Here is a 144179-nt window from a genome sequence, read left to right on the forward strand (position 1 = left end):
AAACATATATTAAATTATGGACTCACCTCACTACAGGACTGAGAATAAACACTTCCTTTAGTTACTAGTTAGAAGACAGGTCAGTCCTCACCAACAGATATAATCCAAAGGTTGGTACTGAAGCATTTGACTCAGACAGGACGGGGAATTCCAAGGGATTTTGTCAGTTATAGGGTTGAGCCCCTGCATTTGATTCAGCTGTGAATGAGATCAGACCCTGTAGGTCCACAGAAAGCCCAGGGTACAGAACATTCCACTCTACCAAGCCCCCTAAGAACCCTTCTGAAAAACTGAAACATGATTGATCTGTGGAGCAGACGGGAAAGATCAGTTTCCCACTTAAAATAAAAAGCACCTGTACTCTTGAGGTTGAATTCATCAGCACTTGTAATGAATTTTATGCTTCATTTTCCCCTAAGTAAGTAGGAGACAAACTTTCTGAAAAAACCTGCCATCTATAATAGAAGCTGCTCTGCCCATAAAAAAAAAAATTACTATGAGAAACAAAACTAGAAAAGTTCTATCACTGTATTCTTGACTTCACACAGCATTACCAAAAATTGATCTGTGCATAATTAAGTGCTTCCTTTAGCTAATTTGCTTCATCTTGACCTTTGAAAGTATTTATTATACAGGGAATACTCTTGCATTTCAGATAATTCACTACAAGCTCTCTGATAACATAATGCAGCTGATAACACAATGAAAGCTTTAAGAAATCTGCTTAATACCAAAAAGAAGAAGCACAATATTTTAATATTAGAAAGTTCTATGAGAGCCAGCAAAGAAAATAGGTTATCTGTTGGATAGGAAGACTTCAGAACTTAAAAATATTAAACATCAACTCCAGATACATCACTCAGTTCCTTTGGCAGCAAAGCAGGGACCTCTCATCCATAAAAGCAAACGAATTATGGAAGTGATCAAGGCAATGCAGTCCTGATGTGGCATGTGTCCAGATCAAGCTCTGTGTACAAAGATCCATGAGGTCACCAATGCTCAACAGTGGGCCATGGGGGAAATTTTCAGTAATTTCACTCAGAAAGCACACTGGTAATAAACTTACTGCATATCAGGAATGTTATATATCTTTCATGCTACTTTGAAAATACTGTTTTGTTATGAAATTTTTGTTTACTATTCAACAAACAAATAGCATCTGACTACATCAGAACCAAGAGCAATAAGCAATAAATCACAGCAGCAGACAGGATAGCAGAATTGTTGAAGAGAGATGGCATCTGTGCTGCAAAGGGACATATTGCCAGATGCCATCTCCTCAGGAGATGTTCTGGAACAGCATGAAGTGAATGATGAAACGCTTCAATGCTTATCAACTTGGGTTGACCATGGACAGAACAAGTATTTCAGAAAGGGCTGTAAGGTTTGGAGAAGAGGTTGTGGAAATGACATCATGCTCTGAGGTTTCCTAGAAGCCAAATCACAGGGAACACGGTTGCCAAAGCAATGCACTGAGCCTCACTACAGGTTCTGCACATCCTGGACCACAATCCACAACTCCTTCAACAGGTTGATTCTGAGATGCAACAACACTTACAGCCAGAGACTTCAGTGATTCTAACCCAAAAACACCAGTGATTCTAACCCAAAAATACAGAAACACACATAGAGGTATCCAAACATGTGAAGACACATCAACATCTGCCATAAAAATATGGTGGAAGCATCCCATTGCTGGCTTAAACACTGGGACTGGGCACAGGCTGGAAGATCTGCACAGACATAGCAATTACAGGTCTCCAACACAGGGAGGATACCCTGTTCCACCCTAAGCATAAAAGGCTAACTGAGAGGCAGGTTAATGTCTTTTGGGACATAACAGACAGGTGTATTCTATGTTGACCACATGGTGTTGCTAGTGGAGAAGTGTATTTTGTGACCTGGGCTTAATGAAAAATTGCAAAAGGAACAGCTACTTCTGATGTGATTAGAATAAAAATTACTGTGCAGGACTGTTGAGTCTGAATCTGGTCTAGCTGGGGAAATCACAAAAGATTCTTAAAATCAGAGAATTTCCTAATTTGGAAGGGGCCCACAAGGGTCACAGAGCTCAACTGCCAGCCCTGCACAGGATCATCCCCCAGAGTCACACCATGTGCCTGAGAGCAGTGTCCAAACACTTGTGGAGCTCTGTGCTGATCACAGCACTTCTGTGATCACTGCCCTGGGGAGCTGCTCCAGTACCCAAACACCCTCTGGGGGAAAAACCTTTCCCTGCTATCCAACCTAAACCCCCCCGACACAGCTTCACACCCAGACACCAGAGCAATCAGTATCTGACTCTCCCCATCATGAAGAAGCTGCAGGGTGCTACAAGGTCTCACCCCAGTCTCTAGTTTAGGCTGAACAAGCCAAGTGACCTCAGCTGTTCCTTGTATGGTTTCTTCTCTAGACCCTTCATCACCTTCTTAACTCTCCCTTTGGATGCCTTCTAATAGCTTTATATCTTTCATATATTGTGGTGCCCAAAACTTAGCAGAGCCCAGCACTCAATTATATTCTAAAGAAACCTGTTATCTATGTCTTTTGTCCTAGAAATAAAATCTAAGCCCAAACCAACAAAATATTAGATGTCTGTATACCATCATGGAGATCTGAACAACAGAAAACAATCTGTGCTTAGGATGCAAATGAGGTATTAGATGATAGTAGGAGGGAAAACAGTAGGGGTATTGCATAGCTTGGAAATAAAAACACATCAAAAGATTATTCCTAGTTCTTCCCATTTTGGAGGGAAATAAATGTTTTCTTAATCACATGCATTGTGGTGGAGCAGAAGTTGCCTTACAGTGCAGGAAACATTCTTCAAGGAAAAAACGGATTAAAAACACCAAGGAACAAAGAAGAAAAAGCTAACAACAAAAACCAAAGCAAACCCTGAATAGGGCCTTAATTATACATGTTGAATAAGATGCTCACTGGCTGCTTTTGTTTAACATAATTTTAAGGCAAAGTCCTTTAAGCACTGTGGAGAGAACGTAGATGGTAAATCAGGCTGCTCATTAACTGCTGTGATTCTGAAATATTTTGCATTTCCTGTTCAGATCCTGGTTTAGGCCTTTTTTGTGTGTGTGTGTTAGTGATTAACCTCTGCAGGGAAAATGGAGGGGGCTAAATGGATAATCCCAATTAAATATGACAAAAGCATTTGTCAGCCTAACAGTACATCTTTTCTCTCCCTTGCCTTGGGCAGTACAGCTGATCTCTGCAGGAGGGAACCCTCCAGAAAATCACCCAGGCATCAGCAGTTTTGATTGTGAGTAACATGAGTACAGCTGTACAGAGGGCTTGCCTGCTCTCTTTACAGACAGACTGCAAGGAGCTTGACAGTGTTCTGAAGGCAGTATTAAAAGCACCATGATGGCCACATCCCTGTGAAACATCCCATTACCTGGGACAAAGTGCATAATATTTTGAGGGAAAATGTTTTTGACACTGTATGTGAACACAGCTTCTGACAATGGAAATATGACATTCCTTTCCTCTCAAAAACCCCACTCCCTCAAGCCCAATGCTATTTCCTGCACAGACACATCTGATCCTGTTTGATGGCAAGGTGGCTTGCAATAGCTGAGCTTTTGAGATCTATTCTAGTTCAACTTTTCCAGTTTTTGTCTAGTAAAGAAAATCAGGATGTAAGTTATCTCATCAGTATGAAATTCAAATAATTCTCTGGTGTTCATCACAAACCCCTGGAAATGAAAAGCCAAACAGACTCTTGACATTTATGTAGGTCTCTCCCTGCCTAATTGCAATGAAAAGATATTTGTATGAATTTAATTTCTTTCTGGTTTAAACCTCTCTTGGATTCATATTCAGGGGATTTTGTGTTAGATCTTAATATCTAAAAAAAAAACTTGTGATGGCGTTTGATTTTTATAATCTGTTCTTATGACATGGTTGCCATGTTCTTCTGATATTCTTCACCTCTGTAAGCTCATTCAAGGGCACTGGGGCAGACCCCAATCTAAGCATAGAAGTGGTGTTTATGGCTACACAAAGATTAAAGTTAAATGTCAAAGTACAGAAGGAGCATTGTAAAGGATAAGTATTAAAAACTAATAACCCAGCAAAAAAAGTGCTTGGAGCAGGTGAAGAGTTTCACTGAAATTCCCTTTGTATCAAATTGTAGACTTTTGCCCTTTGCTCTGTGTGGGAAGAAATAAATCAGAAAGTGCTTGAGAGAAAAAAAAATGCAGAGACTCCTCCATTTTATTGTAACCAATATATTCTCAGATCTTAAATCTAGCTCAATGTTCTTTCCACTCAGTTACCACTGAATACAGCAAGCAAGAAACTATTCCTACGTGTATTGCAGAAAATATCAATAAGAAAATAGTTGCTTTTCCTAGACAACAACACTTTAGGTGATATTTTGTGGGACATTCTGAATCTGGGTACAAAAAACCCAGAAGACAGGGTTCTAATGAGGATTAATTTACTTTGTGGTAAAGAGAAGCAGAGAAAAATCAAGGGCAATAAGACAATGGCGAAGGGCTCAAAAGGGAAATGGGCAGGAGGTAGAGCAAGAAAGGGATGCAGACAAAGCAGCAGAGAATTTCTGCTCTACTAATCAAACCAAAACCAGAAGGTGAAACCTATATCCAGTGAAACCAAAATTTTCAATTACTTCTTAGACTTATTGATTGAAGAATGTTTGGACAGTCCATTATTTCTCAAACGTTCCCAAATATCTCCTGTTATAATTCTGTTGAAGATAAACTTTTCAGGAGTTAAGTCCTGGTCACATCTTCCCTCCAGCATGAACCATACAGCTCCCCACAGGAGCTACAAAAGCAGGTGAAGAGTCTCCAGCCAGCACCTAAAGAGCCAAGGAAAGGAGCTGAGAGCCCCAACACGACACTGCTCCCTGTCTCTGCTGAGCACCTGCTCTCAGCATGCCAGACAAGGAAACTCTGCTGTCAAGAAACGTGCCTGGCTTCAAGGAAAGAATCTATTCACTGCACTGGCACAGGATTTCCTTGATATTTCCAGCAACTAACTTAGTCTCCTTATCTTATTTCACCTCATCTGGAAGAGTGGGTCAGTAATTTCAGTTTTATTTGTTTTGCCTATTCTGATTAAAAGTCCAAGCCAAGCATTCTTTCCTTCACTGCATTTAACTCAAACCATGTAAAATTCAGAACATGATTTTTCTGCACTTTGAGGCATCTTTCAGCTTTTCACTGCAGACATAAGGGCTTAGAGCTTGATGGGGTTTTTTATGAAAGATGGGTCATATAGGGCTTTTAGGGTCACTTCTATAAAGAGGCAGCCAGTATTACATTGTCAATAATAAACCCACAACAATTTTGCTGTGTTTACAAACATGTGAATTTTATCCACTTTGAAGCTTGTAGATGCTATTTTAAAGTTACTAGAAAACCCTAAACTTCAGATTTTCAAAGGGTAGCTCCCAAACCTCTGCTTCTCCCTCTTCTCATCTCACCATCAATCTACTACAAAAACAACCTGCACAGAACTAAGTTTCAAGCACAAAACAGTGCTTTGAACCAAGAGATTCTGAAGTAGAAACAGTCTTGTTATTTTATCTACAGACCTCTACCAAAGAGCAATGTTTTCTGGTGTTAAATGGAAATCATCCAAAAAGAATGAAGTCCCACGAGATCTTGAACACATGATAGGATGGACTTACTGTGACTGCTGTGAAAAATACAAACAGTGGGATTATATTCATTTTCCCCAAGGCAAAGGAGAGGTCATTCCAAATTTACTAGGATGCAAGAACACAGATAAACAGGTTCTGTAAAAGTTACTGAAATGTTCTGAAAAGGATTTGTTGGCATCAAGAAACCCCACCTAGATTTACTGGAGGGTTTTATCACGTCCTTAGATCTATTCTATGCTACAAATCTTCCAGATGAGCTGGTCAAGATGAAAGTTAAGATGAAGGCTGAGGGGTAAAGGGTAAATATTCTGATTAATTGTGTCCAGAATTAACCTAACTGGATCCTTTAATTTTTCTTACCATAAATTCTAGTATAGGTCACAGCTATTTCCAGGCAAACAGACTTTGTTTCAACCTGGTGCACCTCTGAATTCTGAGAGTTGTAAAGACACACTGTTAAACACCACAGCCAGATTTAATGACAATAGAAGACACTTTGTGAAAATGGAGAGAAATTGAGATTTCTAGATAGCATTGCTTTTTACGTCAAGCTAGTAGAAATTTAAATGATCATGTGGAAGTGCCTACCTAGTTCCATCTTCAGACAGAGGCAAGAACAACAGTTACAACCTGATTTCTAAGTGCAACATTTAAACTGAACTGGATCCTACGTTTTGTACTCTCCCTGACTCATCTTACAGGTAACGTCTCCTCACTGAATTCTGCCACTGAGGCGCCTGGAACCATAATAATTTTTTCTATAATAAATGAAAAATTATGAAGCAATATATTGTCTGACTCCAGCTGTGTTTCCTCTCAGCACTTGATATATGTTTTTTTAACTGTTATGTAGTACCAGAGATTATGACACAGGAATCCTTCCAGGTAATAAATTGCAAATGTTTATTTGCTATGCATGAATGTAGAAAACACAGCTTCATATTATTGGTTTGAACCATAGAGTTAGAATTCCTTTTCTTAAGCAAATACTCTAATTCTGAAGTTTCTTTCTTTCCAAGTGAATTGAGGATGTTCTGCCTGAAGAGACAGTTTGAGGAGAAACTAAAATCTTTCAGTACATAAAGGGGCTATGTGAAATGGAGAAGGGCTTTTTAAAATCACATGGGTGGATAGGAAAAGGGGAAATGTCTTTAACATTGAAAAAGGGTAGGTTTAGATCAGCTATTAGGAATAAATTCTTTGCTATCATTGTCGTGAGGCCCTGGCACAGGTTGCCCAGAGAAGCTGTGGATGCCCCATTCCTGCAAGTGTTCAAGGACAGGCCGGATGAGCCTCTGAGCAGCCTGGTGGAGTGGGACGTGTCCTGGTCCATGGCAGGGGAGTTGGAACAAGATGATCTTTAAGGTCCCTTCTAATCCAAACCATTCTGTGATCTCTTGTGTTTGAGTGAGAAACTCCATCCAAGGTCAAGTTGGGAAAAAACCCAAAACCAACACAAAACATTTTCTTTCAAAACCCCCAGAACACTAAGACATTCCTAACCAATTCCAGCTTTAACGGCATCTCTTGACCTTCTGTGTCAACTGACTGGCTCCACTGTGACTTCAGCTGTGTGAAAGGTCTTTAGGATCCAGTTAGGTCAACCAGCTCAGAACGCCCCATGTGGAGAGGAAACTTAGAATAGCACAAAGGCATTCCTGCAAAATTAATCACTGATCCTTTTGCACATATTCCCCACCAAAACCACTAGTTTTAATAGTGACTTTTGGTGGGAAAGATGTTTGTCCTTTTATCTCCAGAGTTAACTCATTTCACAAATAGTAACAAATAGCACTTGATGCTCAACTCAGCACTAGAGCAAGGAACTTGCCCTTTTTATCCACAAAATAGACAGAAATTCACAGTCAATGTTAAAACTTTTCATATATTACAAGTTGTAGATTTATGAATGAAGACAGTTTGGATAAGCTGAATAATAACCTTTGCAGGATACAGCAGAATAAATTTACAACACAACTGCCACTTTTACAGGTGAGCTGTCTCTTTTTATGATGGAAGATAGGATGCACTCAGACAGAGTTCTGTAAATTCCCATGTTAATGTACCTTTTTCAATGGAGTTTCCTAATAATAAAAAAAGGTAAACCTGCCTCTAAAGTTGTCATTTGGAATGCTATTACTTTAGAGGGTGCAGTGGGAAGAAATCCTTCCACTATAGAGCTGTTTCAAAATTTCTGTGAAAACAATTATTGGGGTTCTTTTTGTTTGTTACTGATCTGTCACTGTTGCTGACCCTTTCCCCCCTCCCAGCCTGTGCTGCTCAACACTAAATCTTTCCCCAAAGGGATATGCAGATCCAAACTTGCTCTCTGCTGCTCTTATTTTAAGAAATAAAAACATCTCACCCATCTCCAGTGCCCAAAATGCTTAATTCCAGCCAGATGTATCTACCAAAAGAACCTTTCAAACCACATGCCTCTGAGTCTACAGGTGACTATTAAAAAGTAATAAAGAGCACAGTTTTATTCTCTAATTGATCTTGTCTAGAAAAATACATTTTAGCTCATACACTTCCTGCTTTGACTTTTTTTTCTGTAGAAGTATCACACATGGGTGTAAGGAAGGAAGGGTTTTGGCCTCTATTTCAACTGAAGTTTCATTCCAAAGAGTGGTGTCAGAAGCTGAGGTTGAAGTCCAGAACTACTCTTATTCCTAAGCTTACCCATACTTCATAAACAGTTTGAAATAAAATTAAGTGTTTTTATTCCTGTATTAATTTAAAGTTGATGTATCAAAATATTTGCATTACTTTTTTATAGATATAGTAATAAAAACTGGTCTAAAAATAACAGGTCCTATGACATTTTTGTACTAGGTCATTTTGATCATTAAGATGTTCTACTTCTTGCATTGCTAAAATGATACAAAAATAATAATAAAACCCCACAAGAGTTTGCCAAGTTTTAATTACAAGATTATAGGGGTGGAATTCTAAATTTTATTTGCTGCTAGATTTAGCAAGTAAGTGTCTATCTAAGCTTCCTTTCCCAAGCTCTGTTCTGCTATGTAACACACTGTTCCATGATTCCTTCTTCTGACTTTATGCCCACACTCAGGAATGTATGAAAACCAAGAGCTACGGAAGGTTTTGTGCTGACTTCAGAAAGAAAGCATATAAATGGGTAACTGGACACCAATCCCAAAATTAAAGAATAGCAAGACCTCTAAATCTAGGGTTTCTTTTTTATACATAAAATGCTGAAAGGAAGATTGATTCAAAGACACTGATTGAGTCTCTTGTTTGCATGAAGCAGGATTCATTAACTAGCACAGCCTTTGAACACAGAGCTTTAACTTCAAGCAGCTATCCACAAGCCAGCTTAAAACCAGCAGTATTCTGCCTACAAAGTACTCATAGGCTTCTTTAAGTTGTAGGTAGGTATCATTGTCATTCAAAAATGCAGGATTAAACCTTTTCCTGAACAGCCAGTAAACCACTAAAAGTCTTGAGAAAAAAATTTCCACTAAACAACTGATTTCATAGTGCATTATAGAACCTCTTCATAGCACTCACCTCAGCTTGCTGAACCAGAGATGATTGTTGCTCAGACTGTTCCATCACAAGAAATAAATCCCCAAATATTCGCCACTAATCACAGCACCTAAATAAAATAACTCACCCCACCAAAAAATTACAGCTACTACAAGACTTCTATACTGGCTCAATTCTGTGCAGGTGGTTGCATAGAGCAGGGATTTGATTTGGGATTAAATTCACCTGAAGGACTGGAGATGAAATTCACCTGTAGCAGAAAAACATTTTTTATAAGATTTAACAATTCCTAAGCAGCATTTTGAGTGGGTCACAATTTTTTTTGAATCAAAAGAAAGATAAAATTGAAAGAAGACAAATAGTTGATGCCGTAATGAGCAGTTTAAAAGTGAAAAAAAATGGTTAATACAGTCTGCTCATCTTGGTTGTATAGTGATAGAAAAAGTCTGAAGGAGGAGATAGAGATCTTACAGTGAAACATTTGGGACAAGCCTTTGTATTCATCTGTATAAAAGACATAGTATTCTGTAATGATAAAAATGTAGAACAGGACCTTGTCTTTCTCATTTAATCCCATATGGACTCAGATAACAAAAAAAGATCAAACAGGCTCAGCAGAGTGTTCCCTCCAACCATCAAAAGAAAATGCTGGCTTGGCTTAATTTTCCAAGCAGCTTGGCAATATCTATTCATATTTCAAAACTGTTGGTGATCTCTTTTCTTGTAAGTCCAAGGTATCTGACTTGTCACAGTTGTATGCATTTTCCTGGAAATCATGGGAGACCACCATCAGGTCAGGAATGTCATGGGAATTCCACAAATGTTCTGCAAACATTTAGTGGGTGACTGGCAATATTGAAGGAAGCTATACTTGGTTACCCAAACATTTTAACAGAAAACAGATTCTCCAAACATAAATAAAGGCTGTTGAACAAGAAGGAAGATTGCAAAAGTTTACCAGGCTGACCCCTCCACTGGACAGCAGGTCAGTGCTCACAACTGCCTGTAAAGAGAAACTGCTTCATCACAAAGTGATATTGGTACCATGACCTGAGATCATTCTCTTTAATAGATTTAGTCATGTTTGCTGAAGCTTTCATAAAATTTTAGTCACATGTCAGGAGAAAAATCTGATGCAGAAAGGGATGTGGGAAATATCTCTGTTGCTACATTCTGTTGGCTCTGAAGCTGTGGAAAGTTTAACAACCGTATCACAAGTCTTTATCCATCCTTAGGTTAGGTTGAGTCAAATTTATCTCCTTATTACTGAAATTCAAGAAGTTAAAGAAAATATTGAATAAGTAAGCAGATGTTTTCAGTTATCCTCCTTCCTGAAAAGGAAGTTGTTCAGACGACCAAATGAGGTGAAATAAATAGAAAGTACATTTTGAACATACAGCTCTTCCTGTGAATCCTTTATGGGAAATGGATTTTTTTCCATACAGAAGTTGCTCACAAAGTAAAGGTCTTGTTTATACATTTTAAAATATCCATGCAAACATAATAACTTCAGTTACATTTTCAAACTTTTGATCCATTTACAACATGGGAAAAAAGAGTGTGTGAAAGATTTTGATTAGTCTTAGAAACATCTTAATTCTTGGAGCACAGGAAAACATTAGCCCTGGGTTTTCTTTTTTTTAATATTAACTCTGCATTAAATCCCAGGAGTAGCATATTTCCATGACTTTTGCATAAGACAAATGTCAAATGTTGATTTCTAATCACCGTTCTATTATTATGCATTTATTACACATTAACACTTCCATTATTCTAATTCAGTACTCTGCAACCTGTAAATGTTCTCTGATACTGCACAAATCCCACTGAAGACAGTGAAAAAAAAAAAAGTCTACTCATTTCTACTCATTTCACCGGGCTTTGGAACAGCATTCCCTAAAGACATTCAGGCTTACACACCACCCTGTGTTAGACCTGCTCTTTTCCTGCATCTTCTCAAATGTAGCAATTGAGCCTGAAAGTTCCTATAAATCACATAATTGAGAAACCAATGCACATAAAAGGAATTATAGCAAAGTCGTTTTTATTTTGTAATATCCTGGACCAATGCCCAGGATGGACTGCACTCAGAGCTCCCTAGGTGATCATTATGGTTCAAGAAAGGTTTGGGAAAAAGCATACTACAGACAGTAAGCAAGTATTGAGTAGAGCCATTGAAACTGTTTATGTTTCAACCACAATAGAATGTCACTAAGGAGACAGAAATTGCTACCTAAACTCATGACCAGAATTCAGAACTACCAATGGTTTCTCCTCAGTACAACCAGTATATTCCTGAAGACAATCCACTGACTTCCAGAGTCACCCAAAATGACAGTGGCTTTCTGAAGGACTATTGTTACATGCTATTTAACTATTCACCTTTTGAACCAGCTTTTTATTGCAGTGGAATTGCTATGCATTGATCCTGGTATGTCTAACATTTCAGTTGAAGCTACACACTTTTGATAGTGGCTTTTCACATTATTGCTATAAGCCAAGACTTACCTCAGCCCATACTCCAAAATTTTTCTTTTGACATGAACCCTTGTGTTTGATTTCAATACTTATTGACAAATTTAAGATAAAGAATATAGGTTTCTGTATGTCTGTTTTCTTAGGGATATGTATCTCCCAGGGAATGGATTACAATGAGAAAAAACCAGATTTACTACATTCTCCTTATGTAATCATAAAGTTCTCCACTGCTGTTTTTCTGAGTTTTTTCCTTAAAGCAGAAAAAATGGTGCTGATGAAATTTGGGTTGCTGTTTTTGACTGAACTTGCAAATTGTATGAGAACTAAGTTATTTTGGCAACTCATCTCCCCTGCTACCCTGGAAACACGTAGGCTAAAAGGGCTCAAAAGTAATTCAGTGACACAGAGAGTAATGTGTGAGCCCAGCTTTCATAAGGAGCCAGGCTAAAACCAAACTTGAACTGGAACCTTTCTGCACAATCGCCAAAATGGGAACTGGCTGTATCCATCATTTGGTGAAGTGATATGAAGAGGACTGCAGAATTCACAGTTCCTGTACCCCAGTGGTCTCCCAGTGCCCACTTGTTCTACCCACTGGAACCACTCCATCCAACTCAATGTTCCAGAAGGAGGAAGGGGTGGATAAACTGTGTGAGTGTTGTTCTGGGTAATACTGATGCACTTTACTACTAATTGCTACGTTATGAAGCCTAACACAGCAGTGGCACTGTTCCCTGCACTGGCAGTGAAATCCTGGGAGATTTCTCAAAGCCTGATGAAAGAAATGGAGTTCCCTGTCTCCTGGGGAACCAGCAGTGCTGGGACACACCTGTCTGAAAGAGTGCTGAGTTGAGCCAGGGCACTGTGCAAATTCTGTTTGCAGATTCTGTTGGCCGTGAGTGAAATTTTTCCTGCTGGTAACAGGCTGGTAGGAATTCATAAATCCAGTGTTTTCTATAGAGAAGGAAAGAGGAAAGAAACCCCCCAAAAACCCTCTTTAAACTGCCTCCATGGTGCAGGTATGTACTGACTTTACACTTCATTGGGGATGCTGATAGTCCATTAATGAGAAAGCAGATGCAACAGGAGAGCCCACTATACAAACACAACATGTTTAAATAAATGCTGCTGCTCTGTTTCCCTCATGCTTTCTTATTTTTTATGGTGCTTATGAAGTGATTCCTGGTCATAGGAAAAGTGTGAGTGGTTTTGTTTATCCTACTTGTAATATGAGAACAATTTGTAGGCTGTCATTTCATTATTAAATTTGAAAACAAAGCAAACACCAGATCACTACAAGACTGAACTACATGAAAACAGGCCCATTTCTGCCTTCCCTGTTTTACCAAGATTTAGTATGAGTGATGGTAGGTAAAGCTTCTACCATCAAGTACCAAAATCATTAAATGACTAATCCTTGTTGAAAACAAGATCTGCTTTCAAAGTTAAGTCTACCTTGTCTACCTTCCAAAAATTACTAGGAAATTTATGATTCAACAATGAACTCTTAATTGCTTCCTCTTTATGTTGATCTGTTTTCCTGGAAATACAATTAATTCTCTATGCTGAGCCTTTAAGAATGAAACAAATTGTAGCCCTTGCTTCTTTGGCAATGCAATCACTTTTAATCAGTGCATAATTAGAATTTAAACAGTATCAACCTGTCCCTGTTGCAAGAAGGTAGCTGCACTTAAACTTCAATTACTCCTAAATTTAAAAATCAATTGCAAATAAAATGTCCTGCTGCTGATGCTAAAGAGATTAGAAAGAGCAGAATACATTCACAGGAGAAGCCAGTCATGTCAACACAATTGCAACAAGCAGCTGCCATAATGTAGGTAATTCTGCTGTAATGCAATATTAAGGCCTTTATCTAATCAAAGGCTGTGGGCTAAGGCTGTCAAAAAATACAAGATGCCTCAAAAGGCAGAATACTATTGTTTTATATATGCCTTTATCTTGTGCAGAATAAACGAGCCATTTTGCTGAAAAATGGGAATTTAAAGGCCTTTTTAAACTGTTGTTTCCTTTTCTCTTTTTTTTTCCTCTCTAGAAAAAAAGTTTTTTCCTTACAATCTATCTACAGCAAGATGATGGAAAAGTTGAAAACCAGACATCCTTAGTGATGACCCTAAATGTGTGAAATAACAAGTCCTTTTTGTATATTTTTTATCACAATGTTTTCTGGAGACATCAAAACTGCAGTGAGACACTGGTCTTGCAAAGAGGCAGCTGGGATGGCCTTTGCAATCAAATTTATGGACTCAAATTTCTGCACCTCAGTTTTCTATGCTCACCCCTGCTGAGTGTGGAGGGAAAGGGCTCCCTGTGTGTGGCTGAAGAAGCAAAGCTCTCAGCAGGCAGTGGGGAGAAGTTTTCTCCTCCTGGGACCTTCTCCAAGTGGGATTCCAGGTTCACAGAACACTCAGCAGGTCTGGGCTGGAAGCCAGTTACTGCCATGCCCAAGGAGGGAAGGACCATGAGTTCTTCCTGCCTTAGGCACTGTAATACCTGAGGAAAAACGTAACAAATTTATTAATATTCTTGGGTGGAGACTGCCAGAAAAAAAAAAAATTAAAATTTCATCACATCTGCTTGGAGACTGTCTCTTTTTAAGGAATTATTCCAAACCATCTCTCTAGGGATGTGACTCTTATGTCACCATGGTAGGAAGCAGTGAAGAATTATTGGCTGCAAAACAAAGCTAAACTGAAATGTGCTGAAAGGAGTATTCCAGAGGCCCTACACTCTGTGGGCAGATACTGTTCTGCAAGCCTGGCTGTCATACTCCTGCCTGCTAAACTGCACTAATGCCTTGCAATGTACAATCTGCTACACTGATGCCTAATGTACAATCTCTTTTCTATCAAAATGACTGTGGAGAAAATCCCAAAAGCACTGAGATACCCAGCAAGAAAGTAGCCAGGTCTGTTGTTCTGAGGATTCTTTCGTCTTTAGTATTCTGGAAATTGGGCAAAGTATACACCAATGACAGCAGCTATTTAATAAAAAGCATGGCAAACACAAAGAAATTTTCTGCCTTCTTCCCTTTTCAGGGTAGAGAAGAAAACTTATTTTCCATCCAAGGCATACCTTTGGCCTGACTTCTTATAAATCTCTATTTTTTTCAGAGGCAAAGGGACAAGCACATGGCAGCTGCATCAACACCAAGCACTGCTAGTGGGGACCTCTGGTGACACAAGAAGAAACCTTTTTATTTACATGTATTTTTTTCTTAAACTTCTCCCTTTTCTTCTGAAACAAATCACCATGGTACTGTTCAGAGCTGCTAAAAGTTGTGGTGGAAGGGAGCAAGCTGGGAAAAGTACTCAGAATACCTCTAATGGTCTCAGGTACAGGGGGAAGTAAACTCATTTTTAGAAAAGATTTTAAGGCTTTGACACATATGCAAGTGGAGGCACTGCTTTGTGTCCCTTCTGGGTATTCCAACCTTTCTTGTTTCTCCTGCAAGTGGGATTTTGCTGACAACAGCTGGGCCTGAATCCTTGGACAATTTGCACAAAATGGATCTGGGAAGAGAGAAAACTTCTCTCCTCCTCCTCATTTTTGCACATCCACACATACAATTTGGGCTTTCTCTCACATACACCTTGGTGTCTGCAGTCAGTTTTTATTTCTCTTTCACTGAGGCACATCTCCCACTGAGGTATCATTACCTCTACACTCAATTCTCTCACTGAATATCCTGAAAAGAAGCAGAGTCTGACCTCCTACAGTGTGTGAAAGTGAAATAAAAATGTTGTTTCTTTTTCCTGTGTGATACAAAGTTAGAAATCCTTATCCATCCCTGTGATTTGGTTATTCTAACCTGATCAAGTGCCACTCAGTACTTCTTCATCTTTGACTGTGTTAGAAGCTGCAGCTCATGTGGGAAAAAATATATAGGGAGCAGAAATGATAAATGGCATCAAAATAATTAAGGCCAGGTTTTCCATTTTTCCTTCCCCAGCCTTTGTGTGATTTCCTACCTCTTAAACCTGCCAAGGACAAAGGATATAAATTTTCCTTTGGACATAGGTGGCTAAGTGCACACCTGTACAACACAGCCTCTGGTGTCTGTAAAAAATGCATTAATTCCATCCTGGTTCTGTAGAGAAGAGAAATGTTTGTTGTGTGTTGGGGTCCTGGTGTTAAACCTAAGGGTTTGCAGTATGTGATCACTGACACAGCAGGAACAGAATGACCTGACATCTTTATCTGCCATAAAGTGAGTGGAATTGAGCATGAAAACAGCCAGGCAAACAATATCTGAGAGCTGGGGCTTCTAGAAGCCAGCCTGGCTCAGTGCCTGTTGTTACAGAGTCATAAGATTAGGGGACAACAGGAAAAGGCAATATTTTAAATTAGCTGAGATGAAGCTGCAGGTAGGGAAGGAGCAATACAGGAATTTGGACACCCATCAAGCTTGTAACAGCAAAGAATAATACTTTTTTATATTAGACACCTGATCAGTTCCCACTTAGCTTGTTTTTCCTGGGAGCAATGCCAGGATGACTGTTGTTTCCATGAGGATTCCCATGCTCAAACTTCTGTCTCTCTTCAGCTGAACAACCATCCTTAGTCTTTTCATTGTAAGACACTTTTCTGGCAAATACAGTGAAAATACTTTTCGTATTTGCTATGCTATTTGCTCATTAAAAGAAATAATGTCATCCCTGAACATCAACATGCTGCCTAGTCAGAGAGTTTTTACAGCTAATGTTCCTCTGAAGAACTGAAAGTCCTGATTTGAGTTGTCACATTATTCAACAAGACTCCAGAAAGGTGATATGGTCAATCCAAAATGAAACTGAAAAATCCAGGAAATTTGAACTGGAGTGGCTATAACCTCTTGTACTGAGATGAAATGTTGTGCAGATAAAAGAACCAAAACTTTCCCAAATTATTCCCTTTGAAATCCCTAAAATTGGGAAAGAAAGGGAAACAAAGATACAGAAGAGAAACAGAACTAAAACTTCAAAGAAAAAAAACAATCAAATACCTGGTTTTGGTTGGACACCAGAAAAGCCAATGGGATGACTTGAAGTGCAGAAATATGGCCTGAAGCTTGCCCAAATTGATCATCATTGAAACAGAAGGATTTCACCCCCTTTTCTGAAAGGAAATTCTTCCTTTCAAGGAAACCACAATGGTTTCTTCTGACTTGGCAGACCAAATAAATAATCAGAAAAGGGAATAGGCATCCACTTTTCTATGAGAAGTGCTGCCTCACTCTCTTGCCTGACTGAAAACTTGCCATTATCTTGATGTCCATCTTCCTACATAACCATTATATTCTGTACCACATATTCCTCCCAAAACGATCATCTATAGCACTGTTATTCTCTGAAATACCAATTCTGCTGCACATGTAGGAGTTAGTAAAATAACCTTGGGGATGTGCTTTGCTTGGGCATTCTGAGAGATCTTTGCTCACAAGGGAAAGTGTAAATAACACTGGTGCAGTGGAATTTCTTGAATTGAAGCCATTAGATAAACTTTAATTCCTCAGGCTTTGGGTAAGTTTTTGCCCAATTCCCATTTTTCCCTTCCTCTGACTCTGACAAGTACAATCTGAATCCATCACACTAAGAATGAGATAGTTATTCCTTTCACAATGATATTTCTTGATATTTCAGCTGCTCTTTCTGTCTCCCATATTCAGAAAAGCTGGAATTTTTTGGTACCTCTGGAAATGTGATATTTCTCCTCTCAGCTTCTCAGGATATCTCTGACTGTTTTCTCATTAGGCTCACAGCAAGAAATAAAGGAAGCAGGTGACTGCCACTGAGATTTTGATTCTGATGGGATCCCTGCCACATGGTATAGCATGCTGTAGCATGCTGTAGCATTAAGTATGTGCTTTTAGGTGAGAAATAAAGATATAAAATAAGCTGATTATCAGAACACCAGTAATACAGTTATGGCTCCATCTAAGACAAGACTGTACACGTTTTAGTGGATTCCTCTTTTGTTCATAACATCCTTTAACAGGTTTGACTCATGCAGTGGAATGATGCCCTATCCACAGTCCTTTCCCCAGCATGCCAGCATAATTTGTAATAGCAAGAGTCTGCACACCCAAAAGGACAAACCCGATTCTGCTGTAGTCTGTACACATTCTGCTGTTATCTCCAGGGGAAAGTAGATTGATAAGTCAATTTAATGGATGTCATGCTCATGCAGAGATAAGAAGCTTCCCTACCACCAAATTTGATTTTGCACTGCCTACTTTGCTAGTGTTGCCAACTAAGTGTAAATAGATTATTTAATAAATATTATGCTTATGATTGAATTGCAGTTGTTGGCAGTGTTTTTTGGAGGCTGTTCTGGTTCTGATTCTACTTTGACAAAATTATAAGGACCAAAATGCCTCAAACAATTGTGAGAACAAGAATACTGAAAACCCTGATAAAGCTCTCAAGATCTGAGGGTTTTGTTTTGGTCTACAGGGAGAACTATGATATTGGAGATTATTATTATGTGCCATAAAAAATGAAAAGTTCATTTTATGCATATTAAGGATAAATTCTTTGTAATATATCCAGAGAGACTAAATTGAGCCTATCTAATATGAGCATTAAAGAGATGGAGGTATGTACAAGAACACTACTAAAGTTCAGTAAGGCAGCTGTCCTTAAATGCTGGGGGACATCTTTATACTGTTGAAAATTAATACAATTAAAGTGTCACTTGAGCTATCTGAATCTGAGCTGTCATAGCATATACAGCTTGAGGTACCTTATTTTCCACATTATTTATATTTGTATGCATGTTTAAGTATTTTCTTTTTCATCTTAGTTCAAAAGATAAAACTTGTGTTGACTTTATTATTTATTATTTATAACCTTGATACATATTCATTTTATACTCTGTTCTGATCAGGCACATTATTCATTAATATAGTCAATTACTTCATTGTGTGATCTTCTGAACTTTGGAGGTGGTTTATGATTTTCATTTTGCCCAGATTTATTTGTCTTTGCATCTGAAAATAAGGAGTTCCACATCTTATTGTAATTTAATTTTTTCTGTCCTGACAGAAGTGCTTCTGAATCCATTGAATGGAGGTAAGATGCTGGGAGACAACAAGATCTGATTCTTTCTGGTTTTACTATTTTTATGTCAATGAAATTTCTTTGTCTTGAAAAGAGCTGATTCTTCTTTACTCTAGTTTCAACTGTAATAGAATCAAACCCAGTTTAGGATTCAGAATGTCCATGCCTGATGCACTGAGTGCTTGTAAATAGGCAATTCATGTTCCCAGTGAAGGCCTGCAAGTTATATACCTTTAGTATATAGTCTTACCCTATAGTCTGCAGCTGTACTTTTTATGATGTTGATCAAATGCAACCACACTGCTACAGTTACAAGAGAAAGAAAAATCTATCTGGCTTGTTGAAATGAGATCTTTGCATGGCGTAATGAACATTAATTACATTTCATTCAGGAAATTAGTCACTTCTAATTAAGCTGACATACAAGAGTGATTTTAATGCTCAGCTATTGCCTAAGATAGGAAGTATAATAAGTCAACTGAAGCAATCAGATCCTTAACCAGCACAAACTGATGCAGCCTTACTGAAATTCAGCGTGACTTTGCTAATTTACCACAGGGGAGACACTTGCCATTCAAAGTCAGATTTCCTGACGTGCAATCTCCTGCACAGTGACTCTTTCTCAAAGATGCCTACTAGAGTGGAATTTGCACAGGGTCTCCTTGCTGCCAGCACAGGAACCCGGGGTGCTGGAGCGCTGTCAGTAGGGAAGCGCTGGCTGCGCTGCGCGGAACAGGCACGGCTTGGAAATGTGATGGCTTCTTCCCAAGGGGGCTGCCTGTCAGCTGCTTTTCCCTGGATTTCTGTCAGAGCAAGTCAACTTTTAGCACCTGTTCTTCAGAATTAAAGGATAAGAAGGAGGCTCCATAAATCTGTTTTTGGCTCAGAGAAGTGTCTCAGGAGCTGTGTACTTTCAGTCCCTCCATGGGTTGTATCACAGCACTGTGAAAAGCCACCAGGACACACTATCAACAGCCTCCTGAGCATCTGCTAGCACTACATTAACTGGGTAGGTGGATGAAAGACCCACAGCACATGTCCAGACCAGGAACTGAGTTTCCTGAGTAGGCAGGGAGGCAATGAGGTCTGTATGGGGTCCTTGCAAAGAGTACCCTGCACAGAAACAAACAGTCCCCCCAGGTTGCTGTGAAACCCCTTTTCTTGGTTCAGGAAATTCTGACTTCCTCTGTTGTTATAAATAATCTCCTTCAGTGGACACCTTTCTGTCAGCAGCATGCCCATATTTAGACCTGACAACACTTAGGATAAATAAAAACCAGGAAATCAACACTTTGTCCTCATGCTTGCTATGACTTCGCTGAACAAAACATATTTTCTGTATATTTCCAGTTGTCTTTGTCCTTTTCCCCGTTCATGTCTGTAGACTGGAAGGTTTTCTGTGTTTTCTACACTATTATCATCTCTCTCTGTCCTGACAGTGCTTGGGGTGTAAACATTGGTGTCAGACTCTATATACTTCTGGGATGAATTGTAGGCTCCTGAACACAGTCCTGCACAGTGTGAAGTGGTATAAAAAGAGATGCTGTAATAAAAAAAAAAAATTCTAACAGACATTTTACTTGACTGAAAAAGTCAGTGGTTTATAGTGCCTCTATTTCCAATGAATCAGCTGATCCATACTGGTTAAAAAATCATCAGGCAGTAGCTGGTCTAATGTAATTTAGGCATCTTCAGAGAGATGAGCAATGCATATTACTGGAAAGAACCTAAAAAGTTAAAACCCCACCTATTATGTGATAGGATGGCTGCTGAAATAGTGAGTGTTACCCTGGGTGAAGGAACATTTGCCTGCACAGGCATCATTATGAAGAGCCCAGCATATGCCCTTCCTAAACTTATGGATCCTTCAAGCAGCTTACAGTCTCTGTGCCTTGCTTCATGTTTTAAGACAGTGCTTGTCAAGCACATAAGCAAAGCTTTCTGATTTATACTACATATGAAGGCAATCAATTTTTGTATTAGCACATTTTTGTCCTATTTTTCTTTTACTGATGAACCTGACAAATAGCTTTTTTTTTTTTTTTCAGAAATCATATACAAAAATCTTATTTTCGTAGCTGTTCATCTGTCTATGCATCCTGCTAGTGATAAAAGGTTCAGCTGCTAGGGTGAGACAATCCAAGTCTCTGGTATTAATGCATTAAATCTTACATTTTAAATAACGGTTTTTCACCTTGGAAAACTTCAAGAAAGAAACTGCTGCAGTTTTCAATTTCACTCAGCTGGGTATGATAAGAGGCAGTGTCTATTTCCACATAAACTGAGAAAAATGAATCTCATTCTTTTTGATGATGTAGCAGAGAAGTAATGACCCTGTGGGATCTTATTACATGGCTGAAAAGTGAATTAACTTTGGCGTAACCGTATTGAGTGAATGACTCTAATGATCTGTTTCCTAACTCTTATGGGTGAGCTCATAACAACGCTCTCATAATCTGGGAGTGCGCATGAGAGCGTAAATGGATTTTGCTTTCCAAAATTCAAAGTTCATTCTCAAAGGAAATCACTGAGACACTTTGTCATCACATTGCTGAGGGAAGCAGTCACTCCTGTAGGTGATGATGACACCTTCTGTGACAGTGATAAAGCTGGTCCACAGTACAGGCATTCATATATCTCCATGTAGATGTAAAATTGAAGGTGGCCCTTGTGTGACAGAGAAGGAGGAGTTACTGTCTTCCTCTGACTGGTCACCTTATCCACAGGATAGTCTTTTCCAGGCAAAGCCACTCTGCCTGGAAACTTCTCATGAACATGAAAAGAAAATAAGTTGGAAGTTAAAAGGCAGAAACTTTTCACTTTCACAGGAAAGGCTGGGTTTTTCAGCAGAGAGATCCTAGGACTTTGTGTTAACCACGTCTTCTGAGAGACTTGAAATTGTGGACATTAAAATTCATTAGTCATTTACGAGTTAGAAGATGAAGGTCTAAGTCTCTCATTTTTATTTTCTGACAGATAAATATTTATCAGAGTTTGAAATAACTCTGTCTAGGATTTCTCATTCATCAAGGTTCAGAGCAGGGCATAACAAGGAATTATCTTCTTGTGGCTCAGTAAATAAGTACCCACAGTGTATTTAAACACACCTGCAAGTGTGGCTGACTTGCCCTGGGTCAGTGAGCTTCTGCACAGAGCTAAAGCTCCTTGGGGACTGGCCCAGTGCTTCATTCTGTTTGCTGCTTCCTTGTCCTGGAGTCTCAACATTACTCACTAAATTTGCGTAACACTAATTAAGAATGTGATCAGACAAAGTAATGAACAGTAGTTCTGTCATGCCCTGTGATTATTTCAAGTTGAGATGTGAGTAAATATGCAATTTCAACACAGGGATTTTAATTTTCTAGCAGCGGGATTAATGAGTTTGCTTTGCATTGGTCACCACTGACGTGTGAAGTGATGGAAAGCAGAGGCAGCACAGAACACTTGTCCATGGCCATGCTCACCCTGCTGCTGTAGCCTCTCCCCTTCCAGATCTAGTTGCTTTAAACAGTTGTTTATCACAAAATCCTTGATGGAAGAAAGTATTATTTTGGAGATTAATTTTCTGGCAGCTGTGAAAAGACCAGCTGTTGGGTGACAGCCTGTCAGATTTTTTGAAACAATCCAGCTTTAAAGGGCAAAAATACTATGTCTGACAGGAGTAGCAGCAGTGGTTGTGCCAAGCAGCTAGTACAGCAGGTGGGTTCTGAGATACTACAGCACCATATGCTGTCTGCCACCAAAGCTCTTCAGCAGGAGATGAAACCTAAAACTGAACAAATGGAAATGTAGGTAAAGTGGTGTCACTGCATGTCCTTAGCTGCCCATCCTGCACAGGGGCCTGGAAAGGGCAAGAGAGGTGTCATTCAGCTGTAGTCAGCACACATTTCGCTTGTTAAGGAATGAATTTTTATCCTATGTTCACCAAGAAAGAACTGGAGCAGAGAGCAAGAAAATAGCAAAGCCAGAGGTGCTGGTGTGGAGCTGGCTACCAAATCTTCCTCTGCACCCTGGGGGTCCCTCAGCTCTCACACTCACCAAGATGATATTATTTACCAAGAGCTGTTGCCAGCTGTTTGGAAAGATAGACAATAAGAGGACTCTGAGGCGGTAATATGCATTATCTGAGCAGTCCATGTTTGAAATGTTGGTATTTTTCACAGCATTTTCCTTACCTGCCTGGGAATAGTAAAACTGGTAGCAGTCATTTGAAATAGCAAGGAGCAGCTGTTTGCACTCTTGCCCAGCATAAATCTCAAACCACTTACAATAGCAGCACACTCAACCTGAGCTACAGCTGATCTCTAGTGATAAAATCTGATTTCCTTTCTGATCAGTTTCCCTGTGCCTGGAGTATTTCCAACACAGTGTCTTTCTTGAGGAAAGGAGTGAGACACACTGAAGCAAATCTGCTGAAACATCATTTGGCACTTCAAGCACCACCAAGGATGGAAAAACACTTGGCAGAGACTTTTGCCTATATAAATTTGTTGGTCTTCCCTAATAAGCGTCACCTTTGCAAGTGTCATAAACTGTGATAGCATGTTCATGGCTGTCAGACTGCCCCACCAAAGAGGGCATCTGAATTTACTTCAGAGAAATCAGTCAAGACTGATGTTTCAAAAGTCATCCACTTCAGTCTCATTAAGTTGACTCAGACTATGAATGGATGATTAATCTTACTATTTTCTTGCCATTTACCACCAAATCTTTATCACTTTAACCCCTTCCTGAAGGCTCCTTTGACTGATCTGATTATTTTCCCGGCTCCTGAAGTATTTTTGACTCAATCTGATTGTTTTCCTCCCACTTTTCTCCCTTTGCCTGTTCCTCTCTGTCATACAGATAATGCTTTCTCTTTTCCCTCCAAGTGGTGCTGTAGAATAGAAGAGCACTGGAGTAGAGACCTTGCTGTCTACTTTCCTGGAGGTTAAAACTGAGAAAGTCCACCACAAACTTAGTGTTCTACCACATTATAAATTATAAAAATGAAAACACTACTTGACATCCAATAGGACATATTAAACTGCTGAGAGAAAGGCATATTTTTTAAGAACAGAGGGACACTTCTGATTTTGTTTGACCTCCTCTCAATACAGGCTGTAGAATATCATGCAATCATCTCCACATTCAATCCAATATTGTACTGGAGAACCAGAACATTTCCTTTAGAAATTTAACCAGGTATCAAGATTACCTCTGGGGAAGCAACTACCCCAAAGCTATGTGAGGCTGCAATTTTCAGCAGTCAGGGATATATGGCTACATCTGCAGATGCTAATGATTAAACTCATTTCCCTCTGTGGACCCTTCCTATTTTCTCCTTAAAGCCTCTGCCATACCAGCATTTGAATGGGGAAGAGAGATATGAATTAACATATGTCCATGTCTAATTCCTCAAGTGAGAAATGAGCAGGAGCTAAAGGCTTGGGGACAGACTATTACTGTGTTGGCCTAGAATTTGGAAATTTCCCATTTTGTTATAGCCTCAATTTCAAACTACATCTGTGCACTACATACAAATGGGTTAGATGACTGCAAAAAGAATCACTAATTTAAGACAGCAATGAAAACATTTTTGACATTTAAACATTATCCAATAAAGGTGCATAACCCTTCTATTTGACAAAAATGAATACTAATGAGAACTCATACATTAGAACCCTTCTGGGGTAAAGAGACGAGGAAACATATTTCTATTATTTCATATTTTTGTAGCAAATTAATTCATTACTATGCTTCAAAGATGGATTGATTCCTCACAGTGGTGGTCTAGACATTTTTTTAAATCCTATTTTTTTTCTGCTGCTACTGCTGCTCAAGTAGCCACTGATTAATGCAACAGAATATTCAGCATTGCAAATGAAGAAAATACCAGAGATTATGTACTTTCTACCTTCTCAAAGGCCAGCTGCTGTCCAGCTCAATTTATCACCTTCCTCTCCTCACTCCCTCTTCACCCACAGGCTTCTTTGACATGTTTTCACTTCAGTTTATGTTTTTCTCTTGCTCCAAGGGTAATGTGTCCTCCTCCTAAGGAAGCCTGGTGAAATAGAAAAATGGGTGGAAAGCTTGACTCACACATAAAGTGAAGATCTACATTACCAGTGTGCAATAAAAATGACAGAAAGTGACACTGACACTGGGGAACCTAAAATACTCCCCATTCCAACCTTGTGCATGTGGCTTGGGCAGACTCAGGAGTGAGATTTCTGGGATCTCAGAGGCTGACCTTTGATTGTGTCAAGTTTCTTTGTAAAAGTGAGTTTAGTTGAACTTGATTTTGGTGGTGACCTTGCCAGACTATGAGCAGGGCCAAGCTTTTTGTCTTTTATTCACCTTTGTGTAGCTAGGAGATGACTTCTAGCAATGTTCCTCTCCTGTGCAGCACGTTGTATATTAGGGTAGTGACCTCAGCTGGTAACCTTGCTGTCCCTGCAATTCAGAAAAAAAAAAGTTATGTGAACAGAGAGAATATTAAAGAAGGAAGCAGAAAGGTTAAAAAATATAAATGTTCACTTGACAGATCCAGCTCATGTAGCACTGTGAGGTAGAACATGTATTTCTACTCCTTTTAACAGCTCAGGTATGGCTGTAGAAATGTCATGTAAATGGTCTCAAAAACTGAATACTCTGAATAAGCTTGTTCCATGACATATATCAGGTTCTTGTTAAGCACTGATAATACAGTCCCTTCCCTCATTTACTCCTGCTGAGGATCTCTGGCAAATAGTGCTTCTTTTGCAGTTTTCTTCCTTGGCATCCTGGCCCAATTCTGCACTCAGGTTTTTTCCATGCTTCCAATTTATCTGTTGGCTGTCATCTCCCCATCAGAGGGGTATTGGGCCTGACTGAGATGAGCTGATCTTCCCAGGGCAGCCTTGGAGCTGTGCTTTTGCATCAGAAGATGGAAAGGTGTTGATAACACAGCAGTGTTTTAGCTACTGCTGAGCAGTGCTGGCACAGTATCAGCATCAACACTGTCCCTCCAGCATTGCTCCCATCATGGGAGGGGGACAGAGCCAGGACAGCTGATCCAAAATGACCAAAGGGATATTCCATATAATATGATGTCTGCTCAGCAGCACAAAGTTCCTCAGGCAAGTTTAGGCAGCCTGAGTGCCCTTCAGCCACTGCCTGACAGGACCTGTGCACAAAAGCCACATATTCTGTCAAAGAAGAAATCAGGCCTTGCAAGCTTTGCTAGCAATCAAATCTTCTAGGCAGGAACTGAACACAGAGAAAACAGGATATTGCAAAGGTGTCAGAGGACTTCAGGGGTCTGGGAGACTCAGCTTCCTGAATCATTTATACCTTCTCCATAAGTACAGAGAGGAATTGGCCAAGGATCTCCCGGTGCTTTGCACAGAGAAAAACCCAATTTGTGTGCTTTGGCAGAGCTCCACAGAAACAAAAGCACAGGGGGAGATGGATGAGGGACACCACAAAGGAGATCACATGGCTTTCTCCACCAGATATTCCACTGCCTTGACTGGGCTTTTAAAGAATTTACAACACGGTGTTCAAAACTTTTCCGCAAACCAGGAGAAATAATGTCTTTTTTCCCAAACAGGAGCAATGTTTTTCCCTCAAAAAAGTAGTCAATTCAGATAAGAAAAAAGAAAATAAAAATGTTACTTTGCTTGTAATTATGCAGGTCATTTAGCCTTTTAGTATCTATTAATTATTCTTCTTTGTCTAGGCTCATTATAAAATATCCAGCTGATACTGCTATTCTCAGTAGCCTGAGGAAGACACTTTGATGTTAAATGCTGTGGGATCAGGAACATTTACAGAGTTGGCCTGGGTTTTTTGGCTTGTGTTTTGTATTTGGGTTTTTGTTTGTTTGCTTATTTGGTTTTGTTTTAACTCCCTCCAATTTAACTCCCTCTCATGTAGTCTGTTGCTCATTTAAGCTCAATTGAATTTGCTAAAACTTTGTACTAAAGCAAGTGATACTATTTTTCTGTTCTGTAACAGGGGTTTTTTTCAGCTATTTTTTTGGTCTTTTCAGACTGACCTATGAAACAACAATTCTCTGATCCACTTCTTCAACAGTAATTGTTCCTGCCCATCTTAATCACCCAGCGCACAGTGTATGCCTGAGGATTTATTCCAAGTGATTAAGATGATTTCCCAAGGATGTTCCATATGATACTTATTTGATTTACATCTCTCTTCATTTTCACTATTGTCTTCAAAATTACAAAGGTTCAATACAGGTTTTGTTTTTAAAGGAAATTATGCTGAGAACTTCTCACTGCATTAATGCTTCTGATGCTCAAGGATGTTGGAAATTTGTGTGTATGTAATTACAAAATTCTGGTTTGCTTGGAGCTTTGTCCTTTTATTCACCCTACATAAAATGTTAAGAATAGCCAGGCCACAAATGCACATCATGGTATTTCTGGTACTTTACTGAACTGAAGATAAAATCTAATAATTACCTTTGTCATAAAGCAAATTTCTTCCTCTAGAGAGATGATGAAAGAGCTTTTTGTGGTGTGCTGTCTAATAATTCAGCTGGTCACAAGGCTTCTGTATGGCCACACACCTGGAACATGAAAATCATCTCTGTTATTCTGAGGTTACTGGTAGAAAAATGAGATATGAAAATGTCACAGCAGAGATAAAAGAATTGGATAGGGGCAGTTATAATACCTGGGATAAAATTAAAAGTTTCATTTAATTTTGTGCTTTAGGGTATGAAGTGAACACCAGTTTAGTTCAGGAATAAGTCCTTCCTCTGAATGTCTACCCTAGAGCACAAATGGTGACTGATTGGAATAGTCAGTGACATGGCTGCAATTTTTCATCTTCCTTTGCTGAAAATACCCTCATCATTCTCAGACATGAAATGAACCAGTGCTATCTTGTGGCGTACAAATTCCCTTGTTTTGACAGACTTGACATTCCTATGTCACAACAGAGCTGATTTGGTCCTGTATGGAGAAAAGCATGGTGACAATTCTCAACTGCAAGGACACATCTGTATCAGTTTGCTAAACAGAATGGGACCCAAATTTCATAATTCATCAGTACTTGGCCAAATAAGCCATCAGCTTGTGTGGGATTTAGATATGTGGGCATTTTAGAAATACCTTGATCTCTTTTGTGACCTCCTTTCAGGTGTGCTCTTGGAAACGCAAAAAACTGGGGAATCTTTGAGATTCTCCGGAGCTGGCAGTTCTACAAAAGTAGGGCCAAATATTCACCAAATGCAAACCAAAAGACATTCACAAATGTGAAAAAGGCAGGTGACATTGTCAGAGCCACTCCAGTTTATGACACCTGAAGTTTTGACCCTGAACCAATGGATGGATGAAGCAGGTCCTTTCCTTGCTTGTCTGTCGAGTCCCATTTGTTTGCTGACTAATGCAGAATGCAGCAAGAGGCACAGAAGGCATCCACAGTATCTGGAACAGCATCAAAGGTCCAGTACTCTTTGTCCATTTTTCTGAAAGACTGGTGCTATTTGAGTGCCTGGGTTTAGAGATGTTCTCCAAAAGTCCTTGGAGCGTGGTATCAAAAATCTGAGAACAAGAATCAGCTCTAAAACATGGAGCTGTGAGAATGCCTAGAGAGACCCACAAAAGGTTAAGCAAGAAATACACCCACATTAACTTCAGTGTGTCCTAAACAATCAAAGTAATGCAAGACTGAAGGTTCAGACTGTGTTACTGGGTTGGCACTTGCTGTCCCCACACCACTGTGACAGCACTGCATAGCTGAGGGAAATCTCTTACAGCCTTTTGGGTGCTATAATCCTAAAACAGAGCCACAGCTGACCTGGGGGATCCAAGCCCACAAACCATTGTTTGGCCATCTGGGGTTTAAATAGAAAATATGGACAAAGAGTTATGTAGAAAAATTATTATTCTCTTGCTATCCAACTAGTAAACTGGTTATAGAAAAAGTTCTAGTTCTTGGGAATGCCAAGATTGTATCCTCAGGTACCTATTTGAAGCTCCTCACTCTAGGCAGAGTCTGGGCTGAGCTGACACAGCTCAGGAGCTCTCTGGGTCTGTAGTAGCATTTCAGCACTGCACTTTGTAGGGTAGATGAAGCCCCTATCACAAATGGGAAGACAAACTCCTCTAAGAGTAATTTGAGGTTTCACAACCAAAATGGTAGGTTATTATTCTTCTCAATTACTGTTTTTAGGTGACATTTGCTCTGCAAACAGCACTGAAGTGTTCAAGGCAAAAGTTTAAAAAAAGTACCTTGCTACACACATGAACTTCCATGTTCCTATTGTCTACATGTGGGGCCCGTTCAGTCTCTTTCCTGTTGCCTTTTTGTGACTAGTGAAGTAAACTAAGCCTGAAGGAGACAAAAAAAAAAAAAAAGATTATAAACCCAATTTATTTCAGAGCAAAGCAAATAAAAAGGAGCACAGTCCCTAACTAAAATCTTTTCAACTCCCTCTATTTATTTCATATCTACCTTCAGTAGTAATGAATAAATAAAAATTTGGCAGGAACCATACCCTTTCTCAAGGAACAGAATCAGTCATCCTCCGTGCTGACGCAACTAAGAAACATAAAATTGATGTAAAGGAACAACAGACACTGTTTTTTCTTCTAGAGAGTTATTTTCTTGCGATGGAAGCCAATTAGTGTTGTTCTCTGAAGAAACAAGAAAACATCAGAAAGAACATTTTTTGTCTGAAAAGAAACAAAAAGAGTGAAGATAATCTGATCTAGAAAGACATTTTCATGTGCCTTCAAAAAATGGATAGAGACAGAAAAAGAGACTACTGTAGTTTTCCTGACAAACATAATACGAATTTACTCTTGAAAATGCTGGAGTTGTGATTTTTTCCATTAATATTATCTACTGAAAATGTTCTGTTTCAGACAGTGTCTCACTTTGCCAAAATTTTCCTGCTGAATTATTTCCTTTAAACAGCGTAGCAAAGATGCTTCTAAAGCATTGCTGCCTGTTGAGATCAGGAGTTCAGGTAGGAAGAAGTGTTTATTTTTTTTTCAAAAGTTCTTGCAGGAAGATTGTTGCTTGTCTTCATTTTGAAGTGGATTTTCTTGCTCTTCTGGAATGCACCTTCCTGTCTCCTCAAAAGACTCCTGTTTGCAATAGAGTAGCCTGAAGACAAATGTGACCCTGCTCTGGGAGAAGCCTTGGATCTTGCCTTGGGAAAGGGAAAAACACCAAAACCCCATGGAGCTGTGAGCCTGTCCCTGCGCAAACATCACTCGTGGCCTGACACAGCCAGGCACTGCTGCTTCACCATCAGCCCTGAAGGGACTGAGTGAGCCTTAGAAGGATGAGGTAAATAGCCCATCTGTGCCAACAAGCATTTGGATTGATATTTGAACATGCAAAAACTGGACAATTTTGCAAACAAAGACAGAGAGAACATTGGAGATGCACAGCACCAGGGGAATGGCTCCTCTGAGGGGCTCCGGAGGCACCAGCTGGCAGGGCAGAGGGATCATGGTGATGGAGATGTGCAAGGAGCCACAACCCTTTCGACATTTCCACAAACCTCCAGGGGGCATTTGTAGGGCCCAGGGACAAATTCCAATTTGGACAACTTGCAAAATTCTATCATAAAGAAGAAATACCAAACTAAACAAGTAAGCAAGTTCTTTCTGCAGCTCAATGGGCAGTTTTGTGGGAGACAGCCCTAGCTGCCATGACATTTCACAATTTATTTGGTACAGCAGGTGACAATCAGAAAAGCAAGAAGGGACTAAATCTTCCAGGTCCTCAGCTGCACAGGAAGATGGTCAGCAAATTCCAGACAGCTTCAAGTGATGAAGCTGACACATTTTGGGGAATTAGCATCTGACATCTGACAATTATAAACACACTACTGAAAGGCAAGAGCTGGCTGTATTCCTTCCACTATCCTGCTAATACACAATAAAAAGGTGAATTAATCTTGTTGATCTTGTTGTTCCTAGTTGACCATGATTTTTTTTTTTTAAGTGATAATTTTATTTGCTTATCTAGATTGTGGAACCATATTAACCACCTTCATTTTTTGGCAACAGTGAGGTTCTCCCGATTTGTTTGCACAGATGGCTAGCCCATTGCTGAAGTCCTTTACTTGGAAAGACTCAGCCTTAAAAAGCTGACTGTGTCAGTAAGAGAAATCTTGTATTTCTGGTTTTTTTCTTCAACAACATGAGAGCATCAATTTTATCACTATGGAATTGGTGTGATTTTCTTGATCTTCCCTGTCTTAAAAGATTCTGGCTTTTAAAATATAATGTAAATATTTGCTAGGGTATTTGCAGCATGAAAGAAGTCAGACCTACAGCAGCACTAAAAGATCAATGGACTTGAATAAAATCAGCATAAAAGTAGCATAAATACCTTTAGCATAAAAATAGCTAAGGCAGAGCAAGACCAGTGGTTTCCTTGCTGATTCAAGTCATGACAAGTCATGACACCCATAATTTCATTTTAGAGATCATTTGTTCTCACAGCTGTAGCTGTAACAAAACATCTTCCATGCATCTCTCTACATCAGAGATCTAAAGTCCTTTGCAGGCCTTAACAAGGAATTTCTTGGCTTTTGAGAAATTAAATAAACTTGTCAGCACAAGTTTATTTAACAACAAAATCTCCAAAACAACAAATTTTTTATTTAACAACAAAATCTCCGAAGTTCAAAATATTAGTTCAAATTTTTTATGACACCTACGCAAATCTACTTAATCTAGAGAGAAAGTGAGTCCTCTACATGAAAGTCCTCACATCTAATCTGATTTTGATAATACTGTGTGTGTATTTCAGGGTTTCCTGTTTGATTGGCAAACATAGACTAGTATTCTGCAACCTCCCATCTGTAGTTCTGGTTGCTTTTCTGACTTGATTTGGTAACAACATTTTAGAAATGCTGAGGTCTTTCCAATGCCTTAAATCCAAAACAAGGGTCATGGGAAAAACTCTTATGCTTGAGTGTAACCACAGCAAAGTGAAGCCTGGGCCAGAGATAATATCTTTGAATGATAAAGGGAGCAGATTAAACACATGGGACTGTCCAGAGACATTTACACATAAGGCAGGCCATTAATGGGCAATGAACTAATGATACATCTTCAGAAAATGCTTCCTCTGTGCCCAGAACCACTAACAAGATACATAAGAGGCAGACACTCAACCACATATTAGGCGCTGGGCTTGGGTGACTTGTGTCCCAGGATGCCCAATTTAGTTGATATAGCAGGAGGAGCTGCTCCAGACAGCAGGTCAGAGCAGCTGCTGCAGAGGTGGCAGTGAGTGTTTCTCATCAAGTCATGGAGGAATTGCACCATAGCAGTTTAATATGTCAGACCTGAGCGTAAAATTTTGTGATCTGCTTGGTGCAGTCAGGGATTGAAAGCATCTGTTGTGCTGTGAGAGGCTGATGGCACACAAGCACTCTCCTATGGGACTGAACTAAATGAGAACATAAGCAAATGAAAGGAGAAACAGAAACAGTAACGCAAGAGAAAACAAGCCAAGATGCTACAAATGTAAACACTTCTCAGTCCTTTTGTGATATTCTTCATGTGTGTACCCTGCACTGGTTCTGCTGCATTGTTCTGTTCTTTAAACCACAAAGTGTTTATACAGAGCTTCAAAAAATCCAGCAAAAAAATTATTTGCTTATTCTAAGCTGTGGGATAGAGCACACTGCAGGCATGCAGAGTCAAAGATGAGATGGGCAGTGCCTGTTAATAGCAAGAAAAGCCTGTACAACTTACAGCTCTAATTAACAAAGAATGGAGCAAAGATAGACATTCCAGATCTATGCTTAATTCTCCTTCAAGTAATTGTACTTCTGTAAAGGAATCTGCAAGGACCCAGTCTTAATCTGTGTGCGAATGGCTGTAACCTCCATCCATGGTTTTATCCTGATGGAGCTTTCCTCCTCATTTCATATTCCTTACGAATTTCAGGGCTCCAGCCAGAACGAGAACCAAAGATGAGGCACTGCAACTCTGAAGGAATTCCTGTCTGAGACGCCAGGCATGGGAAATCTCATGAGAAAGCATGCTGTGAAACTGCTGGACAGGTTTGGTGAACTTGAAAGATCAGGGTAGCCTGGACAAAACTTTGGTGATTGTTTTGTCCAGGCTACCCTGAATGTAATTTGGATGTAAACTACTAAATCTAATTGGTCTGAATAGTGTCTGTGCTTATATTCATGCCACTGGCAATGAATCTGTAAAGAAAAATGGCTGGTGCTGAGGACCAAATATCACTGGGCTTATTTTGGTTTTTATGTCATTTTTTGATTGTCAGATTTACATCAGACAGGGTCCCAGACCATTTACATCTCCTAAAATTCCCCTGCTGTAGGAACCAAAGTGTGATAAATGGAATTTGCTTCAAAAGCACACTTCTGCCCCAAGAAGACATGGTAACATACATGGGTCTGAAGGTACTTGGCAACGACATATCATACCTGAATAATTAAAATATGAAAGTGCTTTATAGACATTCACTATAGACAATTAGAAAATGGTACATTACCAGAAAAAAACCCCAACAAAACAACAAAATCTCCTAAATTCCAAAATATTCTTCTGAGCTTTCAATGAAAAAATATTGGTGAAAATTTAAACACTTCTTTTTTCAAGCAAAACATACCAAGGTATTTTGATTCTACATTTCTTGGCTCTTTGCATCAAGCTTGTCTGATTCACTCAATCAGATTCCCAAATTTTAGCTCTGTGCTTTGGAAAAACAAGATCCATCTGGTAGATGCAGATCAAACCACCATAAAAAGGATTAACTCATATGATATTTTTCTCGTTTTCATTCCAAATCTTGAGAAGGACCCAGAACAAAATTCACAATGAGAAAAAAGGGCTCTGTTTTTATGGAAGAAGTAATCACTTGTCAGGAAGCACCAGGCTGAGCTTAGTGGATGAAAAAAATACAGTCAGACATGAGAATTTGGTAGCCATGAAACCTCTGACTCTCTGTGTGCTGGGTGGCCTTTCCAGATACAACATCCTGACTGAAAAGCAGTTTTTGCCTGCTGACATGAAGGAGTGACACCATTGCCATGAGAACTACTGTGAAGCTGAGACGTGCATAAAACCTGTGCATTTTATACAGTAGGAATAGGGGGACACATGCAGCCAGAATAGAGTTTTACCAAACTGTCTTCAGAAGAAAGCTACCTCTGAATGCAGTGGTCATTTAGTGTCTACAGCACTGCTGGGTACAGATAAAAGGTTTGATTTCTCCCAGTCTGAATGCCTCTGTGGCAAAAATGGGCTGGGAGAACATTGCTTTGCCCAGGAGTTTGCTATTCAAATGTGCTGCATGTAATTAAGGGCATTTGCATGAAATTTCCACATCCTGAAGGCTCAGGTTAGAAACACACACATCTGTCACAACCTGACATGTTCAATGAAAGAAGAAATAGAGTTGAAATCATTACAGGGTGGTTATTTTTGATGAGAGAACAAGTCAAAATACAAAGGAAGGAGACAGGAAAGGAAAGCATTCAGGGACTATCAAGAGCATGTCAAAGCTGCAGTGTTAATGTGTTAATGGTAAAAAATCAGCTAAAAGCTTTTTCATTTCATGTCTTTCATCTTCAACTCTCAGAAGTTACAATAATTCTTAAACCTGTGATTTTTATATTAGCTAAAGGTTAATGATTTTTATTTATAGCACCTCATGGCAAACCTCATTGACAATTTCCCATGGATGGTGACAATGTCTGGAATAGATTTTTAATCGTGGGATTTATTGGGAAGATTTAAAAAATCTAGGCCTGTTAATGTTTTATTCAAATTTCAGGGACTGGATGATGTCCTTTTGCAAAACATCTTTTAGACTCTGCTGGTATTTTATCAGACTGGTGGTAAAGAGGGTTTTTGGCTAATAGCACCATATAGCTCAGCAGTATGACTGCTTTGCTCTTTAAATTTTCTTGACTTGAGGATAATTTTAGGCAAAAAGCAATTATCCAGTGTCCTGGATTCAGCTGGGATAGAGTTAATTTTCTTCCTGGTAGCTGGTCTAGTGCTGTGTTTTGGATTGGCTTTGAGAAGGATGTTGATAAGCCAGGGATGTTTTGGTTGTTGCTGAGCAGAATTCACAGGACTTGCCAGCTTCTCTGCCCTGCCAGTGAGGAGGCTTGGGGGGCACCAGGAGCTGGGAGGGGACACTCAGGACAGCTGAGGGATTTTCCAGACCACTGTGCTCAGCTTGGGGAAAAGAAGGCTGCGGGTGGATGCTCAAGAACTGACTGGGTATCAGCTGGTTGGTAATGAGCAATTGTTTTGCATGTTTACATCACTTGTTTTTCTTGAATTTCATTTCACCCTCTTGCTGCTATTTTCTTCTTAATTAAAATTATCAGTTTGTTATTATTATTATTCAATTATTAAACTGTTCTTATCTCAACCCTGGAGCTTTCTTACTCTCACTTTTCTGGTTCCCTCCCTGTCCCAGGGAGGCTGGAGGAGGTGGAGTGAGCAGTTGTGTGGTGTTCAGTTATCAACCAGCTTAAACCACAACCTTCAAATGCTGAGGACATCTGGATTCCTTCTTTAGATCTCTTAACTACTTTAACATAGTGCCAGTAGTTACAAGAGCAAATTTACTCTTTTGAAGGTAACATTCTGCTTTACATTTAGGGAATGTTCCAAACCACAGGCATCTTGCTGAAAGTACAAAACCACCTTAATCAAGGTTAAACCCCTAAACTCCCACTGTGATCCAGCAGAGTCAATTAATGCACTACTTTTAGTAGAACAAAAAAAAAAATAAAAATTGAGAGAATCCAGAGTGAATAAAATATTTCTTCCTTTAAGAAAGGCTGAACACTGAGTTGAAACCTTGGTCAGCTTAGGTCTTTGGCAAATGCTTTTTTTACTAACAAGAGAATTTAAGCAACAGTAAAAAGCATCCCTGGCAAACTAACAAAACCCCAGACAGTTAAAACAGTTAAAACTTAAACAAATAAGGAAAGATTTAACTTTAACATCAGCTCTTTTTTCTATTTAGGTACAGAGAAATTTTTTGTGATGCTGCCTCCTGGAGTGTCTCTCTGTGGGTAGTGGAGGTGGCCTTAATTGACCTCTTGCAAGTCATTGTTACTCAAAATGAGCTAACAGAAGCTTCTTCTGTTGATTTCTCCTATGAGTGTGAATATTTTTTCTTGGAGACAAAATAAGACCAGAGAGTGAGGAAGAAAGAAAAACAAAGAAAAATGTGCTGCTTCTGATTCTGCAGACCATGGCATGAAGTGTTTCTGTAAGAGAAACAAGGGTTGGTAAACATCCCTAGAGCTGCCTGGACAAACACCCATCTACAGGTTGTTTCCGACAGAGCTGCCCTCCTGGTCACAGGCTCAGAGCAGCACAGCCAGATGCTCTTCCTCACAGTAGATTCTTTTCTTTAGTAAAATGCAAAGAGGGAAGAAAGGAAACGGAGTCAAGAACAGAAAGAGCACATATTCAGATATGGCAGCAGTGGGAAAATAAATGATGCTCCAGGTGGAAGATTAATTTTTTTTATGGCACACTTTATTCCTCCAACCTTCAGTAAAACCTTGACCAAAGGCTGACTGATAACTTTGGTGGAGGCTGTGGTCTCAAAGGCTTGCAAGAAAGGCAGAAAGGGTGGAGAAGGTTGTTATTTCCTCCCTTTAACAATGCTGGTTTCAGCACTAACTTTAAAAAATCTCAGGTGTTTTTTCCATCCTCTACTCTTCTTACTGTTTCTGATGTTTCTGTTTAGTTCAGGGGGTGACATTGGTTTAATAGCAGAACCTATGCCAGGTGATAAAATGGAATAAACAGATTTAAAACGTCATTATATCCATCTTTCCATCTTTAAATTGAAGTTAAATTTGTAAGTTGCCTGTACTTCACATCCAACTTTGAAAACACACACATTTCCTTTTGAAACTTTTGCAAGAAGCCTAATTTTTAAATTTTCATTTCTTTACTTATGTTCTTTTTGTGCTATAAAATAAAGCCTTAAGTGATGCAAAGAATTTAATCTGCACAACCAGAGTTATTGATTTAGCATCTAAAAAGAATTAATCACTGGATTTATATCCTGTCCTCCATTAATTTAACTAGTCTTCCCCAACCATAGTCTCCAGAGAGAAGGCCTACAAGAAGAAATATATTCCCTGTTAATTCCATGTTGAAAGATCAATGATGTGTCCCAGTACTTGGTGTTAAAGTTCATCTTACCCAATTTTACAAAAGGGTTCATTCCTTTACATGCCACAATAGTATTGTATGCTGCAGTCTCCAGCGGTATGAGGAGAACAGATGCTGAGTGGTACCTGAATCAGGCAGAGATCAAACTCAGTCTCAGCATCCACAGCAGTTCTGCTCTCAGGACCCTCTGCCACCCTTTCTGCCTTATTTGAGGGTGTCTGTGGGCTCCTGGTCTATGGCTGCAGCATCTCACCCAAGGTCCTGGGAGCACTACAGCACAAAGGTTTGAAGTGCTCATTTCACCCATCATAACAACAACTTTTTGTTTATGTCAGTGGGGACACAAACACAAATGACATTTGTTAATGTTGGAATTGTCTTCAGGACTCATGAGCATCATGAGCTCTAATGGCATTTATGGCTGCCTTGCTGTTCCAAAAAGCACAATAGTCTCTTGATTACATTTCCATTTATGAGTTTAGAGGGCTAATTTATGAAAACCATGTTTGGAAATAATGCAACTGAAGATTTTTTACTAGTGTTGATGTTACATTAGATATAAAGAACATGGCACAGACTTATTCCTCATACTAACAAAGAAAAAAAAAATTAAATTAAGCAGCCAGTTCTCTGCAGTTATAGTTCAGATCTCTGAACTGACCAGAGATTTTCTGTTTCTCATGGCAGCTTTATGAAGTAGTATGGAAAGCTTCCCTGTAGTCCAAACCCAAATTTTGTTGCCACGACTTCCAGGAGGTTTAAAACTGAGAACAGGGTGGGACTACAGCTGTCCACTTAGATTATCTTAAATCTATCACAAACATGCAGCCTGAGGAACCTAGTGAAGGCTCAAGTACTTTACTATTCAGTCTCATTAGATTTGTTTCCTTTAGTCTTTTCTCTCTTCTTGCCCAGAAGTCCCTAAGTAGGATGTCAAAACAAACAGTACCCAAGTGGGAGATAAACATTTGGTTTTGTGATGGTAAAGTTAGTTTCAGATGGCTAAACTACCCCACAATGCCCCAGAATGCATCTCAATTCACACAGGGAAAAAAACTTACAGAAAAATGAAAGAGCAACATAAATCTACAGAGAACTGCTAAATACTTCCATATTGCAGCTAATGTTATGGTCTTCAGGAAAGCTCCACAAAGGCCTCCAGACAAGTATAAAACAAGATAAGAACATTAGGCTATTCTTGCAGTAGGCCAAGGTCATGTGAAAATGTTTTCATATTTTCCTGTTTTTTGTGTTCTGTGAAAAATCTGTATTTCTCTCATTGTGCACAGAGTTATATGGCAGCAGCTTTGCACTGCATGCCTGTAACACTTTTTGAAACTGCTGGGAGATTGGATATAATTCAAAATAATGACAGATTCTGCTAAAAAGACTGAATCAGAAACTTCAAACCAGATTTCCTTTGTTCAGTTGGGAAGTTGGGACTTTGCCCCTTCTTTATTATTTTTTGCAGGGTCAGGGTCAGCCCTTGAGGGGGGCAAGAAATTGGACTGATGGAGGCATCATGTTCTGACCAGGCATGAGAGCTGATTGCTGCAGTGGAACTGGAGAACTTTTGGGAGATCACACTGACCTTGTTAAGTCCAAGTGACTCACACCACAGGAAAAGAGAGGGGTTCTTATCAAGACCAAGAATAGTCTTGCCATGTACATGAAAGTGAAGCAAGACAGAAAATGAAACAATTGTTTCCACCAGCAAATTGCCAGCAGTCTGTAGTGCCCCTGAACATTTAGAATCCATGGCAAATCTTATATTTCTATTGTGCAATTAAAAATTGCAATGCAGTCACCAAGTCCCTCTGAAACCAAAAGAGAAGGGATTTTGTTTTCACATTATATGTCAAAGCAGTCTGGAAACTGCATTCTTTCTTTCCTTATTATTTATTCTGTTTGCTTTGGTTACCTCACAATACACGACCAGAACAAAACCTTAGAGAGAAAGCATCTCCTTACCCAGAGAAAATTTACCAGATTTTGACCTTCCATAAAAGGACACAAAAGACACAAAAATTTTCATAAAATGAAAATCTCCCAAAAACCAGATCAAATTTTGCCTAGTTTTATACTCTGTTTTCCCATTCACCAGAGGTGGAGCTACTTCTGCAAGTGAAATTTTAAAACAAAAAAAGCAAAGCAAAAAAAAAGGCACTTCAGATTATAAGAAAATCTCTGGTTGTTTAGTGTGTCAAAATCAAGCCCTGGATTACTTCCAAATCAGCTTATTGAAAGTACTGGTAAGTGAAATTGAAGGCCAGGTGCCTCAAAACCAGCTGCAATTCTGTCACAAAATGGGGCTTTTCACCTGAAAACTGCAGTGAAGAGGATGCATCTTGACAGGTCAGTCAGAGAATGACTTTGAGTGTTGATGGGATCCCATTTCTAGCAAAGCTGATGCAGACCCACCAGACTGTCCTGCAGAACCACCAGTATCTGATGTGCAGAGATGCTCTCTAATTTCCTGTACTCTGGGCTTCTACCAACTGGTTGCCTGTGCTGAAAAAGAACCCAGTGACATAAGTAGACCCAATTCCAGAGTTACACAGCAACATTTATCAAATTAATTTTCAAATGGAACATGTGTTGACCTCGGCTCTTTACTGGTGCAGGTTAAATTTCAATAAAATCAGTGTTTTTCAGTAGATAAATATCCTCAAATCCCTGCTCAACTCATTTGAACCTTTCAGGACTGCTGTCCTTTGAATCTATATTCATTTGCTCCAGCTAGGCATTGTTCCACATCTTGATCAACTCAGTCTCAGTTGATTCATCTTTCTTATTACACGAGAATGTGAGCCTGAGAACAGGATCTAAATGAGGACAGTACTATATTAATTCAAACATCAGCTGATGGGAAGGCAAAATAATTTTATTGCAGTCCCTTCAGCAGTGAAATACAAATGACTACAGCAGATGTTACCATGAAAATTTACCTCTGATTTTCTGTTCCAGCAACCAGCCTATAATTTAACTCTTTAGCCAGGTTGGCACTCTTAGCAGTGGTGCACTGACTTCTTTAATATCCTGGCTGAGGACATGGGAGTTGTGCTCTAATGGCTTGTATGCAGTGACACCTACTACAAGCACAGCTGACAGCACGGAGAGTGAATTTGCTGTGTTACCCACTCTCCATGATCAATTAATCAGAATTTTGGCTACCATTTGGACACAAAGTTTGAACATTACATCTTTTTGTCTGCCCACCCACAACTGACAGACTGGGTAATCTCAACCAAAATGATTCTTTTGAAATCATGGTGAAGGGAAATTACATTAAACTGGTTTGATTGCAAAGAGTCCTGCTCTTCATTTTTTTAAATTATTTTTCCCCCAGCCTCTGTAGAGGTCATTTACATTTGGGAACAGAATAAAATCTTGTCACTGTGTTTTGCCATCTGAAAAAACTGTCCAAATTTGATCAAGCAATGAGAAAAATGCAATTTACACATCATGTATTCTCTAGGAACTTCATAATCTGTTATTTTAACCTTCAAAGATTTCTTCTAGAGAATCATGCTCTGGTCCAGTCTCAGAGCTCTGCTTCCCACATATGGGCATGCTGAAATCTAATGTACTGACAATTCTGTGGAGTTTGCTTTAAAAAACAAGTTATGAAAGACAGTGCATATTTATTTTAATACCATAGGTTTTGTAAGAACTAAAAATTGTCAGGAATTAATATACTAAGGGAAGTTGGTTATGAAATGTAGATATTCCTGATGATTCTGTGTATTTTGCAGTTTCAGAAGTTAGAAAAAAATGTGCAGAAAAGTAATGGATAAGAGTAGTATGAAGCAATCCATTGCAATAGCAAATGAAACAACAGGCACTGCAGGAAGAGCTCATGAGGAAGGATTAAAGGTTCTGTGACCCACAGTCATGGGACTGGTACTTCTGTGAAGCAAAATTAGGGTCCTTTATCGGGAAATGTCAAAAAAATAAGGGAACCAGCAGCATTAATAGACCTGTTTTAACACATTAAAGATTCCAACTTCACTTGTCTTCTCCTTTGAGACTGGCAAAATTCCATAGTTGCAGTTTCTGCATACATCTGTTCACTTGGCTGATCTGAGAAGCGTGCTCAGGCCAGGCTATGAGACTTGCAGACATAAAAGCTGTGTGATAACTTTTGCTTTGGAAACAAATCATGAGCAAATCACCCTGATCAAATTGATTTGAATTGAATTTCTTCAGCAGCTATGCTTGCTCACCAGATGTGTTAATGCATTATTTTAGGAAAACAGCAAAGGCATGGGGAGAAGAAAAAAGATCAGGGACTAATTTGAAGGGAACAAAATGAAGTGTATGCATATAATGGAGAAGATATCTCCCCAAGCCCCTAAAAAGTGTTCAAGATTTCTACATCTGTGCTCATTTCTGAAAGAAATCAGCTGTGAAACAGCCACGGGAGTGAAAGGTTTGCCAGGAGACATCTACAGAAAACTTACTAAGAGCTTACAAAGAAACCATTTAATTCCAGGGAAAGACTGGGAATTCCTTCAGAAGGCCAGTAGCCCAAAAAAGGGGCTTCTTAGTAACTGAAATGAAATGCAAAGAGAAAATAAATGGGGGGGGGAAAGAGATAAGCAGCATGAATATGAAGGCACTGCTTTGGCAGGAGTAAATCCCAGGTGGAGGAAAAACTAGCAAAGGATGTCCAGAGCTTTAAGAAGGGATTCAACAGATATTTCAAGAGAATTTCTGGGAAAAGCTGGGTCTGCTGCTGAATGGGGAGACAGCATGGGTGACACAAGGAAGGCTAAAATGTTCCCTGTCCTTGCCTTGGCAAAGACTGCTCCTGTACTTAATTGTGTACCAGCACAGCCTAAGAAGAGGGAGACAGACACCACTGTGTGAAGAACAGGTCCTGTAATGCTGAGCTGCTCTGGCTAATCACAGTGTAAATTGCTCAGCCTGGTTATCCCAAATTAGTGGCAGGGTTTGGTGTCTGTAGTCATTATTTCTCTAGACAATTTTAGCTATGAGAACAGGGAAAGTGGAAGGAGAGAAGGATGAAGCGAGTCACGAGCATTGGGTGTTCAAGTGTTATTCCTGAATGTGGCAGAGTCAGTGTGGGGCAGGTGCATTTCTGTGCCAGCCTGAGGGGCTGGGAGAGCCCTTCTGCAATGCTGTGTGCTTGCAGAAATCCTGGTCTCTTCCTTTTTCCCTGTCCCTCTTGCTCACAACTCCCTCCTTCCCAAAATTTACATTTGAATTGAAAGTTCAAAAGGTGTCAGGGCTAACAGAGGTTACTCTTGCAAACCAAAGGCCCACCTTCCAATCTGCTCAGAGTCATAATGTCTGCATTAAGGAAAAAGCTAGTCAAAACCCTGTGATTAAGTCATTAGTTATGAAAGCTCTTCATGTCCTGTCGACTTTTGTGTGCTTGGAGAGCAATGTGCTAATCTGAATCACGATGATGTGAAGAAATCTCTTCTGAAATCCAACTTCATTTTAATGTGGCAACGGCACTGACTGAGCTAGCAGTATTCCCTAAAGATAAAACGCAGCACCTCTACTCTTCCACCTTAAAAAACTCATTGCTGAAACATCCTGTGTGTAGCCATTCAAACTCCAGATGTTAATGGACCCCAGAGTTATTTTGGTAGGAACCTGGTAGGAAAACTGTATCAGATGTTTTCTCTAGAGGAGAGAAGGAGGGAAGATTATTTCCTGTGAAGTCTCTGAGCAAGAAGATGGGAATGATGATTTTGCTGCTTGGCAGCTGATCATATGAAAAGTTTTAGAGAGAAGCAACACTTTCTGTCCTACAAATTGCTTCATTTCTCCTTTTGCAGGAGCACTTTCACTACAAGAGAGGAAAATAAAAGACAATGTTTAAGTGCCAGCCTACCTTATTTTAAGTTTAAACATAAAGACAACATTTTTTTCAGTGGACTTACCTGAGCCACAAATGTGCCCAGTTTTCCACTTTAGCTGTGCCCTTCCTGCTGTTTGGGTTGACAACTGTCACCCCTGCAGAGCCAGTTTTACCCCAGCCATCACTGTGGTCTGCAGGCTCAGCTGATGCAAAGAGATGAGTAAAAAAAATATTCTGAAAGAGACCTGTTTTAAGGAAAAACATTTCACAATCTGCCATGAGGACTTCAGATGATCCTTAAAAACAAGCCAAGAAAAATATAAATTGATATTCATGTGATCCCCAGGAGTACAAAAGTTACATTAGTCAGAAAAATTATCTATTGTTGTATTTTTTTTATAAACTGGAAAGTGTCAGCATATCTATATTTTAAGCAAAGACAAATATATAAACAGCCAGCAGAGCCTCAGGAACACTTCTTGCTAACAAGTTGCACCTGCAATAATAGAAACTATGCACAATGAATCCTTTTCCCTGGCATCCAACTATTCACTTTCTAACACACAAACAGAGCTAAGGCAAAAGAATTATATTCTAATTACCTTGGCGAGGTGTATTCACATACTCAAGTGTAATTCTTGTGCAAATTTATTCTTTATGGCAAAGGAAGACTTGTTGAAATGGATTTTGGACAGCACCAGAGCAAGGCTCATTATTTCCTCTCCTCAGCAGCATCCTCATCTTCCTGGGGAGCAGCAAAAGTAACAGACTTTAAAATGATGGGGAGAGGGTGTGACTGGGCCTGGGGTGGAAAATGGATGCCCCTGACCTTAATGCCCACACAATAAAAACCCCATCAGGACTGCACTCAAACCGAGCATGCAGGCAGCCTGAATGTGGCAAATGTCTCACTCCAAGGGGAAAGATGACTCCAAATTCCAGTGAAAAGGGGCACCAGAAGTGGAGCCTGAGCATCATTTGCAGGGGACAGGCAGCAAAGCCACAGACTGAGCATCTGAGGGAGTTTAGAAACATTTCAGTCAGAGAGACATCCAAGATTGCTGGTGAACTGTTCCATAGCAAATACCTCTCCCAAACCTGAGCCTGTGCCAAGGAAGGTGAAGAACAATCAAAATTCATTGCAAGAATTCAAAAGAGTGAAAATACCAAGTTTAGAAGCAGTTTACAAAGGGTCCAGGTTAAGTTATATTTTTTCCTTAGACCTGAGTTACCCTAAAGAGAGACTAACTCAGTTTTTAGAGTTGTTCATTATGCAGTAATGCAGGCTATGAGCCAAGTTAAAAAATATAAAAAGAAATATGTTGTTCTTATACAAAATTGGACAAACTAGTTGTAAATATCTCTAAAATGAGATCTTGAACATACAGATTCTGAGACTGTCTGAAAAACCCAGTGAAAATAGCTTTATGGAATTTTTATTTTAAATCAATCAGAACATTTAATTTTTTTTACTTCTTTTTCCCCCTTAAAGCTGCAGTGCTTACAACCAGCTGACCATGAAGTTTTTTCACCTCCAGGTGAAAAATATGTTCCACTCTCTAGGATTGTGAAAAATAAATATATTTTTAAAATTAAATATATGCAGAATATAGCCCAAAAGATAAATTAAACCAAATATCTATATATTTTATAAAACAATAATAACAAACCAAATAACCTTGCAATTTTCATGTTCAACTCATGATGATTAAGAATTTATTACACTACTTAAAAAAAGTCACTAATCAATTAAATGACCCAATCAGCCCTGTTCTGAGATTTTTGAAAGCAAAATAAAATTGGGGGTTTCAAACAGAGAAGATTCTTGCATGGACCTGAGTATTGTGCTGTAGTTTAATAAGAAATGGTCCTTTTTCTGTTTGCAGCAGCTGAAATTTATTGAATTTAACTTTGAAATAATTTGCTCACAGAAGAATATGCACATATTTTAAAACTACTGTTGTTGAGAGTTTGATCTATGACTTTAATATTGACTATATTTCAACATTTGCATCCCAGGTCAAATAGCCAGGTATTTGCATTTAAATGGATTATCAGCCTGTATTTCTTGTTCTTGTTACTCTCTGTGCTTTCCATGCAGTTGTTTGATATGAAGACTTCCACTGATGCAGACAGGATTTTAGTAATCAGGGCAGGAGACAGGTTAATATACTTTAAATTAGATATAATGCTATTCCAATATATGCTATCACACTGATATCAAATCCTTGTATGGAGCATCATTTCTCAGCACACTGAACTCCATTCACACAGAAAGGAGGCTTGGGGGGACAGGCTGAAGTAGCAGCTTGGTGTAACAGGCACCAGACAGCAGCAGAGGCTGGGACACTGGGAGATTGGGAGATTGGGAGATTGGGATATTGGGATATTGGGATGTTGTGTTCCCCTGCAGTTCACTCCACTCCAGCAGTGCTCCTGCCTTTGAACCTGGGCAAATCCCTGCCTGGTGCCTCTGTGCTGACAGAACACACAGCTGATTTGCAGGGATGCAGTGGATTCCCTGGCCAGCATCATGTGGTTTAACTGGGTTTTACAGGAGCTCAGCAGCAAAGGTTGAGATTGGCCTCGTGGAAGCCAATGCAGAACTGCTCCATTTTTATCCATCCTGCTGGAAGCATCACACACTGTCCTTGGCACAAATCCACAAAATGTCCTGTCAATCTAAAGCTTTTCATTCAGTTGCAGAGAGATTTGTGTTAGATGTTGGCAGGGAAATAAAAAAACAACCCTAACTTGGGTAAAGTCTGTAGGGAATCACCTGGAGAGGCTGAGGACTGCCCACAGTTAGAGCTCAGTTAGAGATGGGCAGAGAAGAGCTGTCTGAAACAGGAGTGATAGCAAGGGGAGTTCACAAGGAAGCTTTGCTGACCAGCATGGCCTCGAGCCTAGAGGAGTTCTCGGGGTTCTGTCCAGCCTTCTTTTCTAATATTTAATGAAATCTAGTTGAAAATTCATAAACATTTTGCTGGCTGCTTGCTGCAAATGAACGTGGCTCCAATCACAGAGCTCTTTGATGGGAACATGCAGCACTGGAGGAGATTACACCTGGAGGTGCTCAGGGAGGTTACAGCAGCTCCCCTCCCCGAGCTATAATTACCACCCTGGACTCCCAGCTGGCAAAGAGCTCCTCCTCTCCTGCCCTGTGCTCCTGCTGAGGGTCATGGCAGCAAACAGCCAGAATACTGGCAAGTCCTGCCCTGTGTCTGATTGTACTTGTCCCACTGGTAGGGAAGAGGAATGACAGACACATAAACAAAACAGCACCAAAAAAAATTGGCATGTGAGTTATCTCAGAGACCTCCACATCTCCAGCTGAGTGAAACTCTGTGGGAAATCTTTTGGCTGATATTCTGAAATCTGCAAGTTTACTGCGAAACAGCAAAGTTGTTCAAGTCCTTATACTTTCCACATTTTAAAAATCACCACCTGAAGGATTTATGGCAGGGTTCAGAGACAATTACATTGCTCTATTTGTTACTGTGGAAACGTGCTTTGTGACTGCTGAAACCTATGAGAAACATATTGAATGAAGTTCTGAAAAACAATATTTCAAAATTAAAACTGAGCACTGGATTTAGCAGCACTAGGAAGCCTTAGCCTCAAGGAAGTCATGAAACACCAGGGAGTCAGCAGGAAAGTGCCACTAAGTCCTGATGGGATTGATTTGTTGGACTAGCTCTGTGTCATAGAATGGAAATATAAAGGTAGAGTCAACTCATCAAGCTGGTGCTCTCACAGCTGGAGAGCTGTGCCCAGAAATGGGTGCAACAATGAGCCAGAACACAATGGTGATTACTCCTGCTCTCTTGGACTGTGAATATTTTCCAAGCAGTCCAACCCTATGGCATGAAACTGTCAAGACTTCAATCCTTTAAGTACCTTTTTTCCACTTTTAAGCTTTCCATTAGCCCTTAGTAATGAAAAACTATTGAACTTCTCAAATGTTTGTTAGAAACAAACAGATCTACAGATGCAGGATGGAGTGCCCTCACATACCTAAATCAAGGAAAAAAAAACCATTCACTTTGCCATGAGACAGCTTCCAACCTTCCTGACTGAACTGGAAGAAAGGAAGAAATCTGGTTATTACCTCTCATTAATGATGTTTTTTTCATTTTTATATTGAAGGTGGTTTGGAAATGGATATCTCAGTACTTAGTTAAGAAATCCAAATGCACTGAAATTATTTGAGGAGGCAAGACAAACAGGAAATTCAAATACCCTCTGTTACTCAGGAAGATTCAGCCTTCATTTCTAGAGAGATTTCACAGCAAATAAAAAAATAAAAGGAAAAAGGGAATTAAAAAGACATTTTTTGTTAAATAAGGGAATTATGCCTGTGAGGGATTCTTCTGGACTCTGGGAGGAATAATAATTTCTTTCCTACTGACCAGGCACAAGTCTTTATTGACTAATATTATGTAAACAAAAATACATATTTTTGAATTTTTCCAGTCCTTTCAAGCAGTTTACAGCAGTGCATTGTAACCCTCTGTAAAGTTATTCTTAATTTGCCCTGGTATCTGTGGGAGGAGGATTGAGGCTTGCATAGATATGATCTATGCAAAAGCAACAGTGACAAAAACTGAGATGTGTGCATAAAAGTGCCAGGTACTGTGAGTTTATTGCTTGCCAAATCAGATATTCACTGTCAAAAGTTCAAAAACTGACAATAAACTTAACTGTTGCATCTTTAAACTTATTTATATCTTACAGAGGGAGTATAATGTCTTGGGTTTGTCTCTTGTATAAAGTTTACAGCCAGCAGGAGATAATAAAATCTAGGCTGAGCTCGTATTGCTGAGAGAAAAAAATAACAAGGCCTGTATGTGTTGGTGACTGCCAGTTGAGATATTTTATACCTCATTAGTGTCTCAGCACTTATTGCTTTTGCTTCCTTTATGAATAGATCATGTGATGCCATGCCTCTCATACTCCTCACCAATTTGTCACAGCAAGCAGTAATAAGGGAGCTCTTGTCAGAGTCCTTTTCACTTCAGTGCTTGCTTCTGATGAGCCATGCTACCCAAACAAGTCTGGATGTGCTTGACAGCCCTTGAAGCTCCCCAGTGATGCAGAGATGTTTCTTTAGGAGATGTTCATGCAGCACTGGTGCATGTGGAGGGCTCTAGCTGACCTCCCTGGAAGGCTCCCTAAGTTCCAAAGCACTGCAGCTCACCCCTGGGAAAGCCATGGTTTTCAGAGCCCACGGAGCACTGCTGAGCAGCATCTTCACTTAATGACTTAATCCTGAAGATGATTTAGGATAATGGGGTCAGGGTTTCTCCAGCAGAAAATGCCCTCCTGGTGGAAGTTGGCCACATGTGTTCTTCCCTCAGATCTGAGCTGGAATAGCCTTAGGTTTTGGCCAGACAAAAGTTATGTTCATGGGGTTTTTTTGTGTTGAGATTATTCAAACCATGTCCAATCTGTAGAGAAGATGTATCAGGATTCTTGTCAGGACCCAGGACATCCCTCTGGTTCTCCTGGGCAGCCAAGACCCCTACCAGGGGTCTCAGAGACCCTGGCACAGAGCCCAAAATGCCTGTGGTTTTGATTATAACCCATGGAGCAAGTTACCAACCTTAGATGAAGATCTGCAAGCCATGACAAATTACGTAGAATGATAGTGAAGTTATCTCAAGGTGAAAAAGTAGATTTTGGGGTTTTTAAAATGGGGATTCAGGAGGCAAGATGGAGAGATCTGGGCATGTCCTGCCTTTCTCCTTCTTCTTCTTGGCCTCCATCTTCTGCTGTGATGTTGGCACTTTTAGATTGGTTTAGAGTAGAAGCTCACTGTCTAACATAGGTGATAGGTATTGGAAAGTAATTGTAAACACTGTATACGTAGTTTTTAGTATAAAGACATAACACCACCCCAGGGGCAGGCAGAGTGCCTGGAACTGTCCTGCTGGACAGACCTCAGCAGGGCAGTAGAAAGAATTTTATAGATAAGATACAAGAAACAACCTTGAGACCGAGAAATGAAGAGCTCTGACTCCTTCTTCAAGCACTGGGCCGGGAAAAGAGACTTTCCAACTTTTCTTGGGGTCACTCTGAGCAGCTAGAGACCCTGACAGGTTCTCATAAAGTTCAGGGTGAAGACAAAAAGGAGAAGTGTTGTAGATTAATTTGACCAGCAGACAATGCAAAATGGAATAGAATTCTACAGACAAACAGATGTGAAGAAAAGCACATGACTATACCTATCCCCTGTTCCCACAATTGTTAATGTATTGTTAATGTACAATAATTACCCATTATTTGCCATGCCCATTCTGAGCACTCCTAAGGCAAATAGAAGCAACAAAGGTAATTTTTGGGAAATCGACTATTCCTTTGACTCTCTGCTTGCAGGAAAATCTATTCAGTTAAAGAACCACAGCTAAATATTGTTTTCTTTCTTTAAAAAGCACACAGTTGTTATTATACCATGTTTTGAGAGGAGGCCATGAAATTGTATGGGCTTTAATTAATCCACTGAACCATCAACTTATATTCCACTGCAAATACTGCCAGTCCATGCATCAATAATTAATGTCTGCTACAAGTTTGCTTCCCCAACATTATCTGATTGGGTAATTAGCCTATGGAACAATACCCAACATAATGCATTATTGTTCTATTAAGTGTGATCTGTTTGAAAGCACTAAATACCTTAATACTGCTCCATTTCCGTGACTCATACCTCAACAAACCCATCCAGAATATGACAGAGCAATTCAGAAAGGAAGGGGGGTGACAACAACAAGCCCAAAACCACATCAAAAGCATGTCAATAAAATTAAGCATGAAAACTGTTTATTTCAGAATAGCCTGAGAGGAAATGTGAGCATAAGACAATCCAAAATCGCTGCTCTCCAGAGAAGGTATGAATCAACATCAACAATGATCTACTTATGATAAAGGCCCCTTCAGAGAAGAATGATGAAACACACTTTGTCATCACAACTCAGGGGTTTAATAAATCAATGGAAGGTGGAATCAGGAAGAGGAAAAACAAGGCAGCGTGTCATCTTTATTCACAAGTGTAAAATGTGACTGTTTCCAAGATTACATCTGAATTAAGCTTGTGAGGAAAGCAAGTGATGAAGATGCAGCAGAGGAGAACTGAAATGAAGTCAACAAATCAGAACTGTCAGATCTTGTGGCTGTAGTGCAAAACCTATCAATATTTGGCTGAGTGAAGTGTTTTTACTTTATCCAGCTCTTGGCCTCAGGTGATTACAAAAAGAACTCTGATTTTATTTTGCATAAGATCACTAGCTTAGCCTGGGGCAGAGAAAAAGTTAGCCAAGTCAGCCTCTAAGTGCATGAAAAACACAACAAGCATATAAAAAGTCCAAGTTTAGGAACCTGGAGACCTCACCCATCATCTCTGCTATTTCAAAAATCGAGGTCAGGATTTGTTTGACCAATTTACATACCAACATAGTAAGCAACTACATTTCAGCCTATTCTCTCTACTCCTTTATAGCCAAGAGAATCCTGCCTCTCGTGTTGGCAACACAAATGTTTTCCACCACATTTATCTGGAATAATTTTCAAAATCATTGGAAATTTACTGGCATAGACTGAAGACTATATATCTGCAAGTTTTAATTCTGGACCAGGCTTTCTCAGTTTCAGGTGTCCTTCTTTTCCAACAGGCTGTCTCACAGTTAGATATTTTCAGTGGTTGTGACCTGATAATGGAATAAAATCTATAAACAAATTCATTAAGCCAATCCCAGCAGGAGCACACTGTCCCATTCCCTCACTTTGCCTTCACTACTTGTGTTCTCATTGACCTCTCCTCCTATACCTTTTCTTACTCTGATAGCAAACCTAGAGCAAATCTACAACCAAGCTCTGACCTCTCCAGACACTGCAGTGTCTTTGTCCAGATGCAACCCTTTAAGACCTTCTCTACTGTCTAAATCTCTTTAAAATAAGTCATGATGTGCAAACAGTAGAACACTAAATTAATGGGATTGAATAACAACCCTTGAGATTTTTGGCTGACTTCCCCTCTCATTAAGAGAGGAGGAAGAACCCTACAGAACCAGGCCAACACTCTGGCCTCAGCTGCAAAAGTGAAGGGATCCTTTGCTGATTCCTTCTAGAATTTGTGGTTACTCACAATTTTCTACATTTCTACAAGTATCAACATTTCTCTAGAGGTAGGGAGTACCTGACACATGAAAATCTACTTTTTGCTCCATGATCATGATTTGTTAAATTTTACTTAAACTTTGAATATTGTTTTGTCTTGCAATAGGAATGACAAATCTGAAATTGCAATTCCATGCCTACTCTTATGCCTAGCATTTCCCTGTTATCAATGTCACTTGGATCCCTGAAAGCACTTTCTGGGCTGTCTCCTAGGTGTAGGAGGTGGTTTCTACACCTAGGATAGGTGTAGAAACACATCCAGCGTTTAGGATGTCAGAATAGAGATCATATGGAGATAGTAGATTTATTTTTATTTTTACCATTATTGTCTTTCTTACCATAATGCCTAACGCTCCACCTGGGACCAGGATCCTTGGCATTGGATAAAGAACTAGAAATAATCCATCCAAAGCTTGCAATTTAAAGAAGAAAAGCATTCCTACATATATAAGGTCTGAGATTACTTTGGTGATATCACTAAAGGTATTTTTGTCTGAGACTATGAACATTTTTTGGTAAGAAGGGTTGCAAAGAAGGGCAGGACAACTATGAACAGAGCAGTTTCTCTGTACCTATTCCCTTGTAATTAAGATGTTGAGTTGGTGGGAGGGAAAAACATAACACTTGAGAGTATTTATTAATTACTTTTCAGCTTCAGTGCACAAGGTTAAATGCAGCCTCAGGCAGCTTTCACTGATGTGACTCACATCCCCACAATGTCAGAGCTTTCAGTGGCACTGATGGGCTCATATTTTGCAAAGAATAAATGACCCTCTGGTGTATTAATTAAGCATGTCCTGCTGTGAAGCAGTGCAAAACTATAAGAAGTTTTACACAGTGACTTTCATACCTATAAAATGTGCCTTGACAACTGCTGTGCATGAAATCTCTCATTTATCCACAGAACATAGGCAGCATGGATAAGAAATGTGTTTCCCCATGGCAACTGCGTCCTCAGTGGGCTCAGTCCTGATGGTAAATCAGCACAGGCCTCTTCCCCAGGAGGATGACCAGGAGGTGACCTAATTATGTCCAATCACAGCATTATTTTCTATTAATTTTCATATGAATTCAAATGTGAGTTGAGGACCTTGGTAAATATTCCAATGGAAATGTTTACAGAAAGAAAGAATCACTGGTATGCTTTTTTCTGAATTGTGGATATCATTTTACCATATTTTCTAACCACATGAAATACTTATATTTATTTTTTTGCACAGCTGCCCCCAGAAAAATCAAACCCAACCCCCCCCAAATCTTAACCCAATCCAGGGCAGAATTTAGAGTATCCCATAAGAATCAATCCATCCAGGTGAACTGTATAAAGACAAATAAACCCTCTCCAATCACAAAAAAACAGCAATCATGAATAAAACCCCACCTCCTACCATGTTTCCCAATGACTGTCTCCCTTGGGTGATCATTCTGAAATCAGAGTAAATAGACAGGTCTAGAAAGCATGTGTTAAAAAAATATTCAATTTTTCTACATTTTATTTGCTATATAAATAGAATTCCTTTCAAAAGTAATATAACTTTTGAAATTTTAAAAGACAATCCCAGAAAAAACATATAAGAGAATTTATGCTCCCTCTGTAATCTTCCTTTCTTTTAGAGTTCTAAAAATGACCATTTCTGATACTTTACAAAAATTTCAATTTAGATTTTTTCTATTTTCCATAATTTTTGGCATTAAATTGCAAAATTCTCTTACTTTTCCCCACAGTGTAAAATTTCAATTTCACCAGGCAAAACCAAGGATCCTCTGTGAGAATGCTGCTGGCATGGACAGCTAAATTCAGTTTCACCACACTTCTGCAAGCAGTTCAGTGTTCATTTAAGTGCTCCAAGCTCATGTACCTTAAATCACCTGTTATTGAAACTGAACAAAATGAAAGCAGCATTTTTCCATTTAATTCCCAAACACAGGTTGTCTAAAATATTGAGATCTTCTTTCTATCGCACTTGTTTTACACCTAACTCCCTGATCACCTGAGTGCTTGGAATGAATTCTAGTGAGAGTGTGTAACGTGGCCTCAGCCCAGCACTTTGCTCAGACTTCAGGTTTGGCTGCAGGTTTGCTCTTTCACATTCTTCATAGCAGCTCCATCAAGTGGCCAGAGATCTGAATGTGTCACTGCAATCCATGACAAAGCCACCCACAGGTACCATGCAGCTTGGCTGGGGCCACTGCAAACACATTCTGAGATGTTTCTGGGGCAAAGTCCTGGTGGGGTAGCACATGCAGAAGGGAAGCACAGAAAAAAAACCAACATATGGGATGTCCAGACAAAAGATTAGATAACAGAAAAAAGATCAGTGAGTTGCTTTTAAGCAGTTAAGAGATTTGCTTAAGTCTATAGACCAAAGATTTGTTTGGTTTTTTTTTTTTCACTGAGGTGCAAGCTTTTTGGAGGGAATTAGTTTGGGATGTTTGCTAGCCTTGACAATAAAGCTTGTTTTCCATAAACACCAGGATAGAGGCAGGCAAGGTTCCAAATAAAGAAGGTAAGTGCCATATCTCCAAGATATGCATGGAGCCACAGCTCAGGGGGGGTTCATCTTAGGGTGAAATTTCCATTTCACAGTCCCCCTGTGAAGTACAGCAGGTATGTGGTAGTGCATAACTCTTGTGGTCTGAGGAAAGCTGGGCTCTCCTGTTTCCTTGCACTGTCTCCCTGGGTTCTGACTCACCTGGAGTACAAGGATTTGCTGCTAACCCCACCTCTAACAGAAACCTTTTTTGAGATGTTGGGGAAAGTTACTGCATTCCTCCATAATCTCCTTTTTCTGCCTTGTTTTCAAATGTACTGTGCACTTGCTCTGCCAGCCTTGGCTGCTGAAAGGATTCAATAAATAATAACTAACCTGCTGTTCAAACATAAGAATTTTACAGATTTATCTGGGGAGGGAAAAGATTGAAACTTCAGAGCCCTGGGAAATTTGAGCAACGTTCTGAAAAATAAAAGTAGGAAAATTCTCCACACATGGTAATTTTCATTGCTTCATTACAAACTAAAAGAAACCGTGACAATTTTTACACACTGGAGTCGTGATTTCTCTAACACTAAGAAGCACAAATTCCCCGTTAGTTCTGCATTAGCTTTTTTAAAATATCTTAAGTGTAATTGTCTCTCTTTATAGGCTATTTTCAAATAATCAAGTTCCTGCCAATATTCTTTATTTTCCTGAAAGACACGGGACAAAACAAAGCTCTGCGTAGTGACGCAGAGGCAGATTGCCTCTGGTTTTTAAGCTAACTGATTGACTCTGAACAAGTAGTTTTCAGTCTTTCCTGACTTGTAAAGTTCTAAAATTTTCCAACAGAGATGCACTCCTAGCCCCCTGAGAGCAAATTTACTCTACTAACAGGAGGCTTTCCTCAGCTGTGCTATGTGGATTCCTTTGCCCACAGGTTCAAAACCACTGCTGTGTGCGTGCTGTCTGGCATTCTGCAGCATAAACACATCTCTGTTCTGAGGAAAATAGCTCCCAGTTTTGGGTGTTTGAAAAATACATCTGGATCTACCTACTGAAATATGAATTCATTGTATTTTCAAGCCTTGGAGCCTGATTATGGCAGCACGAGCAAGTTACATCAACAGAGCCTGCTGATCTGCATGGGTGTGAAACCAGATATAAATTAATCCCTTTGTTTCCACAGCCCTCACTGTCAAATCTTTTTCCAGTGCAATCAGAAGTTAGGCTGCATTAGTAACTTCAGACCATGACATTTTTCCACACCCACTAATCAAATACTGAATCCAATTAGCAAATTTTTTGAGTAATGTGGAACACAAGCACAATGCTGGATTTCCTCACCAATTACACCTTCAGACCTCATTGACTTGTTAGCTTTCTCTTTTTAACATTGTGTATTACTTCCCCCATTTCTGTCCTTGAAAATGTATAAACATCTATATATTTTTTTTTGTAAATACAAATGGATAACATCTTTTCATCCACAATGGCACAAAGATTCATTTTTGAAAAGCATTGCTTCTGCTATGTAGGATTCTCACCAAAGGGAGAAACAGAACACCATTTTTTAATTCTCTCACTTATGGCCCCCATCCAACAAAACACTTAGCCATATGTCTGCTTTTCCCCCTAGACTGGGGGTTGGCTACTGGATAGCACAAATCCATGCACCAGGAAAGGTATATTATCCACTGCTGCTTACAGTCAATCAAAAATGCTTAAATAGCTGATTTAGATAACTGGAATGTGACAATTATCCCATGGAAATCCAGAGACTAATGGGCTCAGGGACCCTGTTCATAATGGAGGTGCAACAGAATAGTCTCAAAGCACAGGACATCACAGAAAATTGCCTCATATATGGCTGTCCTTATGTTCTCTGGTTATCACATTTTAGAAATTGAAGCATTCGATGAAAACCACTGGACTATAAATTGGTGCCTTCAACATGTAGTTTCTTAATTCACAGTGTGACCTGCTCAGTGTACCCTATTAAAAGGGTAAACATGACAAGATAATGGATTCATTTTGGCAGCAGCAATACACTTTGATTTTTTATTATTTCTACTTTGCTAGCTCACATTGACCAGTCCAAGATCTCTCTTCAGTTGCTAATCTATGAATGGCTAATAGATAGACCCTCATGTTCTGGGATTAATGCTGCAAAATGACAGAGAAATTGCTCACAAGACAAGCAAGCATTGGTCATAAATTTTCAGGGAAGTTTTTCCTTGCAAAGTTTAGCTTTACTCTCTAAATATGTTTACAAATGCTAAATATGCTTTTAAATATGCTCTCTAAAATGCTTTCCTGTTTTGCTTTTCAGATTATCTCAACGTTAATCTGAAATTAGCTAATTTTGAACACCCTGGGAGCTGGAAGGCTGAATTTATATTGAAGTCCAGCCTTGAAGGAGCCTTGTCAGTAGCTCCAATCCATTCTCTAGGTGACCTAAAAGCACTTCTATCTTGACAATTCAAATGCATCACCAAGCAATCATCCTTCTAATCCACTTGCACAGATTTGTGTTTACTGCTTCTGTTCATGTGTCCAAAGAATGAAATATGGAACCAACAAAATGCTGAGGATCTACCTGGAAGTTTCCTGGCCCCTGAAATTGAAGGCAATTTTTTCTTGTTGAGGCATAAACTCTCTTCTGCACTCTGTCAGAGGAAATAAAAGATAGAACCAGGGAAGGAAGAAAGCACCTTTAAGGCTCCTGAAGCTTTTAATTGGATCAGTGATTCAGGAAATCTCATTCTCCCCTCTGCTTGTTCTGAAATGGAGAGACAATGAGCAGATTTCTGTCAGTTGAGCAGATGCTCTGTGCATGCAGACATTTCTGTGTCTAATCATAGCTTTGACGTTCTGATGAGTTTGTGGGATCTGCTGCCTGGGGTATCAGTAAAGGATTCATTACATGCCTTTCCTGTGAAAATTATAAGACATTCTCTTAAATGTGAAAAAAATTGCATAAAATTAGGCTTGTAATGATATTTTACTTTACTTATCACAGGATTGCACAGGCAGTAAGGTTTTAATTGCTCAAATTACAGTATCTTTCAGGTGTCAAAATTACTTGCATTAATTGCCAGTGGAGACAATAATGCTCCTGTACTAACATTGCACACCCAATTAGCACTAATGGTATGGCTAAACTTCATCTGTCTTTCTGTAACATGATCAAAAGGAATTGGCTCCTAGTTAAAGTTCAGAACTAAGATGAATGTACCTTTTCAGTCTTCAAGTCTTAGCCTAAGTATTTATTTACAGGAAAAGATCCCATCTTCAGATCTGTTTTTCACATGGTGCTTATTTCCCCAACTTCATATTCACGCTGATTTACATCAGAATAAGGCTTTATTTTTTCTTACAGTAGAAGCCAGCACTACCCCTACCTAAGTGGTTCTGTGAGTGGAAATGTCTGGTTCCCCTCTCAAAAATCCCTCAGGTCCTCTTCATATATTCCTGGTTCTCCTTTATCTTATCTTAAGGAAACAGACTCTGTACCAGTAGGTACTTTCTCTTTCTCAGCTGGAAACCACACAAACAACTATGACCAAAATAAAAAAAACACCCTTATATAATGCTACTTGTTATTGTTAGAGGGGCACCACATGTTTTGTCCTCTGCATTTAACATGTTGTGTGGTAATGAAATTAGTAAATCTGAGATCCAGTGTTTAAGAGGATTTTCCTCTGCTGTTGTTTGGAAAATATTTTTGGTAATAGAGCCACAAATTAAATTTTGAAAACTGCAGGAAGGTACTAATAGGAATAGTAAGCCCATATTCTTTAAATAGGTTTTTCAAATTGTTGCATAGCAATACAGATTATGAAAAAAATGGATTCTTTACACTGGATTTTCATAGCCAGCAAACCTGTTTCTCATTGTAGAGTTAATGGAAAAGTGTCTTCTGCTCAACTACTAAAGACATGCAAAGTGGCAGGGAAAGTTTTGGCATTTTAAGATCACCTGCTTACTTAAAAATTGCCAAATTTTTAAAAGCACATATCTGAAAACTCCTTTGATGTTATCTTTAAAAATTTGTATTATTGAAAAAATCTACGATTAAGGGAAAAAAAAATTTGAGCTCAAATGAAGAGTAAGAGAATGAGCAGAGAATTTCTCATTGGCTCATAATGGTCACCAGGGCAGCTGGTGCTTCTGAAGGAGCTGTGAGAGGCTGCCTGGGTGTCACACACCTCCACCACACCAGAGGAAGGAGCGGGTCAGGGTGGGCAAGAGACTAGTTTGGGTCCTGAAATCAAAAGGTTTAATACCTTCTGCCAAAGTTGTTATCACTTAGTAACTCCAGACATATTTGTAATCCTCACTGCAAATTCCATCAAATTCCACTGTCTAGCAGCACAGTAATTTTATTAAGTGTTTCATTTGGGAGTTATAAGAAAAAATAGAAAAATGCATCATTTGTAACCTTGTTGCACATTCTCTTTATGCACATATTTATGAATTAAAGACTTTCTTTGTGATCTGCATCCTTTTTACTCCTCTAATCTCCTTTTAGTGTTTTGTGGATGGGATGTTTACACTATATAGCACCACAAAATCCACACCATAATTTAGGAAAGCCACCATGATATTCTCTACACTTTCTCCAGCCCTGCACCTACTTTGGGGTAGCAGATGTGGGGCCATCCCTACCAAAGTATTCTGTAGGTATTCAAATATCAGCTGAGCTAATGAAGATATTTTACTAACTAATGCAAGAGCAATGCATTGAGGATTATTACATTCCCAGAAATCATCCCCAAGTCCCTGATGTGAAAATAAGTGAGGAGATTTTTAAGGGGAAGAATTTTATGTGCTTGTCTTCTACTTCCCCCAGCCTTTTACTCCCCTACATCCCCTCTCAGAGCCTGCATGTGACACAGACCATTGGTGCTGCTCAGCACAGCCCTTCTCATGCCCAAAACCAGCTTGTCATGGCATCAGAATATCAAAGTTCAGAAATGGGCTGAGCCTCAGGTGATCAGGTGTCTTTGGCAATGATTAAATCAACACAGCTTTGGTTCTTGGACTGCACCCTGATCTTTTACAGGAACTGGACAGATGAATTGGACAGAACCAAGAGTAGCAGTAAACAGGATTAATTGGTTTGAATCCTGGATGATTCACCTATAATTGTTAAACTAAAGCAGTGGTGTGAAAGTTATGAACATTATGTCACTTTGGTTTTGATTTTTTTTTAAATTTTAATATATATTACTTACTGGTAGCTGAGGTATGTTTACAAAGTAATTTGGCTAAAAGCTAAGTGTGTTGCAACCAAGACAATGAAGAGCAAAGAATAGAATCTAACCCACAGCTGGAGAAAAAGGGGACTCCTTTCTATGAAAATGTGGTATTCAATGCTTGAAAGATTTCTTATTCACAATAGAAGTTCAAAACAAACTACAAAACTGGGATGCAGTCCATGACCAAAGCAAAGTTTTATCATGTTCAATAATGCTAATTTTATGCTAATGAGCAGACATTGGTTAAAACTACACGTCTCTGTAATGTGTTCAGCATTTTAAAGCACATATTCCAGTTAGGGGCTAAATGTTAATACAGATTTTCACACAGTACATTCAAATACCAATTAATAAGTCAATATTTCTAAGTGATCAGAACTGACCCCACATAAATATAGAAAATAAAGGATAAAATACACTTAGGCTAGTGTATTTTATAAAAAAAATTAAAATAAGGTATTAAAGTTGATATTAAACTTTAGTCCACTGTCAGCAACAGCTGTCAGAGCAGGCAGGTAGCATAGCAGAGGTGAAAATGTTAAGGAGTCTCATGAGCATGAAAAGCTTTAAATTACTGCTCATATTGACCCACTGTGTGGCACAGGACTGGACCCTACAGTGCACACCAGAAGGACAGGGTCACTGTGTGGGACCCTTGCTGGCCTCAGCAGCCCTGTGCACTCACAGCATCAGAAACTCAGGGGCAGATAAAGTTTATCCTTTATAAAACAGGAAAAAACCTGTTCACTGAACAGTTTGTAATCTCTGTTTCATATTACCTTCTTAAGCAGCAAGATGTTACAGGCTATCTCATAATAGAAACCTTTTCCTTTCTCATTTTTCACTATGAATCCCAGCCAGCAGAAGAGGAAATTTAACTTAAAAGCCTGGCAGTGACAGAAAAATAAACCTTTTCTCTTTTTGGGAAAAAAAAAAAAAACCCACAAAACCATCACCAGCAATGAAATTCAAATGTCATCTCAAGTTAGGCAGGTGGTTTGAGCTATCAATCACAGAAAAAATTCTGCTTGCATCTGTATGAAAAACTCATTTCATCAATTTTGGACCACAAACACTCCCACAATTCGCACAGACATTTTTCTCTATGCTCTTTGCTGCCTTTAGTACTATGAGCCAAAGACTATTTTAGGCAAAGTTTCTTTTTCTAAGTTTATTCCAGGACATCTAAATGGGATGTGTGAAATAATTCTTCTACTCTGCTACTAAAGTGCTACAGCCCAAGAAGGCTGTTCAGTTTAGGGGATAGTTTCCTAAAGACACAGATGGACTAGAAGGATGCCAGGAAAACAACAGAACTACTTCAGGTCCACAAAGCACAACCTCTGAAAAAAAAGGTTAAAAAACCCCCCAATGCTGAGCATGAATAAGGATGTGGTAAATCCTGAGGTACATAAAATGCATTTACAAAGAGGAGGATTATCCTCTTTACAAGATGCAATGGGTCTTGGTGCAGCCAGAAAGACTGAGGCGAAATAATAGGAAAATCTGATATAGAACATTGAAGCCCTGAAGGTTTTTAAGAACAGGGTTGGCAGACATTTGTCAGGATTGATTAAGGCTGATCTGGATCTAGGGCAAAGGAATGGAGAAACTGATCACTAAAAATGTTGTCCAGTCCTATTTTCCTTCCATCTGATCCCTTTCCTGCTGAGTCAATGTGAACTGTGCAGCATGCATGCTGGGAGTCAAAAGGGCTAAATCCTTTGCTCAATTTAAACATTACTTCATTTGAATCTCTTTACATTGTATGTGTAGATTACTCTGTGAAGATATTTTATCATTACTATTCCATTAAAAAATGGAGGACAGATGCATTTATTACAAGCAAAACATTCCATTTTTGTCTAGAAAAATGGAGATCTGCTTCCAGTTTTAATACTCCCATTTAATTACCTCTTTTATGAATCAAGCTACTACTTCCTATAACCAACTTTGTAAAGAAACAAGTGGAAATGCTAGAAGGCTTATCTCCTTATGTTGCTATATCTTGTAAAAAATGTTTTTATTCTGCCAAAAAGTCAGAGCCCTGACTAAATAAATGCACAACTCTCAGAAGCATTGCATAGTTGCAGCCTGTTAAGCATTAATACTGCTGAAACACTGACCCAAGAAAAATATCCATATTGGTTACATTGTTTTCCATGCTATATTATAGAAGCAATAAGCATTTACTTATTCATAATTTCACATACAAGCCACTAATCTAGAAAATTAGATTTCTGAAAGAACACAGATTGTATTTGCCAAGAACCAAAAAATCTATCTGAATCACTTCATTCTTTTTAATAAACTTTCTTAGTGAAAGATTGATATTGAAGGAATCAATATGACTTTAAAAAAATATCCCTATTGTCATTCATTTATTCAAATAGAGACCTTAGCCTTAATTAAAATAACTCTGCAGAGACCCAAGGGAAGCACATATGTATAATTCCTACAATTACTTATTTATTATTTCAATTAATTATTTATTACTAAGAGTTTTTTTCAAAAAAGCACATAGAATTTTAATTAAAGTTACAGTAGACTCTGAGTACCAAAAGTGCACATACAGAACACTTTCATATATCAAAATGAAGTCAAAATAATTTCAATGCATGCTGATCTATAAGCAATTCTCTTTCTGTGGAAGTGCAAATAAAGTTACAGACAGTCAAAGACCAAAAGCTCAGCTGCACGCGTGGCTGCAGTGTCAGTTTGTTTTAGTCAGACACTTCTCTTGGGTAAAGACCAGCCCAGCCTGGTCCTCCTCAGCCTCCTAACACAGGGATGATGGAGTGGAGTTACAGAGCACAGCTGGGCTCTCCCATGCTCCTCATGCACTGCCAGAGAGAAGGATTCAGGCTGCTGGACCTCCAAACTCGAAATGAAGATATTAAATAACAGCAGTCCATGTGTGTTGAGGGTCCAGCTACCTCCAGCCTCCTCCTGGGTCAGGTGGGCATAAACCTCACCAAGCCCATTTGGATGGAAAGATCACACTTGGCACCTTCTATCACCAGAGACACCTCTGGAGCAGATTATGTGTTCAGTTAATAAGTTGCTGCAACAGTTTGGTTGTCCTTTGGGGGCTGGTGCAAATCTGGCCTCACATGCTGAGCTCTACTCTGTCACATTCTACATTTATTAACCCTGGTTTAGGCTGTTTTTAAATTAACCTCCCATCAACATCTTCTCATTACAGCATGGTCAAACCATGCCAGCAGTGCAGCTCAGGAAAGTTTACTAAACTAAAAGACAAGTCCAGTAATATCAATAAAGCTATATTATTTATATTTAAAGGGTAAAGCCTGCAGCTGTCCCTGGGTATGTACAAATGTGTGATAATTGACTGCACTGCAATCTGTGTACAGATGTAATGGTACATTGGACAGCTAAAATCTTACAAAAGCAGCTTTCCTTGGGATTATTAGACTGTTATCAGATGAAGTAAGCAGCAGTGTTCTTCTGAGGTGGAAGGCAAAGAGTAAAGAAAAGTGAAGTCTGCTTCAGTGAATTGTGCACAACTGTTTCTTTTCTCTTTTAACATTCAGCACAAACCACACTGGGAAGTTGTTAAAACCTCCCCCTTTTTGTGTGTACTACTTAAAACATACACAGTCCATGCCACAGCACTCTGAAGGACTTCCTAGCTCAATCTTGCTTCAAATTCACAAGGCCAAAGGTAAAAATGATCTTCACAAAAGAATGTCTCTGAAAGATTTGCCACAGCATCTACAACAGAGGTAACTCAAAAGTGAGTGTCACAGCCTTGCCTCTTAGACATCACTAGATACCAGTTAAAGGAGGCATGTTCTCTTCTCCTCTACCCTGGCTTTTATTTAGTGATTGAATACTAGAAGGAAAAAAAAATACAGTAACATACTTTACCTCATCTTCTTTAGACCTAGAAGTCTTCATAATAATTAATTATATGAATTGGGGTCTGAATCTGCATGTATGCAGTGACATGAAAGCTTTTCCCTTGTTAAGGCAAGGGGCATAAGGGTAAAGCACAGTTCAAACTTGCCTAAGGTACATTGGCACCAAAATCATAACATTTCTTTTGTTAGGTGTTAAGACATACCAAGAAGACAGAAAAAACTTGATTAGGCTGGTGATGGTCAGCCAAGGGCAGCTTTGTACCAGGGCCTGGGGAGTACAAAACACTTGTAGCTTTCTGACATTACTGAAATATTTGAAGAAAACAAGATAAGAAATCCACCCCTCCTGGTTTGCATGATTCTGAAGAACATATGGAACATCCTGCTGGTAGAAAACTGAGGTTTACACCCATATGCTCAGCCAGTCCCTGCTATGACTATTGCAGGTCTGCAGCATGCCAAGAACTGATCATGTGTATTTATATTTCTCATGATGCTGCATGACAGTCATAGTGACCCAGCTGAGCCTCATCAACGAGGCTCATAAGGAAAAGAGGTGGGAAGAAGAGGATATTCTTGTCTCATTGTTTCTGTTGAGCTCATTGGTGTGGCAAATGCAAGTCTGAGGTTTGTGTTGTTTTTGTTTCTTTGTTTTGTTGAGTTTTTTGTTTGTTTTGTGGTTTTGTTTGTTTGGGTTTGGTTTTTTTGTATCTAAAATTGTGATAAGATTTTGTCAAGACAATAAAATCTTGAAGTTGCAATATATTAAGATATTTTCAGGTACTTGTTGACAATTAAAATGTGATGAAGTTATTAAAATCTAGTAATTATGATTCTTAGCTATCTAGCCATGAATACATACAGCCATTATACATTATACATATATGCAGTCACATATATGTATATTGTGTGTATATATATACACATTATACATATATAGAGTCAATTATATTTTTTACTAATTCAAACTATTGGTAAAAAGTAATCAAAAAAAAGTAGAATAAGCATATTAAAATTATTTGTAATTGCTAAAAATAATATTTTAATGCATTCCTGAGTTCATCAAGGATAGAACTAGAATTATAAAGACGTAATAATTTGCTGTCTGTGTCAAACCCACATAATCTTCAAATAAACGGCTTGTGCAGTCTCACTCCAGGAACATATCATTTCACAGCTGTAACAAGGCCAAAGATACACTGAGTTTAAACAGATGGGATTGTGTTTGTAATGCATTATTAGGCAGAGCCTTTCAAGGAGGCTGAGACATTTCAATGGAACTTGAGGACAAATTAGTCATGGTCAGCAAGGCTCTTGAGCACCAACACAAGACGTCTGATAAGTAGCTTAAGATTTAACAACTACCTCAGAGAATTCCTGAGCATTACACAGCATACTCATCTTCTGATCCATTGCATCTTAAAGAGAAGAGGAAGTAAAGCAAGTAGATCTCTCTGCTATTCATTATTTACCTGTTGTCCTAACCCTTGATATTTCATAGAACAGCCAAGTCTCTTGACTCCTCTGACAAGGTGAATTGTGTTGGAGAGGAGGCAAACTACCACAGTCTGTTTTCAAAAACAACATGCATAATCCTCCAGTTCCCATCTCTGGAGAGAGTAGTTTCCTTTCCCTCTTGGTCTTAACTGAAAGGTCTTTCATGACAACATTTTCATGCCAAGATTAAGTAAATTGCTGTAGAGAAACCATAACAGCTTGTGTGCACCGACAGGGCACTTGAGCACAGTAACACTTGGGAGCTTTTTTTAAATTTTTCCCCTCTAATATCAACAGAGTAACCAACTTCTCCACAATCTTTTAAGAGGAGAATTCAGAGGAAACCAGATTTTAGGCAACAAAAGTAAAAGCTCAGAATCCCTTTTTCTGACTTAATAGAATTTTCTCCGTTCCTGTAGCAAATAAACTGTGTTTGTTGTGTCAGTAAGTACCTTACAGTAGAATGAAAGGCTGTTTTTATTTTAACTTTTATGAAAGACTAAACTCTAAATCCTGGTGCCTTCCATTCTGAACTTTGTCCATATGACTGAAGGACAGGCTGTACTGCTACAGAAAGATGATAAAGTGGTGAAAAAATCCAGGAGAACGTAATGTTATAACATCAGACTCAGTATCTGAAATGAAAATACTTAAAGGAAACAAGCAACGAGAGCATGATACAGATAAGGGAAAAGGAAGCTGTATTCTTGTCCTGAGGATATTTAGCTTACAAAACTTCCACTGACACATGGAACATACTGGCCAGCTACAAAAAAGCATTAGCACCCAATATGGAAATTAGGTCAGATTTTTCTACCTCATTGGATTCTTCATCACTAATTTTCTGTTTCATATTTATGGTTTCTTTGGGGTTTCCAACATAGATTTTAAACAATAACAAAAGGAATCATTGTGTATTACAGGGATTGCAGTTCTAATCTAGACGAGCTACCTGGACTATTTAGATTAAAACAATTTTTTGGGGTTCTAAACTGCTCTTAACTATATTTGAAAAGAGATGGATGACTGTTTGCATTATGCCCATCAGATTCACAGATTCTCCTCAGAGAGGAGACTTTCAGCTGTTGTCTAAAGCATCTGCATGTGGCAGCATTCCTCCAAGAGGGCAGAGGACTTTTATGACCATCATAGAACTATAGGAAAAATCACAAACATGATAAAAAGAGAATGAGTATATTTCTCCAAAATGTGCCTGTAATTTCTGGAATTCCTGCCATGTCTCATAAACCTTTAAGAAATACAACATTTACTTTATGTCCCATGGAATATCATCTAACATAATAAAAAAGCACATGCAGACAAATTCAGAACCCAACAGAATGCTAATTCACTACAGTTATTTTCAGTATAATTATGTTTTATGGCATTAGCTCTGAATTCTTTGGGAAATAATTTTGTTGCAGGAATTTATTGGTTTGCTTTTCTGATACAAACAAAAAAATAACTTGCTTTGGAAATGGAGCAGTATTATCTTCTAGCTGTTCTCTAATAGATAAAAAGTAACAGAACATGTGAAAGAGGAGTAGAAGAAACTAGAAATTTATGTAAATTCCATCTTCTTGGAATGGCTGATAACGGGAATAATTAAAAACAAGATTATATTCTTATGGGAGGTATTTTGGGCATGATAGGCATGATATTTAGAAGAAGCCAGGCTGGGAGCAGTTATTAAGGACTGACTGTCTGAGTTTCTTCAGAGAAAGTCTGCAGCACTTGAAACTGTGTCAGACATTGCAGACAGAGCCCATCCAGTGTAATTCTCTCAGCTCAGTTTTGAACACTCTGACCTGAGCTCTGCTGGGACGAACACTCCCAGAGGGCTTAGAAGACTGTTAAGGGAAAGATCAAAGACAAATTTCTTCCTCCTGGTTGCTGTAGCATCTATGACCACTTCTAGTGACTTGTCTCTTGCAATGGGCAGCCCCTTGTGAAGTCTTGTGCTTTCATGCTGACATCTGAGTAGACATCAACTTTGGGTTCATGTCTTCAACAGCATCTCTGAGGGACTACTGTGAAATGGTAATTTCTAACCAACAGACCTTATGAATTTTTCTTAATGTTTTCCATAACTTCTAGCATTAAAAAAACAGTATTACATGAGGTAGGAAGTTATTCCAAAAACAAATGGTTATTTGCTTCTGTTTGGGGAAAACATATTCCAGGGGAAAAATAATTCAAGAATTTTTCATTATCTTTAAAACCGATAAGAGCTATATCATGAAAAGTTGAAAAAGGGCACTGTTTCCCTTGGCTACCCTAGAAAGCTTATACAATAAGAGTGCTTGAGGCTCTTTTACTCAAGGCTGTAGCTGTGTCACCCTGCTAAGACTCAGGAAAGCAGAAAGAAAGTAGAGAAAGGAAGCAGCAGCCCCTTACCAGAGTCCTGCTACACAACTAGAGAGCGTGGTCTTTTGGAACCTAGTATATCTCACACTTCTGAACCTCCTTCTTCTACCACAGAAGATCACTACCACAAAGGAGAGCTCCAGGCTTCCCATTTCCCAGCTTCCTCATTCCTGTTGCAGGTCTCCCCACAGCATTTCCCAGTTTTTTCTATCCCTGCATATCAGCCTTCCAGCCTCCCATGTCTCAGACTTGTCAGCACTCAGCAAGTCTCACCCCCATCCTACTGCCTCTCACAGCAGAGCTGGTGCCCGATGTACTGGATCCCTTTTGGGATGCTGGCTTTATCCTGTTAAAACACAGAGCCCAAAACCCCAGTAAGACTGGCCAGACATGCCTTGTTTCTCACAAATTCAGGTAACTTTTATTCATCTCCATGGTGTCTTCTAAGTCTGTCCTTATCTTCACATCCTTATGTATTGCTTCCATGATTATTTATTCCATGATTTATGCAGTGATTAAAACTACTCTGATTTGGAACAACTTAGTCACTCTAAGGCATGGACTGTGCTCAAGCTTGCTTCCCCTATCACCCCCAAACTCCCAGGGAGAGCAGCTCTGTGACTGCTCCATGGATTAGCAGACCTGAGGTTATTCAGGTTAAATGAGTAACTAAAGCCCCTAATGAACGGGAGGGCATAGGAGGCTTCTGGTATGAACAGCTGGGGTTAGCTGGAATTAAACTCTTCATTAATTAAAGTCAGCTTCCAAGTCAATGCCTAGAACAAGTTCAGGGATCAGGAAAAGAATTAATTAGCTTCTTATCAAAAACTAACTCACCAAAAAAAAAAAAAAATCCAGCTTCGGATCTGTTTGGGTTGAGACATCATGATCTATTTCTGTTGTTTGGGGTTTTATTTTTCAGGTGAATGCAAGAATAAAATCATTAGATTTAGAAAAACTGCTTCCTCTGTGTCTGTTTGTATAGCACCAAGGAGATGGGGATGAGCAGCATTTCCAGACCCACACATTCAACTTTCCACTCCAGACAATCTGAAGCTGTGGGGAAGCAAACATCACAGGCACAGCACATGCCTGCTCCAAAGGACAAGGCACTTCATTCTCAGGTTTGGTAACTGGGAGTGCAGTCTGTTATCGAAGCTGAGCTTAAGGAGGGCAAAGATCAGAGTATGAAAGGAATCTGTTTTGATGTATATTTTAATACAATAATTGCTGGTTAAGCAAGACAGTGCATCACTAGACTTGTAATCAGTAATATTCACTCTCATTGAGTGCTGCATGCAGCAGTAAAAGACAAGATTTTAATGTAAGTAGATACCATCTCAAAGAGCAAATGTTTCCACTATAGCCAATGCCCTGTTCCTCCCTGGAAAACCATGCAGGTAGATAATTACAACCCAATCAGATACCTCCAACAGACATTAAAAATAGTTTTCCTTTATTACTTAGCATTCAGCTGAATGCTTCAGGATATTGTCCTGCACCAAGACACAGAAATATCTGCATTTTTTTCTTCACAAACTATCAAATGAAGCTCTATTTAAATCTGTTCCCCTTATTCATTCCTGTGAAGTCATCATCTGTTCTCTTTAGAAACTCATTGTGTGATACAATTTTCTCTGTATTGTGAGGATTGGGGAGAAAGCAACAGCCTGAAGTTTTAGTGAGTAATCTTACTAAGATATTAAAAAAAAAGGTGCCAAGAAAAAAATGTATCTTACAAAAGAAATCAGTTTGCATATACAAAGAAGAAGAGGGAAAAAGATGGATTAAGGAAAGATTTTTTGCAAAAATTTTAAAAATTCCTTCTTTAAAATTGATAAAAGGGGATTTATCAGCCACAAGATGAAATCACCTCTCATTTTTATTTTTGATATATCCTAATTTGATTGTTAACAACCTGACCTAGTATACCTGGCTATTAATATCCATGTTTTATGAATGATTGTGCTAAATTTCCTGCCCATAGACTTTTTTTCTTACACAGGTGAGTGGGGAAATTGAGAACAGAAGCCACTTATATAGAAATGGTAGCTGGATGACAGTAATTGCAACGTTGTAACATGGGTATTAATTCAAGGTACATCATGTTCATGTTCTCTATGTTACTCTGAACAACAAATGCATCAAGAAAATATAATCGCATCACTTGAAAATTTCTATCAAGTTAAAGGTTGAATTTAACCATCTCAGATACATGATTTAAGTTTGAGGTTATGAGAAGTGAGGATCTAAACTATGTATTGGAAATCAAAGTCCACAGCATAATAACAAAAAACTAACTTGGAACATTTAAACTATTTTCTATAGGAAAACACAGTTTAATCAAAAATTAAAAGAAACACTTTGTATAAAAGAACTGATTTGGCCAAAACATTTAGATGGAGAGAAAAGGGAATTAATTTAAACAGCCTCAAATTAATCACAGATACGTTGCTCTATTTTTTCTCCATTTCTCTGTGCTTATAAACAATATATTAAGAAGCAAAAAATATATTATTCAGTTTCAAGGCATCTAAAATGAAATATTTATCTTTCAAAACTTTATGCATATCCAGCTGAATTCAGGATTAATTCTGAACTGGAGAAAAACAACATTCATAATCCTTCACAGAACTGGATTTTTCACTTTCAGCAGAGTTTTGCTGGCAAGGTCCATTTGTGAGAGGTGTTAGCAAAATTCTCAAGTCCTTAAAGCTGTACTCTACTCTAGGCAAAGGCATAATTTGAAATAACAAAAATGGGGAGGAGACTCAGTAAGAAGACATTCTTTTCACCTGCAAAGGATTAGGAAGAAACCAACAGGTTGCTAGAAACATTTTGTTTTGTTTCACTGAAGACCCCCAAACCACAGCATTTGGCAAAAATTAAGGTTTTCAGACCTGTCCTCATTCCAAGTCTTTCTGAGTGGAGGGTCCTGGACTCCCTGGGCCCCAGTCTCTTTTGTTTAAGTAACAAATCCATCATCAGATCTTGTGGAAAAACAAGTAACCCTTGAGGTTGAGTACAGAGTAAAAGCAGTGCTTGCAGCTTTTTTATTCTTTATTTCCAGGTGTCTTGCAGCAGAGCAGGTAGAATGAGAAATGCACTGTAAGAAGCCTGCTGGGTCAATACAGAATTTGGTTTTTGCTTAAAGAGGGGGAGGAAAAGGAGAGCACAGAAATGATGTCACAACATCACCTTTCCTAGTACCTGTTCCTCAACTACACTGGAACAAAAACTTTTAAGAAGCAGATGCCTGACACAACTGATGTGTCTGGAAGCTCTTCTGCATCTTCCATGGAGTAGTGGAAAAGCCCAGACACTTCCCCTGTAGGATATTGCTTTAGAATTATCTTTGCCATGTGCAGTAAAGCAGCACTGCTCAACATGAGTTTGTCTTTCCCTGGAAGCCTTATATGAGCAATTTATACAGCCAGGCAATAAATGCCTTCCAACTCACTGGCTGTTCAGTACAAAAAATTAAAAAACAACCTTTTTCAGATACTCTGAACATCTGAGTCTATTTGAATTGAATCAGAGAGATTTGCTGATTGAGATTCAAGTGCTGAAAGGCTAATTTGAATTTAGAGAAAATGTGGAAAAATCAAATGTGCAAAGTCAAAACCCACTACAGTCAATGACTATATTTACCTCAGTGAAGAATTTTCTTCTTAAACTATTGATTTTTGCCTTCTTCACCAAAATCAGTTCCCTTTTAATTATAATTCAAAAGCCATGATCAAACATGGCAAAGATTGTTATCAATTCTAATATAATTTGCATAGCTTTAGCCCCAGCTGAGGAGGGAAGATCTTTATATTAACAGCTGTAATAATTCAAAGATCTTGACTCAGGCAAAGCTTTGAAAAACTAAGGAAAGAGAGGATCAAGTCATTATGATTTCCATGTTATAGATGAAACTTGAAACAACATTACAGGACAGCAATTGCCACAGCCATGCAAACTTACAAGTTAGCCAATGAACTTACAAGTCTTGTGACTGTGACTCACAACCCGTTCTGAAATTAAGCCACAGATGGATTTAGTGATTTAAATGACACTGCTGTATGGAACCACACCAGCTGCCTTCAGCCTTAGAGCTGAGGATGTTCCACTCTCCAGCTGCCAGAGCAAAAGTCTAAGGGTATAATGACTGACAATTCTCATTGGGATGTATTAATATAAATTTAACTCGCTACGATTTCAGTTACCTGATGTGAAACAATGCATACTAAAGATGCATAAACTCTCTGTTTAGCTGCTGCAGAAATTTTAACTGTTACCAGCTGGCTGCTGTCCACTGCTTATAAATAAATGGATGGTTACTTAGCCTAAATACAGTCACTTTTTCTAGCAAAAAGAAACTGAAGACAACAGCAAAACTAATTTCAGTCTGGCTCAGGATGTGATTAAGGTTACTAGTTTTGTTCTCTTTCTTAAAGGTATTCTTTAAAGACCAGTATCTAACCAAAAGAAAATTACCTGGATTATTTAACTGTTCTTTCAGTTATTATCACATCAAGTCCTATCATAAGCAAAAATCTTTGTAGATGTACTGATGAAGACCCTACAAAGTAATTTAAAAATCTACTCTGAAACATTTTTGCTTTAGTTTTGTTATATGATATTGTGCCAATCTTTACATTTCTATGTGTTAAATGTACTGTGTTATAAATGGTGAATAGCTTGAGGATGGTTTTCAGGTCCTTTAGGTTCCTTGTTCTCTGGACTTGCTTCCCTTGAAGTTCTCTATAATTCCTGTTGTGTCTCAGTGACATGGCTCTATTTCTGAACATGGCTGCAATTAGCTAATACTCATTATTATGTGATACACAATGTCACTCATTATTGCTGAGAAGACCCATTCTCACCCAAAGTAGACAACACTGTGACAGATTTTATTCTTCTTGAGGAAGGCATTAATACATACTTACTTGCAGAGTTTCTTGGAGAGTTTTTTGGGATTTTTAAATATTGTTCATTATTGGTATTTTCCATATGCAATATGTTTCTTTGTAAGATTTTTTTAGTCCTGGGAGAATTCTGGTGCCTTTGAAGACTTATTATGGGAAGACATAAGTGAATGTTGTTGGGTTGGAACTGTAGGACAATTGGGAGGTGCTTATTGTTTCTAGAAAAATAGAAAAACAATATTTCCTGAATTTAAGGATTTATTATTACAGTAACTTCAGACTCATCAGTTCACAGAAAAAAAATTCCAATTCTTATGGGTGTTTTAAGGACCATAATTGCTTACTTAAACATATTCAACAACTCCAGTGGATAGCTAAGATACAATATAGTCATCAGGCTGTCATCACCATATATTGCACAGAGGGGAAGTTGGTCCCCATGAGGGAGCACAAAAATGAGGATACATCATAAAGCCATATCATGGTTTTGTCCTACTACACATGGAGATGAGTACAGCAGTTTAAAATTCCCTTTCTAGTGTTAAGTCTAATTTACAAAGTCCTGGCCAAATATTCCTATTTCCAAGAAAGAAAAAAGAGCAGGGGAAAAGGGCATGAGGAACAGAGCAAGAAGAGTGATAGAAGGATTACCACCATAAATTGACTTAAACATGCTTCCAAGGGAAGCCCATTATTTCTGACTGATCTGACTTTTCAAAAGGACATCTTGTCCTTCTTTGAGGCCCTAATATGATGAAAACTTTACCAAATAACAAGTTGTCCTAGCAACCATTTGCATTTTATTTCTAGATTAAGTGTGTCTTCAAATTTCAGCCTGTAAATTATTATCCCTTTACTTACCCTTTTCTATCACATCTTCTCTCCACATAGGTTGTTTTAGGGGTTGTTAAACTCATGTCTTATTTTCCTTCCAAATAACTCAAAGACACTGAGCTTTTTAATGTCTCATTTATAAGGTGCCTTTTCTGTATCTAAAATCACTGCTCTTGCTGAAGCTGTCCAAACCCATTGAACTTTTTAAAGCACTTGTCTTCACAATGCCACTCCTCATAAATGCCAAATACAGGAAAAAGAGCATCTATTGCACTGTATGCAGATAAAAGAGCATGCATTTACTCCAAATTAGAATATTTTTTCTTAAATAACCTTTAGCGATGCTCTGAGTTCCAGAAGGTTATTTGGCTGGGATTTGGTAAAATGGTTGAGAAAAAAATGGAGAAATGGCAGAAACAATCACAAATTATCTTTCACTACATTATTTAAATATTATTGATTAAGGGTCAAGAAAGAGAAACTGTTGTGGAGGTCAGAAAATATCTGCAAGCTACTGTGTTTGGATATTTAGCAGTGGGAGGCAGTTCCCATTGTAGGAGCACAGAGGACAGCTCAGCATTGGACCAGTCCCATGCTAGTAGTTCTCTCAGGAAAGAATGCTTAGATGGGGAAAAGGAAACTGATTTTGGTATAGGGGCAGAAAATAGTTGTAGCCTTGATGGAATGTTATGTCCAGGTATCTAAGACCCCACAATTAAAAAGCAGAAGTGAAAGAAGCTGAGCCTATAAAGCTGTCTGCTTAAAGAAAAATCCCCCAATCCCTGACTGAGAGCTGATAGGGAACAGATTGCACTCCCAAAGAATTGTTCTCCTGGCAGCTAGAGAGATACAAAGGAGTGCAGGGATAAAATACAAGAAATACCTGAACCCAAGAAGAGTAAATAGCTCTAATAACCAGATGCTCAGAGCTCTTACTGGAAAGGAGTACAGGAGGAGATTAAGAAACATGCAACCATTTATCAGTGGATTTTTCATAGTGTTTATGTACTTGGGCACATTTGGACAGAGCATAAAAACTCAACAGGTGAGGATTAAAGAGTCCCTCAAGAAAACGTATTAACTGGGAAATATTCACTAAGCCTCTAAAGATCTAATACTTACTGTAGAAAGGAATTCTGAAGTGTGCCTTAAACATGATCTAAAGTGAAATATTTGAAAGGGTTTTTTGAAGAAATAGCATTACCAGACACTTGAGGACTGCAAAGCTCTGAATCACCCTTTAGCAGCATAACTTGTTTCTGAAGACTTTTCATTTTGATTATCCCTGAGAACCTATTCTTTTCCCAGGTGTCCTTCACTTGAGATCTGTACAAGATCTTGCACCCTTTTAGTCCTGATTGTGGTGCTTTAAAACCAAGATACAGCAGGGAATTTGAACAACAAAGGAATTTTGTTAATAAATAGCTGGGATATCCCATTATGCAAATTTCCTGTCCAGTTAAGCTATTTGCTCAACAGTCATCAAGAGGAGAATACAATTATTCCATATAATATTTAATCCACTGTAGCTGTGCTGAATCAGCTTGGATGTAACAAACTCCTTTCTTCCATGGACAGGCCTTCATTTCCACTGCATAGAGAGGGAAAATCAACCACTCTGCCCCATGTTTTGACACCTTGCAGACAGACTGCAGCAAGGAGCTGACTTAGACAAGACAAAACAAAGGGCATCCCAAAGCAAACCAAGAAGGGTCAATGCAAAACAAAAGGGAATTTTCTCTGTGATTCTTGGTCTGATAGTTTAGTAGCTTAACTGAACAACACAATTTGCCTTCTGATTTAGCAGGAGCACCTTTTATGGGTTTGCTTCAAACAAAGATGAGCTGTACTACTTTTTTTTCCCCTATGTTGTTTTGGTTTGACCCTGGATCTACCATTCATTCTCCCATCTCCAGAAAGAGAATAGAAGACTGGAGGTCAAAATTGCTTGTGCTACACAACCATGTTTTGTCAGAGATTCCAGAGATTCTCTCAAATTCTTATACCTACTTAAATTGTCATCTCTGGTCCATCTGAGCATTTTTCTCTGTCTGCTGTTGGTGTCAGAGGGATTTTCATTTGTCAGCTGATCACACCTGCCTCCTCCTGCCTGCCAGAGCTGACATTACCTCATCCCATTGAGGTTGAGAAATAAGGAAAAGGAATGGAGCAGATTTTGCTACTCTCCATAAAGTGCTTATCTCTTGCTGCTCTGTGAATAAAGGAGCTCATTCTGAAATTAGTCACTGTAGCACGAGAAAAGAGGCTCTTGAAAGCTTTGAAAGTGAGTAAAGAAAGGAGAAGGCAGGGCCCAGCTGGGGGTCTGAGCAGCAGCCATTCTCCAGGAGGACAACTGCATTTATCTGCACAAGCAGTGCCTGCAGATCAGGGACACTTACTTCTATGGAAGTGCTTTGAAATTTTCACTTTAAACATGAACCCTGAACAAAATTCTGAGTTTCATCACCTCAGACTGCTACAATACCTCAGCCAGTATGACTGCATGAGAGCCTTGCAGGAGCTCTGCCTGAGCCCAGCACAAAACATGTTGGTGATAACAGACCCAGCCCCTCACAGATACAAACTGGCCAGAGATTGGTTAACAAGTGATCTGGGGCCTTAGCAAGGAGCAAATCAACAAGTTTGAAGACGTATGGAAACATCACCCCTCTGTGTTTTGAGAAAACAAGGGATACTTTAAAGAGCAAATAAGTGGTAATTTACAGGTTTGTTGGGTTTTTTTGGTTTTTTTCCCCCCAGGGAGTGTAAATCAGTTCAAGCTGTATTTTGTCAGTGCATAAGTGCTCATTCAGAAATAAATCTTAAAAGTTGAATAATTTCAGTGCAACCATTAGAGTGTAATGTTGTTTTATAGCAATGAGAAACGGTGCTTACACTGTCCTTATCTCTATTTGGTTAATTTGCAAAAGGCAACTTACGAAGTTGCCTGGAAGTGACCCATATTGCTCCTAGGTGGCTGCAATTCTGCAATTCATTCACAAGTCAAAAATCCCAATACAGACCCTACAACACATCTTCATGCAACACAGAGACAAGGAAATGCATTTGCCTTACTGGAACACTGGCTCATCCCTTACTTGCAAGCACAGCTGCATCAGCTCTGGCTTGCTGTGTTACTTCTTCAGGATTTTTGCTAGGAAACAGCAAAAATCCTGGAAAAGAAACATTTTACATTACACAGAACCGTAAATGTGGATGCATAAAGACTGGGAAAAACCCAGCTCAGGTTCTAAATTGACACATGTCACGATTTCCCCAAACTTCCAGATAACCAACACTGTCAGAGCTGCAGAACAGTAAAAGCTCAGATATTGCCTTCAGGAAATAGAAGCAAAAATCTGTGATGGACACAACTACACAGAAACAGCTTCTCTTGCTTCCCGTGAACCTATACAATGCTACCTGCCTAAAATGTCACTACCTACTCTCCCACATAATTTACACATAATGCAACTTAACAGGGAAAAGGATTTTCTTTCATATCTGACCAATTGTACTCATGCAACTGAAATAAATATGTTGGGGCATTAATAGAATCAAGCAAAATTATGCATGATTTTCTGAACTAGGGACTATACTCTGCATATTAACAGGGCTCCATCTCACTGCTGCCAAGGGGATTTCAACATTATATTTGCTATAGCAACCCCTGAAGATGCTCTTTCTGCCAGCGAAATTTAGTTCTGTGCTTAGAATAATAATTTCTTAATAATATCAAAACAGTACAGGAGACTAACATCTTAGGTAAGAGCTAAGAACAAATTACACTGCAAAACAGAGGTGAAAAAGAGCTATTAGCTCAGGATCTCATCTAGCCAACACAATGTTGCACTGTTAACTAATAAGATGCAAGCTGAAGTCACACTAAAAGTTCTCAAAATTATGACAATCCTTCCTTGATACAAACCATGCAACTATCACAGAAAACTCCTTGCTTTATTAGTGAACTCTTCCACACAATATCTTTTTCAATAATTGTTCTTCAGCTTCACAATGTCTCGAAAAAAAAAAAACAAAACCCTACCTTCCCTGCACAGCTGCATAACCGGAAAGCTGACTCCTAAGAGTAATTCACAGTCATGCAAACACTCTGTGACTCTAAGAAGGATAAATCTGTTGCACAGTCAGCTTGCAAGCTAAGAAATTCTTCATCATCTCATGTTTTTGGATCACTTCTTGTAAAAATGATTCATTCATCTACACCACTGTTCAAGTTTAGGATCAAACATTATTAATAATGTTGCATTTTAAAGATGATCACACAAAAACTTCAGGAAATGTTCTTGTCACAAGAATGGCTAAGGCAGGAGAGAGTTTCAAGGTATTTTGCAGAAGCCTTTCAACAAGCCTCAGTTTAAACCCAAGAAATACAGATTTTAACAACAAACAATATGATAGTGACAGTTTAAATAAAAAGAGCTGAGACCTGGAAGAAATTTCCATCTCCATCTGTCTGCATTGCTGGTGTTGTACAAGGAGGAGCAGCTCTGAGAGGGGAGGGTGCCTAAGTGCTCTGTGTTTCTACAAGAAACAGAAGGCAAACCTGGCACACAACTGTTTTATGTAATTCCTGTGGTAATTGCACAACAAGTCTTATTACTGCAAGGTTACTCTAATTAATCTAATGATTTTATAGTATGCCTGATTATGACAACAATGATTGTAAGAGCTGCAGTGATGTGGCAGATCAGTGCTGCACTGCATACTAAAGAAGGAAAATGTACAGATTTTGTGATGAGGCAGGAAGGAAAGAGACACAGTCCTGTGACATTTCTGTCAGGTTGCCATGGGGAGCAAGGCTTGCTGGTCAAAGGTATTGGAAATATTGCTCCTTGTCACCCTGGTCTCACTCTTAATCTGGTGAGATGAGAACATGACTAGGAAACCAATCTGTCTGAAAATCATCTGGGAAAAAAATAATCTGGACGAGGCTGAGGATTCACCAACAAACAGGAAAGAAGGAAAATGCTTTGACTGCAGCTACAGTGCAAGGTGTGTTCCTATGGCTATTACCCCAAAGAGATCCTGTGCAGGGGAGAGGCAGGAATTCATCTGAATGTCTCAGTATTACTGGACCACAGCTGCCAGGGAAATTAAAAACCCCATAATTAAATAATTTGCACATTTTTCCTTCTAAAGTAGCACATCAAAGTTTGTAAATTGAAGAGAAGGAAAAGACTGGTATGAAAATCAAAAGGCATTAACTTATCACACAGGCACCTAGGGAGTCAGATGTAGTTCTTAAAACATTAATGAATTTGCCCTTTCTTCGTCACCTCTCTTGCACCCTCTTTTACCTCCTGTTCTTACATTTCAGGTGCAACTTTGATATTCCTTTCAACACAACAGGAACAAAAGAGTGAAGCTGTGCCCCAGACAGCAAAGCCAGAAAAAACATGCTCTCTCAAGGGCATTAAAATGGATATTGTTGGGTGCCACATTTCTTGTTTTTATAGTCATTATCATGCATTTCTTCTGTGAGATGCTCTAAAGTAATTGCTTGAAATCAAGGCTCATTGAACAGACATTTTAAAGTATGAATTAAGCTGCAGTACTTGAGGTATAAAATTTCACAAAACTAAACAAATAGAGGGCACAGGGGAAAGTATAAGGTCTCATACCTCAGTGCCAGTGCCACAAAAATGCAGTTTCTGAAGTGCCAGTGCAATAAATACACTGCTCACTACTGCAAAAACCACAGGTGGTTCACACAAGCAGTGAGGGTTGCTTGTGGTAACAGTTTGGGAATATAAGAGTTGACATTCAAAGCACAGCATTTTTCATGGTAGATAATAGTTTCTCACCTATGATATGAGATATTGGGACATAATAATATTGGAAGTGTGTGAAAATTTGTGAGAAAGCAATATGGAGAAGATGTAGATTTCAGGGTAGCCAACATTTTCAGCCCTTTCCCTTTTGGAAACTGAAAATGTTTCAAATAGAACAAACTAAAGCAAGTCCATTCATTTCATGTTTTCATTCTTTAGATATAAATCATTTTTTTATTATATTTTATGCTAATATAATATCCTAGATTATTCTGCAGTTTCACACTGGTTTTGTTAGCATTCCCATTTTAGTACATTTTTTCTTAGCAATTACAATAGCTTTTTTTTTTTGAAGCTTTTAACAGATCTCCAAACATGCAGATTTTGGGTCAATATCAAGTGTGCTTACACAAGGTAAGTCATAATTGCTGTTACCCCAGCAGCTGTTAGCAAGCTCAGGTCAATAATGAGGTTTTGACCTTTGAAAAAGACCAGTTCAAAGTCAGCTTACATGGGCACAAAAGCATCTGTATTTGTCATGTATTTCTTTTAGAAACACTAAGCAAATACATCCCAGAATAATATGACCTGTGGTAATATAGATTTTCTTTCTACCCATAAAGGACAAATATTTATGGGAACATTTTGTCAGTTCCATAGAAAGTAACAAATGTTCTTCAAGTGTTTGCTTGCAGTCCTGGAAGAGCTTTAATCAATAAGAATCTCAGCCCCTACAATACCATGTTATTTCTGATGCAGAACCAGGCAACGGTGCTTTGATATAAAATATCATATTTACTGTGCCTTTTTAATGCAGAGAAGTATTGAGTCTGTCCATTGTGAGAGATGAGGTTACTGTGTGCAGGACCTTGGATAGCAGAACACACACATAGCCCTTACCCAGGGAATAAAGGAAAAGCTATTTTCCTTTGTCTGTGCTGTGGGGAAGCACAAGATGAACTGGGAGGAAGACTACAAGTGTTTGAAATGGCAAGGATGGTATGCCAGCATTCAGTGGGATGGGAACATGTTTCTCATCCATTGTCTGGGATCAAGTCTCTCACCTCAGAGGTGGTTACATTTCTGTAATGGTGAAAGGCTCTATACTGTGCTTTGTCCTCTGAGAACGCAGGTACAGCAATTATCACCCTAATTTAAAATACTGGTAGTTCATAAATGAGAGAATTACAGACGGAATATAAGGAATATTTGATTTATGCTTTTCCTTCTCTTTCCTCAGTCATTACTTTTCTTCCAGAAAGCAGCTAGAGAGAGACCTGCTTTTCACTAATGAAAGTTTGGCTTTTTAATGAGCAGAGAATTCTAAAGAATCCCACTGCTTCAAAACTGGACTTGCAAACCAGCATCTATTTATTTGAGAAAAAAAAATTCCATGGGAAACTGTTTCTGTTTGATTAAGGGTTGTAAAAGCCTTCTATCATCCCTTCAAATCTACTTTAACAAAATTTCTATTTAAATTATCCCTCTCAGAAGGAGAAGGAGGATAATATGCATAGATTAAGAAGAAAATTGCAAGTTCCAAGTTTTTTAATTAAGCATCAAATAAGCAATTGTTAGACAGGAATTTATTACAACTTCTAAAAGAAGGGCAACACAGTAGCCTTATCAAATCTCCTCTAACACAGACACCAGCAATACCTAGCCTGTGTTAGCCCTCTTTTTCTCATTCACTCTGTCTCAGCCTTATTCTCACTGCTGTTCTCATTTTCTGCCACGTTTCAGCTTGGCCTCTCTTTTTTATTAAGGAGTAGCAAGGATCTGCCTGAAGCAGTCTGCCAGACACCCACACTCCAAAACTATTGATCTATAGGAAAAATAATCATCAAAAGTAACACAGATAGAATCAGAGGCAGGGGCAGATCAAGAGGGCAACCTGAAGTGCAGATCAGACGCAGACTCCCTTCAGCTCACACGGAGTTTGGCAGCTCGAGGTTTTCATGTACTGAGAGATCTTTCACCACTCAGAAGTTACTTCAGAGCGTGCAAAAGCTGCAAAGCAAAGACCTCAGACCACTCTGTGTGTTTTTCAAGTGCTTTTCGATTTGCCACTGCTACCAATCTATGTCAAAACTTGACTTTCAAAGTTCTTGTAGTCGGCATGAAAGGAAATGAAAACGGTAAACTCAGGCACAGGGGCACAGCTTGTCTGCAAAGAGACTTGTATAACTTCAAAGGAAACAGAAGCTTTTCTGCTCTCTTTATAAACTCAGAAGTGTGCTTTTTTTCCCAAAATATTGCCCTACAACAGGGGAGAACAACATCCTTGCCTAAAATTATGAGCTTCTGATTTATCAACAAGGTAGAAGTGCAAACCAGGACCTCAGATTTCCAGTGAGACCCACAACCAGATTTTGTCAAAGGAGAGACAAGTAATTTAAATATGCATGGAAACACAAGGACAAGTGCAAAGCTGATCTACATGCAACCAGAGCAAGATGAGCCTCAGGATTGTTTTTTCACATATTATCATATTTTCTTTATGCAGCTGGTTTAGAAAGGTCTTTTGGGTGAAGGTTATCTAAATTCTCTTCTTAGAACACTGTTTCTAGAATAGGAACCTGTTTTTCTCCAAACTGCTCTGAGACTTGAATGTGTGTTTAACAAAACACAGTTCAGAGGAGAGAAGGCAATAGCTGCTTGGAACTGAGTATAATTCAAGTCTGATATTTGGAAACTTCTGCCACATAATTACAGTGGTGCTTCTGAAAATGTCAGGCCAATTCCTTACATTTAAAGAAAACAACATGTTTCATATAAAGGCACAAACACCAAGGTTAATCTTATTTCATCTGCTTTCTAAAATTAAAGATTTTATTCCAAGAGCTTCAAAGTACCTGATGCAGACTCTGTGCCAGGACAGCACTTAAAGCCCCAAGAAGCCCAGCAGCAGCAGGGCCTCAGGAATTTTTGTCAATGCTGAGGTCAGAAGCCAAGTGCTCTAGAGAAAACAATTATTTGTGCAAGTTAAGATCTTGTTGCAGTTGACAGTATTGGGAGAGGGAAGGCTGGGGCTGCTGCTTATTCCAAGCACTGGAGTAATATAAAAATGAAAAGCACTATGCATTGATGGATCAGACCAGATGAATGGAGTATAATTTCTCCATTCACTCAGTCATATTTCTATACACATCCATATGCAAAGTATCTAAATCAGTAGTAAGGAGAATTTATAAAATACAGTGTTGACTACCAAAACAATGACTATACTATTTGCTTCACAGCAAATGATCCATACCAAAGGGAAAGAAAAAAAAATGGATAATAAAATATTTTTTAAAAAAAGATAAAGCTACCTAATTTAAGCAGTGAAATAACATTTCTAAAATTAGCAAAAGCTGAAGGGCCGGAAAGTGGGAGGGAATAGGAAATTAATTTTAGAAACTCAGAAATAATACAGGTCAAAAAAGAAAAGGAAAATCAAACCATTATTTTAACTCCTTCCTTGAGAATTATTTAGCTGTGGATCACAATTTTCAAATTTTTGCAGTGATACAGAGAAACATAGATTAATCCAGTATTTTCTTCTGTTCTGTGTAAACTAAATCAAAGATTCAAAATCCCTACAAGTATCTGGTTCTCTCCTAAAACTTGCCTCACTCCTGACCTTTGTAACCTCTCGTGTAAATGTCCCTTTGTGTGTAGATGCATCATGTAAGAGCATGACATTTATACAATCAGAGAAGCTTTAAAGGGGAAAACAGTGAAAATTAGTGAAATCCAGACTCTCACTTTTGTGGAGTTTCCAACATTACATCACAATAGGTAACATTCAGAGAGGAAAATGGCAAGTTTCAAATTCTGAAGAACTCACAGTTGATTTTTAGGTAATCCCAAATGCCTTAAATCACAAAGCTACGGAAATATTGCTGGAAAGTAACCTCTGAATCCAGCCTGCCATTTCAAATGAAACTGTCCTGAAAACTCCCACAAATGGATATAACACAACTTCTCTTGATAAACTATCCAATTACAGCAGGCAATCACAAGGATACGAAACCAGAAATTTTCAGCTTCTCATCATCTCAAAGAAGTTTCTTGTCAGAGTCCAATGCCCCAGTTTGTCAGTAGTTTGGATTCTCTGAAGCAGAGCTCAGGTGAAAATTTAATTTTGACATCCTTAACCAAAAACCCCTTTTGTTTGCCAAAACAAAAATGAAGACAGTCCAACAAATAAAGCCTTCCATAAGAGAGTGTTCACAAACCATCTGCAGATTCAGACTCAGGTGACCCCTCTGACCAACAACAGCAACTGATGCTCATGTTTGAGAAGAGTCTATTCCATTTGTAGATGTTTTTTTGAGAAAGATGATCAAATTAAATGAACTACATAGCCATTCAAGCTACAAGTGGGTTAGTAATTTGCACAAATATATGAAAGTTATTTACCCACTTGTAGTCTGTCTCATCATCACCACTCTCTCCTATTTAAAATGAACAATGGTGTCTATTATCTTCATTAACCAAACTGTTTTGAATCAATATGAGTCTCTACAGCCATAAGCTATTTTATCTGCGCCAGACTGGGAGCTGAACTGAAACTGCAGTGGCATTATTATGTTATTTCCCAATGAAAGTGATGCAAATGAAAATCTCTGCTAGCTTATACCTCACTCTTATATGCTCCTAGTTGTAAGTCTTAAAAAAGATGTTATAGCCCAATCTAGGCTAGAGATATTAGCTAAGATCAAAGGGAAAACTAGATGTTAATGAGTACAAAATACATACCCCATACTTAGGAAAAGACAAGGCCTCTAGGAAGGGAAGGATATAAAATCAGAGTGCACATGTAGCTAATAATTTGGAAGAACTTGTAATTATGAAAGAAGAAAAAATTACAGCAACAGGAAGATATTAGAGAGACACTTGGGGGCCTCTCAGTTGTATGTTTTCAAATAGAAAATGCATACTGGAATGAAACAGCGACTATACTGGCCAGATTTGTCACTTGTTATTCCATCTCTTTGCTGATGTAAACATCAGAAAGACCAGAACAGTAGCTGGGGGAATTTTATACCCTCAATTTTCTTCTTTTTGCTGAATGACTGCATGACACATTGTTCCCAGCTACTAAATTATTTAATGTATCATCTACAAACACCTGGAAAAATATTTCTTGCTTCATTTCAATCACTTGCATTTTATCCCCTAATCTACTAACAGAGGAAGTAATAAAAGCTGTCATTCCAAATGACTCCTTCAGATTGTTTGAAATTACTTCAGTAATGTGTTACCTCAAAGCTATTTTTAAATAATCCTTTCTGTCCGCCTTGTTCACTACGGGATGTAACAAAAAAACGGTGAAACCAGAAGTGTGTTTAGAGGTTTCACTTCCTAAATAGTTAATTAAATTTTGTTATGGTTAAAGGAGGAAAACTCAGAGGAACCATAATGGCCAATATAGCTGTGGTATGTCTTTGTGATCTGGAGTATATACTGCAGGAGAAAATTACAAGGAAAATTGTCTCTAGGGCAAGCACTCTTTAGTAGAAGAAAAAAGGTGCCAGAGAACCTTCAGTGAAATGTGAGCACTGGGCTGAGACCTTTGTGTCCAAATTCATGAGCCTTTTCTCTCCAAGCTTAAAGCACTAAACCAGACACAGTTCAATGAACATGCAAGAGATAGGCTGCCCATGGGATGGGCTAAAGAGCCAGGTCCCAGCTCTCAGACTGTGTGTTCTGGAGTTAAAACACATTTTGGATAGACTGCACTGCCCATAAGTGTGAGTCCACAGGCAAATGATGGCCATGAACCTTGATGACCATGGCACTGGGTTTGGGGAGAGGTCTTCCCTCTGCCCGTGAGTGTTTTCTTCCTGGGGCTGCATCCCCACAGCTCTGCCAGCCACTGGGGCAGCATGAGAATCCCTGAGTCCACTTTGGACACACTCAGCTGCATTTCTGAAAGGCCCAAAGGGTTGTGTTAGTGCAGATGATTGTCCTGAAGTGAGACAGGGAAAAACTTTGCCCAGTTCCCTCCACCAGCAGCATGGTGGACTGGTGAGCCAGCAAGGGCCAGCCATGGACTAGAGGCAGAAATGATGTTCTTTTAGCCAAAATCTGTCAGGGATGTGTTCCCACAGCATGCAATGTCTCTGAAACCTGCATCAGCCACATTTGACAACAGCTGCTGGTTTTCAAAAGTGTCTTTAATCAGCAAGCCTCTGCACAATTGGCTGCTCTAAAACACCACACAAATTTCAGTGACAGGTGAGCTGCTGCTTTGCATACTGGGAAGAGGAAATTTCATACTGCTCACAGGAAAATTCAGAGGGTAAACATCTGCAGAGGATGACAGCAGCTAGGAAGTTTGTATATTGGTTAGCAACAAACTGCATGTCTGCACACCCCTCTGGGTCACTGTCATCTGCCAAAACACAGCCTCATCTCACCCATGGCCATCTGTACTTTACAGAAAGGAGAGAGACACAGCCAAGAGCTCATCCATGCTAGCAGGGACAGGAACACTTGTTGCCAGGATGCCTTGTCCCCTTCCCCAGTCACACTGGCAGCACAAAGCCCTGGTACTGTAGTTTCTTACTTGACAGATTTCAGCTCCTTTCTGAGGCTGCTAAAGGAACATCTCTGTGACAAGCATTGAGTTTCAGCCCAGAAAGGAAGATAAAAAGACATCTCTGTCAAAACAGTGGCCTGGTTTGTCAAACCTGCCAGCCTGATGCAACACTCCAAAATCTATACAGTCTGACCCACATATGGTAACAACCTACATTCAGATTTATCCATCACTGATAAAACAAAACAAAGTGAAAAATAGGGAGGTGAAGTGATGACGATTGAATGCTTGGTAACTTGGATATTTACTTAAAAGCAAGTATTTTTGAAAATGTTGGCTTATGTTGATATAGTAACAATCAGTGCTCTGAATTCTTGTGACTCTCAACAAACAGCTTGCAGCCACACCACTGATGTTTAGCCTGTCTGTTGTAGTAACACAGATCTCGGGCAGAAGACCACAGCATTGCTCATCCAAGCTCACAATGGAAGCTTGTACTGGGGTAGAGAAATGCAACAACTCACATCATTACACAGATTACAGCAGTTTTCAGACCAAATCAGCAACTCATCACCCAGTCCTCTCTTGCTTTTCCCTTAATTCCATGCCATGCACTGCAAATGCTTTACCTTGAGACAGCTGTGGCTCAGATCTGACCCCATGGTGCATCAATTCCATTTAACAAAAGAGCAGAAAATTGCCTTGGCAAAAAGCAAAGCCCTTAGTTGGGTTAGAGAGGCAGATTGGCTCCCCATGCAAACAGGTGAGTGCCAGAGCCAGGGAAGGAGGGAGAGGATCTCACTCTTTCATCTCAGTGAGCTGTGACCAGCTCAGCTGCCTCCTGCATCACCAGCATCACTGCAGGCACTGCAAGAGCAAATAGCCCATCTTGCCTCTGGAGATATCAGTGCTGACAAGAAGCACATGAGAGGGATTAGGGAAAACAATATTTGTAGGGAAGTCATTTACCTGTTATCACACAACCATTCAATGACAGAGCTGTTTACCAAGACCCCTCACACAGCAGTGTTTGAACAAAGCTATTACCATTACCAACCAATTTATTTTAATTTTTTTTTGAGAATATTGGGCTTTTTCCTGTGCACTGTCATCTTTTCTTTTTAAAATAGCTTCTTCTTGATCAGCTGGAGTTCAGTCAAAACATGTTGACTACATCATAAATCACACACAAAAACCTGCCAGAGGCTAAATGTGAAAACACACATGCAATGAAAACTCCAAATGAAGCACTGAAAAATAAGAGCCATAGAGAAACAGAAAGCCATTTCTTTTAGAGTGAAAATCATGCTACCATATTTTTAAATTCACAGTGGAAATAGTTTTCTACAGTCAAAGTGAGGGTGATTGGATCTGTGTGGAAGGGAAGTAAATCAGCCCCACAGAAATGTGTGTTATTCTTCAAAATGCAGGAAATTTGAAAAGTGTGACTGAAACCTCCACATAAGTTGATCTCAATGAATATTTGCAATGATTTCTCAAGTTTAAAAGATCCAAAGAACAAAATGCAGATGTTTTCCAATAGTTAAACTTTTAAAACTTTAATAGTAATTTTCTAACTATAAGGAAATGAATTAGGCATATTCCTGGCCCACCTAAGAGAAAAATGTTATAAGGCTCAAACTTTATAAATCTGCAGCACTGGTGAAAAGAATTATTTTGCCCTTGGGCTACTAATGAGTGGCTGGGTTTACCAGCATTTGGAAGGGTATTAGACATTTATATGGCTAATGAGAGCATTCATGGTTATGTAAGAAGGGATAAATAAAATTAAGGCTATAAGCCTTCATCCTTCAGGGCTAAGGAAAAAAAATTCTTTGGTGGTAAACTATTCTATGAAGACCTGAGGTAAAATCTTGGCCTTGTTAAAGTTAGAACTCCTCCAAAATAGCTGTGGTTTTACCTCAACCTTGCTTAATTATGCAGCTTTCCCTGACTTCATTAGACTATTCATCATCTGCAGAGCTGCTTATTCTTTTTCACAACACCTGAAAACAACCAGCATAGCTACAGATAAGCAGCTAGTATGATTTTATGTATGAACTGTAATGACAACTTCTGTATTCCTTTCATGCCTATTTTAGAGAACTGAAATTAAATATTAGATATGCTTAGGAACAGACAGGTTATTTTGACTGGCCCTAGGACTATTAAAGTCCTTGGCATGAGGCAAGAGCACAGAACAGCCCATGCCCATCACACTGCACCTTCCTGCTCCCAGGGAGCAGCACAAGGTGTTATCCATGGAGAAACTCTGCTCCACTGCTCCAGCCTGAATTCCTTTGCATCAGGGCAGGATCCCTGAAATGCCCCAGTGTTTGTCCTTAGTCCTGGCTGGCAGCTTGCCAGCAGGTTCTCCCCATTCCCACTCTCTTTGCAATCTGTCAGCCGTTCCCTAGGGCACAAACAAGCACCAAATCCCACTCCCACTGTCTCCTCCTCTATTTTCCTCTGGTTTTCTACCTTCTTGGGCCTCTCACAGACACACACATCTCCCTGCTGTTTCTCCCCCAGCAGTTCTGCCTCCAGCCAGCTGCTTTATTTCCTCTACCGATGTGGCAGACACGCAGTGAAACAATTCAGTGCAGGGCTCCAAAGGGTGCCTGTCCCATAACAGCCTCTGGCTGAGCTGGCAGCTCTGCAGGACAGACCCAGGCAGGTCTTTGGGAGCTGCAATGCAGAGCCAGATGCTGAAGCTTTCCTGCTTTTCTTGGTAGCATATCCAGCAGCCTACATAGCTCATTGTGATTATTCACCGCATTGTGACAGGATTTGGGATTACTTTTTGATGTTTGCCAGCATGAGCCAGGACTGCATTATTCCTTTAACACCATGATGAAGCATGATTCCAAGGGCACTTAAATGCTGGAAAGTAACACTGCCATTGCTGCTGGTGACAGCATCCCCTCCTGTAGCCATCCACCTTTTGATGCCTCATGCATAGGGTATTCTTCATAGTAAGGTACTATGATTGAATATTAGAGAAAAAAAGTGATGTGTTTAATTAAAGCCATTTCTTTCTCCCTTCATGCTTAAACCCCTCAGCTCCTTCTGTAGAGGTAAGGAGGAGAGAGAAATCCAGTTGACAGATAAGACATTTACCATAGAGCAAGGTGTGAGACAGAAAAAAAAATATGCACTTGCTGCTTGACTTCTCCATAAGAAAAGTTAAGAAATTTGTGAACACAGTGAAATACTTATAAAGCCTATATAACAGGAGTCCTGAGACTGGTCAGTCTTTTACTGACTAACTTCTTCCAAGAATCATGCAGCACAAATTGTTAAGGGGTAATTCTCAAAGGCTATTAAAGAAATAGGTGTTCATTACGTTTGATTTCCAAAGGAATTTCAGTGTAAAATCCCCTCCAGCTCTAGAAAATCTGGGCTCAGGGTTAGTGAGCCTTATCTTCTCTTCCCCGAAATCGAGCTTCTTACCCAGCTTCCTAAAGACTTTGTGTGTCTGTGGATAAGGGTTATACAGTGCTGCTTTTATTATCCTGCCCAATAATACAGAGAAAAGCCTATGACAAACAAGACATACCAAATCAATTTTTGCAGAAAGGTGAAGCAAAACCTTTATTTCCTTTCTGGATGTTCAGCTTGAGACCCAGAGCTTTTAACAAACAAGGTACACTCTGTATCTCCTCATGCCTTTGTCCCAGGTACATTGAAGCGATCCTGTGTATATATTGCTGAATATTCCTCAGACTCACACAGAGATTCATGTATCCATTGACTGTGGCTGGCTTTAGAGGTGATGTCAGAGAGCTGATATCCCCCTTTAGGCTGGAAAAGGTCAGGGTGAAGCAGCCTGCCAGCCAGTTGAAGGGATGCCACCACAGCTGGCCAAGACTGAGCCAGCAGCAGAGCCACACCAGCTTTATGGACAAAATATCATTCCTTGAGTGGGGAAGAGAAGTGCTCTAACTCACAAATCAGTTCATACTCCCCTCATTTCCAGTAGTATGAAGAAATGTCTGCTGCTTCAAACATATTGCACAGGTACTAGGAAAAACAACAACAAAAATTCCCCAATGAGTCAGCACAAGAAACTTTCCCAAACTGAGGCAGCATTGGAACTCTAGGGAGAAAATCTTACAGCTTGTGAAATTCTTGTAGGTGTGGAAGTTAAAAGACTTTTATCACTGTTCCCCATGCCCTAGGATGGATATGAGCTTACACAGTTAAACCAATATTCAGTTTTGAATTTCCAATTGCTCAAACTCAGGTTAAAATAATGATTTCCCCATTTATGTCAGGACACAGGGCTCTCAGTCAAAGCTCATCTGCCCTGTCACACAGGTTTCCAGAAATCAATATCAAACATTCCAGCACAATCTTGCCGTAACAGCTGGGTATGAGCTCCCAGGAGGGTGTGGTGAATCACAGCCCTGCTCTTTCTCCATGGATGGCCCTAATTTGTCAGCAAGTCTCTCAGTTGTTTAAAAGGACACCCTTGGATGGAATTATAAAGATTTCTTTTTCACCCCAGGCAGGTAAATATTTCAGTTCTTCAACTTGTTCTGTACACAGCACAAATTTCTAAAGGTGTGGTGCACTAGCCTATGCCTTGTCTTCAAATTAGTTTTGGCAAAAGTAAAGAAAATACTGACAACTGCACATATAATTTTCCTGTTTTGTTGCCAGAAAGTATAGTGTCTTTGACAAATCTGAGGCTCCTGTACTTTTATCTCCACTGTCTTCATCTTCCTGTGTCACCTGGGACAAGGAAAGAAGCCAAACAGTCAACAATGAAAGAAACTGATGTTTCTTCACCTTCCACCTTTTTTTCTTTTTGTATCATCAGTAGCAGTATGGTTGATTCCTGCAGCTAGGTAGAACACTATGTGTGACTTGGAATAACCCCCATAAACTTCAGCTGTTCAAATGTTACCTGCACCAAGAATCAAATACAAAACTGACCCATCTCTTGCTTTCCCTCTAAATGCTTCAGGGTGCTTCCCTCCTTTCTTCTTTTCCCCATCTTCTCAATTATCCCGTGAAAAACATCTGCAGCTGATAGGAAGGGATTTCACATTGTGTCACTGTGGCAGCGTGGAGCACCAGCCCCATCTGGGGACAGCACAGCACTGTGCTGGGTCCCCCAGTCTCAACACAACCCCCCTGGTGATTTGTGTCTCAGCAAACCTGCCCACACAGGCAGGATGCCACCTGCACGGGCCACTTTCTGACAAAACTCCTCAGAGGGTGCTCCTTGCTGGGTGTATTTTGCTGTTGCTGTGTGCTGGGCACAGCAGAAGAGTTATCACAACTAACCAAGGATCATAAATTTGAAACAAGCAGTGAAAAGTACTCTTTGTCTACTGCTGTAGTAAACCCCATAGATTTAGGAAAAGCACCATGGAGGATATGAACAATAGGAATGCTGAAACAGCAAAAGAAAATTCCTGTTTTCTTGTCCTCCACCCCTTAACCTACCTCTGTAACCCTATAAGGCAATGTCATGTTAACCCCTTACCCATTGGTCAAGCTTGGATCCTTTCCAACCCTATAAAAGAAGCATACTGTACCCCATTAGGAGAGAAAGAAGAAGAGCAGAGACCCTTCACGGACCTCCCCAAATAAAGCCATCTTCGTGGAACAGCCTGCACCTTCTCCTTCTCCTCTCTCTCCGTCTGCTGCAGCCTCAAGCCCAGGGCACCACTACCTAGCAAGCAGAGCTGAAATCCTGAGAGCTTGCAATCACTATAGAGCTGATAATCACTATGCTTGCTAGATGGTAGCCCTGCGGCCTTGGCATGAGCGAGCTAGCTTCGGGCACCCGGTCCCTACCCAGGGACTGAGCTCCTGAGCCCTAGTGCTCTGCTTTATGATAAGGCCAAATAAGAGGCTTTATTAAAGTGGCAGCCCAACGACTTCGGATTCGGACCCCCCCCCAGAGGCGATATCCGTCGGTTGAGCAACGAAGCCCCCCTGGGGTTTTCTGTGATTGCCTGTTCGGGAAGCCGCTCCTTCTGTGAAGGGACTTTTCGTTTTAGAAAATCCTTTCCCCAGGAGGGTCAGTTCGACACTCAAAACTTACATCTGAACGGAAGAAAGTTCCGAGGAGAACTGACGCAGCAGACCCCTTCCACAGATCTTGGACCCCAGGAACTGTAAGTATTAGCCAATATTGCGCGCATAACTTTGGGGCTCTAAAACTTTTTTTTCGGGTTTTTTTTTCTTTTTTTTTCACGTTTTTTCTGCTGGAAGGGCTAACCATTAACATGGGTAAAATTTTTAGTACTTTAAAACTAAGTAAAACTGAGAGAGAGATATATTCAACTATTTTAGGAATCTTATCTGCTAACAACTTCTCCTTTTCTAAAGGCAAGCTCTCAAAAACTAATCTTAAAAAATTTGTAACTTGGATTATTTCGCAATACCCTGATACTGATAAGAAAGCAGTCATTGAAAATTCGTTTTGGGATATGATCGGGAACACAATATATATCTCCCAAACAAACCAGGATTTCTCTGTAACTAACTATTTGCCTTTATTCCATATAATAACTAAAACCGTTGAAAGATTTAACAGAGAAAAAATCTTGCAGGGCTTAACAGATACTTCCTCTTCAAATAGTAACAAGATCGATAAGGACTCAGAGGAATGTCACTTGCATATCTCACACCACCCCTTTGGTCCTAAAGTCCCTCTCGCCTCCGTTACTCCTAAAGCAGAGGTTACGCTGCCCACCCTAGTTCCCCCCGCCACATCCTCCACTCCTGCAGGACCTGCGCTGCCCAACTCCGCGAATCCTATCTTATCTGTAACTCCACACATCCCCCCTACCCCTGGCTCGGCTTCCTCCTTGCTTCCGGTCCCGGGGGTCCCTTTTCCTGCCTCTGCCGCCCCCTCCACCCCTGCGTCGGCTCTTCCCCCCGCTGCTGGGTACCCCCCCACCCCTGCGCTGATGTCCCCCACCATCCCTCCCGCCGCCGCGCCCGCCGCCCCCGCTCCCCCCGCCCCAGCTCCGACCGGCCCGGCCCCTCCCGCGGGCTCCCCGAGCCACACCCTCACCGCTCCCGAGGCCTTGTCCATCCCCGCCCCCTCCCCCTGCTCCCTGCCTGCCACAGCAGGGACACCTCACACAAGCACAGTCCCAGACACCCCCCACGGTGCTGTCCCCCCCACCCGGTCCTGTGCGTGCTGTGCTGCTATCCCAGCTCCAGTGGCACCTCCCCCCAGCCAGGTCATGCCATGTCTCCCCCCCCAGCCATTGAAACCTTTGAAAAACGCTTCTAAACGAAAAAAGCGCAAGTCACGGATAGCAACCCTCCCTCAGTCCTCCTCAGAGGACCAGAGCTCTTGCAGTGAATCTGATTCTGATACGATCCACACGGATCCATGGGCTCTTATTAAAGTAGAAGCGACAAAGGCTGGAGACTGGGAGCTGGCACAGAAGATTAATGCTTTCCCAGTAGAATATAAGCAAGGACGGAATGGTGGCGAGTCCGCTATAAAGACGTGGAAAGCTAACTCCAATAAGGAACTAGTGCAATTAAGAAATATAGCCAAAGAACATGGGCGAAGCTCACATATTTTTAGAAATTTCTTAGAAGCCATGTTCTCAGCACATGTCTTACTTCCCCACGATGTAAAAAATATTTCACACTGCCTCCTGTCCCCAGCAGAATATTTGTTATGGGACAGGCATTGGAAAAGACATTTAAAAACGCTATCAGATTCATATTCTGCGGATGCTAATAAGACGAATTTTACAGTAGCCCAACTAGCTGGTGAAGGTGACTTACAGAAACCAGCAGACCAATTGGAAACCTTGAATAAAGAGGCACTGCAGGACATCGCTCTTGCAGCAAAAACCTCTTTACTTCTCGTGCATGATGAGTCAATGCCAACAATGCATTTTTCTGCTATTAAACAAGGGACAGATGAAAGTTTTATCAAATTTGTGGACAGACTTAGAGATGCTTTGGAGAAACAGATCGAGAGCACAGAGGCAAAGAAGGAACTCTTATGTAAACTTGCCTTGTGTAACTCTAATGAAAAATGCAAAGCCATTTTGAGGTCTCTACCCATGGATACAGACCCCACCATAGAGCAAATGCTGGAATGCTGTACACGTCACACGTCCACGGACGATACAGTGGCCCAAGCAGTTGCTAAAGGTATTGCTGAAGGAGTTTCTGGTGCATATGCAGTAATAGCTTCTAAAGACCAACCAAAATGCTATCACTGTGGAGATCTTGGACATTATATAAAGGACTGCCCAGAGAGATCACACCCCCGATACCACCGTAACAATTACCAAAGACCCCAGAATCAGCAGCGCTACCAGCAGCATTCGGGAAACTTCTTGCCCCGCCCGGTCGAGCCCCGGGCGCTGACAACAAATCAAAGGCCACCCAGACCCAACCCCGCACCAGCCCAGGATGTTCCGGACCACAAGAAGAGGATCCAACCCACGGGGCAACCCAGATGGGAACCTGCCGTCAACTGGTAACTGCTTTGTCCATTGACTTTAATAACGAGAATGTTCACCGTGTTCCCACAGGCAAATATGCGCCAAAAGGTGGTCCTTCGCATATTTTAATTATAGGTGACTCTCTTAATAGCCCAAAGGAGATCTTCGTTGTTCCAGAAGTGCTGACAGTGCAGCCAGGACAAGAGATTCTCGTCCAGGTATGCTGCATAGACTCACCATTTTTTCTTTCAAAGGGAACTCCAATAGCACAAGCCTTTTTACTCCCAAAGGATCACAGGGAACAGATTCCTCTCAACCCTACAGCTATGTGGGCACAAGTTGTGGGACCATCCAAGCCTACCATCGAGTGCGGCCTCACCTGCAAAGGCGAGAAGACCCACCTACCAGGGATGCTGGACACTGGTGCTGATGTGACCATCATTGCCCGCTCAGAATGGCCAGCACACTGGGATCTACAACCTGTTGCAGGCATGATTTCAGGGATTGGTGGAGCCACAGTGTCCATGAGAAGCAAGAACAACATCCTTGTGGAAGGGCCTGAAGGCAAGCTGGCAACCATTCGTCCATTTGTGGTAAGGGCCCCCATCACCCTTTGGGGCAGAGACGTTCTATCCCAGTGGGGAGCTTCCCTACATATTCCCACTCAGGATTTCTAATTGGGGTCACTGAAGTAAGCGCGCTGCCAGAAACACCTCGTCTCACCTGGAAAAGTCACAAGCCACTCTGGATTGAACAGTGGCCCCTTAATAAAGCCAAATTGCGCGCCCTAAACACCCTCGTGGAAGAACAGCTCGCAAAAGGCCACATAGTGGAGTCCAACAGCCCTTGGAACTCTCCAGTCTTCGTTCTACCAAAGCCTGGGACAAACAGGTGGAGGCTTCTCCACGACCTTCGCAGAATCAACGAGGTCATCGAGGACATGGGCCCCCTCCAGCCTGGCCTGCCCTACCCATCGATGCTGCCTAGAGACTGGACACTTGCTATCATAGACATTAAGGACTGTTTCTTCAGCATTCCTCTGCACCCTGAGGATGCTCCACGGTTTGCTTTTTCCGTTCCCTCTCTTAACAAGGAGGCCCCGCTCAAAAGATATCATTGGCGTTATCTTCCTCAAGGACTAAAAAACAGCCCCACTATTTGCCAGTGGTACGTGGCTCACATCCTGTCTCCCATTCGGAAATCATTCCCCGATGCTATCATCCATCACTACATGGATGACATCCTGGTGTGTGCTTCAGACAAAGCTTACTTGGACAATACAGTTAAAAAGACTATTGAAACCATAGAAAAGGCAGGAATGGAGATTCGTGAGGATAAAATCCAGTACACCAAGCCATGGACTTACCTTGGAGTCCAGATCCGGGAAAGGACCATCGTACCTCAGCAGCTCACCATAAATGACGACCCAAAAACCCTCAGGGACTTACACAGCCTGTGTGGATCCATCAACTGGGTACGTCCACTGCTAGGAATTACAACAGAAGACCTTGCTCCCTTGTTCAACCTTCTTCGCGGACCTAAGGACCTGGACTCTCCCTGCACTCTCACAGAAGAAGCCAGAGGTGCCATCACTAAAGTCCAGGAAGCCCTGTCTTCATGCAAAGCCCATCGCTTCGAGCCCAGTCTGCCTTTCAAGTTCATCATCCTGGGAAAAGCACCTCGATTCCATGGACTGATATTCCAATGGGACTCACAGCTTCGAGACCCTTTGTTGATACTGGAATGGATCTTTACAAATAGCCAGCCCACAAAGACACTTACCACCTACCAGGAGGTCATAGCACATTTAATAAAAAAGGCAAGGACTCGCCTTCGATCTCTTTCAGGTTGTGAGTTCGAATGCATATACTTACCAATAACTCTTACAGACTTTGAGGATTTGATCCAGACCAATGAAAGCCTCCAGTTTGCCCTGGATAGCTACACGGGCCAAATTTCAGTTAAGATCCCAAAACACAAACTCTTTAACCCTGATGTAACCTTCCATTTGATTCCAAAACAAATCCAAAGTAGAAAACCTCTCAAGGCTCTAACACTCTTTACAGATGGCTCAGGGTCTTCCCACAAGTCGGTGGTTACATGGAGAGACCCCCAAACACAAGATTGGCACTCTGACATACAAATAGTGGAGGGATCTCCACAGATCGCAGAATTAGCAGCCGTTGTCAGAGCCTTTGAAAAGTTTGAAAACGAGCCTTTCAATCTGGTTACAGATTCAGCTTATGTCGCTGGGATAGCGATGAGAGCAGAACATGCTCTTCTCAAAGAGGTCTCTAATCCAAAGTTGTACCAACTGCTCTCTAAATTAATATCCCTAATCTCCCACAGAAAGCAACCTTACCATATAATGCATGTGAGGTCACACACAGACCTCCCAGGTTTTGTTGCAGAAGGCAACAGAAAAGCGGATGCATTAGCAATGGCAGCAGAAACTGCTAATGTTCCTAACATCTTTGCCCAGGCAAAGTTGTCACACGCGTTTTTTCATCAAAATATACCTGCCCTTATGAGAATGTTTAAGCTCTCAAAGGATCAGGCAAAGGCTATCGTGGCTACGTGTCCGAACTGTCAGAACTATCAGATACCATCCATGGGGATGGGAGTCAATCCCCGAGGTCTGAATAGCTGCCAGCTGTGGCAGACAGATGTAACTCACTTCGCACCTTTTGGAAGATCAAAATACGTGCATGTATCGGTCGACACGTTTTCAGGAGCAGTATTTGCATCATCACATGCAGGAGAAAATACCATGCACACAATAAAACACTTTCTCCTTGCTTTTGCCGCCCTGGGTGTACCAAAAGAGATTAAAACAGATAATGGACCAGCCTACACTTCCCGCAAGTTAAAGGAGTTCTTCAGTGAATGGGGAATAGCACACAAGACCGGCATACCTGTAAACCCCACAGGACAATCCATCGTGGAAAGGACACATCAAACCCTCAAAAGAGTCCTTGATCAACAGAACAGAGACATGAGAATCACATCTCCAGTGGAAAGACTTTGCAAGGCTCTCTACGTCATCAACTTCCTGAACTGTACAGCATCAGAGCCTGACCCACCAATACTTCGCCACTTTGCAAATACCACCCAAGCAAAGCTCACTGAGAAACCACCTGTGCTCGTGAAGGACCCTGAAACACACCAAATTTCTGGGCCTCACCAGTTGATTACCTGGGGTAGAGGATATGCGTGCGTGCTACTACCATCCGGTCCGAGGTGGTACCCCGGAAAAAACATAAAGCCATACCTAGGCACTGAGAACACTACTCCTGCAAACGGGGACAAGAACGCTCCAGAGGCAAACACAAGACCACCTCAAAACCAAACCAGCTCTGCCTGGAGACGAAGACGTCGCCGAATACCCACAAACACAAGAACAGACCACCCCATTACAAGACAGCAGACAAAACTGAAAAGCTAAACAACAGTCTGCTGCATCAGACCATAGATAGCCTTAACACAAAAGTGTTCTCTGAACTATATGTTGTTACACTGGTTTTTTTTTGTATTTAAAGAAAGAAAAAAGAAAAAAAAAAAAAAAAGAAACACCGTTATTCCCCCTCCCTAATCTTTTAAAACCCCTTAACCCTCTACCCACTCCTCCTCCCATAGTGTAGCTTAGAAATTAAAAGAAAAAGGGGGGGAGGAGGGGAACAAGAAAAGAACAAGGCAGAAAACCCTCTCATCATAAAGATAACAAATTCTGCTTATATTCCCTATCAGAAGCCCTATTCCTGCCCAAAGATGAAAAATATCTCCGTTGCTGCTGTCCTCATTGCTGCCTGGATGTTCTTCACCGTACCGTGTGCCTTCGGCTGGATTAGCCCACAGCCTAGCCATAATGTTTGGGTAACCTTAGCAAAAACATTAAAACAGGACAACATGTGCTTGTCCATGGGAAGCATTGATAACCCACTTTCCACATGTCTAGTAGGAATTCCCTTTGTAGCAGATGACTGGCCTGTCTATAACTCAGAGATTCTCCGCACCACAGGTAAGAGACCCAATGTGGTTGATACTTGGGACGAGTGGACAAAAATTCTGCCAGATGCTCGAGAGGAACCCCAAGAATTAGATCTGTTGGGGTCCTCCAAGGCCACATACTGCGTCAAATTTTACTTTAGACGTCCAAAAAACAATTGGCCAGAAATTGACCAGAACAAAAACACATATCGAAAAGAGATATCACCAATTAACAAAGCCTATAACTCTCACGATTGGTGCAATTACACGGCTCGTGTGATTTCTGTGTCCTCTCTCCATCCCAAAGTATTACCCAAGGGAATGTTTCTCATCTGTGGTGACAGAGTATGGGCTGGGATCCCCTCCCGACTCCAGGGAGGTCCCTGTACCCTTGGAAAACTTTCTACCCTTACACCAAACATCACCCTGTTACATAATTGGAAAAAAGAAAGCGAATCAAAACGACAAAAAAGGTCCTATACTGAATTTGATGAAAATTGTGATCCTAAATTATACGATTGGAACAAACCAAAAAAGATTGCTGTCTCCCTGTTCTTACCCTGGGTAGCTGCAGCTAAAGCCCTCGGTGAAATCAATCACCTTGGGTGCTGGCTCAGTAAACAAGCTAACGCTACATCTGCAGCCTTGAGTGATCTCTTAAAGGAAGAAGAAACCACAAGACAGGCTTCGCTCCAAAATCGAGCAGCAATCGACTTCCTGCTGCTTGCCCATGGACACGGCTGTGAAGACTTCGAAGGGATGTGCTGCTTCAACCTCTCTTCACGCTCGGAATCCATCCATGCGAACATCCAGAAACTGAAAGATCTCGTGAAGGACTTGAAAGTAGAAAGAATCCCAGACTGGGTCAATGAACTTTTTGGGCAATGGGGATTAACAGGATGGGCTGCATCCTTGATTAAGGGAATGTTGTTGATTCTCCTTGTAGTTGTTATTGTGTTAGCTATGTTCTCGTGCCTTGTTCACTGTTTCAAAAGAACTATAGCGAATGCCTTTTTTGTAAAAACAGAAAGTGGAGTTGTAGTAAACCCCATAGATTTAGGAAAAGCACCATGGAGGATATGAACAATAGGAATGCTGAAACAGCAAAAGAAAATTCCTGTTTTCTTGTCCTCCACCCCTTAACCTACCTCTGTAACCCTATAAGGCAATGTCATGTTAACCCCTTACCCATTGGTCAAGCTTGGATCCTTTCCAACCCTATAAAAGAAGCATACTGTACCCCATTAGGAGAGAAAGAAGAAGAGCAGAGACCCTTCACGGACCTCCCCAAATAAAGCCATCTTCGTGGAACAGCCTGCGCCTTCTCCTTCTCCTCTCTCTCCGTCTGCTGCAGCCTCAAGCCCAGGGCACCACTACCTAGCAAGCAGAGCTGAAATCCTGAGAGCTTGCAATCACTATAGAGCTGATAATCACTATGCTTGCTAGATGGTAGCCCTGCGGCCTTGGCATGAGCGAGCTAGCTTCGGGCACCCGGTCCCTACCCAGGGACTGAGCTCCTGAGCCCTAGTGCTCTGCTTTATGATAAGGCCAAATAAGAGGCTTTATTATACTGCTGTATTTTTTTATCCAAAATTAGATTAAACTGAAGTCCCTGCTATCAAAGTTATCTTTTTTTCATAATTTTCATGAACCATTTTCAGAAAAAAGATAAGATTTAGTTCCTGCATGGAACCATTGTGCTCTTAAATGAAGAGAATTAGGGATGGAAAATCATGAAGATACCTAAAATCTATTTGTCCAATAGCTTATACATCAGTGTTTTGTTAAATACACATTAGGATGCTAAAAATGTGGAAAATATTTGGTTACCTAAAAAATACTGTCATATAGAGACATATAATGATACACGAGTCCAGCAATATTCTCCGAATATCCTTTGGAGATAAATAACACATCAAAATCCTTCAACAACACCCAATACAAAAGAAAGTAAGGCTGAATTGTTTTTCCTCACCAAAGACTTCCTGTGTGTGAACAAAAGAATTCAGCTTCAGGTCAAAAAAAATTTTGCCAATGGAAAATTTGGTTTGGATTGTGAAAGAATTTTCAGCTAAACACTAAGTCAGATTAACCAGTTCAACAATTAATTATGTTTTGCCTAATTAAAATCTTGAAAAAAGTCATTTTTAAGTGATATGTTATACAACTTGCAGACTGCTCAAATAGGTTTTATTAGTGTGCCACAAATATTTTTAATTTTTTAAAAATCGAAAGAAATAGATCTAGATAAATCTAAAGATTGAGTCTTATGAAATTCATGCAGTCTAACTTTTCTTGAAACTATAGGGCTCAAGGTCCTTGGTTATATTTGCTTTCAAATTTTGTTTCCCAAGGGGCATTTTAAGACACCTGGTTTTATATATAAGCAAACCAAAAATTTATATCTGAAAACACTACCTCAGAATCATGCTATCTTATGAGAGATCTCAAAGAGGCTAAAAATCCTATATTAACCATAAATTCCTCTTTTTTAAAAAAAATTCTTCAGCTTGGCAACACAGTAATCTAAATGTATGGATTCAAATCTTATTTTTCAGGAATTTTAGTTAGAAGCTGAGCATAACTGTTCACTGCAAACGTGGCTTCTTTTGGGTCCAGCACAAGATTTCCAGCTAAGGAGGGACCTTACCCTTTCTCCTGAAATGGAACATTGTTTCTTGCTGTTTGTAAAGTGATTTTCTGCAGACAGCCACATCCTAAAGCAGCAGAGCACACGTTTGAACTGGAATGGAACATGACACGTGCTTATATCTGAGAGCAGCCTTCAGTGATTGTAAACTTTACATGAAGCACACTGACAGCAGCACCTGCCTGAAGTGAAGTCTGTATTTACAGTTTCCTAAACATCTGAACTTGTGCCACTATTATCCCCAAGGACTCTTATAATATGTTCTGAAAGGGAGAACTTCATTAGAATGTACACCACATGCAGCTTCTCCTCAACAGCTGCTTACAAATGAGATGTAGCAGGGACTGTCTCTGACCTTCACTTAATTATTTGATACCATTACTGAATTCCAAGAACTCCAGGGGTTATATTTTAGAAAACACTTGTTAAATACCTGAGGAGCAGCAAATGACACAAGGTCACACATTTAATAGGATAGCACCAGAATCCAGTGCTGAGGGCTGCAAAGCAATCCTGCACTCAGCACCACCAGCAAGGAGGAAGAATGAGTCATTCACAGGGAAGGGGGAAGATTTTGCGTTTTTGAGAAAGTTCCATGACACAAACCTCAAGAGATCATTAAGAATTTTCTTCACAGGAATCCTGTGACTTTCTCTCTGGATCAACATAGCAGAGACAGTTCAGTGAAGAGAGAACTATTCTGAGCACCGTAACTGTAGAAATAATTCTATTTCTGGGCACACCTCACCTGCGTTCCTGCTGCTGAATATGATTTGCCTTGTTTGATCCATCCTAGTGCAAACTGACAAACAGAATAGTATTCATATGAGCAATAATTTCATCAAGTCCTCCTTAATGGGCAACCACCTTCAAGTACCTACAGGTGGTACAGTCTTGCTATTAGCCTTGAGGGAACTCAGGTAATTAAAACTCTTTTACAGTAATATTAGCCAACATAATAATAGTGCATTATTTTATTCCATTGGCTTCTATTTGGCCATCAATATATTTGTAATTTGCCTTTTAAAAGTTATCCTAAACTTATTACTTGCTCTTATTTATTCTCTGTAATATGAGAATATGAAAAAAAGAAACTATCCAACCAACAAAACCCAGTTATGCAATGTCACAGTCAGCTGAAGAAAGTCTCAAAGAATTAACAGTGTTCCAGGAAATGCAACTGGAGGGGTTGAAGCCCTGAGCTTGGCAAAGAATTAGAAGTCTTTAAAGAAATCCCTATTTGACTGAGGTACCTCTGTATTCCCTCCAAGATGGATGTGTGGTGGATTTGAGGGGAAGTGAGACTGGCCAGGAAAATTGGAAGAAAAGTTCAAAAAGAAATGCAATCATGTCATGTGCAAGTATGCTGCACAAAAGAACAACACAAGGTTTAACTTACAGTACTGAGTAGAATCCCTGAGGCTAAATTATTCTTTGCAAGATGTGGGATTTCAGGTGCTGTATCTTAGAGGATGCTAGGTTCATACCAGTATTTTTGTCCGAGGAGAGATGTCCAAACACATCCTTCTCCCATCATCTGAAGCACTTTCTCCTGCTGTTTGTTACCTGACCTACAGTTCTATCAACAGTTTGCAATCCTGACAAACCTCAGCACCTCATCCCTTTCAACACTTGACCTCTCAGAGACAGGAGACACCCCTAGAGTTTTGAAACAAACAGAGTGACTCTTGGCAATGACTACAGAGTCATATCAGAGGGGAAGAGTAAAACAGCTTTTCCAATTTTCTACTGAGTGAAGCTTCCTCAACCACAGGTGACAGTTTCTTACAGAAGCATCAAAACAGCTTAATTTTGACTTTAGTCTTGCTTTGCCTTTTGCCTGAACTTACTCAACACCAGCATCAAGAGACAGAAAAATTGTACCAAAGTTTACAATGCTCAGACCCCTATCAGAACAGAAGCTGCATTCAGCTTTTAAGAATAGCAGTGGTAACACCCTTTCACACTTGCAGTCCAGCTGAAAGAGCAAGAAATCTCTCCAGACTCCATAGTGTGTGGACCAGCTCTCCAAGACATAGACACTGCCTTGCTGACCAAATCCAGCCACAAAATCTTGTCACTGCTGTGCTGTGTTCCAAAAGGAAAATGTGAACCAATCTTTTACACACTCAGCCTTACCTCTGCGACATCATGTAGAGCAGCAAGGATGTTTCAGTTGAGATAGCCATGATATACAGAGCAGCACCACACCACTTCAGCAGGCTGCAAGCATCTGCCCTTCTTGTTCTTCAGCCCAACCTTTTATCCCCTCATGCTGATGCACTGCCCCTGTGTGCCCTCTGCTCCTTTGGTGTTGCTCAGTGTCCCTGGGCACTCCATGGCTCATTGCTGTCAGTGCTGCTCACAGCTGTGCCCACTGGGGATGGGGATCAGCCACAGCCCCACTCCCCATCACCACACACTGTGTGCCCACACAAGTATATCCAATCACACACAAAATGACAGAAGATTAATGAATAGAAAAGACAGAAATGACAGGAAGGCATTTGGAGGGGGGACGGGACACACTGATACTGAAACTGTCAAAACTGAATAATAGATTTGATTGCTTAATACCTCAAATAAGTCCTTTTGGTAGTTTCAAAAACCTCAAATCACTTTTCAAGCTCTGACACAAAGTGCAGTGAAATCAATAGGAAGACATTTAGTGCTTAACAAAGTTAACAGATCAGAGCACACAGAAGATAAAAATTTGCACAGCCTCAGGCCGAATCAAATTTTTGTTACTTCACTTTTGCTCCCTAGTGCTAATTTATGCTTTGGTACACAAGGAGCTAATGCACTTAGTTTTACAGATTATTACTGAAATTTTCTACAGTGAGGTCTGCAGTTTCAAAAAGAATTATTTCTAAGATGTCTTAAATATTTTAATTGTTTTTTCTTGTCAGCAGATATCATTACTTTTCATTGTTAGAGGTTTTTTCTAGATTAACTACAAAGAATATAAAAACAGGCTTATGCAGTAAAGAAGATATACTATACTATACTACTTCAAGAAAATAGAAAAAATAAGCTTCTTACAACACTTCCTGACAAGATTTCTTTTGTTAGCTGACATTTTACCACTGGAAACAACAGGGAAGAAAAAAGATCTAGTGGAAATCCATATGGCTGAAGTCTGTTTTCATGGTGCACATTCAGCAGCTTAGATACAGAAGTCCCACAGGTATTTTCATTTGGCATTGAATCCTTTTTATATAGACCTGTCCTTCTGCCAGCCTGTTAGCTCAGGATGGACAAACACAAAATCTGCCTCCCTGCACTGGATGGGAATGTCCTTGTATGGCCTACAAAGTCTCAGATCTCAGTGTTGTGCTGCAGTGTTTCAGCCACAATTGTTTGGTTTATTGAAAATCTTTTAGTTTGGGGGTAGCAAACCCCATGTTTTGTGCATCTCTTTCAGAGACTCCCTCATTTTCTCTGGATTCCTGGGCATAAAGAGGAGCCACACTGGATGGCTCTGGAGTCTGGCATAGCACGTGCTCCATTCTCATTCCACATGCAAAATTATTTGTTTTACTCTTAAAACATTTCTGTACAAAATAGCATAATTTTGGAGTTTTAGGAAAATCTTTTCAAGTTGTTCTCTCCTCTGCATTTAATTGCAGGTTGAAAACAAATCTCTTGATTTCTTGACGCCTCTCTGCACCATTATTCCTTAACTTGTCATTAGTCATCCTCTGTTAGCTTCTCACAAGGCATCTGCTCCCACATCACTACTTGAAATGCCATCCTAACTAGAAATCTTTTTACTAATGTGGGAATTGTGCAAATGCAAATAAACAGATATTTAGACCAAGAGGGTGAAAGAGAACCTCCCATATGCTACCACAACATTCAATGAAAAGGCCTTTAGAGGAAAAGTATAAAAATTACAAGAGTTCATGATGCAGCACTCAAAAGCTCCTCACAGGTAAAGGAAGGGTGTTAGCAATATAATGATGTGATTTTCATTCTACTGCAGTAGAGCTCTTGAGGTCTATTAAGGAGAGGTGTGCAGAGAGCACAGAATAATAGACACTTGATGAGAAGTGCTCTCTCCTGTCTGCTGGCACCTTCAGATCTTACTGGGGTTTAGTAAACAAAGTGAGCAACAGCACTTGGAACAGTTCTGGCTCCAAGGATTCAACTCTTCCTTTCACATCCCTTGAGCAGGACACCACAGAGTTGAGAACAGCTCAGGCTCATAATCTATTTTGAATGCTGAAGTCTTGTGTATCTGCAAACAATTTCTTCACTGACTTCCTTTATCTGCCCCAGGAAAATTACTCCATTCCAGATAAAACAAAAACCAGGCATCTTACCCACATTGGCTGGAATGAGACAGGAGAGGAAAAATGTGGAGGCAAATTCAGTGACTATCCTCTTAAAGGGTTCAGGTAAATTGAGCTTTGGAAGGAGAAACACTCATGAATGTATACATTGTGCAGCCAAATGGAAGAAAAAATCCCTCAGTAACATAAGCAGACACAGAAAATAAAATTGAATTTTAAAAAAATGCTCATGCAGTTATGCTTTCCAGCATGATCCCACAGGAGACCTCCAGACAGATTTTCAGGGTGTTAGTGTGTCTAAAGGTGGGATTTTCTTAGTAAGTCCCTGCAAGTGCCAGTCTGAACCTTCAAATGTCAAATACTTATATGGTCTGCAAACCTTGACAGGAAAAGTACCTGTGTTCACTAATGCTAATTCCCTTTCCCACTGCGACTAGGATCTCAGATAAATAAGAATTTGAGCTAATTTTTAGTTAAATCCAAGATTTTCCAATGTAATCCTTTAAAATACAAAATACAACCCTAAAACAGAGTGAGGTTCTAAGCTATACCAGTTTTTTATATTTTTTCCAATATTTTGTTGATAATAGAGAGAAAAAGGCCCAATGTTTAAATATTTGACTGACATTTGGAAGCTCAGAATTCAAGTTTTGAGGATATTTTTTAGTTTAAAGAGATTTTCCTAATCTTCAGTTTCTCTGATTGTCAACATGAGTTCAAGTGAAATAGGCTTTTTCTTTCATAAAAAGACATGGCTAAAAGTTAGAAGTAATATTTTATGTCAGCTCATTTTGTTCATTTCAGATTTTTGTTCATAGAGGGTGCACTTAAAAAAGAGTGTGGGAGAAAATATAATTTGGAAACCAACCCCCAAAATTTCAATTTCAAAACCTCACAAACCAAAAGATATCAGCACTAACAAAATAAGGAATTTTTAACATGGGAGGACGTGGAATAATATTTAAACAATCATCACCATTTTTCATCTATTGTCCTAAGTTCTTGTAAGATGAGTCAACTTCCAAAGTACTTTTAGTTCTTATGATGCTGTTTTCCTTGTTCCCCTCCTCACCTTTTTAAATTTGTGACAAAGTTACTGTTCTTTGGGCAAATGTCATCCAGGTCTAACTGTGAGGAGCTGAACCATTTTTACATAAATACCATTTAAAAAATCAAAACAATACAAATAAGAACATTTCTTTGCAAAGACAACTCAATGGTTTCTGTATTTTTTGTGTGGGTTGCAAATCCTGCTGCTTTTGACCAGCTTTGGGGTGGAAATGTCATGCCAGCTGGCTAAATTGTACTTTATGCTTATTTTCCTTTTATGTGCTTAAATTGTGTTGTTGGGGGTTTTTTGAGCCTGGAGTAAAGCATAAATACACATATCTTTAGAAATATCTTAGAGGGTGGTGTGAGAGAACAAGTGTGGCATAAAAATTGCTGATTAATCCATCATACAAGTACTGAAAATAAAACACAAAACAGGAGTAACTTAACAAGACACAGTTAAAAGTGCAAACTCATGTACTGAAAGGAAGATCATTTCTGTACCTGTTTTCACAGATTTCATCTGCCCCTTCCACTCTGATTCTAAGGCAGCTGGGGAAAACAGGAGCTCTGGATGGACCTTGACAACCCTCTCCAATTGTTTTCCTTCCAGAAAAAGGAGATAAAGCAGGGCTGGAGTGAAAAATTGCCACTACAAATGGTTCATGGGGCAGACAGCCATCAATCATTAGGAGCTCTGCTTCTCTCAGAAGAGCTCTGAATCCATCAGCCTCGCTCTGCACTGGAGCCAGAGGCTCTGCTGCACACAGGGAAAGGTTTCTGAGGATTCCCACAGCAGCTGCCAGAGACATAAGAGAGCAGATTTGTTTCACTCCCACCACTTTCTTCCTGGTATAATTGGTCCTTTCCAGTATATAAGGTGGAACAAACAGGAATCTAAAGCCTGTCAGGCACACATATTGAAATGGGCTGCTTCACACAGCCTTGTCAGAAATGGTGGCCAAGGGCATGAATAACCCCTCAGCCTCTTCTCCTGACACCAAGGGAAATACTTATATCCTGAGTGATGGGGTTAGGGACCCTTTTATTTATGAGCACTCAAATCTTGAGTTCACCTACATCATTTCTGAACATCAGTCACTTGGAACAGTGGGTAATTGGTAAGGAAAGAGCCAGGACTGTAAGCAATAAGATAATTTGGACCTTCTCAAATCTTCTAAGCTGGAATTTAAACAGTGAGACCTCCGGAAGTTATATGAAATACTGGAATTTTGTGGTCTGGAAGTGGTGGGTTTCACCACTTTCTGTATTCAGGAAGTGCTGAGATTGCCTCAGATTGTCAAAGCTGAGAAGTGTCAGTAGAAACCCCTGATAAACTAAAAAACCTCACAAATTTTTAACCCTACACAAATTCATGCCTCCTGTCACATGGTTAGCCAGTGACCACTTTAGCCCTAGGCACAGGGGATCCTTGTCTCTCTCACAGAACACAGGGGGAGGACAAACAGACGGAAACAAACATAGCCTGCAACTTTTTTGAAGTACTTCTTGTTTCACCTGTCTCCCTCAAAAATCTTCTAGTTCTGTTTCTGACACAGGAAAGATCAAGACAAATTTAAAGTTTTTGCAGAAGGAACTTCTAAACAAGAATTCTTGATCCATGGTTGGACTGGATGATCATAAAGGTCTCTGCCAACCTTGATGGTTCTATGATTCAGAAGATGACACCAGCCTCTTGAAGGTGAAGGGTTTCTGCCAATCAGATAAATCAAATATATCTGGCAAAGCCTACTGTCAGGTAGCAGAATCACAGGCTAAACCCAAACAACTCTGATTTCTCACTGCTCAAGTCCTAAAAGCACATTTTTGAAAACCAATCTATCACGTCCTGGAACTCATAATTGTACATACCTGCTGTGAAAGCTGAATAAGCAGAGCTTTTAGGAAACAGAATCCGGGAGCACAGCTCTCAACAGATGGAAAATTGAAATGATGAAGCATTACCCCTGCAGAAATAAATATCACAGCCAGGAAACCTAGATGAAGGCTGAAACAAAACCTGACAGAGAGGTTATTTCAGAAATTACAGAAAGGACAGGAGTCAGTAATGACATGAGGAGTCTAGAGGGTTGACGGGATTTTTCTCTGAACCTTGCTTATTTTCTATAAAGCTATTTTCCTTTAATGTACAGCAGAGGTTTTGTGTTGACAATTACTAATATCTCTGGATGAACCTCTGTGTCTAGCACTCCTCAAGGATTCTGTGGCCTTTTCTATTAGCATACCACATTTAGAGAGAGCTGCAGTATTCACCGTACTATCCACTGAGCTGCAAGAAGCTCTCGTTAGTGTAGAACCAAAAGTTGAGTTCCCTGTGTCAGGGACTTGATTAAAATAATAAGCAGAGAAAATCTCTAAATGTATTTAATCATAAAGCAAACCCTTTCCTGCTTCATCCAACGTGTGTTTTATGGAAAGGGTGGATGCCTCACAAAACAAGTGGTCATGTCTTTCTTTTAGGGTAAGTGAAAAACAGAAACACAGATGTATCAGAAAATGAGATTTTTATCTCAGTTTTGAAGAAATAAAGGACATGAAAGTTAAGAAATGAAACTTTACCCAGCCACTATGGCCAAACCCCACCCAGTCACCTCTTGTTCAGGTGAACAATTTCTTTGAAAAATCTGTTTGAAGAGTTCATAGGTTTGAATGCACGTGGTTTCAAAATGTCAACAAGAAACACCAAGTTCCAAAGAAAAGCAAGCTGCACATGCCTAGGAAGGATAAAACCAGCCCCTGCTTGATTAAGAGCTGAGAATATTGGCTCTGACACAGTAGAGAATTGCTTATTTTCCCTTCTCCAGGTACAGCTAAAGGACTGTGTGTGCACACATACCTACATTTAGGACCATAAAAACCCATGAGGAGCAGCTGAATGAAAAAGACATATTAACACTAATGTTATCCTGTGTTTGAGAGGACATGGGCCTAGTTTTTAGCTCCTTAATACTATTTTTCCTTTCTCCTCAGACTAAGGAAAACAAATTTCCATTGTTACTTGAAAGGAATACATCATCTGTCTACATTCAATCTGTTAGAAATGTTTTCTTCAGCAACAGAATATTTGCATAACACTGCTCTCCTTGTCAGGTTCACAATAGTGGTGGGACTTATTAGACTGGTTTTGTGTTGAATATTCAACAGTAACTCACTAGTCAGATAAGCAGCCTCATAGGAGTCAAAATGTACATGAGCTAAGACAGATGATTTAAAATATAACCCTATCCAGAGTTTGAAAACAAAATGCATTTTCTGCAGAAGAGTAAAGGCTGGTGTGCAGGGAAATTGTCGACAAACCTACTCTAGTGTATTATTTGTGTACACTGAATTTTTCTGGTTTGAAATAGAGGCTGTTGAGGGCTTACAAGGTGTATAACACTTCTTGACAGTGTGATAAATCCTCCCCTTTTGACCAATCTACATTGAACAGTAGCTCATGTCTCACCTGTGATTGCTGAAACCTTTCCCTTTCTATAGAGAAAAAAGATACTTCACATTAACATTAAAAGAAAACTTCTACAGAGACAAAAATGAGAAAAAGGGGCTCTGGATACTTTTGCTGTGCTTTGTCAGACATAGCTGGAAGGAACAAGTTGTCTGAATGCAGGTATGGCAGGACAGAAAAAATGCAGCACTAACTTTCTATAAACAAAAGGATCATAACTAGGATTTAGAGGAGGATGGGGTTCATATATTGGGAGCAAAAGGAGCCTTTGACATGGTGACAGCCTTGGACTCCAAGGAGAGAGCCTGCTGGAAAGTGGAAAACACCTATCAAATTTCACATACTCCAGTGAAACCAGATTAGATGTGTTCCCTCCATTACTGGTGAGGCCTACAGCAATATCCTCAAGGAAGGAGATGCCTGGTAAGAAAAATGAGCTGAGTGAGAAGCAGGAGACTTGCCCAAAAGGACTGGACAGAAATCAGAATCCAAGGACAGAGAGAGAGAACCTGAGGAGAGTTGTGGAAAGAGCAATGTCCTGCTGGGAGCTGAGCTCTGGGCAGCACTGGGAGGAACAAGGACCATGGAAAGGATAAAAGATTTACACTGTTCTCAGGAAAAGGAAATAATTCCAACTTCTGGGGATCTGATATATCATTTGATAACATCCAAGACCTTTCCAAAGCCTAGCCTCTGCCCACAAGGTGAGGCAATGGCACCTGCTCCTCCTTCCACAGCTGTTGGTACTCCCTTGACCCAAGGGCTGTCTCTTCACAGCTCTTTCTGACAGCCATTGCACCGAAACAGGATCAAACACACATCTGTGCCCAAATCACACATTTTATCAGCCACAAAATCTCTCCAGATGGCAGACAGTCATCTATCACCAGTAATCCATTTCTCCTCCTACTTTTCTACTACAGCAAATTGATGTCAAATCATCCCAGCAGTCTTTTAAAAGAGAACAAGGATATACAGATGTTGTTTGTTGTTGTTGTTTTTAACAGCAGACAACCCAGGGGAAAATATTAAAGTCCATAAGTGCTGCTACAGAACAGAGTAATTTAGTTTAAAATCACATTATTTGCAAGTAGTTTCATTTCTGACAAATGGTAAATGCAACCACTACAGCTGCCTACCAGGCCAGCTCACTCCTTCTTACCTGCTATGAGCTGAAGTGTTGGCAAACTTTGCTCTTGCCTTCTCACAATTCCTTTCAGCCTTGTATTCAAACATAGTTTGTAAACATTACTCCCTCTTTCTCTCCATTGGCATAGAAATTTTTTTCTGCTCCTGGAGAATAATTTTTCTGGGTATTTATCTCAATAATCTCTAGCTCCTGCAACCCTCTCACCTTTCCTCTTCTAAACGAAATTATAACAATCAAGAAAGAAAAAGAAAGCGTCCTGGGAACACCAGTTTTGGCAAGATAAAGTAATATTGGAGCTGGTAAAGCAGGTCCTTGCAGAAGTTCAAAATTCATATCAACAAGATATGAACAAGAAGCCATGCTGGACAATTTTCACAGCTGCAATCATCATGGTAACCAGTTTTCTGGTCTTGTGCTCCAACTCAGCAGCTACAGCAGTAGCTATAGATATTCAACACATCTTGATTCTTGAACTCATGTTCTGGACTCAAGGTCATTAGCTCACGTGGATGACAAAGATACACTTTCCCACTTTTTTTTCCCCATGTGAAGTCAGAATATAAAATTCCTTTCCTCCTTGCTAATTTATGAGGTTCATATAATATTTCATGTACAAGGACCACAACATCAACACATTTTTAAGTGTGTAAATGCCTGCACTAAACCATGTCCTCCAGGATGATCTGATATTGAAAGACTAGCTAGGAATGTGGCTATCCATCTCTTGTTTCCTCATGAATCCCTAAGCCACCAACAGGAAAAAGACTGCAGGTAACAAAGGGATCTCTGCAGAGGTGCCACAGTGTGTGGCAGGTACCTTCACAGAGGCACCAAAAGGGCAGAGGAGTAAGATCTCTGACCACTTCAAAGGTCTGAATTTGAGGGCTTCATCCACAAACCCTTGGAGTGTAACTTGTTGTTTGGGATCCTCTCATAAGCAAATGGCAAATCAAGCCAGATGGCCTTGAACCTACCAGCTTGATCTGAGACTGGATTCTCTATAACAGCATTTCATGCTCCTGGGTACAGCAGAAGACAATACAACACAGAACACAAGCAATAAACTCACAGACTTTGTGACAGCCACAAAGCTAATTAAAAAATATGGCTGTGTGGTCAGCCAACGAATTCTCAGCAGTAATAAGCATCATTTAAATAAATACAGAAGTGCAATCAGAAAAAAATACAGGAGCAGATACCCTTTCCCTCCCTTTAAGCTTTGTGAAGCTAAAGATCATTGTGTTTCTTACTGGAGTTTATTGAAAATAATAAATCCTGTCTCTTTTGTGGTTGACATAATGAACCTGATACTCCTACACCAAAAACTTTTTTCTTTGTATAATAGCAATAGATAATTTAGATGTCTCACCTAAAACAACCCAAACAGAGTTTGTTGACATTTACCTGCCTTGTACAACATTTTCATTTCAGTCTGGAAAAAAAAGAGGAGATGGGAAACCTCTTAAGAAGTTGGCTTTTTTACTTCTGCTGTTTTTATGTCTGCAGCAGTATTTTAGGTTGCAGGTGCCACAATTGCTAAAGGAATAAATACCCAGAAATTCAAGATTAGATGTAAGCAATCTCCAAACTCCAGAGAGTGATGGGAGCAGTGTTGGAAACATCAGGGCCAGGAACAGCATCCCAGAAGGTCTCATTATACCTGCTAGACAGCCCAGAGAGCAGAAGGGAGTGCTGTGGTTGAGTCACACAGGCAGAGCTACGGTCAATCCACGCTTCCAGATCGCAGCAGCACAAACATCTGAGCAGAGTCAAATTCCCATCCAGATGTCTCCTGCACTTGGGAAACAAAGGAGCTCTCTCTTCCCCCAACCCTGCCCTAAGTGTTTGGTACCAGGGGCTCCTGCTCTGCTCCTGAGCACAAGGGCACAGATCTGAGAATCCACCCCCACCACCCACCTTGATCCCTGCATGAGATTTCCCTTCAAACTTCCACTGCCCTCTCTTTGCTCACCCTCTGGAAGCTTTTCAGGAATCTTCATTTTTTCATTTCCTTTTTTTTATTATTTAATAGCATATATCAGTAGTTGATCTTTTTTAGACAGGAAGCTTGAAACTACAAATCCAGTAATTTTTAATATAGTGAAACCTCTCCTGATACAGTTATGAATCTCTTAATATTAGAAGAGGCTTCAATGAGCACAAATTGCTAGAGAATATTCAGATTTTCAATCATCTCTAGCAGTACAAATTCTCAGGTCTGCTGTATGGGTACCTTGGTTTCAGATGATGTAGAGTTAATTTCTTCTCAGTAGCTGGTGCAGGGCTGTGTTTTGGACACGAAATGAGAATGCTGTTGATAACACACTGATGTTTTGGGCTTTGCTCAGTCATGTTTATCCCAAGCCAAGTATTGTTTGTGTGTGTGTCTCATGTTTTGCCAGTACCTGGAGGAGGTACACTAAAAAAAAATGGGAGGCAGCACAGATGGGACAGGTGACCTGAACTGGCCCAAGGGATATTCCAGATATTCACACCATAGAACACTATGTCCAGTAAATACATAAACAGTGCCTGGGAAAGGGGGGGCCAATCAGGGGTCAGCATCAGTCAGCAGGTGATGGTGCAATTGTATTGTGCACCACTTGGTTTGCTTCTTGGCTTTTTTTTTTCCCTTATTATTAACATCATTACCATTATATTTTACCTTTTTTTTTTTTTTTTTCCAATTAAACTGTTCTTATCTCAGCCTACAAATTTTACTGTTGATTTTCTTCTCCATTCCACTGGGGTAAGGGTAGATAGGGGGGTTTGAGCAAGCAGCTGCCTGATTAATTTCCAGCTGGGCTTAAACCCCACAACAATGGGGTAAAGTTTATTTCCAGAGGTATATTTGAAAAAGAATAGTTTTCATACACATTTCTGAAGGAAGAAATGAAGTCTGAAGAGACTTAACCAATTACTGGGGAAGGAAGAAAAAAATCCCATTAGAGTTGCTTAGGTCAGAGAGGTGCAGAAGCACTTCACCTCCACTCCCACACATCCCTCACCCAGACCCTAAATTGCCTTCATTTGTGCAGTCACTGAGGGCTTTGTCTTGCAGGCTCCAGTAGCACTCCCCCTGCACAGGAGCATGCAAAGCACAGGAGAAAAGGCTGCTCACAAGGAGCTTCCATCAGTGCTCGCTTACTCAAGAAAAGGCATTGTCTGGAAAATCCAGGCAGCGTGTGGAAAGCACAGCCAGGCAATCTGGAAGTGACTAATGCATATAGGTGGGTTCAAATGAACATCACCAGCTCTACCACCTGGTTCCTGGCAGTAATGAGCCACAGTTGACAGTGGAAATCAACATGACTTGCCCCACATCTCCTACTTTTAAACCACAAGAGCCATTAAACTGTTCAGACATTTTTTCAAGCATCCTTTAGTGCTCAGGCTGTGACCACCCCCCCTTTCCTATAAGGATTAAATCTCTCTGAGGTTCTCAAGAAAATCTAGGGACTCAATAATGGCATGTGCAGCTTGGAGCGTGCACATTTATTTTCCAGATTTCCTTGATTTCACAGCAGTTTTTTCCTCTCCCACTAACTCCTATAAATCACATTCTACCTTGGCCCATGACTTTTTATCTAAAAATTGCACTCAACATGTGTTTTCTACAGGAAACATTTTCAACTTCTCAGGCTCAAGTTTTTGCTTAACCAGTTGTAAGGGTAATTCCTAGGAGAGAAAAGGTAGAGGAATATTTATCTCTTGATTAAATTTTGCCATGGGCAGAACTCCTCAAGTATTAATTTTGTGGCTCTTAAGGCAGCTCAGCTTTGTAAAAAATAAATTAAATAATCAAAATAAACACTCTAAGATCATGAAAATCCAGTTTTTTGCATATTTTAAAATACATCATATTACCCTGTGTAGAGACAGACAGCAAACATTTCCATAAACAATAGATAAAAAAATCTCCAAACCTATAAAATTTAATGGAGCATTTCAAATGCTTGGTTAGAAGGCATATTTAGAAAACTAATTTTCAGACTAGCAGGCCACAAGTGGTAAACAAATTCTCAGTACAGAAATGTTTCAAATGGAAATTGCATAAAATGAATGATGCTTATTCATGGCCACAGCAGGCTGAGAAAAAAATTAATTTAAAAAGTTGTTGTTTTTTTTTTTAACCAAGCCCAAGCACATCTGATTTCTAAATCAATAGCTGTCTCTAACCAAACTGAAGTGCTTGTACAACTTCAGACAGGTAATTACTTACAGGGATTGGATGAGGAACAAGCACATCAAGGGATATTGCTACGTCAATCTCTCTTTTTTCTGTTTTATTGTAGCCTTTTGGATGTTTCAGAAATCAACATTAAGAACTGATTTTATCCTCTAGCAGCTGCAATATAAAGAAAAGCCAATATAGTAATACACAGAAGGATGTGCATGGCTGCCTTGTCAAACACCATTTAGTCTCATGGTTTTGGGGCAAATTTCACAGAAAGAAAGACACAGATTTTGAGAGATTTGGATTTTCTTTTCTTTAGATCGATGAATGCAAAATGAACTAAGGTCCCTGGAACGGGAATTATGATGATGCCAGCACAAGATACAAAAATTACTGAATTTCAGGATGAAATACATTTGTAAGATATTTTGCATAAGTACAGAAGGGGTGATACTGTTGCATTTCATTAAACTGTATTAACATGATGCAGTAACAGAACACCAGTTATCTCTCCATTGAGGAAGCCCCACAATACACATTCAACTTAACCAACAAATGGTATGACCACCTGACATTTTTTCCACTGTCTTTATTAGAGAATTTGAGGTATTGGCTTTTTAGTTAACCTCTTAAATTGTATGGCTTTTATTGAAAAGTTTATTTTTAGCTGAAAGTCTAAAATTTTCATGTTTTGAAAACAAAATACACAAGATATATTTTGCCTCTTTTTATCAAAAATAAAATTTTCTCTAAATATTTGTGTGCATGCCTACATGTGTATTGCTAAACACATCAGCATTTTCTGTGGGGAAAACTTGTTCTTTGTAGATTTAATTTTCAGTATTGAAGTTTGTGCTTTTTTAAGATTGAGAGAGCTTCTGTCTCCAAAGTCCATTTTTGACAGAAACAATAAGAAAAAAATCATATTTATTTTGCCAGTTAGAAAAACAATTTCTAAAAATCACCCCCTAGGATACTTGCTGCAATAAGAGTGAGATAGTACATGAAAATTCTATAAGACCTAAAAGGTCTAGGCTCAAATGAGATCTGCAAGTCTTCCTCCACTTCCCTTTGTATCACTAAAAACTCTTGGCAAGTATTTCCTCACAGAGAAGTAGGCTAAAGTATACAGCCCTCCTGAGACAATGCTACTTTTTATTAGAAGATTATGTATTTTAATGAACTGGATACATTTAGTTGCCTCTAGTATTTCCTCTGGTGTTCACTACTCTCCCAAGTGATGAGTCAAAATTTGCATTTTAACAGAAGCTGAGTACTCTACTGGAAAGGCATCATGCTTAAAAGCTCATAAGTAGATTTTTGTCTATTATTTAGTTTATTGAAATTTGTTACTGCCTTTAAAGTCTCTTGTTTAAGAGATACACAAAGCTCCTGCTAATTGACCTAATTTACCATCTGTATTTGTGCACTCACTTGTAGGGTTATTATACCAGAGTGTAAATGTGATGATTGGCTTTGCTGGGCAATTACTCCACCTGTTCTGCACTGATCTGATGGCACAGAACAGGTGAGAAACCCCTCATCACCTGGAAACTGTGCTTTTTAATGTAGGTTTGTCTATTCAAGACCTTTTCTTACCAAATTTCAGCCATGTAGAGCTGATAGCAACTGTCCAGCTGCTTCAAGAAAATAATCAAATGTGTAACCTAACAACAAAGGCAATACTCTTTTTAGGGATCTTTTAAGGTAAAGCAAACACCTTCCCAAAAGAAAGTTATCATCTGTCCAGCAATCATTTAAAATTTGGCTGAGCAGCAATCAAATCTTCTCTCCTTGCCTTGGGAGAGCAAACAAGCTTCCCTCTTGTCCTTCCCTGCCTCGTGAGGTGGGAGTGGGGGGAACCAGACCCTTCTTCCACCTCATCCTGGCTGCCATCACAACTCTTTGACAGCTGTGATTTGCATGCACCAGGCCAGCAGCACTTGCCCACCTTAAAAATAAACCCAGGACACAAGTAGCATATGATCTGGTTAAAAATCCAACCAACCAAAAATTAAACACCAAACCAAAAAGAGAAACCAAACTCCAACTTTCAGTTGTCTAAAGTAAAGCTGTACTTTGTAAATTACCCTGTGACTATACAAAGCACTTTGGCTGTTGCAATAGTTCATTTTTTATTAATGATATGAAAGGGGACCAATTCTGAAGCCTCCAAAACCCTTCATTTTTCTGCTGAAGTCTCTCTCATTCATTATTTACACCCAAGAATTCTCCCTTCAAGCAAGACACATACATTTCATTTCCCTTTTTCTTCCATTCAAAACCTACTTAACTACAGCTGCAAAACAAAATATAAATACAACATTAAAAAGTACAATTTGAGTGAAATACTGAATAACTAACAGTGAAATAACTGACAATTTTTGGTTTAGGAAAAATGCTCTCTTCCTCTTCTGCTGCTTTTTTGGAGTTTCACTTCCAAATCTACTTAAGATAGAAAGTCTAGAGACGTTATAATCATATTTGCTGATTGCTTTAGCAATTGTCTCCTGCAATCTTCTAAACAAGTCATTAGACTCCCACTGATGGTTTCCAGGATAGAAAAAGATAACATGAACATCCAACAACCATTATTTTTTCAGTCCAGCTGTACTCACTTCCCACACTCACACATTTAGGTCTGAGCACATCCTAGGCTGCTATTACTGTGCAAGGCAAACAGATGATGACCTGAAGGAGCTAAGACTGCTTTTTTAGCTCTTCACATTACCATGAGTCAGAGATCTCCAAAACTGTGCATCTATGGGAGGAAAACAGAACCTAATTACCCCAGGAGCTGTGGGTTTGATTGCTGTTTGCACCTCCCAGCTCCTCCTCAAGCCCTGCAGAGCAGCTCAGTGCTGGCAGCTGTGGTCCAAGGGAGACACCATGTCCTCAGGGGTGCCCCTCCTCTGGGAAAACAACAGGCCAAAATTCACCTGCTCCCCCTTCTCTTGGGAAAGTCAGTTTGATAAAGATTGTTTCTGATTGAGAAAGATCCATTTATTGCATGCATTTGCAAGATAAGGTCTAAGTTACCCACAGATGCTTTACTTTCAGATCTGTAGTGCTAATAGGTTTGGGCAGTTGGGGTTTTTTCGTGGTTTTTTTTTTGGTTTTGTTTTTTGGTCTTTTTTTTTGTTTTGTTTTGCTTTTTGTTTTAGTTTTGTGGTGGTGTTCTGTGAATCTGGGTTGTTTTGGTGGGGGGGGGGACCTTCTATTGTTATTACTCTTGGATTTGGATTTTTTGTTTTAATTTTGGTTTTATTAAAAGGGAGACAGTTCATATACATCTCTTCAAAGAAACTCTATTATTTACAGCAATACAGCAACAAAACAGATTTATATTACTGACTGTTGTTCCCATGGGTGCATAAGTTCATAGACCAATACCTGGATAATTAGATTAGGCATCAAGTCTGCTTGTGAAGGGTGAGGAATACCCTTTGATACTTTATACCATCTTACCTCCATTTTGCAAGGTTCTTAGCCAAAATGGCAAATCCTGGTAAGTCTGAGCTTTGTCCATGTCCTGTTACCCAGTCTCACAGGACAACGTTCCAGCTCTTTCTGAGATGTGATAGAAAGCAACTTCTCAGCTCAGTTTAGATTGTAGCATATATTAGCATAATGGTTACAACTTAATTAGCTCTTATTCTTGTTGATTTACCAGCTTGTTAGCATCTGATCATCTTTTCCCATCTGCCTCTAGGGTGTTGAAGATGGCTTTGATACATTAAAACTACAGCGAAGTCAAAGTTATTCCTTATCACATGCAATGATTTCCACCCCCTGCCCCATGGGGTGGAACAACCCAAAAGGAAGCTGGGTGAGCACAGCCAGCTCCTCCCAGAAGAAGTGTGACAATCCAGGAGGTCACAATCCCTCTCCCTGGTCAAAGTGCAGCACCCCTGGGTCGCACCTCTAGGGCAGCATGACAAAGAGAGCACAGATTTGGTGGCAGATGGAAAAGTGTGCTGGTGGCAAGGACTGCTAATAACAAGCAGTACTGAATGGTGAAATAAGTTAGCAGTAGAGAGGAAGTAAAATATCCAGCACAGATGACTTTAATGAAAACAGTGGCTGGGAAGGTACAGGCAATTGCTCCTGTGGTCACAGACTGATGCTCACTTGATATTCCTCCCCATCCCTCACCCTAGACACAAAGCCAACACTCCCCTTCTGCACTTCATCCCTCCTCTCTCTGGGATACTCCAGTCATTGCTACAGCCTCACCCAGCACAGCAAGGGACAGGGCAGGAGTTCCCTTCCCAGTGGCTGAGGCCACCTCAGAGGGCAGATCCAGGCCTGTGGGGCACTTGCAAAGCTCCTTGAGCAGGACTCCAAACAAACCAGCTTTTCCTTTGTTATAGTCCTTCCCCACCACAGACTTGGCCTCATCCACCTCCAGCAGTTTCCCTCACAACCTCTCTTGGTAAATTTGGCAGGCACTGTGGGCTGCCAGAGTAATTTACTCAAAGGGCAGAGGGAAATGATAAATCAGTTTCAAAACACATACACACACAAAAGTGCATCTTCTTCACATACCAGTGAAAGAGTTTCTCAATCAGGGCAAGAGGCCACAGCTCCTCTGTGTTCCAGGTCAGCCTGGGCAGTATACACACATTTTTTAGCATCACCTGGGCCCGGCCATTACCACTTTGTTCTCTGCTGTTTAGTTACAGAAATAAGTGACTGTTGCTTCACTCCCAGCACTAGGCTGGGAGGAGTGGTAGAGGGCAAAATTCAGCCCACAGGGTGGTTAGGGACATTCCTGGAGCTGAGACCACTGTGGGGTTCTTCACCTCATGCTTTGGCTTTACTGCACAATTGCAGATAGCTCTCAGGCTGCTTTGTAGCCCATGGAATAACCTAGGCAACAGAGCAGGAGGGCCCCTCTGCTTGCCTAGATGTTTTTTTGGGGTTTTTTTTGATACATAGATGTAAGAAAAAATGTAATTACCACAGTATGACCATGCCCATTGCTGCAGTGGAGTGTGGAGGAGGAGGAGAGAATGTCCCACTACTGAGAATAGCTTTTAAGTATATTCCATGCATTCATTGGCTTTGTTTACTCAGAAAAATGCCATGGAAGTCAGCAGTGGTGTAATTGGGTGCATAATATGAATACATGCTTTAGTTCAAAGGTACAATGAAAAGAAGAGGGGAATAATACTTCACACTGAAGTTATTTATTATTCAGCAAAGTAGAAAAACTGATAAGGGGTTGTTTTCATTTTTCTGACTATTTACTACTGATTTGTAAGCTTTTACTTTACCCAAGCACAGGCCAACTTTTACCCAACTGTGTCCATTGAGAACAAAACACTTCAATTTTATAACAGAAAAAAAATTGTTCTTATAAACATAACTTAATTTCATGAAATAAGAGAAATCAAATATGATAATGTTTTCTTGACTTTTCTGGCACCAACTTATAAGAAGTCATTTCCAGTTAAACTTTCAGCTTGTTGGAAACCAGATGGCTGTGGAGCCCTGGGAAAGGACAACAGGCAATTCTCAAAAACCAGGAGACTGAGCAGGGATGTCACCACCTCTATTAATATTGCTGGGAGAGGAGCTTCTGCAGCTGTCCATGAGCCCTCTCTGCTCAGCACACCTCACTGCCCCCCTGCCTGACTCCCCCAGCTGTGAAACACCTCAAACTGCTGAGCTGGGTGCTGCTCCATGGGATTCCCCTGCCCACACACCAACATCTGGCCCATGTGCTGGCACAACAGGAGGAGACACTGGCACAGGTTGTCCAAAGAAGCTGTGGAGATCCCAGCCCTGGAAGTGTTCAAGGAGAGGCTGGACAGGGCTTTCAGCAACCTGGACCAGTGGAAGGTGTTCCTGCCCATGGCAAGGAATGAATCTTCATGAAACTAATCAATCTTTAAGGTGCTTTCTGACCTAAACCATTCTGCGATTGTGGTTCTGACAGCCATTTGTTGGTCCTCTCATAATCCCTGCACCACTTCCAATGCAGAGAAAAATAAAGGGTAAAATAATAATTTATATGCAGCTGCCATCTAGAAATCAACCACATATCTCTTGGTGACAAATATCAGCTCTTTCACCAATACCTTGCCTACTCATTCTCTATATTTATTCACCAATACATCTCTCTCTCATTCTCTATACACAGACCCAAGACCAGACTATGAAGAACACCTTTCTCTCTATGCTGACACAAGTGCTCTGTTTCTGTATTTTGGTTATTTGGACAGCAACCCATGACTGTGTTTGGACTCCCCTCTTCAGGTTTATCCTATGCCCACTGCAGGCAGAAAGGTAAGGAAGGACAGCATTCACCACTCAATTTTCATTTAAAAAGGAAGAGTCAGCCATCCTCAGCCAGCAGCAGGGAATGGAAGAGAGCTGGTTACACAGGATGGTATTTTCCTGTTGCTTTGCAGGGGAGCAGGCAGAAAAGGCACAGGTATTATCATCCTGACATTAAAGCAATGAATGAGGAATAGAGAGCTGAAGGAATTATTCTAAATGGGAACTTTCTTGCATCATTAGAAAGAGCCAGGACTCAATGTCCAGTTCAGGTTCTCAGGCTGTTTCTCTGCCAGGACAACGTACTCAGACTAAAAATAAAAGTACACTCTTATTTCCTCCAACAAAAAAGATGTTGCAAACTGTTCACCCAAAATTAGTCAGCTGTGGTCATTTCTACACCAAAGAATATATTTAGAATCAGAGTGGACATTTTCCCCATCAAACAGGATGCTACAATTCAAGCAGGAACTTTTTCTCAGAAAACCCTTATGTCACATTGCTGAGGAGGTTCAGAGAGCCTTGAACTCTGAGCTGCAAAGTCTGAGATGGGGGAAGTACAGATGACAATAAAACATTGTCCTGCATTTGAAGCAAGTTAAAGCTTTGAGAAATAATCCACTTGCAGGGAAGAAACCCTTCTATTTTATCATCATGTTGGTCAATTTTTTTTTAACTGACCATACTGTAAAAGATATTTTCTACTGACATTTGACCGAAGAAAAAGTTTTGTAACTAAAGTAAAAAAGTCAGTAAATCGCTTCCCTATTCTTCTGCTGACAATACCTCTCTGCCAGTCAGAAAGCCATTTTCCATTATTGCTACCACAGTAATGTAGAATCCTTTTTACTCCTTGGAAAGAATACTCATCATTTATAAATAACCTCTCAGTTATTTCACTCTATCTCTTACTAAAACTGTTGCCTTCAAGTCTCCATTTTTCTTAGGATTAGTCAAAGTTTCATGTAATTCTTTCTTGTCCAGAAAGACATCTGTTAACTTTCTGCATCAAAATGTCAGATACTGAGGAAAGTTCCTCCTGGAATGAGTTTCCTCCGTTCTCCAGCTCTGACCTTTGAAACTGTGAGGCTCTTTACCCATGATGTCTTTCATGATCTCAGTGACCTCAGTTAAAATGTTCACTTCCAAGGAAAAGGAATGTTGAGCTAGAAAACCATTTTCTTCCTACTATGGGAACACCTTGAATTGCACTCCTTTGCTACCTTTGTAACCGCTACCTTTTTCCAAGTTTCCCCTCATTTTTGGGTTAAACCTCAAAAACTTTCCTCCTAACACCTTCAAATACCAGAAACACCAGTCTTTTCCAGTATTGTGTCTTATCACAGGTGGAGAATTGGGGCTCTAAACTTATTTCCACTCCTGCTGCTGACATCATATGATAAGTAAGTGGTGATGAATGACAATAATTTAAAATCACTCCAGCTAGATAGGGAAAGTTCTACATTCTCACCATTATCCTCTGCACAGAAATAAGGTAAAAGCCTGAAACTCTATGTCATTTGAAACTGAAAGCTGCCCTTCCCTAACCTGGTTTTATGGCATGGAAAAGGTACACATACAGTTGTTATAGCAAAGCTCCAGGTTAATCAGCTATGTTGAGGATTTGTCCTTCCCTTGTTACACTGATCTTCCCAAAGAGCTTTCACATTTCAGCTTGTGAAAACACACAGTATTTAACCTTTCCCAGATACCCCATGCATGAGTAGAAGAAGTTGAGTTTGGCTATTTTATTATTTTTTTTTGCAAACAAAAGAGGCTCTTAACCTTCTAGCAGTCACTTGTAACAAACTAGAGTGTTTGTTAAGTACTAAACCCCCAACACATGCTTGAAGAAGTAGCTTTATACCTAGTGGTGTATAATCTATATTCCCAGCAAACCTTGTTTGGGAATACTTGGGAGCAGAACTCTCAGGGTTTAACCCCAGCTGGCACCTAAGTACCACACAGCTTCTCATTCAGTCTTCATTCAGTGGGATGGGGAGAGAATCAGAAGAGTAAAGGTAGGAAAATTCATGGGTTGAGATAAAGACACTTCAACCTGTAAAGAAAAAGCCATGCACATAAGCAAGGCAAATCAAGGAATTCATTTGCTGCTTGCCATCAGCAGATGTTCAGTCATCCCTAAGAGAGCAGGGCTCACTGACATGAACTGATCACTTGGGAAAACGAACACCACTCCCAACATCCCTCCCTCCATTCCTTTTTCCCCAGCTGTACATGCTGAGCAAGGTGCCACATGGTTTGGAATAGCCCTGTGCTCAGCTGGGCTCAGCTGTCCAGGCTCTGTCCCCTCCCAGCTCCTCCTGCACCCCCAGGCTGCTCACTGCTGGAGTGGGGAACAGAAAAGGCCCTGACTCTGTGAGCACTGCTCAGCAGCAACAACAACAACATCTTTATTATCAACACTGATCCAAAATACACCTCCATACCAGCTACTTAGGAAAAAACTGCCTCAGCCAAAACCAGCACAAGGAGTTTGCATTGCCATCCTCTCCTTAGGCACTCTTGATGGATCCTACTTCCATGGCCTTCTGTATTTTTGGCCTTCAAAACACATTCTACATAGCACACAATTATATTGCTGACACTGCCTTCAAAGTTATTTTTGTTCAGACTTTCTACATTATTTCATTTGGCCTTCCAAGTTCTCTTCCTGACTGAAAACATCATTCACCATCTCTTTCCTGAATGACAGTATTTCATTCCAAGCCCGCCAGTGCACACATTCAGTTAAGGGAATGTGTTCATGTTCATTACTTTGATTTTACTAAAATGGAATTATTTTGCCATGTTCATGTTCTGAAATTTAGGATGATGAGTCCTCCTGCTCCTGTATCAAGTCTCAATTCTCTCCTTCCACTCACTCCTTTTCCCAATTGTTAGGAACATACAGTTTTGCCTCTTGCACAAACTGACTTTTTTTCAAACCACCTCTCAAAATGTATCATTTGCACAATTAGTGACAGCTTAGTTACTACAGAAACCTCTGGCTAAAACTAACCAAAAAGGTTTTTGTTTTTTTAGGGTTTTTTTAAGGCAACTAACTATACCATAGTATTCAGGTCGTTCACCTTCACAAATATATATATATATATTTACTTGTATAAAAATGAAGAATTGCAACTTCTCCCAAAAGGACACATTAAAATGAATAGACATATATTTTAATAACGAGTAGCAGCTATTTTCCATGGTTTGGGTGATTTAAAACTGGAATCAGTGAAATCATTTTGCACTTTCTTTGTTTTTGAAATCTTGGTCAACCATTCCCAATACAAGCACTTGCCACTCAACCTTGTTAGAACTTTTTTGGTTCCCTTTTGGGAAGGGAGGGGTAGTCCTTCTTTACCTCCCTTTTCCAGTAAAAGAAGCCTGGTTTTTCCACTTCCAGTAAGAACAGCCTGTTCTTTATCAAATCATAAAAACCTGTGTGGGCGTGAAAAAACAGCAAAAATAAGGAAGTAAGCAAAGTAAATTAAAAGCAGCTAAGTATGCATACCATAGAAAAGCAATATAAGTTTAAATGACCTTCTTGCACTTTGGTGGCAACTTTTGACAAGCTTTATATAGAAATCCACTGCACTTTGGGTTTCTGATGGATTTTCTTGGGCCAACTCTGGCTCTGATACTTGACAAGAACACAGCCATTTGCAATGTTCCAGAAAGGTTTGGCAGAAAGATAAATATATCTCTGTGTCCTTGTAGCACTCATAACAAAGATAAGGAGTTTTGAACAGAATCAACCTCTAACCCCCACCAGGATAAGCATCCATCTCAGGCAGAAACAGGAAGGTTGTGCACTGCTACTTTCACACAGAACTAACCGCATACCCTTAGATCCCTTGACAAATCTATATCCAAATATACCTTCTCATTAACCACATTTAGTTTCTTTTTCTCTCATTTTGTATGCCTTATTTTTTCCACATTGCTTGGCTAAACTTGTGAGATTATGACCAAATTATTTGAAAAGCAATGGAAGGGTTGATAGGGTGCTGTTGGCATCAGAAGCAGGCTCACCCATTGATGAGTCCTGGGATCCACTCAAAGAGAAGTACAATATTATATGTAAGGTGAAGAAGGTGGCACCTCTCACTAACACAAAAAACTACCCCACCACAGTTCCCAAAACATACAGGAAAAGCCATACACAAAATAAGGAAGCTGTTGTCTAGGTGCCATTCTTACAGATTCTCACCAGATGTAAAATATTTCCTAACTAAGCATGAAAATCTTGAAGGTAACAAGGGTAAAGTTGTAGGATCTGAATTATGGGGGTAAAATTAAAATAATTCCTCATCTATAATTAACTGGATGACAATTGTGAATGGGACAAATCCTGAATTTTTTGTCTGAGCCTGGTCACTGCTGTCTTCTTACCTGTATTGCACCCCTCTCCTTTAAAAGAACTGGTTCTGTAATGCTCAGATAACCTGAATGCACACAGAACATAAGGGCTTTGAGTGAACCTTCCTCTTACAGGATCATAATGAGAGTGCTGGCAAGCTGTGGGGGGAAAGGATAGTGTGGAAAGAGAAATGTTTGGAATTTTTTGGGGAGTAATGGAAGTGGGAGTTTAGCAAGGGTAGCTTATGGGGTTCTATGTGGAAAAAAATGTCCTGTTGGACTCCAGGACACAAATCTGGATCAAAATTGTTAAGACCACTGAACTGGAGATACCCATAAATATCACTGCATTTGTATTAGGGAGAAGATGCTTAAATCTCCTTTCTCTTTAGACTAAAGGGATTATCTAACCCTGTGAGCATAGCTATATGAAAGAAAAAGGTGAAAAAGCAAAAGGAAATCTTTGGTGTTTGTTGTGTTCAGACCCAGAGCTCTCAGCAGTTCACAGAACAGTGACTGAAGTGAGCAGTACGGGCTTCTGGCTCTCTGATCACCAGAGAAAGAGATGAACACTTAAGAGAAACAAATTTTATAAGCAACAGGAGTGCAAGAAAAGTGATTTGGGAAAGGGCAGCTTTCTGTCTGCTCACTGCTGATGAAAGCTGGCAGTCAGCAGCCAGGAGCTCTAGGCACTGCCTGGCAGATCTCAGAGGGCTGTGCCTTTGAAGGAGCTGCAAACGTGTAGTGAGTGACAACAGCAATCAGTCAGAAGCGAGCATGTATTACATTTTATCAAATCAGTGTGCTAACCATTCCAGAGAACACCTCTACAATAAAAAATATCCAGAGGAATAGGATAAATACCTCAAAAAGCATTAGTGAGAGACATTAAAATGACTTGTAGCACAGAGGTGTTTACTAGAGACACAGGCTGCCATGAGACATTAAAGGTGAAACTTAGCATTCAAAAGAACTATTGCTATGTCAAATATCAACATTACTTCTGGTCTTAGAGGCAGCAACAGAAGTGCTAATGACAGTGAGCATCCCCCAGCTTTCAAGGATCTCTGCCTTTCTTTGTCAGCACCCATGTGCACGCACACATCAGTGCTTCCATCTCAGGACAGCCCTGAGCTGAGAGCAGCTGAGCTCAGCACCTTCTCCTGCTTTAGAGTGCATTCAAGGCAACAAGGCAGGGCCAGTCAAGCATTACAAACCAAGGGCTTGGGTTCCCAGCATCAGGTCCAAAAAGCTATTTCCAGAAATGGTCATCTAGTTCTTAAATTAACAGGATGGATCCTTTGTAAATGCTCTGGGAAGCTAGTAAATGCATTTATGCTAGCAAGACCATACACCCATTGTTTCAATGAGTTTCTTCTTCAGTTCACTTTAAATAAAAGAGAATCATTAAAGAGTTTGGGTTGGAAGGGACCTTTAAGGATTATCTCCAATTCCCCTACAACAAGCAGGAACATCTTGAACTAGATCAGGTTACTCAAAGCCCCAGCCAACCTGATCTTGAATGTTTCCAGGGACATTTGCCAAATCTTTGAACAACCTGTTCCAGTTCTTCATCACTTCCCATGTAGAAAAATTATTCCTTGTATCTAGCCTGAATCTGGTTTTAGTTTAAAGCCATTACCCCTCACCTCATTGCAAAGGTCCAACTAAAAAATCCTGTCCCCATCTTTCCTATAAACACAATTAGGAATTGAAAGGCTACAATAGGGTCCAGAGGCTTCTCTTCTCCAGACTCAACAGACCCAAGTCTCACAGCTTCATAGGAAAGGCATTCCATGCTATGACCATTTTCATGGCCCTCCTCTGGACCCACTCTAACAGATCCATATCTCCCCTGTGCTGAGGATCCAGGAGCTGGATGCAGCACTCCAGGGTCTCACCAGAGCAGAGCAGCAGAATCCCCTCCCTCACCTTTGGTCTTTGGTGTCTTTTAATGGAGCCCAGGACACAGTGAACTCTCTGAGCTGTGGGTGCACATTGCCAGCCCATGTCCAGCCTCTCCTCCACCAGCACCCCCAAGTCCTTGTGGGCAGGGCTGCCTTCCATCTGTTCATCCTGTGTTGATACCAGGATGCCCTGACACAGGTGTAGGACCTTGGACTTGGCCTTGTTGAACCTTCTGAGGTGCCCAGGGCCCACTGCTGGAGCTTGTCCAAATTTACTGCAGGGACATTCAGTCCCACCATGGTATTGACAAAGGCATGAAAGGTCTCAGTGACACTGCAGTCCCTGAGGGACACCTCTCCTCACTGAATGACTGTGATGTGACTTCCCCAAGCTCAGAGAGCTTGTAAGAGGGAACAGATCTGAGCATCTCATCAGTGAAGGTGAATTCTAATAAATTAATTAAACACGAGTCAGGGTTTCCTCAACACACCCATATTGTTCCCCATTCCTCTTTGCTTGGAATTAGTGAGTTTTGGGCCTTTCTGTAAATAATTCATAGAGGTCAATTATATTTCTAAAGTTTTCTAGTCTTGTGTACTGTACGTGCTATGGCAGTATCTCAGGAAAAAAAAAAAGCCAAATTTGGAATGCAGCACAGGGGAAGAGGAAGGAGTGAATACAGTTGGCAAGAAGGGTGAATGTAGGACATTGCATGAATAATGGATGTCAAAAGGCATAAACTGGAGAACATAGAACTCTCCTGGAAGGTTCAGCATTTTCTTTTCTACCTTTTCACAGCAATTGCAATAAATGCCTCCTGTTCAAATATTCATTACAATAATTTATTTTACTTATCTTGAAACCATCTCTTCAAACAGGTACTTTGCAAAACCACAATCTTCCTCCTTCCTTCCAAAATTTTCCTCCATATTGAGAGCCAAAAATCCATGGTGATACTCATTGGAATGTTTCCCCTTCAGTGAGCATGCAACAGGAGCATAATGCATAACCTCATCATTGTTTCTCATTGTCTTGGACCTTTATCTCAGCAGATTCATTTTGTGTAACTGTAATTGCCAGAAATGGTCTTTCAATGTGCTACTACACAAAGGTGTTTGAAGGTAAAAGAGCAAGGATGGTAGGTTTGTTTAGTCAAATTACTAATTTGACTAAATTTTTTTTAGCACGTTAATTTTTAAATCATCACATTCTGTCCCACACTGAGGAGTGACTTAAAGAAGGTGATTCTGTGCAGACAGCACCCCAAAATTCAGTACATTTACCAACCAATTTAAGCAAGAGTTACTCCTAATGAATGTGTCTCTTCTCACCCTAAGAGCAAGCCAACTCTCCTATCTCATGGTAAGGCACATTATGCCCTGTGGTTCAGCAGGAAATATTACTTTGTTTGTCATTTCCATTGCTTGAATTCAGACACGTGGAAGGAGAAACAAACACCAAGGACCAGAGTAATCCTCTTAAGGAGGAAAATCCACTGAAATCAGCAGCTAAGAAGCTCCCTCCCATGCTCTCAGCTGCTGTGCTCAGCCCCAGCCCAAAGCAGCTCTGCCTTGGCTCACCCCAGTGTTCCTGGCTCAGGGTGCTGTACAGGGAACAAAGCCAGCGGGTGGGTGAACGCCTCCCCTGTTCCAAGCCCTTCTCTAACCTATGAGGAGGCAGTTACTTAAAGATCTTGCTCATGGGCACAAACTCAGTCCTCTCACCCACCCACCAGCATCACCACCCCAGGGCAGGAGCTCTGGATCAGGTCTGCACAGATGGAGAGTTAAACCTTCCTTTCCCCTCGAGTTTCTTGGTGCAAATTCCAACTCTTTTTGGTATATAGGGTTAACTGCAGCTGACACTATGGTCCTGTTCATCTTGAGTTCCTGGAGTGAATTAAGACATAGGAGAAAGATTTTCAGACAAGTTTTTGATGCTGTTTGGTAATTATCACTCATGTGACCAGCTGTGTGTGTGTGATAGCCAGGATTCCCACAGCTTCTATTTGGTCTGATACTGCAAAAGCTGTGTATTTCTAAAAGTTCTAAGATCAGGAGATTCAGGATTATAAAAGTCAATTTTATGGGAGAAGGGAACATGAGCATTTAGAAGTGTTTGGGAAGATTTTCAACCTGTCAGAACAACAAGAAAAGTGAAATAAGTGACAATTTGTTTGTGCACTTTGCATTTTATGATGTGAGAGCTTTCAGATTTGTACTGTTTACATTTCTATTTACCACGACAATGCTCTGAAAATTTCTTCAAATCCAAGTACAGATAGTGTGGCCTCCTTGTGTCAGAGTACCTTAAAAATCTCTGCAGCTTCTTGATTCTTCTCACATGGCATGAGCTCTGCTTCCCAGCTAGTGGCTGCTTTCTGTGTGCCTGATGAACACCCAGACACAGCTCTACACGAGACACAGCTCTTCCACAACTCTACATGACAAATAGCTAAACCACACAGGTCTAACACAAAGTTACACCTTGAGATTCAATTCCTTCTATGTCCCTGTCACATTTTAAATAACCATTAGAAAAAAAAAAAAAAAGGGATGGACATACTTCAGGTCTACAGAGCTCCTATTGACTTTCTGAGCTCTGGGCCAGTCTTGATTTTATTGTCAATTTGTAGCCATTTTCCACATTCTCCCCCTCTTGCCTGCAAACCTAGCTGGAGTGAGGGACTTTGCTTAATCGAAACATCCAACCCCACCTTATCACAGCACTTATTCTCTTCAGCAAGAAAATACTGCCCTCATCCAGCCTCTTCAAAGATTCCTGCAGTTTTAGTGAGTAATACTGATGGAGAACAAAGACAGCTTTCCCCTTTGAACCAGATTTTCTGACCATGCTCCTCATTACCACTCAACACAAAGGTGTGATTAAAGTTAATTGCAAGCAGTACCAGAAAAAGCAGCACTTTTCTCAGTACTGAAAACACCTCATTTCCTCCTGTAGAGATGAACTCTGTGCTCTCTGCACCTCAACACTTAACTACTTTTAGCACCTACAGATCAATTAGTCAGATACCTACACAGATTCAATTTCCACCCAAACACATGTTCAGTTACTCATCAGTGAACCCATTTAAAGAGAACACAGCATAGGTTGTGTTGTGTAAAAACATGTCAGTTAACTCAATTTAACAAGTATTAGATTCAACCTGCTTTCCAATTGTTAGCTCTTATAGAGACACTGAATTTCAGCTGAACAGGTTTGTGTGGGCTTCATCTTTGCCTAAACCTCAGACGCCTTGAATTATTTCCAAAGCTTCAAAGAATCAGTAGTAGTTTAAAATAAAGCCCTTGTATGACAACAGGCTTGGTGTTTAAAAGCAGGTTTGTTTGTTTGGGATTTTTTCATAGTGTATCTTTTCTTTTAGTTTAGACAATAAAAAACAGCTTGTGCAAGCTTCACTTTTTATCCTGTTTGATACCTTTGCCTTCACCTGCACAGATATAATGGCTACAAACAGTGTAATAACATTTAAAGGCATGTTTCTGTGAGTATTAGGCAGTTCAAATGCTGGAAGTAGAGGTGGTTTTAAAAAAATGTTTTCCCTTTTCCCCAGAAAATCTTTCCAAATTGCAACAAGCATAAAAGAAATAGGCCCTACAGAAGTGTAACAGATTGTAAATGAACAGTTGCAAGCACCTTCTGAATTTTTAGATAGTATAATCTTGTTTCTATAACTTTTCCTTAAACTACCAAGTAGCATTGAGGGAATAACTACATCCCAGAAATTTTCAGTGCTGGAACCAGACTGCTAAATTTTACATGACAGCATGAATCTTGCTGTCATGTAAATCTTACAAATTAGTATGTTTTCAACTCCTACTGAGCTTTTCTATGAGAACAAACAAGCTGAAAAGTAATTGGTTTTTCAGTTTTTCTAATGAGACCAAAAACATGTTTATCATGAATGAACAAAATATTGGACATACAGAGTTTGGTGCTTTTCTTTTCCTCATACAGCATTCCTACCAGAATTTGAAAAGGTCAACACTCCAGCACTTCACACACACAAGGTGCTGCTCACCCACAATTGCTCTGACCTGTGAAGAAAAGCTCAGCTTCCAGCCCTGGTCCCATGAGAGGCACCACAGGGTTCAACAGCCAAGACTTCCAGCAGGGGCAGAACCACTGGGCTCCCTAGAGGAAACCCAATTTCTCAGACAGGCACTTCCAGCTGGGAAGGTATTTGCTGACACAACCCAGTCTAAATATTTGACTTAATCTACTATGAAATCTACAGAGAAGTGGTGTATTAAGGTTTCAGTTTGGCTTGGGGAGGAGATCAATGCCATTCAACCCCAAAATTATTTCTTGTGTAACTTCAGAACCACTGCTGAAGTGTTCTGCCACTCAAAAGCAGAAAGCTGAACCAACAGAGTCAAGCAGATGCCTACTCTGTTCTCTATGGGGTATTTCATTACCTTCATTAAGGAAACACTTCCCAGTAGTGAATTGTATGATGCAATTACATCTGTTTTATATGAAGCAGGGGGATGTTCTTTCATCTTCCTCTTGGATCACTCTCTCCCCAAAAAACAAATCCCAAACTTAATTCTGCACTGATAGAAACTGAAGACCAAAGACAGGTAGGTAGAAGCATATTCTCCAGTGCTTTCAAAGGTGTCCCTGTTTGGGGACACTTTAGTTTAAAAAGCATGTTTCACATGTTACGCTGGATATACAGTGACAGTAAAAACCCTTCAGCCAGGAATGAAACATCAATGCCAGGAACAGCATGAGAAAAGCCTTCCTTAAAGGAGCAGGAACTCCAATAGTCTTTAGAGAAGCGAATTTCAGAGGAACAAAGAGGAGCATTTGATGTAAAATTTGAACCCCATTATCTCTAATGTCCAATTCCCATTTTAATCTATAGCCAGCTGCCCAACCTGTTAAGCAGACACCAAAAAAATCTTAGACAATTTAAATTCAATCTACTGTCCCTTAAGGACATTATTTAGCTGGATTTCAGGTGCTTCACTTGCAGTGGAAGGTCAAACTCTCTAGTGATAGAATTACTTCTGGTATGTGGAGATTCACACATTTCACTGGAAAAATTTCAGTGAAGTAAAGTAGACAAAAGAGTAGAGCAGAGTGAGCCCAGGCTTCTGAAACCATGTGTCTGTGATCCAGCCACTGGCAGTAGCAGGAAATACAAATGCTGACTACTCAGTAGCAGTTAAAACTATCATTTTTCAATAACAGTTTGAAAGAAAGTGCTTTATCTGAATGACCAAGTTTTTGGTACAACATCTCCCATAACATCTCAAGAATTTATAATAGTACCAGTAGCTCTTTGTTTCAGCAACCACTAAGGGTCCACCATCTCTTTAGACCATCCCAAGACATGAAGCTCCCACCATGTACCAGATTTGTGCAGTACCTGAGAGAGAAGCCTGGGAACACTGTGTGCCAGCACCATTTCAGCTGGCTCCTCACTGCATCGGTTTCTACAGATGCAGGTAAAGCTGTGGCATGCAGCAAGTGTTACATGGCTCAAAGCTTCAGCTGGGAGCTGCCCACCTGTGCTCTGATTTGGCTCTTCCTCATTAAACTCCTCCAGCTGCTGAGAGCAGCAGAGCAGTGCTGACACTGAGCTGGTCCTTCCCCCAAAGGCTGTTCAAGGAGGTCAAATGCAGCAGCTTTCAGAATGATACAGAGGCACTGCAAATCACAGGTTTCTAATCACCCAAAGGCTCTCATTTGATGTCCTTCATTTCTGTGAGCCCTGCCTTGCTGCCCTATACATTTTTGATCAATTTATACAGGTATCTGAAATGCTGCTGCCCTGAGACACATGGGCAAAATCAGCTGTGGCAGCAGGAAAGGAGTAGATGAGCAGCAGTTTAGAGAGTCCCTGAGCCAGCAAATTGCTGTCTGCTGAGCACTTTGTCCATGATGGATACCACAGCTTCATTAAGGAGCCACATGTTTCAGTCTTGTTTCACAGCACATCTTCTGCTTGAGCTCTAATTAACTCACATCAGTCTGCAGTTCAAGCAGCTGTGGTAAACAAGGTTGTGCTCAAGTTACCAGGCTTCCCCTCCCTTGTTAAATGCTTAATGCTGCCCAGCATTTTTTTCTCTTATTAAAATATTAGATGAGTAACTATTCAGAAGATTTGGGATGCATGAAGAGAGGAGAATCCAAGCAGGCAGATTGCTATTGCAGAAATAGCCTGAACACAAAGATAGATCAAGAAAGTTAGACAAGTTATCCACTTGAAATCACAGTGAGCAGCACAAAGCTCTGGTGCTGTTTACCCTTCCTGGTAGCTGTAAAAAATCCAATCCAGAGGAGGGATTTTACACTTAAGCCATCTCATCAGGGTCTCCCACGAGGGATTCTGCCTGGTGTTGCTAGCCTTTACTGGTGTTTCTCAGCAAGATACAAGCAAAGTTCTTCACAAAAGGGCTCCTGATAAACATGGGAGTGACCAATCCAGAGCAGTCTCTCCTCTGTACATGCATTCATTCTATGGCACAGAGCAAAGCTTCATTGCTTGTGGTCTCCAGACTTCACAGGTTCATGAACATCACTGTTGTGGTGCCTGCACTGTGCTACACATTTTTGAGAAAGTTTCCTGTGTCTTCAAGCAATAACAGAATTTTGCAAGGCCTTTACTGGACAGCCAGTAAAACCAGGAATGTGGATAGAATAAACCAGCTGGTCATGGATGCTTTCCTTGCTTTGCTAGGCAGGCAGCTTTGTTCCCTTTCATGTTTCCTTTCTTGTTTATTCAAAAAGTAATGGAAGCAGCTTAGAGAGCTGTAGAAACCATGCACAAAAGATTGCCTATCCCTGGAGATGTTCTAGCATGCTTTTCTGTAGCGATACAAACATACCAAATGTAACTCAACTGCCAGGCTTTGTTTCAGTACAACTGGCCAGGGTTTGGAAAATCATGGTTGCAGACCTTGATCTGCAACTGGCTCTTGTGTAATAGGCACATTTACTTACTTGGAGATAATATTTAATTAATCCCACAAATATGAGATAGGTACTAATCAAAATTATTTCCAAATGAGCCAATGCACCTTTATGATGAGGAATGTAATTTTCTTTTCCATTTTTCTCTGGCAAAGGCAATAGAGATGCATGCTCAGAAGGGAGAGCTGCCACTCAGCCTTGTATGAGCACAAAAGATAAACCCTGTGCCCTATACCTGACAAAAGGCAAAGACAAAAGAATGAGGTCAGTATTCAAAGAACACAACTTTAACATAGAAAACAAGCTCATTTATTAGACAAGCAATTATTAGACCAATAAGACAACTTAATGAAGTGTACTGTGCTGTGACTGCACAATTTGCTTCTAAATTATAAGGTCTGTAGTGAGAACATGTTTTCTTGGCCTTTTCCCACCTATTGAGAAATGTTGTACACACCTCTGATACTCTACAAAGGAATAAATAAGGGTGATAAATCCATTAATAAATAAATCTGAGAAGAAGTTAACTCTATCCCAGCTGAAACCAGGACAATGTAATTTCCTAGCCTTGTCAGGATAGAGAGAGCAGGGCAAATAGAATTTTTTATTCTGCGTCCCCCCATCCACCTGGTTGTCATTCCAATGGATGCTGTAGCTGTCTCAGGCAGAAAGAAAGCACAGAAGACATTAAGCTAACCAACTCTAAAACATTAAGTCATCTGCTTGGATGTTTGATTGTCCAGTTCCTTCTCACTGAAGAAGTGTTCAGAAAAGAGTTGCATTACATGGGACTAATTCAATTTATTAAAGGAAATGAGCATTCAGAATCAGAAGTGAAATGCTAGCTTTCATCCCTGATTACTGAAAGTGCTCAGAAAAGGACACATCCACATAAATGGCCACAGATTGTTTGCAGTGATTGGTATAATGGTGGTGGGGAATAAGCACTAACCTACATTCTTACTGTGGAATCAATAATCATGTGCAAAATTATCATAATAGCATTACTGCAAATATCTGGAACCTTCACAGCTCCCATGCAAGTTTACACAGTCCAGAGAAATGGTGGGTTATGGCACAGAAAAGGCAAATTTACATCAGGTAGAGTGCACAGGAATAAAAAAAAGCGTTTTTTTCCTAGGAATATTGTCTGCATAAGCACTACACTTCTATTTAGTTGCCCTTACAAGTATCTTAAAACACTTAAAATTTAAGTAAGACATGATGTTTTACAAGGCCAAGGTGTTTTGTTCAAATGCCATTTAATTTTTTTAAAAACTCATAGGTCACTTAGGGGAAAAAACAAAAAGGGACTGAATCTTTCCCAACGAAAGTTCTCAAAACGTTTTCCTCAGAATGGCATTTGGCAACACAAATTCTTTCTCTCCCAGAGCTCCCAGCTATCTCATGCTTCAGGGCTTTTTTCCAATGACACTAGATAAATGACTTTTTAGTAAGGTCCAGCTGCCAGCACAGCCATGGGCTGGGCAGGAACTCTCTAGCTCCAGTAGCTTTTCCAGTCAGCCAGCAGTCACTCATGGGATTAAAGTAAAACTTGGCAAGTTATTGGGGTTTACTTTATTTCCCCCTGTCTTCCCACAAGACAGGAATTTTAGCAGCAGAGGAGATTTTTTTTTTTTTTAAATATCAGCCTGAACACCCTCCAGTAACTTCTCTATAGACCCAGAAGCCCAAGATCAATGAAACAACAAAACACCCGGACACAGCCAAACAACAGCTTTAGTAAACACACTTAAGTAAAATCTCTGAAGTGTAGAAACATGTCAAAAAGCATATAAGGAATTTTGTTTGTAAACATTTCAATCATACCACAGAAATCTACTCAAGAGTATCTTTATTGGAGTCCAAGCTCAACTAACATATGAGCTTGGTTCTGCACATTACTTTCCACAAGCCTGACACAGCCCATTAACCATCTAATACATTAGAAACAGTTTTCTTGTACCCAGCTAAAGCCACAATACATTTTTCTAGAAAGAAGTTTGTTCTGTACTCACTTTTAAACATACCAAAAGATTGAAGGAGCTCTGAGCAAAGTGGTAATTTTAGTACAGCCACTCAAGACCACTACAATTAAATTAAATGCCCTTGACAGAAATTTTTCTTTCGTTCACATGAAAGCAGCAACTTATGTCTATGTTACTGCCATTAATTTCATATCACCTCTTGTCACTGGTCACAATTTTTACTTAGCAGCAAGGCCATAGTGTTAGTACAAGAAAAATGGGGTCCTAGGAGGCACAGCAAGTCCTCAGTAAACAACTTCTGGTGAGGCACATCTGCCTTGGGGTTTGTATCAGTATGCTCCTCACAAAGGTAATTCCAGAACTTGTTTTTCTGTGAGTTTTTCAAGCTGTTTGCTGTCAGAACTGTCCCTTAATAAAATACAACAAACATTTCAGTGGTTAGACCAAATCTCTAGTCTCTGCACAAGCCTCAGGAGCAACCACTCACTAACATCTTCATCCCAATCTCCAAGTCAGAGGTGCAAAGACACTTGAATCCTTTCAGTGGCATACTTGCCAGAGAAGGAAGCACTTGCAGGTATATAAAGTTTTTTATGGTTTTTTTTATGCCTCTGCATCTCACAAGGCAACAGCACCAAGTAGGAAGATTCACATTCATAGACCATGAGTGAAATATGTGATCAAATGTTCACAAAAGTTCACTTGCAGTAGTCAGTCATTCTGACTCACATTGTCAGCTCTTTCAATTCCATTTACCTTGACTTATAAAGACCTTCACCAAAATTATTGCATTTAGAAGCTGACATTCTGATTAGGCCATATGCTAGAAAAAGATAATCCGCCCTGGAATCAATGTCTCTTCTCAATGTCCTTGCCACCATAGCTTGAATTCCAAAAGCATTTGGTTTCTAAGGATACAGGTATGTATTGTTAAGGATTTTCACGGGAAAATTTGTATTCTTCATCTGTGCAGTCACAAAATCTCACCTTTTAGATATTTTAGTCTTCCTAGAAAGTTGTTTGAATCATTACTGCAAAAAAAAAAAAAAGCTTTATTCTCAAGCCTGATAAATAAGTGATCTGTAAAGTGTAAGTTAGAGGCACAGTGTTGGCAAACAAGACAGGCTGTTAATTTTCACCTTTTCTTTTCCACACACTAAATGACGCCACTTCAGGGAGGAAAACTGAGCAGAAATATTACTAGGTTGGAACTTTTTAACATAAGAGTTCACTTCAAACAGAGACTGGCACAAGTGTGGCTGCTGCTTTCAGCTGAAGGAGCACTAGAGTATTTCCTAGCTGTTTTCAGTAGATATAGAGGAAATCAGCATTAAGCTACGAGCATGCAAACTGCTGATAAAGTGGATTAACTTGTAAAAGGCTCATTTCTGCAAAATCCTGTTGCTTGTTACTGAACTCCTCATGCATCTGCAAGTCTAGTCTCACCTTCAGAACCAACACTTCAGGCTTTTCCTCCCTGCAGCAAACAGGAAGACGACAGAAGTTTTGGCCTTATGTTATTCACTTCTTGCATCTGTTACTGTGCCAGCTACAGAGTTATTCCTTGTCCTTTTACTGCAGTCTCAAAGCACACCACAGCTACTGAGAATACAGCATTTTACCAAAACAACCACAGAACTGACTGCATGGTTATAAATTGCAGGAACTAGAAACTGAATCCAGATGTCCTAGATTTTGCTTCTAATAATACCCCTGTTTTCCTTTACATCTGAGGGTTTTTTCTCATCATGACTAGTACTGCAGTCTTACCACCTTCTCTTTAAAGCTGCCATATGTCAGAGAGGAGGTTCCAGGACCAGGCATATGCTTTATCAGTCCAGAAGGACTGCAAATATTCTTCCCAGCTACCTCAGGGCACAGGTTAGAGTCCAGAAGAGCAATAGAGTTGAGGCAACACAAACATTTTGGCATAAAGTCTCAACAGCTCAACATCTTAAAGCTGCTGTACAGTGGATGCTGTATCTCACTTCAACCAAGAAATGCAGCATGGGCTGACAGCTTCAAGTAACAGGATGGAGCACTAAACACTTCATCTGCTTCCCTAAAAGCCTTCAGTAGGACTTCAAGCTGAAATTCTCCAGCTTCAAAAATATCCTTCAAGGCCCACACATCACATGCCTTCTGGGGACTTCTGCTAGAGCTTGAGCTCATGGTCAAAGGCACAAAATGTTCCAGATCTAGAGAGAGTGAGCAAAGGCCATAAGGCCTGAGCATATTCCACTTCAGAGCTCCAACGTCAGCCCAGAAAGGGAAGTCAGTGATCCTGATGCCACCTGCTCTTGACAGTTTTGAGACCTTTGATGCTCTGCAAGAAGTGAATAACATAAGTTTTCTTCAAAAAACCTGACTTTTTTCTGCTGCTACAATGCCTAAAAGGAATGTTCCCCCCAAAACACTTCTGATGGCACAGATATTTCACAATTGTTTCCAATTTGGGGGTAAAACTGTTTGAAGAGGTCCATTGCCATTTTCTTCCTGCAAAAACTGATGGGAAATGACAGTGTTGCTCTGCCTCTGTTCCAGATAACATTCATGTGACCCATATCTGGCACATCAAATAGTGATGTCTTTTATAGTTGTGAACATTTGAACTGAGTGTGGACATGTCTGGCCAAAGTGAGGGGGAAAAAAAAGCCCCAAGGGTGCCATAACCCTTAGCTCATTATTATTAGAACACCATGAAAAGGAGTAGTGGAATCCCCACAAGAGAGGTGGAGCTTCCAAATAAAAGGTTCACTGATGCAGGGAACCCAAGGCTAACTCCAGCTGACCTGGACCCAGCATGGGAAGCAGCAGGCAGCTCTGCAGCCTGTCACCAACACATGGACACCCTCTCACCATTGCCAGAGAAGCAATTTGGCAGGCTACCCTCACTATGCATTTGTTATCATCTGGCACCTGTAGATCATCCCTCCCTTCCTTTTAGGACACTCCAGTGCTCACTAAAAGTTTTCCTAATCCTGAACAAAGCAGCTGCCATCAGGGGTTTGAGCTAAATTAGCTCTCTTTGCTCTATTCAGTCTTCACTGAGAGTCCTACCAGCTGTGGAGATGGTAGTTGCTCCAAGACCACTGGTAGGGATGAGTCAAGTTTGAATTATTGAGGAAAAAAAATCTCCCTTACATGCTGCAGAATAAGGAAGTTGCAGAGTTTTGAGCAGTTAACCATCATTTATTCTGTTTTTAATATCACAACTCATATCTCCTCTTTTAATACACTCACAATTAATTTGGCCTCCACTGAAACACAATTCTCTCAAGGGTCCTCATTCCATCTCCTGGCTTTATTAGAATTAATCCTTATAAGAAAAGCATGAGCCTTTCTGACAAAACTTGCCCAAAGAGTGGGGATTTTGATTGCCAAGCTCCAGCTAACTCAAATTATTCATGTGTACATCACAGGATAATTATTAAAAATGCCTCCTACCAAACCCTCTCTAGTAGGCCTACTACTGTCAATAAAATGAGAGTAGTGGGACCTATGGTTCAAAACTGCCTAGTAAAAAGATTCAGAAGAAAGCTAGATCAAAATGACGCTTACCATATATAAAAACCTCTTAGGAAATGAATAACTAAACTGTGCTAGAACAAAATTTCAACAGTAAATATGGAAGCTATATGACAGAGACGTCTCAGCTGCAGGAAAACATCTTTGATAGGTTATTCCCTGCTTTCATCACAGTCATCTTCAGGAGGGCTGGCAGCTCTGCAGTTGATCCACTTGCACAGTGCTTTAAACTTTTGCCCACCTCAAAGTCTCTATGGGAAGGTTGGGCACCTTTTGTTTTAAGCTTTGACTTCAAAGAGCTTCCAACCAGACTGGAAACTTTTTAATATAGTCAGCATTCTTTTGGCAGCTGTAACACATGGATGCATAGAAGCCTTTTGCATATTACATAGAGGAAGTTCATAGGAGCCACTTAAGCAGAGAGAGGAAAGAAGGTAACATTGGTTAAAGCACATCACCCTGCTTCCCAGCTCCATCACAGCTCTCAGATTTATTTCTTCCACTCATCTCCCCTACCAGTTCCCTAAGTCTTATAGGATATTTTGTCTCCCCTGGTCAATACCATTGATTTGCACTGGGGTCAAGCATCTTTTCCATCTTTAAACCCTCTTTAAACCCTCACAAACCAATCTTTAAAGAGCCTTGAAGACAAAGTCACCTTTTCTTCAGTTTCTCTCTGCCCAGTTGTTAGGAGCATTGTATATTTTGAATCCTGAAGGCACAACTCCCACCCTTGGAAGAGGGGGCAACATGACAGTGTGAAATAGGCACTGAAATCCTGATTTCCTCTTACTGTCAACTTTTACCTTCTGGTGAAGTCATACAAGAAAGAAACTTCTTAATTTGGGTCCAAGAACTTTCCCTAATAGTAGATCAAAGGTTTAGATCATAAACAGCAAGATGACACATTCTAGGAAGCAATTTGTGGTAAATACAAGCCTTTGGAAAGCCAGGGATTTCAAATCATAAGATGAGATTTTGTTCGGTGAGAACATTGTCACTGTCCTCTGAGGAATGATTCCATTTCTAGGTCACCTGTGAGAAGCAGCTGGTGAACATCAGAAAAAAGTTCCCTCAAAGCACTTTTGGGTTCTTTTTATCCATTGGTTCCAAGAGAGTGGTCACAGTCATCCTCCTGACATGTTCTTATAGCACACTCTTTTCTACAATTGTGGCTTCCCAGGCACATTTCAAATATCACGAAGACAACAAAACTAGAATACCCCTGTGTCTACAACAGAGACTCTCAATTATCTATAAGCATTCATGACACAATTCTGGTAATTAGTTTGAAAAAGTTACTACATAGCAGTAGATGTTCCAGGAAGAGATGTAGGAAGCCAGAACTGCCAGATGGATTATTTTCTAGAAGTTATTTATTCAGCATACTATCACAGAAAATGCAGATGGAATGTAACACAATAGGACAGTGTAACAATTATTCTAAATCTCTGTGTAGTTTAGAAGAAATTACTTCACTTTTGTAGCTCTACTGAGCCATCAGCATGCTTCTATAACTGAAATATGGTAAAATTTACTTGTTACTTCTGTAGCAAATTCTATCACACAGTTCTTTTCAGAATAAAGTAGAAAAAAGTTTCAGAACTTTAAGGCTTATTCAGTTCTCAGAATTTTCTTTAAGGGGTTAGAAAAAAAATACCTTGTGTTCTCATTCTATGCACAGATTAAAAAAAATGGCCTTTACCTACTAAGCAAATGAGATGGAAAAGAGGTTTTAAAGCCACATGATACATCCAAATCTACAAGTGACAATTACATCAAATTCATCAGTTCCCAAAATGAATGGACATTTTTAATCCAGTGTAGTGCCTTGTACCTCAGACAGAACTCCTGGAGTCAATTTTCCACTTCAAAGAGAGCAAAGCAGTACTAGACACCAATGCCTTTGAAGCATCATAGTCCTAACGTAAAGGAAACTTCCTATAAGGGAGGTAGATCAAAAGAATTTGGTCATATAAGTAATTCATTGGTCATTCTTATATTGAGCACATGCAGAAGGTCAGCATAAGCAAGTGAAGTCCTACCCTGCAGTCTGAGTGGTCTAACACTGCACATTGTCAGTAGCAATCTCTGGCAGTCATCACAAATGCACAGTTGTCTGCTATGGAAATGGCCAGAGTGCAGTGGTACCCTCAGCTTCATCAGCTGTCCAAGGGCACTGCTGGACCAGGGGTAGGGACACACCACCACTACTGTAGTTATACCACTCACACTGTTAACATCAGTCCTCTTTGAAAGAACTTTGAGATTTTATAGTCTATGTCCAGCCTGCAATATCTGAAATTATGCTGATATCAAAATTCAGGCCAATCACCAGTTTCCAGGAGCATGACAATGCAGAGTGGTGTCATTCAAGGCACCACATTTGCAAAAAATATAATGCAAAATCATTATTAATTTTAAATAGAAATTACCTAGTTACAAATTTCAGAGGGGATTCCATTGTAACAGAGCTGAATCCCAGACTGCTTCCACTAGAAGCCCACATAAGCCAAATCCATGCATGCAGACTCTTACAGCATCAAGAACTTCTACAAAGCCCATCAGGGTTCAATTCTCTTCCTATGTTAATTTGATAGTTATCTAAATTAAATAACTAATCCAGAGTCTTTCCATAATCTATGGAACTAGAAAACACATTTTGAGAGAAATTTGTTCCATTCCTAGTCTATCTGGAGGTGTTGCTTGGTCTCCATTGACTACAGAGGGAGCTTGGGCACTATGTCCAAATAAAGTAGACTTCAACATCTGAAGTTTCTTGATACTTCATTGGTGGTGCCATTATGCTAAAGATAATTTTATCATCCAGTATGAAAGTAATTTGCTTGACATACACAGGTAATTCGTATAAGAATGATTTTTTTCATATGTCTGTTAGTAGGCATATTAACAATAGATATCCAAAGAGGGAGAAAAATATCCCAACTCTAAAAAAAAAGTAAATTGTTATTATACTCTAAAAATCATCTGTTTCATGTCTCTGAAGGTTGACATTAGATTGCTTCCCTACAGTTTTCCTGTTTGCATCCTGCTAATGAGAAATTGCACGCCATTTCTTCTGCTAGGCTTCTAATGAGCCTGATTTGTTTCAGTCTGCAGCCTCAATACAATTTTATCCCAAATACTGAATGTCAAGTGCCACTCCCATTCCTCACCTGTGTTCCTAAAAATCTAGTCAACTCATCCTCTGGGAGAAAGGAAAATGCTAACAACCAAAATTACAAGTACTTCATTGTCTTATTACAATATGCTTATTTACATAAATGCCCTCTATTCATCTTATTGGATCAGCCTGACAAAAACAGAATTTGCATTTAAATAGTATGACTATAATTGACATCAAGTACCTGCACTTATTTTCATACTCTTATATCCACATATAAGAGGCAGGGAAAAGCTTTTTCTACTCAGAGAACAAAAGATGAGGATGAGATAATAAGCAGAGCAATTTCTCAAATTGTATTTTTTAAATTCTCCATGGACCCTGCACTCTCCCCCTCTATAAAGTGTGATAGCGAAAGAAGCAGCAGAGAAAAATCAGACTTGATCTAGTCAGGGAGAAATTGAATCAGCTTGGAGGATGTAACAAAGAGTCACTTTTAGATAGCATCTCTGGGTAGAAACATCCCAGGCAAAAGGTATAGCAGATGGAGAACACCAGCCACTGCTTTTGTTGGTGGGGTTTGCATTTCTCTCTCTAATCAGGATAACTATAAAGTCATACACTGGAAAGCAGAAGCAGAGGTCCAAAGTAAAAGGGCTTTATTATCAGTCTGGAAGGAAAGACTGTCACTTTGGAACTCAAAAGGAAAGCTGCAGAAAGTCCTTGGAAATTCCTTCAGTACTGCTCCGCTGCAGGAGGGGAACTGGATTGCACCTGAGAGACCAGGTGGGAGAAGTGGTGGTCCTGCTCTCCACAGAGGACCTGGAGTGAGAAGTGGAGCAGGAAAAGACTAAATGCCACCAGCTACAAGAGCTGGGGCAGGATCATAGAGCAGGTTATTACCTTCAGGCAGTAATGCCCCCTCTGAGCAGCAGCTGACTGGAGATGAGCAGCTCTCTACCTGAAACCATGCCATAGACACACATAGCAATTAGAAACTGCATTCTCATCTCAAAAGGAAGCCCAAAAACCAGAATGAATTATTGAAAGCTTCATTTCCTGAGGTTCTGGAATACAACACAATCATTGCTAGGATGAAGGAGTACAGTAATTGAGATACTGATTATGGTTTTATTGGGTGTTGCTGTTGACACTGTGGTTCTCTTCTCAACTGCATTTCTCCTCCATAAAGCCACAGAAGTGTGTCATTACCACATGACAAAGCTCCTAAATGAAACATTTAAATGAGGTGATTTGTTAAATCCAAGAAAGGGGGAAAATTGTAGCAACATTCAGAGGATAAAAGCTTGCAGCAGAGTTATAGGAACACAGCTGAACTGCTCCAGCTAGAGCAGCACTCTCAAGGCAATGGCCAGAGAGCAACAGAAAGCTCACACAGGACATCCCATTTCAGGCAGACTCTTTTCCCCGTCAAGATGTGATTTTCCAGTGATCGTCTGCAAAGTTTTCACAAGAAAGGGAAAGGTTATTTACTTCTAATTGCTCCTGTTGTGACTCCAAGTCAAAATAGATTTTAAACATTTCCCAAGTCTTTGGGGTGGAAAAGCAATCTCAGAGTAGAGAGAGTTCACAGAGGCTGACACAGATAGACTGATGCTTATGGCCTTTACAAACCCTCCTTTGTGTCAGCCTCAGTGCCACATCAGCACAAGTTTGTTGAGCTGTTAGTGTGATTTATTTGCTCAAATATTTTGTGGCTCAAGGACAGAAAGAATCTCCATGACATTTAAATAGATGCATCTCACTCCTTGCAATATCAGCAGCATGTATTTTGTGTTTGATTCCTCCTTTTTAAAATTCCAATAATTAAGAGAAAGAACATTTTTGGAAAAGAACAGCAAGAAAAATATTCACAACTAAACCCCAGGCAGAAAAGATTATTTCCAAATATCGTCCAAAGCTAATAATTCTAATTTTTGCAAGGCATTTTTTGATTAATCAAATTCAGACAAATAAAATACTTGCAAGACTTAGCCCTCAAATTAACTTCTTTCAGTTGCTTTGTCAAGCCCAACAGCATCCTTTTCCCCCAGCATACCAGGAGCATTGTCTAGAGCACTCTGAAAGTTACATTGGTATCTCCCAAAAACCTCAGGCATTCCCAAATTTCACCTGACCATGACCAAAGATATACAAATACCAATTTGTTAACCCAATTTTCAGATTCTTGACTCTAGAATCTGGCATACAGGCATTAGCTCAAGAATTTGCACAAAGGCATGGTTTGCCACACCAACCAATTTAAAGGGCCCTTTTCAATGCTACTGGGATAATTAATCTTATTCCTCATGAGAAGAAGAAATAGCACCCAAGACTTCAGTAACAGTGTCTCAGACTTAAAGTGCAGTATTAAAAAGTTAGTGGCAGAACA

The sequence above is a fragment of the Molothrus ater genome, chromosome 8 (genome assembly GCF_012460135.2).
Source record: "Molothrus ater isolate BHLD 08-10-18 breed brown headed cowbird chromosome 8, BPBGC_Mater_1.1, whole genome shotgun sequence".
Classification (NCBI taxonomy): Eukaryota; Metazoa; Chordata; class Aves; order Passeriformes; family Icteridae; genus Molothrus; species Molothrus ater.